The sequence below is a fragment of the Anomaloglossus baeobatrachus genome, chromosome 2 (assembly GCF_048569485.1).
Source record: "Anomaloglossus baeobatrachus isolate aAnoBae1 chromosome 2, aAnoBae1.hap1, whole genome shotgun sequence".
Classification (NCBI taxonomy): Eukaryota; Metazoa; Chordata; class Amphibia; order Anura; family Aromobatidae; genus Anomaloglossus; species Anomaloglossus baeobatrachus.
This window is the reverse complement of record NC_134354.1, coordinates 383,775,725-383,919,903: the sequence shown is the minus strand read 5'-3', so window position 1 is coordinate 383,919,903 and position 144,179 is coordinate 383,775,725. Positions and strand designations below refer to the sequence as shown.

The window sequence follows — 144,179 nt, the reverse complement described above, 5'->3', positions numbered from 1 at the left end:
AAAGAGACAGGGAAAGAGACAGGCAGGGAAAGACAGACAGGGAAATAGACAGACAGGGAAAGAGACAGAGAGACAGACAGGGAAAGATAGAGAGACAGACAGGGAAAGATAGAAAGACAGACAGGGAAAGAGACAGAAAAGAGAGACAGAGACAGACAAAGATAGGGATGATTTATTTTCCTGAGGAAGGAGACGGATGTCTCTGAAACGCGTAAACTGTAAAATAAAAGAAAATCCTTCAACCTACACGCATCAGTGGTTTCTAGCGCGGCATAAACCCATTTTTCTCCTATACCTGTATACCATTGAAACCCTCTCCGGGGCTGCTGCTAAACCACCAGGCACTCACAGGATATCATAAGGGGTTGTGACTGGCACAACCTCATCAGGTGAGTTTATCTCTGTCTTGTCTTTCCACCCTCATACCGGGTAAGACCCTATTGCGCCTTTTTTTTCCCCTCCTACAGCTTCACAAAGATAACGAGAGAGAGAGAGACAGACAGGGAAAGAGACAGAGACTGGGAGAGAAACAGAGAGATAGTTACAATGCCGGGTGCCACAGCTAGTATATATATATATATATATATATAATATAAATTCTTTACCAGGACTAGAACTTGCATCCTCATGCTTCATAGGTGAGCACTCTATCCACTCAGCTACTGCCTCCTATGATAAAATATATATAATACAGTGTGTGTGTGCGTGCATGCATATATATATATATATATATATATATATATATATATATATATATATATATATATATATATATATATATATATATATGAATATATGTAAGTATAAAACTTAGGTGTCTATATATATGTGTGTATATATACATACACACACATATTACATAGATATACTGTATATATAAATGTATATATATTTATATATATACTGTATATACACACTATATATATATATATATATATATATATATATATACAGTACAGACCAAAAGTTTGGACACACCTTCTCATCTCTAGAAGAACTGTTAAGAGGAGACTTTGTGCAGCAGGCCTTCATGGTAAAATAGCTGCTAGGAAACCACTGCTAAGGACAGGCAACAAGCAGAAGAGACTTGTTTGGGCTAAAGAACACAAGGAATAGACATTAGACCAGTGGAAATCTGTGCTTTGGTCTGATGAGTCCAAATTTGAGATCTTTGTATCCAACCACCGTGTCTTCGTAGAAAAAGTGAACGGATAGACTCCACATGGCTGGTTCCCACCGTGAAGCATGGAGGAGGAGGTGTGATGGTGTGGGGGTGCTTTGCTGGTGACACTGTTGGGGAATTATTCAAAATGTAAGGCATATAGAACCAGCATGCCTACCACAGCATCTTGCAGCGGCGTGCTATTACATCCGATTTGCATTTAGTTGGACCATCATTTATTTTTCAACAGGACAATGACCCCAAACACACCTCCAGGCTGTATAAGGGCTATTTGACTAAGAAGGAGAGTGATAGTGTACTACACCAGATGACCTGGTCTCCACAGTCACCAGACCTGAACCCAATCGAGATGGTTTGGGGTGAGTTGGACCGCAGAGTGAAGGCAAAAGGGCCAACAAGTGCTAAGCATCTCTGGGAACTCCTTCAAGACTGTTGGAAAACCATTTCCGGTGACTACCTCTTGATGCTGATCAAGAGAATGCCAAGATTGTGCAAAGTAGTAATGAAAGCAAAACGTGGCTACTTTGAAGAACCTAGAATATAAGACATATTTTCAGTTGTTTCACACTTTAAGTATTTCATTCCACATGTATTAATTCATAGCTTTGATGCCTTCAATGTGAATCTACAATTTTCAGTCATGAAAATAAAGAAAATTCTTTGAATGAGAAGGTGTGTCCAAACTTTTGGGCTGTACTGTATATATATATATATATATATATATATAATCTACACACACACACATGCATGTGTTTATATTGTATATTAGTGAAGAATGTAACAGACCCCTGCAAGCAGTTCTGTAACATGCCGATGCATGCATGATAAAGTGTAAGGCAAGCAAATAATGACATATTTAATTATGAGGGGTCATTTCATTACGATAGGTAGGCTCCTGCCTGGATCGCTGCTGCGACTGTTTTACCCACAATAGGCACCTTTGGTTATTATTACAAGCTAGGTCAACAATTACTATTTTTCTCTTGTTGAATTCAGAAAGTAGCACAGAATACAAGAACAGAAGAGGTTGATAAAATGGATACTTTGCCAACAGCTCCCCCTGCAGCACAAGTTGTGAGATTTCTTCATAAATTCACATCTGCTGTAATAGTGTACGGAAAAAAAAAATAAATGTCAAGGGAAGATTCAATTAGGATTAGTTTATATTATATATTCGGAGAATTTGTATAGATTCTATCACAGTTTATATGATAATCCAGAAATCCAAATAGCTCGATATTCCAGTACAAACTGTAACTACTTGTACTTCAATACAACAGGATTCAGTTTCACTGTATATACGAAAATGCACAAATGTATGCCCTGATGATGACCGCCCTTCTGGATTAGAGCCACAGAAAAGTTCCTATATTCACATGCTGCAGAACATCTTTCGGCTGGTTATATTGAAGACGATACTTCAGAAAACTGAGTACATAGCAGCTTATTATGCAGTCCAGTCAGAGGGTCCTGTAAAACAATCTACAATTGTCACGAAGTATCAGAACAGGAGTATGCAGATGCAGACCCCGGCAGAGAAATCCCTATTCCCTATACATCATGTGTAGATGTGGAGGTGGCGGTGACAGGCAGAGGAGGTTCAATGCGCTGCTCATCTTTCTGTCATTCACAAGCCAGTATTCTGACTAGAGCTGGTCGAACTCGCAAAAACCCAGACCGGCAGGTCCCTGCTAAATTTAAAAAAAAAAAATCAATCTGCTCCAGAATCAGTACCCATATAAGTCTATCTGTAGATTAAAAACGTTTGTGGAGGGGATAGGGGGGTACGAGCGTGCGCGCGGTGTACTCACTGAGGTTGTTTCATGGCGGCACACTCTTTCCACATCACGCTTTCCCTTCCGGAAATGACAATTGAATATTCACTGCTTTGACAGCCCACCGGTGCATGTAATTGGTTGCAGTTAGACACGTCTGTGTCGCCCAGGGAATGGAGTACTCGGTCCCGGGCAGTGTACAACTGAGGAATGTCTTTTTGGTGGCCATTGCCCGGTCACGTGCCCTGGGTGCTTTTTAATGGGGAGTATTTACAGGGGAGATTAAAGTCATTTGTATGACGCCACCTGCGGGTTACAGTTAAGGTTGTGGAACCACCGCTTCTGAGTTGGTTATTCCCCAGGGCTAGTGGTAATGGCAGCTGTGGTGGTAGGCCCTCCGCAGGTAGGGCTGAGCCTGGGAGATGTATGATGGAGTAATAAGGAAGCCCACACAGTGGGTTGTAGTTAACAGTCTCTACTCACTCTGGACACTTGGACAGCTGGTTCTGGTTCAGGTCCCTGTATTTCCAGTGCCAGTTGATAACTTGGTTGCTTTGTCCCCGGCACCCTCAGTGTGGTAGGGTCCCCGCAGCATGGAGCATTTGGGGCCCGACTGTCCCTTTTTGGTGGCAGTCTCCTTGTCCGTATGGCGGGCAGTGTGGACCCTGTAGGGCTGGTCTGTGTCCCGAACCCTGATCCTTGCTTTACTGCTGATGCCCCCAGATCTGTGGGTCAGTGAGGTCCTCTCACTGTGCAGCTATTTGCCAGGCTGTCTGAAACTGTCGCCTGTCCTAGGGCCCTGTGCACTGTCAGTGCTCTGGTCCCAGCAGTACTTGGGTGTAACCGCCCTGGCGACCACTCTCCTGTGTCCCCGGGCCACCGTTACACAACCCAGCTCTAGGCACATCATTCCACTTTCACTACTACTACTGAAGTGACTGCTGTCCCCCCCACCAGGTTGTCTAGTCCTCTGGTCTGGCTCCGACCTCTCGGTGGCCATACCCTTGTTTCTGACTTACCAATTACCCTTGGTGTCGAGCAGTAACTAGGATTTTGATGTGTCTAGATGTTGCTGGCATTGGTGTTCCAGGTCCCTGGGGGTAGGTCCTGCATACTGTCAGGGCCAGGTGGACGGGCAGACCCAGGAGGTGGATCCACTGGGCCGAACTCCTAGATGGTGGTAAGGGGTCCGGTAGCTGGAGCACTATAGGCAGCAGAACAGTCCGTGCACAGGAGTATAACGGAGAAGTCCCTGGGACTACGGAGTCACTGGTGGTAGTCCGGGTGACGCAGCTCAGGTTCGGAAGCCGAGAAGATGTCAGGCGGGGTCCGGAACCTTTGGAGCGAGATGACGGGTCACCGCAGGGATCCGAGATGGTACGGACTGTCAGGATGGCAGATGGACAGCGTTCGGGGTTCGGGATTCGGTCTGGACCGGATGGCGAGGCAGGCACGGCTCTACAAGAGAGATAGGTGAGTATATACACATATACACCAGGAGACCTGACTCCTAGCTTAAGAAACACGAAGATCAGGCCCCGCCCCCTTGGACATAAACCCCCTTTATACCCTGTACCTGTTTTGCATCATTTCCTGTTAATGGACGCTGGCCCTTTAAGAAAGGGTCAATGACCGCGCGCGCGCCCTAATGCGCATGCGCGCTGCCCGAGTGCCAGAAGCCAGAGCAGGAAGCTGCGAGGAGGAAGCAGCAGGGCCAGGATGGGGCTGTGAAGCCGACGGACGCCGGGTGCGGGGACCAGGACGCTGGGGACGCGCTGGCAAGGGGTGCTGGAGAGCGGGGAGCGTGACAGGTGAGCCGGGGGGCAGCACAGGGGACCCGGGGAGCGTGACACATACCCGTGATGATGCAGTTCCTAGTAGTGGCCTGAGTGGCTCAGGGGCGCTACACGTCCCCACCCTGAGTGCCAGTATGTCAACTGACGGCAACCAATCACAGGCACTAGGACAGCCGGTGGTCAGAAAAAGCAGTGAAAGTGTCTGCAGGTCAGTATTGTGGTATAAAAATAAATAAAACAATTGGCGCAGGGTCCCTGTATTCTGATACCAGCACAGATAAAGCCCACGGTTACAGGCTGCAGCCCCCAGCTGTCGTGATTTACCTGTGTTGTGTATCAAAATAAGCCCAGAGTCACACGTGCAGGGGACTCACATCACATCACCCAGCAGCTGCACACCCTCCTCACAGGAGCATGCAAGTACATAGAAAGACATGCTGCCGACTCGCTCCTATCAGGAGAGTGTGTGGCTTTACCGGGTGATGCGATGCAAGACTCATGCGAGTCTGGCATGACATCACCCAGCAGCGACACACTCTCCTTACAGCAGCGTGCAAGTACATAGTAACACATTCTGCAGATCCACACCTTTCAGAAGAGTGTGCAGCTGTGTGATGCAATGCGAGACTCGTGCGAGTCTGGCAAGACATCACCCGGCACGGTCTCCCGCTCTCCAAAGATGAGCGTGCAGGTACATAGAAACATAACGGCCGACCCGCTCCTGTTAGGAGAGTGGCGGGTGAACCGACCCGTGTGATTCCGGCTTAAAAGAAACCACATGCGGCTTTTTTTTTTAATTATTTAAATAAATCATTTAAAAAAAAAAAAACAACGTGCGCCCCCCCCCAATTTTGATACCCAGCCAAGATAAAGCCAGGTGGGGGATGGTATTTTCAGCCTGCAGCCGCCTGGTATTGCTGCATCCATTAGATATGACAATCTCGCTGCTTTACCAGCTCCTCCCATTGCCTTGGTGCAGTGGCAATCAGGGAAATAGCAGGGGTTAATAACAGCGCACAGATGCTACTAAACCCTAGGTTAGTGATGGCACAGACGTCTGTGAGATACCTGCATAACTAACCTGTAAATTAAAGTAAATAAGTACAAAGACAGAGAAAAAATCCTTAATATGGAATAAAATACAAAAACACACCCTCTTTCACTACTTTATTAACCCAAAACACCCCTCCAGGTCTGGCGTAATCCACACAAGGTCCCATGCTGCTTCCAGCTCTGCTACATCTCACAGTGAGCAGCCATAGAACAAGACCGCCGGCTATGAGTGCAGACTATGACTGAGCCGCAATGAGTAAGACTGCAGGCAGACACTGTCACAGGCTGGGGGCACATCTGACTGCAACCAATCACAGACGACAGGACGGCGGGTGGGCGGGGAAAGCACGGAAAGCTGTGTGTATGCGATGAGCCTATTGCGCAGTACAGAAAGTGAATGTGCGACCCGGAAGCAATTTGCCGCCATGACACCGAGTCTCCGTAAGTATGAAACGATTGCTTAATTCTTTTTTTCTTTATTTTTCCTTTAATTTCCCCAGTGCCAAATCCGGATCCTACACCCGGAATCCTGGGCCTGGGTCTGGCACCTGGGCATCTTTGAAACTGCATGGATCCGGACTATAACAGTCCGGGTCTGCTGAGCTTTAATTCTGACACCACTTACCTGAATATTAGTACAGAAGTATTCCTTGAGGTTAATGGGGTTATCCGGCCGTAGGCTACAAGTCAGCAGTCACTCTATGTTACTTTCCTAAAACCACAATAAATGCAACAGCACTAAACAGCATTCATATATTCAGTATAACACAAAAGTCAGTACACCTCTCTCATTTTTGTAAATATTTTATTATATCTTTTTATGGGACAACACTGAAGATATGATACTTTGATACAATCTAAAGTAGTCAGTGTACAGTGAGAGCACCTCTAAGTGAAAATGGCCAAATTGAGCCCAAAGTGCCAATATTTTGTGTGGCCACCATTATTTTCAAGCACTGCCTTAACTCTCTTGGGCATGCAGTTCACTAAAGCTTCACAGGAGCCATTAGAATCCTCTTACAATCCTCCATAATGACATCACGGAGCTGGTGGATGTTAGAGACCTTGTGCTCCTCCACCTTCCTTTTGAGGATGCCCCACAGATGCTCAATAGGGTTTAAGTCTTTAGACATGCTTGGCCAGTCCAGCACCTTTACACTGAGCTTCTTTAGCAAGGCAGTGGTCAGCTTGGGGGGGTGTTTGCGGTCATTATCATATTGGAATAATACACACTTTCTGGAGGGAGGGGATCATGCTCTGCTTTAGTATGTTCCAGTACATGTTGGCATTCATGGTTCCCTCAATGAACTACTGTAGCTCCTCACAGCTGGCAGCACTCATACAGCCCCAAGCCATAACACTCCAACCACCATGAATGACTGTAGGCAAGACACATTTGTCTCTGTGTTCTTCGTCTGGTTGTCATGACACACCCTTGAAACCATCTGAATCAAATAAAATTATCTTTTTCTCATTAGACCACAGGACATGGTTCCAGTAATCCCTGTCCTTAAGCTGTGGTCACACTAAAGGACAGCGACAATGACGTCGCTGTTACGTCACCATTTTCTGTGACGTAGCAGCGACCTTGTAAGTCGCTGTTATGATCGCTGCTTAGCTGTCAAACACAGCAGCCGAAGCAGCGATCATAACGACCCGCGTCGCTGTTCTGCAACATGTGCAGAGAGCAGGGAGCCGCGCACACTGCTTAGCGCTGGCTCCTTGCTCTCCTAGCTACAGTACACATCGGGTTAATTACACGATGTGTACTGCAGCTACATGTGCAGAGAGCAGGGAGCCGCGCACACTGCTTAGCGCTGGCTCCTTGCTCTCCTAGCTACAGTACACATCGGGTTAATTACACGATGTGTACTGCAGCTACATGTGCAGAGAGCAGGAGCTGGCGCTGGCAGCGTGAGAGCGGCGGACGCTGGTAACGAAGGTAAATATCGGGTAACCACCTTGGTTACCCGATGTTTACCTTGGTTACAACTTACCGCAGCTGCCAGATGCCGGCTCCTGCTCCCTGCTCGCTTCATTTCGTCGCTCTCTCGCTGTCACACACAGCGATCTGTGCGTCACAGCGGGAGAGCGACGACCAAAAAATGAAGCTGGACATTCAGCAACGAGCGGCGACCTCACAGCAGGGGCCAGCTCGTTGCTGGATGCCACACACAGCGACAGCGACGGGACGTCGCTGCAACGTCACAGAAAATGGTGACGTAGCAGCGACGTCGTTGTCGTTGTGTGTGACACCAGCTTTAGTCTTTAGTCTGTTTGTTTTTAGCAAACAGTCTGCAGGATTTCTTGTGCACCATCTTCAAAAGAGGCTTCCTTCTGTGACAGCCATGTAGGCCAGTTTGATGCAGTTTGCGGGGTATGGTCTGACCACTGACAGACTGCCCCCACCACCCTTTGACCTATGCCGCAATGCTGGCAGCACTCATACGTGCATTTTGAAAAGACAACCTCTGGATATGACACTGAGCAAGTTCACTCAACTTCTTTGATTGACTTGAGTAAAACCTGTCTTGTTAAACCGCTGTATGGTCTTGGCTGTAGCTCATTTTCAGGGTGCTGACAATCTTCTTCTATTCTAGTTAGAGACGAGCGAGTACCGTAATATTCGTAATCACTATACTCGTAACTAACACTTTGTAATACTCGCGTATTCGCTCCGAATAGCGAGTACAATGCAAGTCAGTGGGAATTGCGAGTAATTTTCTGCTGGACCAACAAAAAGGTCTCAGGGCCTGAGGAAAAGGCTGAAATGGATGGGAAGAGCCTGGAGACTATGCCTACATGCATTTCTGACTCACATATGGTTTCTGGGAATAAGGATGTCACAGTATTCCGCCACTTTTACAGATTCACAAGAACACCTACCAAACCTACTAACCTAAATTGCATTTTACAGGCCAAAAAGGTTAAGAAACAGTTTTTCATGCATAATCACTTGTATTGAGGTGGCCCAGTAGCATACATTGGGAGGGACTGCTCTTATACATTTGGGAGGTCCCTCAGACTCAGAATACATATTCCATAGCAGTTTACAGTGCGCCCATTGTGGTGTTGGGCTTTACTATCCTCCTCCTCCTCCATGTCATTCTGAAGCCCTCAATTCAAGTTTTCAGAGGGCCTGCAAGTGTAAGGGGTGGACGGACCCCTGGTGGTGAAGAAGACGTTTTCCCCCTGAAGATGCCCCACGGTGTGGGGGCCAGTGATGCTGATGTGATATTATTTGTGGTTGTAGTAATAACCGGTGTCCCCACTAGGTGTCAGGGTGGAGCAGTGGTCCCTCTGGGAACAGGGACAGGAGAAGGAGGGGCAGGACAGCCAAGGGGGAGGGATAGAGGGCTCTGTAGCAGAGTAAGAGTAGTAGTTGGAGTAGTGTGTTGGAACAGAGAGACGCAACGGGGCAGAGTGTGGGAGCGATACGTGGCAGATAGCCAAAAAGAGAGAAAGTGCCTTGACCAAGAAACAGAAGTACACGGGTAAGACCCGTACGAGCATAGACAGAGAAACAGAAGTGTATGGGCAAAGCCCGTAGTAGCCGGAGTACGAGTATAGATGAAGAGACAGAAGTAGACGGGTAACGCCCGCAGAAGAGAAAAGAAGTAGTCCCCCGGCAAGAACTGTAATTTGGAACTGAAGTGTTTGTGTGCCGAAACTGTACAGCAAGATAGAAGCTATGTTCAATAAAGTGCCTTTTGGTTTACCAGCGGCCTGTCTGCGGCGTTTTACTGAGACTGAAGAAGCGCCCCTGCCATCCACACTCTGCCCCACAAACGAAACCCCTGTCTTAATAGTGGCGGCCGGGCCGGGGGTCAGCCTGTTGCACAAAGTGGCCATGACTGCACCCCCCGAGGCACCCCCTGCCCCCGTCACACAGGTGTCAGGAAACCTGAGTTTAGTGAGCACGCAAATGTGGCCCAGTAACATACGTTTCTAAAGGACTGCTCTTACTTAGGCTAAATAAACCGGAGAAAATAAAAATATCCCTTTTAGCTTTTCTTCACACGTAGCGTTGTGGCTTTTTTTTTTTAATTTTAAAATTGGGAGGGCACTGACATATATTTTGTAGGTCCCTCTGTCATACATAATTTCGAGTTAGCTATTCCCCAGCACTTTGCAAGGCCAACTAGAACGTGCCTTTTGGCATGTTGATATTTGACCTAAGGGGCCTCAAGTGGTCCTGTAACATACGTTTTTCAGGGACTGCTGTTACTTATACATTTGGGCGGTGCCTCCCTCATTGCGACTCAGATAGTGGAATACATATTCCACAGCATTTACAATGTGCCCATTATGGCAGTGGTCTTTACCCTCCTCCTTCTCCACCATGTTATTCTGCAGCCCTCAATTCAAGATTTCAGAGGGCCTGCAGGTGTCAGGAAACCTGAGTTTTGTGAGCACCCAGAGGTGGCCCAGTAACATATATGTTTGAGAGGGACTGCTCTTACTTATACATATGGGTGGTTTCTCTCTCATTGAGACTCAGATAGTGGAATACATATTCCATAGCAGTTTATAATGTGCCCATTCTAGCATTGGGGTTTACTCCCCTCCTCCTCCATGTCCTTCTGCAGCCCTAAATTCAAATTTTCAGAGGGCCTGCAATAGTCAGGAAACCTGAGTTTGGGGAGGGCCCTGAGGTGGTCCAGTCACATACTTTTGGAAGGGTCCTCTACAAGTTTTGGAGTGCCCTCTTTTGTACACTTGAGAGTGCGTGCCCTCACTTATTCATATCGTAGGGTCCTCACTTGCTCATTTAACTCATTTAAGGGCAGAGATACAGAGAAGAAGGGCAAGCGACAAGGAGTACAAGAAGGGAGCAGTGACTGTAGCCTGCGAGCCTTATGTTGGGCTGAACTCTGCCAACAGAAAAAATAAAGCTGCACTAGTCAACTTGATGACAATCTCAAATATATCACTTGTGCAAGTGAATGTACGAAGGATATATGGTGCTCCTGTACCGCCACGGGGCTCGGCCGGCTGACGAGCCACTCGGATCCGTGCTCGTTGGTGGGTGGCTCGAGCTCCTCCCGGACCTGGGGGTCACGTTGCTCTGAAGGGATGCTGGCGCTACGTGAGGGGGTGGTGTTCAATGGGGAGGTTCACGGCCAGGGCCACGGTTGTTTGGGGGTTAAGTTCATGACGCCACCCACGGGTTGTGGTGAATGTGGACACCACCGCTGCCGTTAACTAGGCTCCCGGAGACGGTGTTGTGCAGCCTGGTGTTGACCCCTCTGTGGGCAGGGGGTGATGGTCCCGGGGCCCGGTGGTGGTGAGATGCGGGCGGGATGGTGCGGTGTGATGCGCTGCCCGAGGGCACTGTTTTACTCACTATTATAAACACACCGGAGTCTGTGGTAAACAAAAAGGATGGTGGTCGATGCCCGAAGCTGGCTGCGCTTTATCCCTTACTCAGGTTGGTGGTCCTCGTCTTTCTCCTGCACCTCTGTAGTAGAATGCTGACTTCCTTATCTTCAGCGACGGGAGTCCGCTCCCCGGCTAGTAGATGTTGGGGAGTCCATTTGCCCGCAGATGCTGGCCCGTGGGATCTGTATGCCTGGGCGGTGGCTTTCTATCCCCCTCGTTGGGCTGTTGTCTTCAGTCGGGACTTGGGTGGTAAAGAACCTAAGGTCCAGACCCCAATCAGTGAATTCGACACGGTCCAGTGGCTTCTGGGCCTCGTACTGGGTCTGAGTACCCCTCCTGGTGCTCCAGTTTCCGTTCGGTTCCCCAGTTCGGTACCGGCGGGCCACTACCCTGTCCCAGTCCCTGACAGTTCCACTGACTGTCTTCCCGGCTCCTGCAGGCGGCCACCACCGTCTGCCTCCTGGTCACAGGGTATCCGGGCTCCTACCCAGATCCCTGACAGACGTTACTCCTCTCTACTCCACTTCACCTCCTCTCCTTTTCACTTCCCTAACGGGTCTCTCTCTGTTTTCCCGCCTCCGGCTTTCCAAACTCCTCAGAGGGCGTGGCCAACCGCCTGGCTCCGCCTCTGGGTGTGAACCTCAAGACCTGAGAGGGGTGACTCAGGGTTTTTAGGTTGGCTGCTGTTACCTTGTTAGGGGCTGGTGTTTGTGCAGGGGGTCTACCTGTGACTACCTGGCTAGTCCAGGGCGTCACACTCCCCTCCAGGGTGGGTTGGAGAAGCTCCTACAAATGGCTCAGAGATATTTATTGGCAATATTCCCCAGATTATATAGGAAGAGAAGATTGATATTCTAGTACTTGGTCCAGTGCAGAATGTGCATCAGATTTCTAAAAATTACTCCTGGGGGCTGTGTCGTAGATGCTGGAAGAAACCATGACAAGGACCTCCCATGACAAACATTATCTACGTAGGACTAGTGTAGTAGTTGTGGACCTCAATTCAAGTATTCAGAGGGTCATCAACAGTCATTGTAAATTGCTATCGAATCTGTATCCCCTATCTCAGTCACAATGTGGGACAACCCGTGAAAAGGGTCTTCAATGAAAAATATTAGTTTGGTAGGGTTGCTGACCTGGCTTGTCCAGTGCACAATGTGCATACTGTTTACAAAAATTAGCCCTATGGTCTGAGTCATGGAAGGCCTTCAATGACAAATAGTAGTTAGGCTGGAGTAGGAGTACTGTCCTCATTTTTCCACTGCACAATATACATAGTGTTTACAAAAATTAGCCCTATGGCCTGAATCAGGGTTGAAACAATACCCACCCTCTCATCACGCTGATTCGCCTCCTCCTCTGCTCCAGCCCATCCATGCTGGACAGACATGAAGCTGGGGTTGAGAATCTCCTGTGCAGCATTGTGAGTCCCTTCGGTAGCACAAAAAACAGTCCTCTCCCTCCTCATCATTGTCACCCAATGTTGCCTCAGAATATTGGCTAGGCTAGGTAGATCACCCAATGGGAAATATGGCTCCATAGCCCCATGCTGGGCACTCAAAGCCAAAGCTTCCTCTTTGAGAAAATGCAGTGATTGTTTCAGCACACACAGCAGTGGGATGGTTAAGCTGATAATAGCCTGATCACCGCTCACGAGCTTGGTGCAGTACTCAAAGTTCTCAAGAACCTCACAAATGTCAGCAATCCACACCCACTCAACACTTACTATGTGTAGTGGCTGACTCTCAGTCTGATGTGCATGTTAAAGCTGGTATTCAGCTACTGCCCTCTGCTGCTGACTAATCCTCGCCAACATATATGCAGAGTTCCACCCTGTGGGCAGGTCGCACATGAGTCGGTGACTTGGCAAAATCAAGCACTTTTGCAACGATGTAAGACTAGCAAAATCGGCAGAGGAATGTTGGAAATGGGCGTTATATGTATATATACACACATATATACAGTTAGGTCCAGAAATATTTGGACAGTGACACAAGTTTTGTTATTTTAGCTGTTTACAAAAACATGTTCAGAAATACAATTATATATATAATATGGGCTGAAAGTGCACACTCCCAGCTGCAATATGAGAGTTTTCACATCCAAATCGGAGAAAGGGTTTAGGAATCATAGCTCTGTAATGCATAGCCTCCTCTTTTTAAAGGGACCAAAAGTAATTGGACAAGGGACTCTAGGGACAAGTAATTGGACAAGGGACAGATGAGACAAAGATCAACCTGTACCAGAATGATGGGAAGAAAAAAGTTTGGAGAAGAAAGGGAACGGCACATGATCCAAGGCACACCACATCCTCTGTAAAACATGGTGGAGGCAACGTGATGGCATGGGCATGCATGGCTTTCAATGGCACTGGGTCACTTGTGTTTATTGATGACATAACAGCAGATAAGAGTAGCCGGATGAATTCTGAAGTGTACCGGGATATACTTTCAGCCCAGATTCAGACAAATGCCGCAAAGTTGATCGGACGGCGCTTCATAGTACAGATGGACAATGACCCCAAGCATACAGCCAAAGCTACCCAGGAGTTCATGAGTGCTAAAAAGTGGAACATTCTGCAATGGCCAAGTCAATCACCAGATCTTAACCCAATTGAGCATGCATTTCACTTGGTCAAATCCAGACTTAAGACGGAAAGACCCACAAACAAGCAAGACCTGAAGGCTGCGGCTGTAAAGGCCTGGCAAAGCATTAAGAAGGAGGAAACCCAGCGTTTGGTGATGTCCATGGGTTCCAGACTTAAGGCAGTGATTGCCTCCAAAGGATTCGCAACAAAATATTGAAAATAAAAATATTTTGTTTGGGTCTGGTTTATTTGTCCAATTACTTTTGACCTCCTAAAATGTGGAGTGTTTGTAAAGAAATGTGTACAATTCCTACAATTTCTATCAGATATTTTTGTTCAAACCTTCAAATTAAACGTTACAATCTGCACTTGAATTCTGTTGTAGTGGTTTCATTTCAAATCCAATGTGGTGGCATGCAGAGCCCAACTCGCGAAAATTGTGTCACTGTCCAAATATTTCTGGACCTAACTGTATATATATATATATATATATATACACACACTGTATATGCTAGCTGTAGTATACAGCGTTACCCAGGAGAGTAACTAAGAGTCTCTCCCACTCTCTGTCTGTCTTCCTCTCCATCTCTGTGCGTGTCTGTGTCTCTTTCAATCTGTGCGACTGTGTGTGTGCGTGCGTCCACCAAAATCATATTAGCTGACACATAAGCTTCTTATACTAAGAATGTCCTTTGTTGCCTATAGCAAAAAACAAACCAGAATTGTATAGGCTAGGGTACCTTAGTATACAGACCAGAATTTTATACCCATAAAAATAATAACTTTATTAGTAATCAATTAAAAGATTTTCAATCAACCAAAATATCAAACATACAAAAGTGCATGTATTGTGAAGGTGCACCCTGAGTGGCCAGGTGTAGGAAAGCTTATAGAGGGGTCTGAGGGTGGTATAGATGAAGTATTGATAATATGGACCAGGAAGGGTTATATCTGTCCCTGATCTGTGTCCTACCTACCAATGGGGCTTTAAGCACCCTAGATTTGTGGTGCCCCCATTCCACGGCGGCTCGCCCTCACTGTTCCTAACTACCTGATTGAATAGCCACTACCAAGATACAAAAGTGCAAAGTGCAATAAATTCAGCACGTTATTGCCAGACACAGCAACATTTATACAGACAAAAAAATGAAGATTTCAAGCCACAGTATGTAGGAAGGATCAATGGTTATGTCCCAAGTTTTGGGACAATACACAGTGTCAATGAGTCCATACCCGCAGCATCCCCCCCTACTCAAGTATTGAATAGATATAGTAGAAGAGGTAAATGGTACTAAGGACTAACTATATTGTCTGTATATATGCTAGGCACACAAAAGCAGTTGTTACTGTGTGTTTAGAGATATCATAAGGAGCAAATATAGAGAATAGACAGTGCTCCACAGGGTATAATATCCTTATAAAACACCCTACCTCCTCTAACAGTATATCAATATAGTAGGAGGGGTTAGAAAAAATTATGTGACGCCCTGGACTAGTCAGGTCGTTCCAGGTAGTCACACACAACACCACCCCCTCCCCAATTAGGTGACAGCAGCCAACCAAGAAACCCTAGTCACCACCCTCCAGGTTTGATGTCCACACCAGGGGGTGCGGAGCCAGGTGCTTGGCTCCACCCACCGAGGAGTTCACAGGCCTGGAGGCGGGAAAGACACAAGTTCAGAGAGAAGTCGAGTTCAAGGGCAGACCTGTGTCCAGGCCTGCCAACAGACTACTCTGTGGCTGGGTTGGAGCCCAGTCACCTTTGGCAAGGAGGCAGACGGTGGTGGCCGCCTGCATGAGCTGGGATTACAGCCAGTGGAACCATAGGGACCGGGGTCGGGAGGTGGTCCGCCGGTACCGAACCGGGGAACCGATTGGAAACCGGAGCACCAGGAGGGGTACTCAGACCTAGTACAAAGCCCTGAACCGACAGGGTTGAGTCGAATCAGTTGATTGAGGACTGGACTTTAGGACCTATCCCACACAAGACCCGTTAGAAGACAACAGCCCAACCATACAGGGTAATGCCACCGCCAAGGCATAGAGACCCAAAGGGCCAGCATCTGCGGGCAAACGGGCTCCTACGGCATATACAAGTCGGGGAGCGGACTACCGTTGCTTAGGCATAGGAGTCAAAACATTCTTACAAAGAGGTGCAGGAGAAAGGCGGAAACCACCAACCTATTCTGGGAGAAGCTGCAGCCGGCTGCGGGCCCCGTTCATCATCCCGTTTTGTTTACCAGAAACTCCATTGTATTGTGTCAGTGAGTACACCACTGCCTTCGGGCCACGCACTGCGCCACACCGCACCAGCATCCAGCCCGCACCCCGCTCCCCACGCCTCAGCACCTCCCTTCGGCCCCCGGGACCATCGCTCCCCTACCCACGGAGGGGTCAACACCAAGCTGCGCAACACCGTCCCCGGGAGGCCTAGTTAACGGCAGCAGTGGTGTCCATCCATTCACCACAACCCGTGGGTGGCGTCACAAATTTATACCCCAAATCAAACCACCGCGGCCCCGGCCGTGGAACTTCCCGTCAAGTCCCTGCGTGTAGCGCCAACTCCCTTGCAGAGCGACGTGACCCCCGGGTCCGTGAGAGGCTCAAGCCACCACCCACCGTACGAGCATGGATCCGAGCGGCTCGGCGGTCACAGCCGAGCCCGCGGGGCGGTACACATCGACTCTTCTGGCGTCTGCGAACAGGATAGAACCGTCCACTTACCTGTGGAAGTGCGCCTTCAGATTGCGGTTAGCGGCGTCCCGCTGAAAAATTGAAGAACCTGCCATCTTTGGCGCGAAAAGTTCCCGCCCGAGCCGTCTTCCCTGAACAGAAAGGGCGCGAAAGTGAAACCCCGCCCCCAAGAGCAGAGCGGTGAGGAAAGCAAGGAGAGTGCTCAGAAAAGACTAAGGGGGGCGGGTGAAGATCCAGCCTCATGTAACTGAGGAGATAAAGGGCAGGGACGCCAGGACTCTGCCACCCGTTGTGTTCCTGGATCCCGAGAGTGCAACATGTCCGCCCCGTCTGAGAAGCCCGAATTCCCGGAGCCCGCGCCCGGAACAGCGGTGTGGGTGGAAGCCCGGACGACTCTCATGTGTTGCCGCCTACAAGTGCAGGTGAGGTACTTAATGGAGCAGTAGGCAACCGAGATGGGGGAGCTAGCTTCGGCTGTGCGGGCACGCTAGATGGAGGCGAATTTGGAGGAGTGGGTGGGCGACCCACGTCCCTATGTCCTGGAGGGACCGGTCGCTGCGGCTGAGTGACCCGGTCTGCCCCCGCTTCCCCTGTCGCCTCCTCCATGGCCCGTTCTAGCTGCGGCTGCCCTCTCGCTGGGTCCGCCGCCCTCGATATCGGCGGTGGAACCCGTCCCAACTGCCCATGAGGACCCACCTGTAGATGCGGCTCTCGGACGGCCGCACCAACCCCGTTACCATGGAAGGTACCCGTCCCGGATGTGATCCCGCCAGTCCCGGTGAAGGTGACGTCCAGAGAGGCCCCGGCAGTCCGCCCAGCCGAGGGGGAGAGCGTTACCTGAAAGAAGGCCCCGAAGGTGAGGCAGGCCGCTCCTGGGTCTAGGGCCTCAGCTGAGGTCCCCAGGGTCGTGGCCGCCACCGGGGAACTCCAGGTGGGCCAGACCCCCACCCGTAAAAACCCCGGGCACGCAGACGCATCGTATTGGGAGCGGCGGCCAAGCCAACTGGGCCGGGAGATCGAGGCCTTTGAAAGAAAAAAAGCAGAGATCCTCGCCCGCACGATCCGGGAAAAGGACAACTTGGGGAGTGCCACCTACAGGGTACGAGGCCAAAAGTACCAGGGCCAGGTCCGGAGGTCTGACCGTGACCGCGGATGAGGGTTCATTTATGAGCCTGGCCTGGAGGCCGAAGTGTTCTTCTCCCGCAGAGATGTGAACCCGCACCTACCCTATGGTCACCCGGATCGTGACCTGCTACCCAGTGACTTGGTCCAGTATACCCGGTATTGTGGGGAGAGGGGCTGGTTTGCCCTGGATGTCCGCCTGAGAGAGGGGCACAGTGCCCCAGAGCGGCCCCAGTCCCCTCCCCGCCATACAGCCTTGGAGTGACCATTGAGGCTGAGTACAAGGAGGATGAAGACCAAGGTTAAAGGCAGCGGAACCCAGCTGCCAAAGTGAACAGTCCCCGTTGGGACTTTGTTTTGCCCCCGTTTTACTTAGAGACATGGCTGAGAACTTGCAGGCCACCCCAAAAACTTTTGGGTTTGTAAATAATACCTTCCCTTAACCGGCCTTCTGTTTCATTGCCTCCGGAGAGACAGACTGGAGGATAGGCCTGCGGGAAACAGATGGCCGAGGCCCACCACCACTACAACCGGTGGCCATACTCAGAGTCAGGGGTCCCCTGGACGTGGGGCCTTTGAAAAGACAGGCAGTTGTGAAACATGAACCCGTCCCGTTGGAAAACACCTGGGCCCGTTCCTGGACTGGGGAAAAGGGGTGCTGTCCACTTCCTAGGGGCAGCATCAAGGTACAGGTTGTTTGGGTGGGTGAGTGAAGGACCCGGACCCGTTCCCGTAATAATAAAAATGTTTTATGTTCGTAACGTTCAAGTATGTGCCTCCCGTAAGGGAAGATTTGAAAAGCTAAAAATTCGAAAGTTTGTACAACTGTTAGTATACTTGTACTTTGTTCCCGTTTTTCTATTTTTCAGAAACAAAATAAACCGGTGATGGACGGGCAGCCCGCGGACGGTCTGCATTAAACCAAGGGGGAATGTGACGCCCTGGACTAGTCAGGTCGTCCCAGGTAGTCACACCCAACACCACCCCCTCCCCAATTAGGTGACAGCAGCCAACCAAGAAACCCTTGTCACCACCCTCCAGGTTTGATGTCCACACAAGGGGGGGGCGGAGCCAGGCGGTTGGCTCCGCCCACCAAGGAGTTCACAGGCCTGGAGGCGGGAAAGACACAAGTTCAGAGAGAAGTCGAGTTCAAGGGTAGACCTGTGTCCAGGCCTGCCAACAGAATACTCTGTGGCTGGGTTGGAGCCCAGTCACCTTTGGCAAGGAGGCAGACGGTGGGGGCCGCCTGCAGGAGCTGGGATTACAGCCAGTGGAACCGTAGGGACCGGGGTCGGGAGGTGGCCTGCCGGTACCGACTTGGGGAACCGATTGGAAACCGGAGCACCAGGAGGGGTACTCAGACCTAGTACAAAGACCTGAACCGACAGGACTGAGTCGAATCAGCTGATTGAGGACTGGACTTTGGGACCTATCCCACACAAGCCCCGTTAGAAGACAACAGCCCAACCTATACAGGGTAAAGCCACCGCCAAGGCATAGAGACCCAAAGGGCCAGCGTCTGCGGGCAAACGGGCTCCTACGGCATATACAAGTCAGGGAGCGGACTACCGTTGCTTAGGCATAGGAGTCAAAACATTCTTACAAAGAGGTGCAGGAGAAAGGCAGAAACCACCAACCTATTCTGGGAGAAGCTGCAGCCGGCTGCGGGCCCCGTTCATCATCCAGTTTGGTTTACCAGAGACTCCATTGTATTGTGTCAGAGTGAGTACACCAGTGCCTTCGGGCCGCGCACTGCGCCATACCGCACTAGCCCGCACCCGCACTCCACGCCTCAGCACCTCCCTCGGGACCATCGTTCCCCTACCCACGGAGGAGTCAACACCAAGCTGCGCAACACCGTCCCCGGGAGGCCTAGTTAACGGCAGCGGTGATGTCCATCCATTCACCACAACCCATGGGTGGCGCACGAACTTATACCCCAAATCAAACCACCGCGGCCCCGGCTGTGGAACTCCCCGTCAAGTAACTGCGTGTAGTGCCAACTCCCTTGCAGAGCGACGTGACCCCCGGGTCTGTGAGAGGCTCGAGCCACCACCCACCGTACGAGCGGCTTGGCGGTCGCAGCCGAGCCCGCGGGGCGGTACAATTATAATGTCCGTAAAATTGATAGACACAACAGGACAGTTTCTACTATGTATTATAGATACCATAAGGTATAAAACACGCCATAACCAGTGACCCACTGGGTATCCTACTTTTAGTTGGTAATCCTCCTGGACTACTATATGATATGATTAGTTACCGGGATTCTCCATTCTTAAATACACATAGTGGTGCTGTGTCGGCTGTAGCATATAAATTCTCCCATCGTTCACCAAACATGTTTCCCCCCCCACTAGTAACTGGGGTTCATCATGGGTATTGAACTGTGGACAGCTGTTGCATTTAAAAATTTATGTAATGCAACCTTAGAACAAATGAATGCCCGGTCACAATATCCAGTAGGACGGATTCAGATAAGTGCAGGAGATAAAAGGGATGCCTGCTGGTGCTGCTACTTAATCCAATTGAATGCCAGCTCATGATATCAGAACCAGCCCTACGGGATAAGTGCAGGAGATAAAGGGTTCCTTGCTGCTACTGTTGCTGACCATAGTATACTATGTGTATTTAAAGGTACCTTCACACATAACGACTTACCTGCGATCCCGAAAACGATGCGACCTGATAGGGATCGCAGGTAAGTCGCTGGGAGGTCGCAGGTGAGATGTCACACAGTCAGATCTTACCAGCGATGCAGAACAATACAGATCGCAGTAGCGACCTGTATAACGATCTCAGCAGTCACTGTGATCCTGTTACACAGTGTCAAACACAGCGATGTGTCCTGCCCAGCAGGACATCGCCTTTGAAGAAAATGGCCTGGACCATTCTGCAACGACTAGAGATCTCACAGCAGGGGCCTGATCGCTGGTAAGTGTCACACATAACGAGATCGCTAACGGGATCGCAACTGCGTCACCAAAACGGTGACTCAGCTGCGATCTCGTTATGTGTGACTGTACCTTAAGACTAGAGAATCCTGGTAAGTAATCATATCATAGTAGTCCAGGAGGATTACCAACTAAAAGTAGGATACCCAGTGGATCACTGGTTATGGCGTGTTTTATATCTTATGGTATCTATAATATATAGACACAACAGGACAGTTTCTATCAATTTTACGGACATAATTTTTTCTAACCCCTCCTACTATATTGATATACTGTTAGAGGACGTAGGGTGTTTTATAAGGATATTATACCCTGTGGAGCACTGTATTTTTGCTCCGGATATCTCTAAACAGACAGTAACAACTGCTTTTGTGTGCCTCACATATACGGACAATATAGTTTTAGTCCTTAGTACCGTTTACCTCTTCTACTTTATCTATTCAATACTTGAGTAGGGGGGGGATGCTGCCGGTACTGACTCTGATACTGTGTATTGTCCCAAAACTTGGCACAACCATTGATCCTTCCTACATACTGTGGCTTGAAATCTTCATTTTTTTTGTCTGTATCAATGTTGCTGTGTCTGGCAATAATGTGCTGAATTTATTACATTTTGCACTTTTCTATCTTGGCGGTGGCTATTCAATCAGGTAGTTAGGAACAGTGAGGGCGAGCCGCCGTGGAATGGGGGCACCAAAAATCTAGGGTGCCTAAAGCCCCATTGGTAGGTAGGACACAGATCAGGGACAGATATAACCCTTCCTGGTCCATATTATCAATACTTCATCTATACCACCCTCAGACCCCTCTATAAGCTTTCCTACACCTAGCCACTCAGGGTGCACCTTCACACTACATGCACTTCTGTATGTTTGATGTTTTGGTTGATTGAAAATCTTTTAATTGATTACTAATAAAGTTATTATTTTTATGGGTATAAAATTCTGGTCTGTTGCTCCTATTAATGACTTGTAGCTTCCAGCTCCATTAACTTTAATGTAGGCAGGTTTTTTTGGCAACTAACTAAAGCGCGGGGTTACATTTTCCCCTCAAAACAGTTTGACGTTCCGAGTCAAGTGAGGCATCGGTGCAAAATTTCGCGATTGTAAATAGAACGGTGTGGATTCCTTTAGTGGACACACACACACCGCTTTATATATTAGATACATATAGTATCGAGACAGTATAGTAGGGGTTAAAACCTAACTGCTGTTATGTCTCAGGGAAATCGAGTCTCAGAGAGCTGCAAGTGCTGGATGGGGACATAGAGTGTCCAAACAATGTCTCAGGAAGGTGTCTAGGAGGCAGCTGCATGTGGCGGCTGGGGACTGAGTCTGTCCAAATAATGTCTCGAAGATTGTTTCTCTGGAGGTAGATATCCATGGCAATGGAGACACAGAGCTGTTTGAGTGGAGTCAGCTGCTCACTAAAATAAAAATATATAAATATTTCTCTCCCATAAAATATTACTTTAGACCCAAATTTTACATTTTCACAAGGGTAAGAAGTGAAAATGCACAATTTGTTGTATAATTTCTCCTGAAGTACACAGATACCCTATGTGTGGTTGAAATATACTGTTTGAGCACACAGCAGGGTACGGAAAGGAAGCAGCGCCAGTTGAATTTTAGAGCGCGAAATTGTCTACAATAAAAGGGCGCCATATCACATTTGGAGAACCCTTGAGGTGCCTAAACAGTGGAAACTCTACAAGTGACCCAATTTTGGAAACTAGACCCCTCAAGGAATTTATCTAGCTGTTTGGTGAGTACATTGGAACCTTCAGATGCTTCACAGAATTTTATAACTCTGAGCTGTGAAAATGAGAAAAAAACCCAAATGTTTTTTTACCACAAAAATGTTGCTTTTAACCACAGATTTTTCATTTTCACTAGCCAAAACTGGACACTACAGTTTGATGTGCAATTTCTCCAGAGAACGCCGATACCCCATATGTTGTCGAAAACTACTTTTGGAGGCACAATAAAAAGTGGAGAAGCTAAGGAGCCCAAGATTGGAATATTTGAGTTCAGATTTAGTTGGGAAGGTTTCAGGGTACGATGTCACATTGGCAGAGCCCCTGAGGTGCCAGAATAGCAGAAATCTCCTACAAGTAACCCCATTTTAAAAACTGCACCACCCAATGAATTTATCCAGGAGGTACAGTGAGCATTTTACATTTTTACCACAAAAATGTTGTTTTAACCCCAGATTTCCAATTTTCACAAGGGGAATAGGGAAAGGGGAAAAAACAAAAAAAAAAACAAACCTCAAATATTTTAAAAAATTACTCCTGAACGTGGCAATACCCCACACTGTACAGTACTGTTTAGCCGCAGGGCAGGGCTTAGGTGGGAAGGAGCGTCATTTGATTTTTTTTTTTTTTGGAGCACAGATTTTCCTAGAATAGTTTGTGGACATTTACTGAACCCCTAAGTGCCAAAACAGCAGAAACCCCCTTAAGTGACCAAATTTTGTAAATTATGTTCCTCTGCGAGTTCATCTGTGTGTGTAATGACAATTTAGTATTTGGAAAACACCCATGGAGCTTAGCGCAATGAATGTTGCACAATTAAAATTGCAAATAAGCCCTTGTCATGCCCAATACATTGTAGGGCCAGTACATTGTGCCCAGCTCATTCTTCCGGAAACCTGCACACCGTAAAGTAAAAACTGACTCTTCTCACTAAAATGATGCCAAACATTTGGACGTTAAACTGTGGCTTAGGCATATTGTGGGGCTCAGAAGGGAGGGGTGTATTCGGATTTAGGAGTGCAAATTTGCTGAATTTCTTTTTTGAGGTGGGTAGCCATAGTTTTTCCAGAGCCTTTATGCAACCATTAACATAGAAGCACCCCATATCTGTTAACAGATGACGGACCCGAGAGGGGACTTGTGTTTTTTTTGGATTGAGCTGAATGCTTTTTGTGGCAATTTAGGGTACAGAACATTTTGGATCAGTTCACATTTATAATGTGGTCTATGCTGAGCACTTACATCAGTGTTTCCATCTAAATCTCCAAAATACATGATTCGGGTGAAATCTCAGGTGGATCCATTCACAATAATGAGGCACGAGAATTACTCCGGACTCTGTTTAGCAATGTCTGTCTTTTCAAAAGGTGAACAATTGTTGTTGACCACAATTTTGTGCACATTTAAAAAAATGGAGTAAAAAGACAACCACAGCCCAGACGGGAGTTCATTTTGATTGCCTTCTATTCCGCTTTTTGTAAGGCAGAATCACGAAGAAGCAGCACTTCAGGAGAAATATGTTGGATTTTACAAGATTATTATATTCAAAAGTAAAAAATAAATTTCTGCTGTAATTAAACTCTTCCTGACGCCTTCCCTTTGGCATCTGATTAACAAGAAACGCTGATTATGATAAGATGTACGATTTGTGCAGAAAACAAGGTTTGAAAAAAGAAAAAAAAAATAATTTCTTTTGAAAGGAAGCTTTATAGTCCTCACCCAAGGAATTATCCAGTAAATCAGAATCAAACATTTGCCCAGTTGGTATGTGGGCCTTTATTAGTTTACAAGAGTTAAGATATAAAGCAATGCAGTTACAACTCCAACAAAAAGTAGCTTAACGCACTAGTTCTACAGTAATAAAATACATGGAATAAAAGGTATTTACAGCAGTACACTCAAAACAGTACAAATAAAAAAATAAGGTAAAGCTTGTTATTTTAGTGTTTTACAGATTTTTTCCAGGTGAGTCTGAAAGAAAAACAAAGAACAGATATTATATTTGATTGTATTTATTACATTTCTGTCACAAACTTAAAGGGAACCTGTCACCAGATTTGGTGACTAAAAGGTGCGGCCACCACCAGTGGGCTCTTATATACAACATATGAGAATGCTGTATATAAGAGCCCAGGCCGCTGTGTAGAACAAACTGTCAGTTCGGTGCAGAATAGTCAGATGAGTCTCTGTTCTACGGTAGCGGCGCCTCCTTTTTCGGCCATCTTTGTCGTTCTTCTGAAGCCTGGGTGCATGACACGTCCTACGTCATGCACACAGGCTTCAGAAGGAGGTACAAAGATGGCCAGAAGAGGAGGCGCTGCACCCGGAGAACGTAGACACCCATCTGACTCATCTGCACCGCAGTTATTTTTATGTTCTACACAGCGGCCTGGGCTCTTATATACAGCATATTAGAATGCTGTATATAAGAGCCCACTGGTGGAGGCTGCAGCTTATACGCCAAATCTGGTGACAGGTTCCCTTTAAGGAATAATCCTTTAGCATGGATCAGACCTTCAGTGAACAGTAAGTTATCCACAGGATAAAGCATGACATTCGACTAGATTAATAGCCCTTTGAGATAGGAAAAAAAAAATGCATACTTACCGATAAAAGTTTAATATTTTCAAAAGCTTTCTTGTCAAGGTTGCGGAGGTTTATACCATTCATGTCTTCAGCAGTCAGGCGAATATTCTGCAAGTAAAGAAATAACTACTCAAGTGCAATTCTACTGGTGACAGAGATCGAGATGCATATACAATTATTACCTTTCCATTTTCTGTAGGTAAATTAATGAACAAGTCACTCATTCCTGCTAAAGGGCTGCCATTGGCCGAGAAGGTATAGACTGGCTCTTGCATTGCAGGTGTTCGAAGTGCTGGAGTTTTAAAGACCCTTAACAGACAAAAAAAAAAAACAAAAATCGCATGTTACTAGTATGAACATAAACACAAACACACAAATTCATGAGTCTAAATCGGGCAGACTGAAAAAGGTTTTAATACAGTTAACCCCTTCAGCCCAGGGTGATTTTCTCTTTTCTAATCCCCTTCTTTCAAGAACCATAACTGTTTTATTGTTCATCAATATTCTCATATGAGGGCTTGTTATTTGTGGAACGAGCTATACTTTTGAATGGCACCATTCATTTTACCATATAGTGTCCTGGAAAGCGGAAAAAAAAATTCCAAGTGCGGTGACATTGTGAACAAAAAAAAGAAGCAATTCCACAATAGGTTTTTATTTACCATGATCACTATATGGCAAAAGTGACCAGGGAATAGGATACCCCAGGACAGTACGTGTTCGTAGATACAATCATGTATAGTTTTGCTTTGTTACTCTTAAGTGGCAAAAAAAAAATATTCAGAGAATTTTGCATTTGTCGCCATTTTTCCAGACCTGGGATTAGGGCTAACGCAATTGCTTCTATTTTGCACCCAGACTCATTTTTACTGATACCACTTTGGGGTAGATATGAGGTTTTTAATTGCCTTTTATTGCAATAACCGAAAAAAAAAAAAAAAAACAAACGGATTTTTGTGTACTCACCGTAAAATCGATTTCTCTTAGCCATCATTGGGGGGACACAGGACCATGGGTGTTATGCTGCCTATCCATAGGAGGACACTAAGTAGAAGCAAAAGCATAGCTCCTCCTCTACAGTATACACCCCCTGGCCAGGCAACCTCAGTTTTAGTACACAAGCAGTAGGAGAAAAAAAAAAAAAAACAGTAAAAACTTACCTCAACAGAGGAACATGAGAAAAAAAAAGTCATAACCAAATAAGGTACTGAGAGAACCAAGGCCCAACAGGGCAACAGGGTGGGTGCTGTGTCCCCCAATGATGGCTAAGAGAAAACGATTTTACGGTGAGTACACAAAAATCCGTTCTTCTCTGACGCCTCATTGGGGGACAGAGGACCATGGGACGTCCTAAAGCAGTCCATGGGTGGGAAACAAAAGAAGACAACACAACCCAAGGACTAGGAACCAGTCCCAGACAGCCTGGAGTGCCTACTGAGAGAGGTGCTCTACTGCCGTTTGCAGAATTTTCCTACCCAGATTTGCCCCAGTTGAAACCTGGGTATGGACTCTGTAATGCTATGAAAACGTATGTAGGCTAGACCAGGTCGCAGCCTTACACACCTGTTCCATTGAAGCCTGATGCCGAATGGCCCACGAAGCGCCAACTGCTCGCGTGGAATGAACCCGCAGCCCACTAGGAATGGGCTTGAGTAGCAAGCGGTAGACTTCCTGGATCGCAGAGCGAATCCAGCGAGCCAGAGTCACCTTTGAAGCTGCCTGTCCCTTCTTAGGCCCCTCAGGAATGACGAACAAAGAGTCCGTTTTCCTAAAGGGGGCTGTCCTGGATATGTAATATCTGAGAGCTCTGACTAGGTCTAACGAATGCAGAGACCTTTCCACCCTATGAACTGGGTGTGGACAAAAGGAAGGCAGAACAATGTCCTCGTTCAAATGAAACGGGGTAAGAACCTTTGGAAGGAAATCCGGAAGGGGGCGCAGAACCACCTTGTCCTGGTGAAAGATCAGAAAAGGCTCGCGGCAAGAGAGTGCTGCTAGCTCCGAAACCCGTCTGATGGACGTAATTGCCACCAGGAATGTTACCTTCCAGGACAGAAGAGCAAGGGAAGATTCCTTGAGGGGTTCAAAGGGAGACCTCTGGAGACCGTCCAGAACGAGGTTGAGGTCCCATGGTTCCAGCGGCCGTTTGTACGGGGGAACTAGATGGGAAACGCCCTGGAGGAAGGTCTTGACTTGCAGTTTTTGAGCCAGGCGGCATTGGTAGAAGATTGAGAGCGCTGAGACCTGCCATTTAAGGGAACTGAGAGCCAACCCCGCTTGCAAGCCAGACTGTAGAAAGTCGAGAATTCTGGGGATGGCCAGAGGCATAGGCTGGACGTTAGTTTCCCTGCACCATGAAAGGAAGATTTTCCACGTACGGTGGTAAATGCGGGATGAAGCAGGCTTTCGGGCGCTGATCATGGTGGAAATAACCGCGGAGGAGAATCCCGCTCTTGTTAATACCAAAGTCTCAATGGCCATGCCGTCAGCTTCAGGGCTCTGGAGTTCTGATGGGAAATAGGCCCTTGGGTCAGCAAGTCTGGAATGTCTGTAAGGCGCCACGGTGCGTCTGTGAGCATTTGTACTAATTCGGCGTACCAGGCGCGCCTGGGCCAGTCCGGTGCTATCAGTATCACGGGGACTCCCTCTGCCTTGATCTTCCTGATTACCCGCTGCAGCAGGGGTAGAGGTGGAAATATGTAAGGCAGGCGGAAGTGGTGCCAGGAGCAGACTAGAGCATCTGCGCCGATTGACTGCGGGTCGCGTAACCTGGCTATGAACGCGGGTACCTTTGCATTCAACCTTGAGGCCATTAGGTCCACGTCTGGTGTGCCCCAGAGAGTGCAGATGTGTAGAAACACATCTGGGTGGAGAGACCATTCTCCGGCGGCCAGGCCTTGGCGACTTAGAAAGTCTACTGCCCAGTTCTCTACCCCCGGTATGTGTACCGCTGATATCACTGATCCCGACGATTCGGCCCAGCTGAAGATCTTGTGGGCCTCGAGATAAGCCGCTTTGCTGCGGGTGCCCCCCTGCCGATTGATATAGGCTACAGCTGTCGCATTGTCCGATTGGACTCGAATCTGACGACCCGCTAGCAGAGGGCAGAACGCCCTGAGCGTGAGGAAGATCGCGCAGAGTTCTAGGATGTTTATGGGTAGGAAAGACTCCTGGGGCGTCCAACGTCCTTGAGCAGTGTGGTGCCGGTACACTGCTCCCCAGCCTAGGAGGCTGGCGTCCGTGGTCAGGACCAGCCAGTTCACTGGGAGAAAAGATCCCCCCTTCGATAGGGATGAGGACCGAAGCCACCAGCGGAGTGCGTACCTGACTGAAGGCGTCAGGTGAAGAGGTCTGTCCAGGGAGAAGGGTCTCTTGTCCCAGGCCGCTAGAAGGGATAGCTGCAGTGGGCGGAGGTGCAGTTGAGCAAAGGGTACTGCTTCCATAGCTGCCACCATCCTGCCGAGCACTTTCATGCTGAATCGAATGGAGCGAGACGGAGGACGTAGAAGGCAGCGTACCGCTCGTTGAAGAGCGATCGCCTTCAGGTATGAGTGAACTGGGATTCCTCAAGCGAACTGTTGAGAGTCTGCCCAGACCGAGATTGCCTTTGCGACCCACACAGCGACAAAGGAGGGCGAGAGGGAGGAACCCGCAGCCTCAAAAGCAGAGCGGGCGAGGTGCTGCACCTGTCTGTCGGGTCCTTGATGGAGGAACCATCGGGTAAAGACAGGAGCGTTTTTGTGGTAAGGCGGGAGACCGGGTGGGGGGGGGGGGGGGGTCGACCGAGGGCGGATCGGCCCAGCCCTTAGGGGCAGGTGAGGCAAAAGGGTACCGGGACTCCATGAGTTTTCGGTTACCAAAGCGACTGTCAGGCTTCTCCCTTTGCTTTGTGAGGATATCCTGAAACTCTGGGTGATCAGCGAAAACCTTTTGGGGTATCCCTGCCCTCTTAAAGGAGACCGCATGGTCAGTGGTAGTGGATGGGGGATGTTCCACATGCAGAGTTTGGTTGATTGCTGCTATAAGGGAGTCTATTGCAGTTTGATCATCTGGGGAGGCTGAAACCAAGGAATCCTGTTTGTATAAACAGCATTCTCCCTCCTCCAGCTCTTCAGAAGCTGTGGAGCGTGTGGGAGAGCCTGCCCTGTGTGCTCCCGAGGGAGAGCCCGCTGGAGACACCCGGCCGTGTGCTCTTTTCCTGATCCCTGCAACCGGTGAAGCATGTGCCCAGATTACCTCAGAAGGATCCTCCATAGGGGTATCCTCAGGCTGCGTTCCGTCCAGGGACCCAGAAGGGTGTGGAGGACGACATTGCATATCCAGCACCAGGTTCTGTGACAGTTTTTCCATGGATTTGGACAGAAACTGTGCCCATTCCGGTGGGCTGGGAGCCCTAGGCTCTGGGCTGCCAGTTGCGGCGGTGGTGGCAGGGGGGTCTTGGTGGGCTATAGGGGCACAGGACTCACAGAGAGAAGAGGTTTGTTTACGTGGTAGCTCAGCGTGGCAGGCAGTGCAGGCTGAATAATAGATTATGTGGGCCTTAGCACTCTTAGTGCCCTTAGAATTCTGCATGTTCCTAATAGGAGTATGGCAGGAGGGGGAGCAATGCTCAGCAGAGCTACAAGTGAAGCAAGCACCTCACCAGAATCAGCCGATGGCCCTGTCCTCAGGAAGGATTAAGCTCTATGGAGATCTTCGCACGCTTTCCTGGGGGGGGGGCTTAGCGCTAAAAGAGCGTGAAGATGAAGTCCGTGTGCCCCCCCCTGCTGTGGGTAGTAAAAAACGGCGGGAAGGGAGCTTCTGATAGTTTTCCTCCCTCTCCCTCCAGTCAGCACACAGCTTGTCACTGGTAGTTATCCGCCGGCTTTTCTGCTACAGCAAATAAACAGAGCAAATAAACAGCGTGAGTCCCTGAGCCCCGGGCCCTCCCCCTGCCACCGGGAAATTATCTGCAGGTCTTTCTGCAAACAGGAGTGACTTCACTTCTACCCCTCCTCCAGCCAGCAAGCTAGAGAAAAGTTAACACTGTGTGTGCAGGATCCTTGGGGCTCTCCTCCTCGCACTCAGCAAGGGACTTTCTCATAATAAATACTGTAAATGTCCTGGGAGCCTTCCCTGCAGCGTCTTTTCTCCCTTTGTCTGGGAAACCAGTCAGGGGGGGATCTCACCTTAAAACACTGCTTCCGTTCAGGCAGTGAAAATAGCAGAGTCAGCTTGCTGCGTCCGGTCACACCGGTGCCATATTCAACTCAGAGCCTGCAAAGAGGGGCTGAGGAATTGGGCTATAGGGGCACAGGCCTCTACCCTGGGCTTTGGAAAATCAGTGTCTGTGGAACCCGTCGTCCAGCCCAGGATCCAGCGTCGCAGGAGGGGGTACGTGGAGGCGACACTCCACGTTCCCGCCCGCTGATGGTAGTGGGAGATCGGTCCCAAAAGGAAACCGTCGCCCTCAAAAAATAACAAACCTTGAAAGGAAGTGCCTCCTACAGACACTAAGCTAAAACGGAGGTTGCCTGGCCCGGCCAGGGGGGTGTATACTGCAGAGGAGGAGCTATGCTTTTGCATCTACTTAGTGTCCTCCTATGGATAGGCAGCATAACACCCATGGTCCTGTGTCCCCCAATGAGGCGTCAGAGAAAGTAATTCTTTGATTTGTTTTGTCCTCGTTCTGCCATTTACCAATCAGATTTATTGACATTTGTAAACACTGCGATACCAACTGTGTATTTTTCCCTTTTGTTTTATTTTTAATTGGGCAAAAAGGGGCTGATTTTTTCTGTTTTACAGTATTTAATAAATAGTCCTCAGTGCACTTGAAACTGTAATCATCTGTGCTATATAGAGGACTGCATCAGCACCACTCTGTAGACCAAAAATCATGATCTATGAATGACGACTCGCAGCCAGCGTTCACAGGATTGTGATGACTGGCACAGGGCTCGTCAACTGACCAGTCATCCATGACAACCCATCGGCATCTCACGATCACATGATAGGGATGCCCAAGGGCAGGATCAATGACATGCTTCCTGTCAGCGCGTGTTAAATGCCGTTGTCAGTGTTTGACATCGGCATTTAACTAGTAAACATCCAAGATGTTAGAGGCATGGATGGCTGATTTAATCAGCCATCAAGCATGAGGAAAATGTGGGTTCAGCAAGTAAGCCTGTATTAAAGGCAGGGACAAGGATGATGAACATACAAGTCATAGGTAGTGAAAGGGTTCAAAAGGAACCTGTCAGAGTATCCAAATACTAAACGAAGCCATCACCTTTAAAAGGGAATCTGTCACCTGGTTTTTGCCACCTAATCTTAGAGCAGCATAACGTAGGGGCAGAGATCCTGATTCCAGCAATGTGTCACTTACTGGGTTGCTTAATGTACTTTGCATAAAGTCACTGATTAATCAGCAGTAGATTATCATTAGAAGACTATTTGGTGTGCTGCCAGGTAGTCCAGAATGTTCATGAGTGCTGTATAAATGCTAGATCTGCTGCAGAGAAAACAGTGATTGTATCAAAATGACGGCAAACAGCTCAGTAAGTGACATTGCTGGAATCAGGGTGTCTGTCTCTACATTATGCTGCTCTCAGATGGGGGGGGGGGGTAGAGTAAAAACCTAGTAACAGAGTGCCTTTAATAGCTCTTTTTCAGCAGTCTAGCAAATCCAGTCCCCTTTTATTATAATGCCCCCAACTAGCGTGATCCGGCCTGATGGGTGTCACTGGTCATGCTTTGTGCCTCCTCTATCCCTGCAATCACTTTTCTCCTGCCCCGATTCACGTAGATGACGCGCCCTACATCATCCACACAGCTCCCCCAATAGTGCTCCTGCGCAGGAGTACTTCGCTCTGCACTGCTGGAGGCAGACTGAATAGTGTTAAGCGCATGCGTTGGCTTTATATGCTTGTTATTGGCACTCTCTGGTCTCTGCTAGCGCATGTACATTACAGGGCTTTACTATGTCTCAGCGTATGATCCATGACAGAAATATTACACAAGCCCCCGACTGGAGAAAGATTTCTGTCAATAGGAATAGCTCATCATGAGTTTGAAGGAAAGAGGGGGGGGGTAAGTCAATGAATAAGACAAATCAAAAAAAAAAAAAGTGAAGGAGGAAAGAAAAGACAAAAACGCAACTGATAAAATCAGATCATCAAACCATACCCCCATCACAGATTGGCAGCTTTCTGTGTACACTATGGCATAAAGCTGAAAATCAGTGGTGTGGGCGAATTATACAGAGCTCAGCATTTAGAGAACTGGCAGATTTGCAGGAGATAAAACAGTGATTTTATCAAAACCGCAGCAACCAACAGTAAATAAATACCGTATTTTCCGGTGTATAAGACGACCCCCACCTTTTCCAGTTAAAATATAGTTTGGGATATTTACCGTATATACGCAAGTATAAGCCGACCCGAGTATAAGCTGAGGCTCCAATTTTACAACAAAAAACTGGGAAACCTTATTGACTCGAGTAAAAGCCTAGGGTGGGAAATGCATCAGCGGCTGGAAAATTACAAACATAAAAAGATCACAATAAAATGTAATGTGCCCATCCTTGTCCATATTACACATACACACATATTTATATTATAATAAATTATATATATATATATATATATATATATATATATATATATATATATATATATATATATATATATATATATATATATAAAATGTATGTAGTAGTAATGTGCCCCTTCCTTAGGCCCTCTAGTAATGTGCCCATTGTTTAGTAATGTCCCCTGCAGTAATGTCCCCATTGTTTAGTATGGTCCTCTTGCTGGTCCCCTTCTTGTCCCCATTATGCTGTTTACACACAAAAAGATATTCTCACCTCTCCTCCATTCCCATAGTGCCCTCAGCTGCTTCTTGCAGACCGCAGGTACATAGACCTCTCAGTGATCTCGACCAGTATACGGAGCCGCTACTGCAGGCTGCCATCATGGCTTTACTGCAGTTGAATGCTTTACGGTGGCGGTGCTGTAAAATATTCAACTGCTGTAAAGAGCTGACAGCATCGGTAGTTCTGTGCAGCGGACGTGATCATCAAGAGGTGCTTCTTGCGGACCGCAGACAGAGCAGATACTGCTGTCAGAGCTTTACTGCAGTTGAATGCTTTGCGCCGCCACCGTAAAGCATTCAACTGCAGTAAAGCCATGATGGCAGACAGCAGCCCTGTGCACCAGACGCGATCACGGAGGGGTCTATGTGCCTGAGAGGCAGAGAACGAGGTAATAGGATACAAGGGCGGACTACCACTGATAGTCTTGGAGACAGGGAGGACTAATTATACACCCTAAAAGACAATACCCGGTGTATCAGATGACCCCCGACTTGAGAAGATTTTCATGTGTTAAAAAAGTCGTCTTATACGCTGGAAAATACGGTAGTTAGAATCAGGATCTCTACATCATTAAAGGGAACCTGTTACCAGGTTGTTACCCCTATTAGCTGCGGCCACCCCCACGAAGCTCTTATATATATCATTCCAGAATACTGCATATAAGAGCCTCGGCCACTTTGCAGAATGTAAACACCATTATTATACTCACCTATGGGACGGTTCGGTCCAGTGGGTGTCGCTGCTCTCCGGTCCGGCGCCTCTTCCATCTTGTGCGGTCACCGTCCTCTTGCGCAGCCCCGTGTGCAGGACGCATTCTGTGTCATTCACAGAGAGGCCTCCATTGTGCTCCTGCACACTTTCATCTGCTTGGCTGAGGGTAGAGCAAAGTATTATAGTGCGCATGCGTTGGCGATCTTTGACATTCCTTGCGCATTACAGGACTTTGCCCTCAGCCAGGCAGATCAAAGCGCACATGCGCAGGAGCGCAATGGAGGCCTCTGTGTGAATGACACAGGATGACTCATGCACACGGGGCTGGGTAGGAGGACGGCGATCACACAACATGAGGAGGCGCCGGACCAAGTGCAGTGACACCCAGCGGACCGAACTGCCCCCTAGGCAAGTACAATAAAAGATGTTTTTTTCATTTTATGCAGAGTGGCCTGGGCTCTTATTTACAGTATTCTGGAATTTCCGATTGATCAAAAATAGTGTTTATTAAGTACCGTATGTTTATGTATATGCACTATTATAGTTTCAGCAGGGTATACGCCCATATCATTTTCACCTTGGGTTTTCTTTATCTTATGGCCAGTGTGAACATATGTTTATAAGTTGCATGTATACCAGCCCATGCTCCGGCTCATCTTTTTGGTTTCTTTAGAGTTTTGCCATGCCTGATGTGAGATTAGGTAGTTGATCACAATTCAGATGTAGCAATAATTTGAGGAAATAAAGCTGACCACAAGGAGAGGTGAAATCTCACATCACGAGAATAACCAACCTTGCTAATGAGTTGTAAAAAGTAGCACAGTATTAATTACCTGGTGTCAATTTTAGGCGTAATCATTGGAGTGTATCCCACCACTGAAGAGTTTGCACGGGTTCTTTTACTTGTTCTGAAAAAAAACAAACAAACAGACATAATATTTCAAATACTAAGTATTTGACATTTTCATACTGAGAAAAAAAAAAAAAATAAAGTCAAGTTAATATTCAGACTACATCCATGCAGCGTAGAGGACACTATAACGCAATACTGCGCAGTGTAGATGTGAATCCTGCACTGGGATATGCTAAAAGAAACATTCCCTTGTCTGGGACAATGAGGGCCGCTAATTTCCATCACAGTGAACAGCGATCATGAGCCAGGGGAAGACATGACGCTGAAGTTTCTGAATATATATTAAAGTTTCTTATATTTGCTTGTACATACAGTGCTGGCCAAAAGTATTGGCACCCCTGCAATTGTCAGAGAATACTCAGTTTCTTCCTGAAAATGATTGCAATCACAAATTCTTTGGTATTATTATCTTCATTTATTTTGCTTGCAATGAAAAACACAAGAGAGAATGAAAAAAAAATCAAATCATTGATCATGTCACACAAAACTCCCAAAAATGGGCCAGACAAAAGTATTGGCACCCTTAGCCTAATACTTGGCTGCACAACCTTTAGCCAAAATAACTGCGAACAACCGCTTCCGGTAACCATCAATGAGTTTCTTACAATGCTCTGCTGGAATTTTAGACCACTCTTCTTTGGCAAACTGCTCCAGGTCCCTGAGATTTGAAGGGTGCCTTCTCCAAACTGCCATTGTGAGATCTCTCCACAGGTGTTCTATGGGATTCAGGTCTGGACTCATTGCTGGCCACTTTAGTAGTCTCCAGTGCTTTCTCTCAAACCATTTTCTAGTGCTTTTTGAAGTGTGTTTTGGGTCGTTGTCCTGCTGGAAGACCCATGACCTCTGAGGAAGACCCAGCTTTCTCACACTGGGCCCTACATTATGTTGCAAAATTTGTTGGTAGTCTTCAGACTTCATAATGCCATGCACACGGATAAGCAGTTCAGTGCCAGAGGCAGCAAAGGAACCCCAAAACATCAGAGAACCTCCGCCATGTTTGACTGTAGGGACTGTGTTCTTTTCTTTGAATGCCTCTTTTTTTTCCTGTAAACTCTATGTTGATGGCTTTTCCCAAAAAGCTCTACTTTTGTCTCATCTGACCAGAGAACATTCTTCCAAAACGTTTTAGGCTTTCTCAGGTAAGTTTTGGCAAACTCCAGCCTGGCTTTTTTATGTCTCAGGGTAAGAAGTGGGGTCTTCCTGGGTATCCTACCATACAGTCCCTTTTCATTCAGACGCCGATGGATAGTACGGGTTGACACTGTTGTACCCTCGGACTGCAGGGCAGCTTGAACTTGTTTGGATGTTAGTCGAGGTTCTTTATTCACCATCCGCACAATCTTGTGTTGAAATCTCTTGTCAATTTTTCTTTTCCTTCCACATCTAGGGAGGTTATCCACAGAGCCATGGGCTTTAAACTTCTTGATAACGCTGCGCACCGTAGACACAGGAACTTTCAGGTCTTTGGAGATGGACTTGTAGCCTTGAGATTGCTTATGCTTCCTCACAATTTGCATTCTCAAGTCCTCAGACAGTTCTTTGGTCTGCTTTCTTTTCTCCATGCACAATGTGGTACACACAAAGGCACAGGACAGAGGTTGAGTCAACTTTAATCCATGTCAACTGGCTGCAAGTGTGATTTAGTTATTGCAAACACCTGTTAGGTGCCGCAGGTAAGTTACAGGTGCTGTTAATTACACAAATTAGAGAAACATCACATGATTTTTCAAACAGTGCCAATACTTTTGTCCACCCCCTTTATGTTTGGTGTGGAATTATATCCAATTTGGCTTTATGACAATTTTTTTATTTTTTTTTATTGAAGACAAATTAAATGATAATACCAAAGAATTTGTGATTGCAATCATTTTCAAGAAGAAACTGAGTATTATCTGACAATTGCAGGAGTGCCAATACTTTTGGCCAGCACTGTATGTAAGGATTGTTGACAGCACAGTCCCTATATAACTATTATACATGCAGGCAATGAAGGATGGCAGCACTCCCATTTCAGAAAAGGCAAAAACTGTTTTTCTTCCAAGTCCATGTACTAAGTCCTATCTATATGTACATAGGCTTAGCATAAATACAATTTTTCACCTTTTTGAAGTGAGGGGGCTGCCATTCTTCATTGTATTTTCTAGTCCAGCGGTCCGGACTCTGATCGGTGCTGCTTTCTCTCTATTTTTGGAATATTATACCCATCAGGATTTTATTAACACACTCACCTCTTGGCAGCAGTACTTGCTGCAGAAATTCTAGCTTTCCTTGCAGTGCCAAATTTTTTAGTAGCCCCTTTAGCCTGTTAAAAGAGCACAGATCAGACTAGTCATATGAGTTTGTATTAAACCGTATGAACAAAAAAAAAAAAAAAAGTAGCATCTGTCAGATCCAGCAAAGTGGATGGAGTTTAAAGAAATCTCATATCCACATTTATTTATTTAATTTTTTGTTATGCTTTGTAAACGGACCTTCAATGCATTCTTGAAATTCACAACATGACAATTTCTCCTGCGGCTGTGTGGTTATATTTGTGGATTTTCCCCATAGAATTGCATTAGAAGCAGAAAATTCAAAAATGTGTTTTTAGCTAGTTTCCGCTGCCAAAACTGACTAATGCACGTAAGCCACACATGACTATCAAAAATAAAGCAGCTTTATGTAAAACTTGACATACCAAAAAGACAAAACGTATCTGTGTGAAAAACAAAAAAAAAACAAAAAAAACAAAAAAAAAACAACCCTGCACAAACAAGTAACAATAGATACAGAAAAAAAATTGCAATATGAAAACTAAAATATTCCGTGTGCACATATGTAGCATTTGGCGAGTTTTTACCTCAGTATTTGTAAGGCCATGTGCACACGTCGAGTATTTGGCGAGTTTTTACCTCAGTATTTGTAAGGCCATGTGCACACGTCGAGTATTTGGCGAGTTTTTACCTCAGTATTTGTAAGGCCATGTGCACACGTCGAGTATTTGGCGAGTTTTTACCTCAGAATTTGTAAGTCAAAACCAGGAGTGGAACAAGCAGAGGAAACATAATAGAGACAAGGGGACCACTGCTATATTTATCACCTTGTCTTTCCTTACAAATAATGAGGTAAAAAACACTCCCCAAATATGGAACATGTGCACATGGCCTCAGTGAACTGGTTGCCCTGTGCAGGTCACATGTTCCAGGCACTACTAGTGACAATTTAAAAGGCAGAGCCATAGGCATAGGATTGTTTTCTATAGGGGTTTCCGAAAAGGTCAGAAAACTATTATTGGTGTACGTGCATGGCAGACAATGACATACTAAGAAAATGAGTGTGACGACTCCGAGTGATGTGGAAGAATGGTTGACAGTCTAATGAATATGGCTCGTCTATGTATACCGTTCTTCCTATAATCTGCACGTTACCTATTAGGCTGTGTCCACGGTAGAATGTTGCTGCGGATTTTTCTGCATGAAAATCCGCGACTTTCGCGGCAAATCCGCACCTATTTTTTGCCGCGGATTTTTTTTTTTCCCCCCCATTCTATAGCCAAAATCCGGATCAAAATCCGCAACAATAATTGACATGCTGCAGATTTTTCCGGATCAAAATCCGCGGTAAATCCGCCACGGAAAAATCTGCAGCATGGACACAGCATTTCCAAAATGCCATTGAAATGGCTGGGAAGTGCCGCTGCTGCAGATTTTCGGAAAATCCGCGGCTTTCCCGCGAGAAATCCGCGGCAAAATCCGCGCATTTTCCGCAGCGTGGACACATAGCCTTATATGAGGCCAGAGAATAAAGCAGTAGAAGTATCCCACCACAATCGGCTACAATGGCTTCCTCTGCCTGTTGGCCTCTTTTCCCCATACACAGGCACGCCATGCCTTCTGAGGACACCTTCATTGTGCAGAGCAAAGGACGCATTAAGCACTGAACACTCACATTTGTTCTGACTACAGCAGAGACTGGAATATTTTCCACCATTTCTTCTATAGAGCTGTCCTTTGCCTTCTTTGCTGAATGTAGAAATAGATAAGAAAAAAAATATATAGATCATTGTTAGCAGATTTACGCATTTTAAGCCAGTACATGGAGACAGACAGCCTTAAAATATTAGGACTGACGTCAAACAATCCATTAGGTAGTGTAGTTCTGGGGACAGATCTGTACATACACATACCAATTACTCTCTCCAGCTCCTATTTGGTCCTGGATTATAGCTTATATACACACACAAGCAGTGATGTGTTATTTTTCTTAATAAGCAGGTTAATGTCAGTTTTTGTCCAGACAGAACATTTTTTGCAATTAAATTGTCTATATTTGTGAAGGAGGGCACTGTGCGCCCAGGAAGGAAAGCAAGCCACTGCATAATTGTACGTTCATTATGAAAGGTCCTGAACGGACAACTTTATAAGGAACATAGGCACAACTTGCCACTCTTGTGTCTTTTGTATGCAAATCAGAGTGTCTAGCAGTATGCAGCGCCATCTACTGAGGCACGTGCCACCCACCTGCCGGCTGCACGTGCTCAGCCCCTCTCCTTGCAGCAAACAGACATCAGAACTGTCTGTTAGGCCGGCGTCACACTTGCGATTGACTCGCACGAGTGCAATGTGAGAAAATCTCGCATTGTACTCGGACCAATGTTAATCAATGAGAAAGCTCCGATCTGCTATTTTTTCCTCAGCTCAACTTGGACTTTGGGGTGCTGCGATTTCTAGAGTTTCTCGTGCGAGTCTCTCCAATGCAAGTCTAAGGGTGCGAGAAAAAAAAATAGATGTCACACGGACAGCTCACGGACCATCCTAGTGACATTCGTTTTTCTAAATACAATTCTATCATGTAGCACAGAACACTGTAAATGCTCCTGTACATGATTAACAGCTGCTGAGGAAAAAACAGATAGCACACTGACGAAAAGTGAGAAACAAAATTGTCCTACTCTTAGTCATGAAAATCAGACCGATTTTTCAATCGCAAGTGTAACTAAGGGGGGGCTTTACACGTTAAGACATCGCTTCCAAAATATCGTCGGGGTCATGTCGTTAGTGACGCACATCCGGCGCCGGTAGCGACATCGAAATGTGTAAATCCTAGGTGCAACGATAAACGATCGCAAAAGCGTCAAAAATCGTTGATTTGTGTAGCGTCGTTTATTTCCATAATGTCGGGTCGACCGCAGGTACGATGTTGTTTGTCGTTCCTGCAGCTCCACGCATCGCTGTGTATAAACCCGCAGAAGTGACAAACATCTCCTTACCTGCGTCCCGACAGCAATGCAGAAGGGAGAAGGTGGGCGGGATGTTATGTCCCGCTCATCTCCGCTTCTATTGGCCAGCCGCTTAGTGACGTTGCGGTGACGTCGAACGCACCTCCCCCTTGAAGGAGGGATAGTTCGGCAGTCACAGCGACGTTGCCGAGCATGTATGTGCGTGTGAAGCTGCCGTAGCGATAATGTTCGCTAAGGCAGCGATCACCACATATCGCATGTGCGACGGGGGCGGGTATTATCGCGCTCAGCATTGCTAGTCGATGCTAGCGATGTCGCAACGTGTAAAGTACCCCTAAGGCCGGCGTCACTGAGGGCGAGTGATCAGGAGCACTCCACCCATTACCTGGACACGCATATGGCGAAACAGTTTGAACACCAGTTTGCAACATATTAAGTGAATGTATAACTTCACAGGATGGATCTTTACTAGACGGTACAAATACTGCTATACCCTGGATGTGATAGTTAAAGGTGGGCCAAGTCCTTTAAATGGCTCAATGTTCCCTAAATGTGAAATATCTGAAAATATTAGCAAAAATGCATACATATCCCTCAATTAATACCCTTAAAGTACCCCAATGGCACTGATATTTTCCCCTTGTTTCTACTGGTTACGCCTGCCAGTAGTTCTATCAGAATAATCTAGCAAACAGAGAAAGATCCTTGGGATCCCATTCATCATTTGTTTTTTTAACACTTTTTTGACATTCAGAGTTTTTGGGACCAAATCCTTCCTTCAAAATGGCATACGGTGAGGTTGGGGGGGGGGGGGGGGGGAGGGACTTCATGAACCTTGACATATCAAAGATCTTTATTTATGTATTTTTTTGTGCCTTCAAAAAGGCACATGCTCAGTTAAAATATCTAATACATGTGGCCAGTCCTTGCATCGCAATCCGTGCGCAAATCGTAAGACATGCATGTGAGAATAAGGCTATGTTCACACAGGGAGGTTTTTAGCATGGCTTTTTCATTGGTTTTATGCAAATCCATGCTAAGAAGGGAATTTTGTTTACTTACCGTAAATTCCTTTTCTTCTAGCTCCTATTGGGAGACCCAGACAATTGGGTGTATAGCTTCTGCCTCCGGAGGCCACACAAAGTATTACACTTTAAAAAGTGTAACCCCTCCCCTCTGCTATACACCCTCCCGTGCATCACGGGCTCATCAGTTTTGGTGCCAAAGCAGGAAGGAGGAAACTTATAAATTGGTCTAAGGTAAATTCAATCCGAAGGATGTTCGGAGAACTGAAACCATGACCCAAAAGAACAATTCAACATGAACAACATGTGTACACAAAAGAACAACAGCCCGAAGGGAACAGGGGCGGGTGCTGGGTCTCCCAATAGGAGCTAGAAGAAAAGGAATTTACGGTAAGTAAACAAAATTCCCTTCTTTGTCGCTCCATTGGGAGACCCAGACAATTGGGATGTCCAAAAGCAGTCCCTGGGTGGGTAAAAGAATACCTCGATAAAAAGAGCCGAAAAACGGCCCTCTCTTACAGGTGGGCAACTGCCGCATGAAGGAGTCGCCTACCTAGGCTGGCGTCTGCCGAAGCATAGGCATGCACCTGATAGTGTTTCGTGAAAGTGTGCAGACTCGACCAGGTAGCCGCCTGACACACCTGCTGAGCCGTAGCCTGGTGTCGCAATGCCCAGGAAGCACCGACGGCTCTGGTAGAATGGGCTTTCAGCCCTGCAGGAATCGGAAGTCCAAAAGAACGGTAGGCTTCAAGAATCGGTTCCTTGATCCACCGAGCCAAGGTTGACTTGAAAACCTGAAATCCCTTACTCTGGCCCTCGATAAAGACAAGAGCGCATCGGACCGGCGCAGGGGCGCCGTGCGAGAAATGTAGAGCCGGAGTGCTCTCACTAGATCTAATAAATGCAAATCCTTTTCACATTGGTGAACTGGATGCGTACCCAAAGAGAGTAAGAAGATATCCTGATTGAGATGAAACGGGGATACCTTAGGGAGAAAGTCCGGGACCGGACGTAGAACCACCTTATCCTGGTGAGACACCAGGAAGGGGGCTTTGCCTGACAGCGCTGCTAGCTCAGACACTCTTTTGAGTGATGTGACTGCCACTAGGAAGGCTACCTTTTGCGAAAGGCGAGATAGAGGGATCCCGCATCGGCTCGAAAAGTGACTTCTGAAGAGTCGTCAGCACCCTGTTAAGATCCGAGGGTGCTAACGGACGCTTGTAAGGTGGGACTATGTGGCCAACCCCCTGTAGGAACGTGCGGACCTGCGGAAGCCTGGCTAGACGCTTTTGAAAAAACACGGAAAGCGCCGATACTTGTCCCTTGAGAGAGCCGAGAGACAAGCCCTTGTCCATTCCAGATTGAAGGAAAGAAGAAAAGTGGGCAAGGCAAACGGCCAGGGAGTAAAACCCTGAGTCAGAGCACCAGGATAAGAAGATCCTCCAAGTCCTGTGATAGATCTTGGCGGACGTTGGTTTCCTGGCCTGTCTCAAGATGGCAATGACGTCTGGAGATATCCCTGATGACACTAGGAGCCAGGACTCAATGGCCACACAGTCAGGTTTAGGGCCGCAGAATTCAGAAGGAAAAATGGCCCTTGAGACAGCAAGTCTGGTCGGTCTGGGAGTGCCCACGGTTGACCCACCGTGAGGTGCCACAGATCCGGGTACCACGATCACCTCGGCCAGTCTGGGCGACGAGAATGGCGCGGCGACAGTCTGACCTGATCTTGCGTAACACTCTGGGCAGTAGTGCCAGAGGAGGAAATACATAAGGCAGTCGAAACTGCGACCAGTCCTGAAGTAGCGCGTCTGCCGCCAGAGCTCTGTGATCCTTGGACCGAGCCATGAATGCCGGGGCTTTGTTGTTGTGCCGAGACGCCATTAGATCGACGTCCGGCGTTCCCCAGCGGCAACAGATCTCTAGAAACACGTCCGGGTGAAGAGACCATTCCCCTGCGTCCATGCCCTGGCGACTGAGAAAATCTGCTTCCCAGTTTTCTACGCCCGGGATGTGAACTGCGGAGATGGTGTAGGCTGTGGCTTCCGCACACAGCAGAATCCGCCGAACTTCTCGGAAGGCTTGACGACTGCGTGTGCCGCCCTGGTGGTTGATGTACGCAACCGCCGTGGCGTTGTCCGACTGAATTCGGATCTGCCTGCCCTCCAGCCACCGCTGGAACGCCTTTAGGGCTAGATACACTGCCCTTATCTCCAGAACATTGATCTGAAGGGAGGACTCTGTCGGAGTCCAGGTTCTCTGAGCCGAGTGGTGGAGGAAGACCGCTCCCCACCCTGACCGACTCGCGTCCGTCGTGACCACAGCCCCGGCTGGGGGCCGGAAGGATTTTCCCTTCGCCCAGGAAGTGGAAAGAAAGAGAGACGTTCTTGTCTAGGGACGTCGACCTCCTATCCCATTTGTGGTGTCCGATAGAAGTGGACGCAGACGAAACTGCGCAAGGGAACTGCCTTCCTTGCTGCCACCATCTTCCTTAGAAAGTGCATGAGGCGCCTCAAGGGGTGTGACTGGGCCCGAAGGAGAGAGTGCACCCCTGTCTGTAGTGAACGCTGATTATGCAGCGGAAGCTTCACTATCGCTGAGAGAGTATGAAACTCCATCCCAAGGTAAGTCAGTGATTGGGTCGGTGTCAGTTTTGACCTTAGAAATTTGATGATCCACCCGAACCCCTGGAGAGTCTCCAGAGCAATGGTCAGGTTGTGTTGACATGCCACCCAGGAGGGTGTCTTGACTAGAAGATCGTCTAGTGACCTTGGTGAAGACCCGTGGGGCTGTTTCCATGCCGAAGGCAGTGCCCCGAACTGAAGGTGTTCGTCCCCGATGGCGAAACGCAGGAAACGTTGATGCTCTGGTGCAATCGGCACATGGAGATAAGCATCCCTGATGTCGATTGATGCTAGGAAGTCTCCTTGTGCCATCGAGGCGATGACAAAGCGGAGAGATTCCATCCGGAACCGTCAGGTTCTCACATGTCTGTTGAGCAGTGTGAAGTCCAGAACGGGGCGGAATGATCCGTCCTTTCTTGGTACCACGAACAAGTTGGAGTAAAAGCCGCGACTACGTTCTTGAAGGGGAACAGGTAACGCAATCCTCCTGCCTTCAGAGTGTTCACCGCCTGAAAACGTGCATCAGCTCGCTCGGAGGGCGGAGATGTTGTGAAGAAACGAGTCGGAGGACGAGAACTGAGCTCTATCCTGTAACCGTGAGACAGAATATCTCTCATCCAACGGTCTTGGACATGTGGAGACCGCTCCCCTGACCTGGACCGCCATGCAGAAGAGTTTCTCTGGCTCTTCTGTGGCCTGTTGGACGATGAGGATGGGGACCTAGCTGAGGGTGCTAAGGTCTCTTTGGTATGGGCTGGGTAAGCACGAGTCCATTCCTTTGGAATGCTCAATCGATTCATCCAATTGTGCGCCAAACAATCGGTCGCCAGAAAATGGCAAACCGGACAAGAGCTTCTTGGAAGCAGAGACTGCCTTCCATTCTCGTAGCCACATGGCCCTGCGGACTGCCACCGAATTGGCGGATGCTACCGCTGTACGGCAAGCCGAGTCCAGGACAGCATTCATGGCGTAGGATGAAAATACCGACGCCTGGGACGTCAAAGACGCTAATTGCGGAGCAGAGTATGACCGCATTAATCTCAGACAGAGCAGCTGAGATAGCCTGGAGTGCCCACACTGCTGCAAAGGCTGGGGCAACGGACGCGCCTATGGCTTCATAGATGGATTTCATTAGGAGCTCTATCTGCCTGTCCGTGGCATTCTTGAGCGTTGAACCGTCAGCCACTGCTACCACGGATCTAGCCGCCCGTCTAGAGACTGGAGGGCCACCTTGGAACACTGAGCCCAACCCTTAACCACGTCAGAGGGGAAGGGATAACGTGTGTTATTAATGCGTTTAGTAAAACGCTTGTCCGGGAAAGCCCTGTGCTTCTGGACAGCATCTCTGAGGCATTGAGAGCCACGTCCGGACAGAGTCCTGGGCTGCGACCTCCGCCTCATCCTCTAGAGAGTCCTCAAGCTGAGACTCTTGATGAAGTCGGGGAAGATTCTAAGCAAGCCCGCTTAGCCGGTCTGGGACTGCAGTCCGTGCCGGAGTCCCCCACGTAAACACAAGGAGAGGAAGGGCACTACCCGTGGGATCTCCAGGTATACAGAAAACTGGACCAATTAAAGAAAGGAAAAGAGGTATACCAAACAAGGGATCACCACATTATCAAACAATTAAGAGTAAATTTTATTGTACACAAAAAGCCACATGTCCGCACCGGAGGTGTGGCACACACAAAAGGTAATAAAAACACTTAAAAGCCCATGGCATAAACCAATCACATTGGGAAACAATATATATAGTATATAATGTATATAACAAATAACTATATAGATACAATATGCATAACCTCTCCTTAGTGCAACAGACATATATTATAGATAATATCCACACATTGCATAGCTACAACAATAGTCCTAAATATTGGATCAGTTGGATATACCGCAGATAATAATACAACAGTTTACAACACTATATATAGTTTGAAGAGGCCTAGGCCTCCAAATATCCAGAAGAAAAAGATGCTAAATGAACATCAGGCTGCGATATTGACTCTTAGTGTGACTGGCTAAAGAATCTTATTTATATGGGGACAACATCACCAAACACCAGTGTAGCCCAAGAAATCAGGGCAGTTCATCTACACCAAGCCTTCAGGGTCCCTTGGATCTATACTCACTATCGGTGAGAAGCCAGAAAAATACCAAAAGAACATGCAAATGGAAGTCGCATCAGGAGAGGGTTTCCCAAGGGATAACCCCACGCGTATCGCCACCTCTAAGGGTGGCTTCCTCAGGGGAAAAAGAGAAAGCTATGTGACACTTCAGTGTGTGCCCTATATATACAAGAAATTCATTAGGACTCACCAGTGCCGCAGCTGGAGAATCTCATATGTTTGCCGCGTTCTAATGGCGGCCGCCATCTTGCCTAGGTCATGTGGCAGACAGGTATACGCCCCCAATTCCTACTGCGCATGCGTTGGTCGTAAACAAGTAGCGCTTTTTAAAAATACCACTATATGTCCCTAAGCATGTCAATTTACTGACATGCACTCTAGCGGCACCTGAGAACTGCGATTCCATGATCGATTTAGTATATACATCTGAGTATAACGCCGGCTGTCTAGTTTGTATCACATGATAACAGAGAGGGGAGGAGCATCCCCATCTCATACTGGGCATGCGCAGGTATTCAGAATGCCGATAGGTTATAACAACATACACAGTGCAGCGTTATAGGTATTGAATATGGACGCATAATATAAGAACTTCACCCATATATATATAAACAGATGCACATATTCATGTGAGAGCAGAAATTCACAGCAGATATCGCCGAAAAAGCACTCCATTACACTATCTGCACTTAGGTAGGAGAATGATGCTAGCACAAAGCTTTTTCAGCCTCTTTAATCGCATGGGGGGCAGCAATAATTCCCCAGCTCAATATCCAGCCCAAAGTACAGAGCAATCCAGGTTTATATCAAACCAAACAGGATGAGCAAAGAGCAGGGCAATAGTAAGTCTGCACGCAGACATGAGTTTCATTTGACCAATATGTGATCAATAATATGGATGTCCAATGATCAGAATATGATCACCATTATATTCATTTGGTTAATGCAAACAAAGCCCGTCCTAACATGCTGTTTCCAGCAGGTGCTGTGCATATGCGGGAATCGTCGTCATTAGATGATACAAGATATTGCCCCTGTGGGGACATGCTCATACAAAAAAGAACCGCATGTCAAAACCCATCAGGGTGACATACGGTCCCAGCCAATGCACAAGCACCAGCAGAACTCGCCATAAATAGGACTAAATAGGACTCTAGCCCACCGTTCCACCCTGAAGGCAATATGCTAATGCAGCAGGCGAATCAGGGTGGAACAAAGAGCAAGAGGACCAGATTACAGAACATGGAAATCCCATACTCGAAATATAATCGCAATTACATTTATTCAGGTGATACAACCAAAGTTCATCGGAATGCGCTGTTTCCAGCAGGTATCATACATATGTAGGGCTCATCAATATTAGATAATACATAATATTGCCCTTAGGGAGACATGCCCAAACACAAAAGCAAGACCATACGTCACAAAAAAAGGGTGACATAAGGTCCTAGCCAGTGCAGACGCAAATCTCCCCGTGTAGGGCTTTGGCCCACTAATCTACCCTGAAGGCAAGGTGTAGTAACTATAGGCGGATTATGATAAAACAGGGAGCATAGGGTTGTGGAGACCACATACAGGGTGGAAATCAGTCAAAAACCCTCGGATTAGTATTGCAGAAGATTAATCAAGGAGTGATCATAGTCAGAAAAAAGTAGTCAAGCTCACCCAGAGCTCTCAAAACATGGAAATAGTCGGCAGACTCATCCATCCAACCTCAAAGACAAAGTAGACAGTGCGCCATGGTAACCCCTCATGAGATATGATTAGGAGCACTATAATTACATCAATGGCAAGAATGCATAATAAGAATAAAAGTTAACAAGGAGGAAAAGGGTTGTCCTTCAAAAGGTCCATAGATTTCATCTAGGGATGAGTATAAATATAGAAGATCAAGCCAAAGAAGGGAATTTTGTTACTTACCGTAAATTCCTTTTCTTCTAGCTCTTATTGGGAGACCCAGACGATTGGGGTATAGCTACTGCCCTCTGGAGGCCACACAAAGCACTACATTAAAAGTGCAAGGCCCCTCCCCCTCTGGCTATACCCCCCCCCGTGGTATCACGGGTTCTCCAGTTTTAGTGCCAAAGCAAGAAGGAGGAAGCCAATAACTGGTTTAAACAAATTAACTCCGAATAACATCGGAGAACTGAAAAACCGTTCAACATGAACAACATGTGTACCCGCAAACAACAAAAAAACATCCCGAAGGACAACAGGGCGGGTGCTGGGTCTCCCAATAAGAGCTAGAAGAAAAGGAATTTACGGTAAGTAACAAAATTCCCTTCTTCTTCAGCGCTCTATTGGGAGACCCAGACGATTGGGACGTCCAAAAGCTGTCCCTGGGTGGGTAAAGAAATACCTCATGTTAGAGCTGCAAAACAGCCCTCCCCTACGGGGGTGTCACTGCCGCCTGCAGGACTCTTCTACCTAAGCTGGCATCCGCCGAAGCATAGGTATGCACCTGATAATGCTTGGTGAAAGTGTGCAGACTGGACCAGGTAGCTGCCTGGCACACCTGTTGAGCCGAAGCCTGGTGACGTAATGCCCAGGACGCACCCACGGCTCTGGTTGAGTGGGCTTTTAGCCCTGAAGGAACCGGAAGCCCCGCAGAACGGTAGGCCTCTAGAATTGGTTCTTTGATCCATCGAGCCAGGGTGGCTTTAGAAGCCTGCAACCCCTTGCGCGGACCAGCGACAAGGACAAAAAGTGCATCGGCACGGCGCATGGGCGCCGTGCGGGAAATGTAGATTCTGAGTGCTCTCACCAGATCTAGCAAACGTAAGTCCTTTTCATACCGGTGAACCGGATGAGGACAAAAAGAAGGCAAGGATATATCCTGATTAAGATGAAAAGAGGATACGACCTTAGGGAGAAACTCCGGAATAGGGCGCAGCACTACCTTGTCCTGGTGGAACACCAGGAAGGGAGCCTTGGATGACAGAGCTGCCAGCTCAGACACTCGCCGAAGCGATGTGATCGCAACAAGAAACGCCACTTTCTGTGACAGCCGAGAAAAGGAAACTTCCTTCAGAGGCTCGAAGGGCGGCTTCTGGAGAGCAACTAGTACCCTGTTCAGATCCCATGGATCTAACGGCCGCTTGTACGGGGGCACAATATGACAGACCCCCTGCAGGAACGTGCGCACCTTAGAAAGACGTGCTAGACGCTTCTGAAAAAACACGGATAGTGCCGAAACTTGCCCTTTAAGGGAGCTGAGCGACAAGCCCTTTTCTAACCCCGATTGCAGGAAGGAAAGAAACTTGGGCAATGCAAATGGCCAGGGAGACACTCCCTGAGCAGAGCACCAGGATAAGAAAATCTTCCACGTTCTGTGGTAGATCTTAGCCGAATTCGACTTTCTAGCTTGTCTCATTGTGGCAACGACTCCTTGAGATAATCCTGCGGATGCTAGGATCCAGGACTCAATGGCCACACAGTCAGGTTCAGGGCCGCAGAATTCTGATGGAAAAACGGCCCTTGGGACAGTAAGTCTGGTCGGTCTGGCAGTGACCACGGTCGACCGATCGTGAGACGCCACAGATCCGGATACCACGACCTCCTCGGCCAGTCTGGAGCGACGAGTATGATGCGGCTGCACTCGGATCTGATCTTGCGTAGCACTCTGGGCAAGAGCGCCAGAGGCGGAAACACGTATGGGAGCTGAAACTGCGACCAATCTTGAACCAAGGCGTCTGCCGCCAGAGCTCTTTGATCGCGCGACCTCGCCATGAATGCCGGGACCTTGTTGTTGTGCCGGGATGCCATTAGGTCGACGTCCGGCACTCCCCAGCGGCGACAGATTTCCTGAAACACGTCCGGGTGAAGGGACCATTCCCCTGCGTCCATGCCCTGGCGACTGAGGAAGTCTGCTTCCCAGTTTTCTACGCCTGGGATGTGAACCGCGGATATGGTGGATGCTCTGTCCTCCACCCACATTAGAATGCGCCGGACTTCTTGGAAGGCTTGCCGACTGCGCGTCCCTCCTTGGTGGTTGATGTATGCCACCGCTGTGGAGTTGTCCGATTGGATTCGGATCTGCTTTCCTTCCAGCCACTGTTGGAAGGCCAGTAGAGCAAGATACACTGCTCTGATCTCCAGAACATTGATCTGAAGGGTGGACTCCTGCGGAGTCCACGTCCCCTGAGCCCTGTGGTGGAGAAATACTGCTCCCCACCCTGACAGACTCGCATCTGTCGTGACTACTGCCCAGGATGGGGGCAGGAAGGATCTTCCCTGAGACAATGAGGTGGGAAGGAGCCACCATTGTAGGGAGTCCTTGGCCGTCTGGGAAAGCGAGACTTTCCTGTCCAGGGACGTTGACTTCCCGTCCCATTGGCGGAGAACGTCCCATTGAAGTGGGCGCAGATGAAACTGCGCAAAGGGAACTGCTTCCATGGCTGCCACCATCTTCCCTAGGAAATGCATGAGGCGCCGCAAGGGATGCAACTGGCCTTGCAGAAGAGATTGCACCCCTGTCTGTAGTGACCGCTGCTTGTTCAGCGGAAGCTTCACTATCGCTGCTAGAGTATGAAACTCCATGCCAAGATACGTTAGTGATTGAGTCGGTGATAGGATCGACTTTGGAAAGTTGATGATCCATCCGAAAGACTGTAGGGTCTCCAGCGTAGCATTCAGGCTGCGCTGACATGCCTCTTGAGAGGGAGCTTTGACCAATAAATCGTCTAGGTAAGGGATCACCGAGTGTCCCTGAGAGTGCAAGACTGCTACCACCGCCGCCATGACCTTGGTGAAGACCCGTGGGGCTGTCGCCAGACCAAATGGCAGAGCTACGAACTGAAAATGGTCGTCTCCTATCACAAAACGTAGAAAACGTTGATGTTCTGTAGCAATTGGCACATGGAGATAAGCATCTTTGATGTCTATTGAGGCAAGGAAGTCTCCTCTGGACATTGAGGCAATGACAGAACGCAGGGTTTCCATCCGGAACTTCCTGGCGTGCACATGTTTGTTGAGCCGTTTTAGGTCCAGAACAGGACGGAACGAGCCGTCCTTTTTTGGAACCACAAAGAGATTGGAGTAAAACCCTTGCCCTTGTTCCTGAGGAGGGACTGGGATCACCACTCCTTCCGCTCTTAGGAAGTCCACCGCCTGCAGCAGAGCATCTGCTCGGTCTGGATGTGGGGAGGTTCTGAAGAACCGAGCTGGAGGACGAGAATTGAACTCGATTCTGTACCCGCGAGACAAAATGTCCGTCACCCACCGGTCTTTGACCTGTGACATCCAAATGCCGGAAAAGCGGGAGAGCCTGCCCCCGACCGGCGATGCGGAGGGAGGGGGCTGGAAGTCATGAGGTAGCCGCTTTGGAAGTGGTACCTCCATTTGCTTTCTTGGGGCGCGTGTGAGCCCGCCACGAATCTGAGTTTCTTTGCGTCCTCTGAGTCCCTTTGGACGAGGTAAACGGTGTCTTGCCCGAACCTCGAAAGGACTGAAACCTCTGCTGCCACTTTTTCTGCTGAGGTTTGGTTGTTCTGGGTTGTGGTAAGGAGGAGTCTTTACCCTTGGACTGCTTAATGATATCAGCCAATGGCTCGCCAAACAGTCTATCTCTAGATAAAGGCAAACTGGTTAAACATTTTTTGGAACCAGCATCTGCTTTCCAGTCCTTTAACCACAAGGCTCTGCGCAAAACTACCGAATTGGCGGACGCCATTGAGGTGCGACTGGTAGATTCTAGGACCGCATTGATAGCGTAAGACGCAAACGCCGACATCTGCGTGGTAAGGTGCGCCACTTGCGGCACTGCTGGATGTATGATAGCATCCACTTTTGCTAAGCCAGCTGAAATAGCCTGGAGTGCCCATACGGCTGCGAATGCCGGAGCAAACGACGCGCCGATAGCTTCATAGACAGATTTTAACCAAAGGTCCATCTGTCTGTCATTGGCATCTTTAAGTGAAGCGCCATCCTCCACTGCAACTATGGACCTAGCTGCGAGTTTGGAAATCGGGGGGTCTACCTTTGGACACTGTGTCCAGCGCTTGACCACCTCAGGGGGGAAAGGGAAACGCGTATCTTTAGATCGTTTAGAGAAACGCCTTTCTGGGTGAGCGTCGTGCTTCTGGATTGATTCTCTGAAGTCAGCGTGATCCAACAAAGCACTCAATTTACGCTTGGGATAAAGGAAACGAAACCTCTCCTGCTCCGCAGCCGCCTCTTCTGCTGAAGGGGCTGGGGGAGAAATATCCAACAGCCTATTGATGGCTGAGATAAGGTCGTTTACCATGGCATCCCCATCAGGGGTATCCAGGTTGAGAGGGGTTCCAGGAATGGATTCCTGATCACTCTCATCAGACACATCACAGGGAGACTGATTGCGCTGAGACCCTGAGCAGTGTGATGACGTCGAGGGTCTTTCCCAGCGAGCTCGCTTAGGGTGGCTGGGGCTATCATCTGAGTCATAATCCTCGGCCTGTGAAGCCGGGGACCCCCCTGTGGGCTGGATTAATTCCAAGTGAGGGGGACCTGAGGACAGAGGCCTCGCCGTGCCCAAAGACTGAGCCCCATGCATAGATTGCAAGGTTTCAAGGATTTTTGCCATAGACACAGACATATTATCAGCAAAAACTGCAAAGTCTGTCCCTGTCACCGGGGCAGAACTTACAAGCGTCTCAGCCTGGGTCACTACCCCTCCTGACTCCGGCTGGCGAAGCAGCACCGGGTCGGAGCATTGCACACAATGGGGGTCATCGGAGCCTGCTGGTAGATTAGCCCCACATGCAGCACACGCAGTATACACAGCCCTAGCCTTGGCAGCCTTGCGTTTTGAGGATGGCATGTTGTTGCTTCCACAGAGTGATCTGGGAGATGCAGCCAGAAGCGACCTCACAGTGCAAGAAATACAATATCTCTATATCCTACACAGTACACCGATACACCGTGAGGCACTAGAGGGACCAGCACAGAAAAATCGCTTACCGCCCGCTTAAAAAGCGGGTGTGTGGTCGCCAGATAGCCCCTAGTCCAGGTCTCCCAGAGCCTTGCGTCCTTCCTCCAGCCAGACTGCATGTAATGGCTGCCGGCGTCCTGAGAGAGAAGGGGGGCGGGCCCTGGGCGTTCCTGGCTAAGAGCGGGAAGCCTGCTTCCCTCTGTGCCTAGTGTGAGGGCTGGAGCATGTAAATCAGGCTCCAGCCCTCGTCGCTGCTAGCGAACAGCGTCTCTCCCCTACCCTGAATGACAGGGTGGGGGCGGGAACGAAGCGGAGCTGCCGGCGTCCTAGGCCCAAAAAGCCGGGGACTCAATTTATAACCGCCGCCGCCGTAAAAGCGCGGACGGCGGATCCCCGGCGCACCACAAGTCACAGCAGCGCCGCCCGGTCCAGAGGGGGTCGGCGCTGCGTTCCCATACACAAAAAATCCCCCAGTAATCTGTAGGGACACTAACTCCAACGTTGCGGTCCCCGGCGCACTACAACACCCAGCCAGCCCGGAGTGTGTCTGTGCCTGCCGGGGACACAGAGTACCTGTATGATGCAGGGCCTGTCCCTGATCGTACTCCTGCTCCGTCTCCATCAGGTTCTAATGGGTCTGTGGATGGAGCCCGGCGTCCGAGCTGAGAGGCCGGCAGGATCCCACTTCCACAGAGCCCTACCAGGGGATGTGGAAGGAAAACAGCATGTCAGGCTCCAGCCCTGTACCAGCAATAGGTACCTCAACCTTACAACACCATCCAGGGGTGAGAAGGGAGCATGCTGGGGACACAATATGTGTCCTCTTTTCTTCCATCCGAAATAGTCAGCAGCTACTGCTGACTAAAATCTGTGGAGCTATGCATGGAATGTCTGACCTCCTTCGCACACAAAGCTAAAACTGGAGAACCCGTGATACCACGGGGGGGGGTATAGCCAGAGGGGGAGGGGCCTTGCACTTTTAATGTAGTGCTTTGTGTGGCCTCCAGAGGGCAGTAGCTATACCCCAATCGTCTGGGTCTCCCAATAGAGCGCTGAAGAAGAGGGTATTCGATGTGGTTTGGTTTAATAACCCCCGCTGTCATAGTCCTTTCTTTTTATTTCTTTCTTCTTTCTGGTGGTCCTCAGGAGGCAGTGTATTAATAAGCTTGGGTCGACTGTAAAGATATTTAAATGTTAGTTGACGGCAAAAGAGGTAAATGTCTTTTGTTACAGTGAATTTATCCAACTTGCTCATGGGTGCAAAAGATAGTCCCCTCAGAGCTGACACGATGAGAACATCGGACTTTTAATATTGGAGCATTTTCCTACCATCCTTGCGGTGCCGACCTAACCTGATGAGGTTTCCCAATTGTTTCAATGAGATCTCATGGACATATACTTGTGCATGACGTCTTGGAAGGAGAGAAGTGAGAAGGGGAACAAGGAAAAGGGAAAAGGAAAAAGAGAGAAAAAATGAAGAGGTATACAAAAATAGAAAGAGAAAGAAGAAAGAAATAAAAAGAAAGGACTATGACAGCGGGGGTTATTAAACCAAACCACATCGAATACCCTCTTTGGCTTGATCTTCTATATTTATACTCATCCCTAGATGAAATCTATGGACCTTTGAAGGACAACCCTTTTCCTCCTTGTTAACTTTTATTCTTATTATGCATTCTTGCCATTGATGTAATTATAGTGCTCCTAATCATATCTCATGAGGGGTTACCATGGCGCACTGTCTACTTTGTCTTTGAGGTTGGATGGATGAGTCTGCCGACTATTTCCATGTTTTGAGAGCTCTGGGTGAGCTTGACTACTTTTTTCTGACTATGATCACTCCTTGATTAATCTTCTGCAATACTAATCCGAGGGTTTTTGACTGATTTCCACCCTGTATGTGGTCTCCACAACCCTATGCTCCCTGTTTTATCATAATCCGCCTATAGTTACTACACCTTGCCTTCAGGGTAGATTAGTGGGCCAAAGCCCTACACGGGGAGATTTGCGTCTGCACTGGCTAGGACCTTATGTCACCCTTTTTTTGTGACGTATGGTCTTGCTTTTGTGTTTGGGCATGTCTCCCTAAGGGCAATATTATGTATTATCTAATATTGATGAGCCCTACATATGTATGATACCTGCTGGAAACAGCGCATTCCGATGAACTTTGGTTGTATCACCTGAATAAATGTAATTGCGATTATATTTCGAGTATGGGATTTCCATGTTCTGTAATCTGGTCCTCTTGCTCTTTGTTCCACCCTGATTCGCCTGCTGCATTAGCATATTGCCTTCAGGGTGGAACGGTGGGCTAGAGTCCTATTTAGTCCTATTTATGGCGAGTTCTGCTGGTGCTTGTGCATTGGCTGGGACCGTATGTCACCCTGATGGGTTTTGACATGCGGTTCTTTTTTGTATGAGCATGTCCCCACAGGGGCAATATCTTGTATCATCTAATGACGACGATTCCCGCATATGCACAGCACCTGCTGGAAACAGCATGTTAGGACGGGCTTTGTTTGCATTAACCAAATGAATATAATGGTGATCATATTCTGATCATTGGACATCCATATTATTGATCACATATTGGTCAAATGAAACTCATGTCTGCGTGCAGACTTACTATTGCCCTGCTCTTTGCTCATCCTGTTTGGTTTGATATAAACCTGGATTGCTCTGTACTTTGGGCTGGATATTGAGCTGGGGAATTATTGCTGCCCCCCATGCGATTAAAGAGGCTGAAAAAGCTTTGTGCTAGCATCATTCTCCTACCTAAGTGCAGATAGTGTAATGGAGTGCTTTTTCGGCGATATCTGCTGTGAATTTCTGCTCTCACATGAATATGTGCATCTGTTTATATATATGGGTGAAGTTCTTATATTATGCGTCCATATTCAATACCTATAACGCTGCACTGTGTATGTTGTTATAACCTATCGGCATTCTGAATACCTGCGCATGCCCAGTATGAGATGGGGATGCTCCTCCCCTCTCTGTTATCATGTGATACAAACTAGACAGCCGGCGTTATACTCAGATGTATATACTAAATCGATCATGGAATCGCAGTTCTCAGGTGCCGCTAGAGTGCATGTCAGTAAATTGACATGCTTAGGGACATATAGTGGTATTTTTAAAAAGCGCTACTTGTTTACGACCAACGCATGCGCAGTAGGAATTGGGGGCGTATACCTGTCTGCCACATGACCTAGGCAAGATGGCGGCCGCCATTAGAACGCGGCAAACATATGAGATTCTCCAGCTGCGGCACTGGTGAGTCCTAATGAATTTCTTGTATATATAGGGCACACACTGAAGTGTCACATAGCTTTCTCTTTTTCCCCTGAGGAAGCCACCCTTAGAGGTGGCGATACGCGTGGGGTTATCCCTTGGGAAACCCTCTCCTGATGCGACTTCCATTTGCATGTTCTTTTGGTATTTTTCTGGCTTCTCACCGATAGTGAGTATAGATCCAAGGGACCCTGAAGGCTTGGTGTAGATGAACTGCCCTGATTTCTTGGGCTACACTGGTGTTTGGTGATGTTGTCCCCATATAAATAAGATTCTTTAGCCAGTCACACTAAGAGTCAATATCGCAGCCTGATGTTCATTTAGCATCTTTTTCTTCTGGATATTTGGAGGCCTAGGCCTCTTCAAACTATATATAGTGTTGTAAACTGTTGTATTATTATCTGCGGTATATCCAACTGATCCAATATTTAGGACTATTGTTGTAGCTATGCAATGTGTGGATATTATCTATAATATATGTCTGTTGCACTAAGGAGAGGTTATGCATATTGTATCTATATAGTTATTTGTTATATACATTATATACTATATATATTGTTTCCCAATGTGATTGGTTTATGCCATGGGCTTTTAAGTGTTTTTATTACCTTTTGTGTGTGCCACACCTCCGGTGCGGACATGTGGCTTTTTGTGTACAATAAAATTTACTCTTAATTGTTTGATAATGTGGTGATCCCTTGTTTGGTATACCTCTTTTCCTTTCTTTAAGGAGTCCCCCACGTAATAACTAGAGGTCCCCCCAGGAGCCCGCTGCGTCGCGGACCGAGCGGGGCCTGTGAGCGATCCCGCAGTGCCCGGGGCCTGTGTAAGGGGCCGGTCTGGGCTGCAAGCTTCTAGTATCTTAGCAGACCATATGTCCATAGACTGAGCCCTGGATTGTGAAAGTGACTCAGAGTTTTTCAGCAAAAGCTGCAAACTCTGTCCCTGCCGCCTGGACAGGGGACGCTGGCGGTTCTACCCGGGCCGAGTCCAACCAGTGCCCCAGGCTCCGCTGAGCGAGTGCCACATGGCCCGAGCAATGCTCACAGTGATCACTGAGTATGTACCGCCGAACTGTAAAATGCATACAATATATATATATATATATATATATATATATATATATATATATATATATATATATATATACATATACACACACACATATACACAGTTCAGCACTCTAGGTGGCCCAGCCCGATGGGAAGAAGCCACCTGGCTTACCGACCGCTCAAGCAGTGTGTGCTGCTTAAAAACATGGCTGTCGGCGTTTACAGGGGAAGAGGGGGCCGTGGGCGTAACCCCCAAAAATGCAGGAATCTGGAGTCCCGGAGTGAAAAGTGAGGGGGGCGGAGGACAGCCAAGTGTGCTCCAGCCCTCACTGTCGGCGTCAGCCCGACCGTCCCGCCCTTCCCCCTGACTGGCAGGTCCGGGGGCGGGAGTTTAAGGCACTAGGCCGCAAAAGCCGGGGACTAAAGTTGAAAACCGCGGCCGGCCAGCAGGCACGGTCGGCGCGGTAGTCCCGTATCAACCCCGCAATCGCTGCCAAGTCTAAGTCCAAGGTGCTCCATGCACCGTCCCTAAGGGGACACTGAGTACCTGTGCGGGGATCTGTGCCATAGAGTGATTAGTGAGGGGGGCGGAGGACAGCCAAGTGTGCTCCAGCCCTCACTGTCGGCGTCCGACCGACCGTCACGCCCTACCCCCTGACTGGCAGGGCCGGGAGTTTAAGGCACTAGGCCGCAAAAGCCGGGGACTAAAGTTAAAACCGCGGCCGGCAAGCAGGCGCGGTCGGCGCGGTAGTCCCGGCGTCATACCAATGACTGCAGTCGCTGCAGCGTCTGAGGTCCAGGTGCTCTATGCACCGTCCCCAAGGGGACACAGAGTACCTGTAGATGCAGGGCCCTGTCCCTGATGATACTCAGTCTCCTGTCCGTCAGATTCCCTCAGGGGCTGCGGAGGGAGCCCGGTCCCAGTGCCTGGATGACCGGATAGGATCCCACTTCTCCCAGAGCCCCTAAGGGATGGGGAAGGAAAACGGCATGTGGCTCCTGCCTGTGTACCCGCAATGGGTACCTCAACCTTAACAACACCGCCGACTCAGTTGGGTGAGAAGGGAGCATGCCGGGGGCCCTGTGAGGGGCCCTCTTTTCTTCCATCCGATAAAATCAGCAGCTGCTGCTGACTAAAATGGGAGCATGAGTGTGTGCCTCCTTCAACACAAAGCATAAAAACTGATGAGCCCGTGATGCACGGGAGGGTGTATAGCAGAGGGGAGGGGTTACACTTTTTAAAGTGTAATACTTTGTGTGGCCTCCGGAGGCAGAAGCTATACACCCAATTGTCTGGGTCTCCCAATGGAGCGACAAAGAAATGCTGCTTTCACAGTACCAGCAAAGCCTATGAGATTCCAGAAGTCTCATGTGCACACACAAAACACCTGTGGTTTTTTTTCCCTGACAAATGTGACCCGGCTTGGTTTTTGAAAGAAGCAGCATGTGAATTTTTTCAGTGATTTTACCTCAATTTTTCACCCATACAAATCAATGAGGAAGAATGCTGAAAGAAAAGCCGAAAAAAAAAGAAAAACACACCAAAACTGCAGGTTATTTCCTGCCAAGAGCCGAGGTTTCGCTAGAGTTTAACTGCATAAAAAAAAAAAACCCACGCAGCTAAAACGCCCTGTGTGAACATAGCCTAAGGGTCTGTGGCCACAATGAGTTTTTCTATTGTTTTTTGATGCTTCGTCTTTTCGCTGCATGAAAAACAAAAAACACGCTGTGTACTCGCTGTGTGTTCAAGCAAAATGGATGGGATTCATAGTAAACTCCTGCCCTCTGTGCTGCTTTTTACACTGCATAAACTGACCTGTGGAGTGTTTCTCCAACGCGCAACACATCAATTTCTCTTGCAGGTACGATGAGTTTTATATACAGATTTTCCCCATAAAACTGCCTTAGATGTAGAAAATCCGCAGGTCAAACAAAAAAACAAACCGCGCGAGCATTATTACTGAGCTTCCAAGGATCAAAAACGCAAATAATCTGCCCTTAAGGGTGTCAATACCAGAAGTTTCAAAAACAAAAGCAGCTCTATTTAAAAGGGTGACACCCCAAACAAAAACTCGGCAAAAGTTGGTGATGGTGGGAATGTAGCATAAATCATACAGGGCTTACTCGGGGGATCTTCAGCTTCTGGGAAAAGTAGTTTCCCAGGCTAAAACAGTAGTCACAGGGGCCACCTCAAAAAGGTGAGCAGCCTAAAGGGTACTTTACACACAACGATATATCGTCGGGGTCACGGCGTTCATGACGCACATTCGGCGCAGTTAGCGATATCGTGTGTGACAAAAGGATAGACGATCAACAATCGCAAAAATGTCAAAAATCGTTAATCGTTGACACGTCACTCCTTTTCATAATATCGTTGGTGGTGCATGCCGCTGGTTGTTCATCGTTCCTGCGGCATCACACATCGCTATGTGTGACACCGCAGGAACGACGAACATCTCCTTACCTGCGTCCACCAGCAATGAGGAAGGAAGGTGGTGGGCGGCATGTTCCGGCGCTCATCTCCGCCCCTCCTCTGCTATTGGGCGGCCACTTAGTGACGCCTAACGAACCGCCCCCTTAAAGGAGAGATTTTTCGGTGTCTCCAGCGACGTCGCTAAGCAGGCATGTGCGTGTGACGCTGCCATAGCGATATTGTTCGCTACAGCAGCGAGATCACCCCCATGACAAAACAGCGACGTGGGCGGGTGCTATCGCTAGTGATGTTGTAGCGTGTAACGCACCCTTAAGAGCAGGAGGGACAAACACACACGTAAGGCACCTTGTGAGCTCATTAAGAAACGGAGCAAGGTGGGAAGGACCAATATATCAGACGTATTCCTGCAGACCTTTATACTGACCTTTCCTAGCCGGCTTAAAAGGCGTTTGAGAAACACTTGATGTTACTTGCTCCATGTCCGCATTCACCTGTTTCAAAGAGACCGTGATAAAACAATTGAGACTTTTTATGGCAGCCATTTATTAGATTTACCTTGCTGAATGTATTGACCCCTAAATGCTAATAGATGTGGCGAGCTCTATCAACTAAGTACACCATACTACTGTAAACACTGAAAATAACCCACAGTTCAAGGGCTTTAATCACAATAACTCTCGCCCAAAACCTCAATTTAGAGTCCAATGAAAGTACATTTAATTGGCTATGCCTGGCGAACACAACGTTTTACAGTGAAAGGATAACAGGTTTATCTAAAGAACGCTAATTACTTCAGACAAGTAATGTGTGATTGTAATAGCTTTTAGGGCCGTTCTATTAGAACTAAAGATCTGGCCTGAGCGTGCCAGGGAACATTGTATCCATTATAAGTAAAATTAGCTCGCCCCATCATAATAGCTGATAATTGGCCGGCATCAACCTTAATTATTGTCAAACTTTATTTCCAGTTGCTTAATACAGCACTTTGTCAGAGCCTGTAAGGGAGGAGGAGATAAGCTGCTAGCCATCTCTGATCTAGGATACAAATGGAGAACTGGTTCTATACGGAAACCTACTATGAAACTTTCAGGTCACTAGAAGGACGTTCAGTGTCGCCATTGCCCCGAGACATGACACATTGCTATATATCTTCTCGACAAGCTGTGAAACACCACACTAGAGGGGGATGGCGGGCCACAGTATACGATACAGGGAGAGGGGGGATGGCAGCAAACAGTGCACGACATGAGGGGGGAGGGGAACGGCAGGCCACAGTGCACGACATGGGGGGGGGGGGGGGGAGGGGGGAACGGCAGGCCACAGTGCACGACATGGGGGGGGGGGGGGAGAGGGGAGGGGGGAACGGCGGGCCACAATACACGACACGGGGGGGGAGCAGGGGACAGCAGGCCACAAGGAGGAGCGGGGGTGGAGGGGGGCGGCAGGCCACAGTGCACGACATGAGGGGGGCGGCAGGCCACAGTGCACGACATGAGGGGGGCGGCAGGCCACAGTGCACGACATGAGGGGGGCGGCAGGCCACAGTGCACGACATGAGGGGGGCGGCAGGCCACAGTGCACGACATGAGGGGGGCGGCAGGCCACAGTGCACGACATGAGGGGGGCGGCAGGCCACAGTGCACGACATGAGGGGGGCGGCAGGCCACAGTGCACGACATGAGGGGGGCGGCAGGCCACAGTGCACGACATGAGGGGGGCGGCAGGCCACAGTGCACGACATGAGGGGGGCGGCAGGCCACAGTGCACGACATGAGGGGGGCGGCAGGCCACAGTGCACGACATGAGGGGGGCGGCAGGCCACAGTGCACGATATGAGGGGGGCGGCAGGCCACAGTGCACGACATGAGAGGGGGTGGTGGAGGGGGACAGCAGGCTGCAGAGCATGACATGAGGGGGGGGGTGGAAGGGGACGGCAGGCCGCAGAGCATGACATGAGGGGGGGGTGGAAGGGGACGGCGGGCCGCAGTGCACGACATGAGGGGGGGGGTGGAGGGGGAACGGCGGGCCACAGTGCATGACATTGGGGGGTGGAATATAGGCCACAGTGCACGACATGGGGGGGGGGGGTGGAGGGGGACGGCAGGCCACAGTGCACGACATGAGGGGGGGGGGGTGGAGGGGGACAGCAGGCCACAGTGCACGACATGAGGGGGGGGGGGGTGGAGGGGGACAGCAGGCCACAGTGCACGACATGAGGGGGGGGGTGGAGGGGGACGGCAGGCCACAGTGCACGACATGACGGGGGGGGGTGGAGGGGGACAGCAGGCCACAGTGCACGACATGACGGGGGGGGGGGTGGAGGGGGACGGCAGGCCATGAAGAAAGGGGGGGAGGAGGGGGACGGCAGGCCACGAGGAAAGGGGGGGTGGAGGGGGACGGCAGGCCACAGTGCACGACATGAGGGGGGGTGGAGGAGGACGGCAGGTCACAGTGCACGACATGAGGGGGGGTGGAGGGGGACAACAGGCCACAGTGCACGACATGAGGGGGGGTGGAGGGGGATGGCAGGCCGTAGTGCACGACATGAGGGGGGGGGGGGTGGAGGGGAACATCAGGCCACAGTGCATGACATGGGGGGGGTGGAATATAGGCCACAGTGCACGACATGGGGGGGGTGGAATATAGACCACAGTAGACGACATGGTGGGGGTGGGGGGGAAGGCCACAGTGCACAACATGGGAAGGGGGGGTGATGGTGGGCCACAGTGTATGACATGAGGTGGGGGTGGCACATCAAACGCTCCTAACCTGGCAAGAGCATGTCAGTCTACACAACTGGACAGTCACCACCTAACTTCACTATTGTATTTCTTTGTCATTTCACATTAGTTCTGAACAGCAACACTCGCTGGTTATGCAGAATATTGGGAAAATAAATTTATAAAATAAACAAACCACACATATACACAGAAGAAGCAGAACACATGAAGCTCTGACTTTTACAGTTGTATCAGCCATAACGGCTTCTGTCATGGCCTTCTGTGTATATTGACACTCGAATGCCATCCTATTAATAAATGTTATTACTGCCCAAATAGTAACAATATATGCCCGTATGAAATGCAGAAAGGCAACATGACAAACCGTTGTACTGTATCCACTCAGTGGGTGAACAAACAAATGACAAGTCATGCACGTTGTAGACGTTGCCCCTCACTCACCATTGCAGCTGCCTCCAAAGCCTTTAGGCTGCCTCCTTTTCCTGAAGAAGAAGTAACACTGAATTAGAACAGCAGAAGACTTTCTTACCTAGCATGGCTAAGCATTATCACGTTATGCATAAGGGGTATATAATTACATGGGAATGAGTATGGCTAAAGGCAATGAAGGGAATTTTGTTTACTTACCGTAAATTCCTTTTCTTCTAGCTCCAATTGGGAGACCCAGACAATTGGGTGTATAGCTACTGCCTCCGGAGGCCACACAAAGTATTACACTCAAAAGTGTAAGGCCCCTCCCCTTCTGGCTATACACCCCCTGTGGGATCACTGGCTCACCAGTTTAGTGCAAAAGCAAGAAGGAGGAAAGCCAATAACTGGTTTAAAGACCAATTCAATCCGAAGAAACATCAGAGAACTGCAACCATTCACATGAACAACATGTGTACCGAAAAAAACCCTAAGAAAACAGGGCGGGTGCTGGGTCTCCCAATTGGAGCTAGAAGAAAAGGAATTTACGGTAAGTAAACAAAATTCCCTTCTTCTTTGTCGCTCCATTGGGAGACCCAGACAATTGGGACGTCCAAAAGCAGTCCCTGGGTGGGTAAAAGAATACCTCGTGGTAGGGCCGTCAAACAGCCCTTTCGTACAGGTGGGCAACCGCCGCCTGAAGGACTTGTCTACCTAGGCTGGCGTCTGCCGAAGCGTAGGTATGCACCTGATAGTGCTTGGTAAAAGTGTGCAGACTCGACCAGATAGGTGCCTGGCACACCTGCTGAGCCGTAGCCTGGTGCCGTAATGCCCAGGACGCACCCACGGCTCTGGTAGAATGGGCATTCAGCCCTGAGGGAACCGGGAGCCTAGCAGAACGGTAGGTTTCAAGAATTGGTTCCTTGATCCACCGAGTCAGGGTGGATTTGGAAGCTTGCGACCCTTTACGCTGACCAGCGACAAGGACAAGAGTGCATCCGGGCGGCACAGGAGCGCCGTGCGGGAATGTAGATCCTGAGTGCTCTCACCAGATCCAACAGATGCAAATCCTTTTCAAATTGATGGACTGGATGAGGACACAAGGAAGGTAAGGTGATATCTTGATTGAGATGAAAGTGGGATACCACCTTAGGGAGAAAGTCCGGAATCGGACGCCGAACCCCCTTGTCCTGGTGAAGACCAGGAATGGAGATTTGCATGACAGCGCTGCTAGCTCGGACACTCTCTGAAGAGATGTGACCGCTACTAGAAAGGCCACTTTCTGTGAAAGACGGAAAAGGGAAACAACTTTCAAAGGCTCGAAGGCGGCTTCAAGAGAGTCATTAGAACCTTGTTCAGACTCCAGAGCTCTAACGGCCGCTTGTACGGAGTGATGAGAAGACAAACTCCCTGCAGGAACGTGCGTACCTGCGGAAGTCGGCTAGGCGTTTCTGAAAAAATACAGATAGCGCTGAGACTTGTCCTTTAAGGGAGCTGAGCGACCAACCATTTTCCAACCAAGATTGTAGGAAGGAAGGAAAAATAGGCGATGCAAATGGCCAGGGAGAAACTCCTTGAGCAGAGCACCAAGATAAGAATATCTTCCACGATCTGTGGTAGATCTTGGCGGACGTTGGCTTCTTGGCCTGCGTCATGGTGACAACCACTCCTGAGATAATCCTGAAGACGCTAGGATCCAGGACTCAATGGCTACACCGTCATGTTCAGGGCCGCAGAGTTCAGATGGAAAAAAGGGCCCTTGAAACAGCAAGTCTGGTCGGTCTGGTAGTGCCCACGATTGGCCTACCGTGAGGTACCACAGATCCGGGAACCCCGACCTCCTCGGCCAATCTGGAGCGACGAGGATGGCGCGGCGACAGTCGGACTTGATCTTGCGCAGCACTCTGGGCAACAATGCCAGAGGTGGGACACATAAGGTAGCCGGGACTGCGACCAATGTTGAACTGAGGCGTCCGCCGCCAGAGCTCGATGATCGTGAGACTGTGCTATGAAGCCGGGACAATGTTGTTGTGCCGTGACGCCATTATGTCGACGTCCGGCATCCCGCAGCGGCGACAGATCTCCTGAAACCCGTCCGGGTGAAGAAACCATTCCCCTGCGTCCATACCCTGGCGACTGAGGAAGTCTGCTTCCCAGTTTACCACGCCTGGGATGTGAACTGCGGATATGGTGGATGCCATGTCTTCCACCCACGTCAGAATCCGCCGGCTTCCTGGAAGGCTTGCCGGCTGCGTGTTCCTCCGTGGTGGTTGATGTATGCCACCGCTGTGGAGATATCCGACTGAATTCGGATGTGCTTGCTTTTCAGCCACTGCTGGAAGGCTTGTAGGACAAGATACACTGCTCTGATTTCCAGAACATTGATCTGAAGGGTGGACTCTTGCTGAATCCACGTACCTCGAGCCCTGTGGTAGAGAAAAACTGCTCCCCACTCTGATAGACTCGTGCCTGTCGTAACTACCGCCCAGGATGGGGGTAGGAAGGACCTTTTTTCTGACCATGAGGTGGGAAGAAGCCACCACCGTAGAGATTCTTTGGCCGCCTGAGAAAGGGAGACGTCTCTGTCGATGGGCGTCGACCTCCCGTCTCATTGGCGGAGAATGTCCAATTGTAGTGGACGCAGATGAGACTGCGCGAAAGGGACTGCCGCCAGTGCTACCATCTTACGTGAGAAGTGCATGAGGCGTCTCAATGTGTGCGACTGATCCTAAGGAGAGATTGCAGCCTTGTCTGTAGTGAACGCTGTTTGTCTAGCGGGAGCTTCACTATCGCTGAGAGAGTATGAAACTCCATGCCTAGATATGTTAGTGATTGGACCGGGGTCGGATCTGACTTTGAAAAGTTGATGATCCACCCGAAACTCTGGAGAGTCTCCAGCGCAACGTTCGGCTGTGTTGGCATGTTCCTTAAGAGGGTGCCTTGACAAGTAGATCTCCCAAACACGGGATCACAGAGTGACCTTGAGATTGCAGAACTGGTACTACTGCTGCCATGACCTTAGCGAAGACCCGTGGGGCTATCGCCAGCCGGAAGGCAGAGTTACGAACTGAAGGTGTTCGCGTCTTATAACAAAGCGTAGAAACGCTGGAGCTCTGGATCAATCGGCACGTGGGGATAAGCATCCTTGACGTCTATCGATGTTAGGAAATTTCCTTGAAACATTGAGGCGATGACGGAGCGGGGGGATTACATCCGGAACCGCCTGGTGTTCACGAGCTGGTTGAGCCGTGTTAGATCCAGAACGGGACGGAAATACTCGTCCTTTCTTGGCACCGCAAATAATTCGGAGTAAAAACCGTGACCTTGTTCCTGAAGAGGAACGGGGGTCACCACTCGTTGTGCCTTTAGAGTGCCCACCGCCTGCAGAAGAGCATCGGCTCGGTCGGGAGGTGGAGAAGTTCTGAAGAATTGAGTTGGAGGACGAGAACTGAACTCTATCCTGTACCCGTGAGACAGAATGTCTCTCACCCAACGGTCTTTGACCTGTGACAGCTAAATATCGCCAAGGCGGGAGAGCCTGCTACCGACCGAGGATGCGGAGAGAGGAGGCCGCAAGTCATGAGGAAGCCTCTTTCTTTTTTGGGCGTGACTGAGCCCGCCAAGAAACTGAGCTCCTCTGATCCTTTTGAGTCCTCTTTGGACGAGGAGAAATGGGACCTGCCCGAGCCTTGAAAAGACCGAAAACCCCGACTGTCCCTTGGTATGTTGGGGTTTGTTTTGTCTGGGCTGAGGTAAGGAAGAATCCTTACTCCTGAACTGTTTAATGATTACATCTCACGCACACTAAACAGTCGGTCAGCAGAACAAGGCAAACTGGTTAAGCCCTTTTTTGGAAGCAGAATCTGCCTTCCATTCAGTTAACACCCAGGCCCTGCGTAAAACCACGGAGTTAGCGGACGCCACTGCCGTACGGGTCGTAGAGTCTAGGACAGCATTAATCGCATAAGACGCAAATGCAGACATTTGAGTGGTTAAGGATGACACTTGCGGAACAGATGTACGTGTGACCGTGTCCATCTGTGTAAGACAAGCTGAATTAGCTCGGAGTGCCTCTACGGCTGCGAATGCTGGAGCCAACAGCGCGCCGATAGCCTCATAGATGTATTTCGACTAGAGATCCCTCTGTCTGTCAGTGGCATCTTTAAGTGCAGCCCCATCTTCCACTGCAACTATGGATCTAGCTGCAAGCTGGAGATTGGAGGATGCCCCTTGGGACACTGGGTCCAGCCATTGCCCACGTCAGGGGGTAGGGATAACGTGTATCCTCAGCCGTTTGGAGAAGCGCTTAACTGGATAAGCGTGGTGTTCCTGGACTGCCTGTGTAAAGTGAGGGTGGTCAAGGAAAGTATTTAATTTACGCTTGGGATACGTGAATGGAATTTCTCCTGCTATGAAGCTGACTCTTCCACTGGAGGAGCTGGGGGAGAAATAACTAACATTCTATTGATGGACGCTATGAGATTATTGACTATGGCGTCACCATCAGGTGTATCCAGATTGAGAGCGGTCTCAGGATTAGATCTTGAGCAGCTACCTCCGCCACATCACACAGAGAGTCCGCTTGCTGGGACCCTGACTAGTGTGATGAAGTCGATGGCCGCTCATAGTGAGCCTCTCAGACTATCTGGGACTGTCGTCCGTGTCAGAGCCGTCACTCTGGGAAGCACATGACACCCTCGGAGCTCAAAGTTGTTCCCACTGAGGGGGACCATGGATAATGAATGAACAGTGGCCATGGATTTGAGAGACTTGTCTGGACTGCAAGGCTTCTAGTATCATAGCCATAGTCTCAGAAAATCTGTCAGTAAATACTGCAGGCTCCGTCCCCATGTCCTGGACGATTAGTAGAGACTCCGTAGTATACAATGGGGGTCTCTGTACACTGCCGGCCATATAGCCGTACATGCTGTACCGGCTGCATAGAAAACATGTGCTTCTGCACCTCTGTTTTACACAGACAATATGCTGTTATGTCCTCCGCACAATCAAGGAGGGTATATACAAAAATGCAGCTAAACAGTGCAATGCATAGTGAATAAGCATATATGTATATGTGCACTTCGGCACTAGTGGAGTCAGCCCCACAGGTGCTGCTTAACGCCTGGTCACAGCGGTTGTGTGACTATCCGAATCCCTGCCAGGGATTCCTAAACTTGTCTCTTCTGTCGCTACAGAAAAAACTGACAAGAATGGCCGCCGGCGTCCTGTGTAAAGGAGGAAGCCGTGGGCGTGCCTGAGAAAATGCGGGAATCCGGCTTCACAGTGTACACAGTGAGAGGGGTGGAGTATGCAAAGCATACTCCAGCTCTCAGCGCTGCCGGTTTCACAGTGCACACAGTGAGAGGGGTGGAGTATGCAAAGCATACTCCAGCTCTCAGCGCTGCCGTGCTGTGCAGCGTCACGCCCCTACCCTGACTGGCAGGTCTGTGGGCGGAAACGAAGTGAGACTAGGCCGCGCAAGCCGGGGACTCGAGTGATAAGCGCGGCCGGCATATAAGCCTTGGTCGGCGCGGAAGTCCCCGGCGCACCACAAGTCCCAGCCGCGCCCGAAATAAAAATGGCAACGGCGGTTAGCGCGGTAGTCCCCTAATACACTAACACACCCAGCAAGCTGTAGTGTGCGATGGCACTAGTGCGGGCAGCGCCGCCGTCCCTGGCGCACTAACACACCCAGCAATGCTGTCGTGTGTCCGTGCGCGGTCCCCACAGGGACACAGAGTACCTCAACGTAGCAGGGCCATGTCCCTGAGGATACTCCGCTCCATGTCCAGCAGATTCCCAGGAGCTGTGGATGGAGCACGGCCTCAGTGCCTGGAGACCGATAAGATCCCACTTCACCCAGAGCCGAAAGGGGATGGGGAAGGAAAGCAGCATGTGGGCTCCAGCCTCCGTACCCGCAATGGGTACCTCAACCTTAACAAACACCTCCGACAAAAGTGGGGTGAGAAGGGAGCATGCTGGGGACCCTAGTATGGGCCCTCTTTTCTTCCATCCGACATAGTCAGCAGCTACTGCTGACTAAACAGTGGAGCTATGCGTGGATGTCTGACCTCCTTCGCACAAAGCACAAAACTGGTGAGCCAGTGATCCCACTGGGGGTGTATAGCCAGAAGGGGAGGGGCCTTACACTTTTGAGTGTAATACTTTGTGTGGCCTCCGGAGGCAGTAGCTATACACCCAATTGTCTGGGTCTCCCAATGGAGCGACAAAGAAAAAGGGTTTGTCCCATAAACATTTATCATGTCCCAGAGGAAACCTAATGAAATATATGATCACTGGCAATCAGACAGCTAAAATACATACTAAACACAGAGAATGGGGCCCAAGGATCTGGGTGTGAATGAGACTGTAGTGAGCATGTGTGACCATAAGTCCATCCACTAGGGAAAATTGACATTCTTGTAATTAATGGGAGAATAGGCAATATAGGCTGTTTAAGGGACAATACCTTGAAGAGATAATGTTGCGGGCGGGGAGGACGCCACCGCCACGCGCTCGCTAACGCTTGGGTCCGGCGCTGCTGCTCGGTGGCTCGAGCGGCGGGCCGGATCCGGGGACTCAAGCGGCGCTCCTCGCCCGTGAGTGAAAGGGGTGGTTGGTTTGGGGGATTTAGTCCGTGACGCCACCCGCAGGTTGTGGTGAAGATGGGCACCACCGCTGCTGGTGACGGGGATCCTGGGAGCGATGGTAGGGAGCAGCTGGGATGTTGTTTTCTCCCTCCGTGGGTAGGGGGTCGGTGGTCCCGGGGCCCGGTGGTGTGACGGGGAGGCTGGGTTAGTGAGGTGCAGGGTTGCAGGGACAGCACGGCGCGGTGCAGGATGGGACGGGTGTACTCACTCAGTAAGAGATGCACAAAGTCCTCGGTTAACCAAACGGCTGGATGGACGGGTCCTGCAGTGTCTCTCCCCGGACAGGTGATGGCGGCTGTCTTTCCCTGCACCTTTGTGTACTTGTTTGACTACGATGGATCCCCAACGGTAGTCCGCTCCCCGGTGTATGGATGCCGGAGGAGCCCGTTTGCCCGCAGGCGCTGGCCCTTGGGTCTCTAGCCTTAGGCGGTAGCTGTATACCCTCACGGTGTGGGCGGTTGCCTTCTATCGGGTCTTTGGCTGTTAGGAAACCCCTGGGGTTCCGGTCACACTCTGATTTGACTATTGTCGGCGGCTCCAAACCTGGTCGGGGTCTGATGGCCCTGCCTGTGTGTGCTGGCTTCACTTCGCTCCCCGGTCGGTACCGGCGGGCCAACGCCCGACCCCGGTCCTACGTTGCTTCACCACTCCTGCAGACTGCCACCACCGTCTGCCAACCTTGCTGTCAGTGCCTGGGCCACAACCCAGACACCCAAGTGCTCACTCATCACGCTTCAAACTCCAAACTCGTTCTCTCTCCTCCAAACTCTAACTGACACTTTTCCCGCCTCCAGGCCTGTGAACTCCTCGGTGGGTGGGGCCAACCGCTTGGCTCCGCCCCACCTGGTGTGGACATCAGACCCTGGAGGGAGGCAACAAGGATTTTGTGTTTGGCTAATGTTGCTGTCTACTGGGGGTGGGGGTGTGTGAGTGTTACCTGTGACGACCTGGCTAGTCCAGGGCGCCACAATAACATCAGATGTGAACAAGAAAGCATGTGAGGACAGTCAACACAACTGAGGGCAGCTTAATACCATATGACCTGCAGCAATGAATGACCGCCGATCGGCAAATATTTATTAGATGGCCTTTAATAGCCCGTTTACTCAGGCAGATCACGGTAAATGAGGCACGCTGATCTGTAATAGATTGTGCAATGTGTATAGGCGGCCGTTCCTCTTCAGCGCAGGTCTACACAGAATGGTACCCTGTAAGAATGATCATCTATATAGAACATAGATCACTTCACTGAAAGAACAACCATTTCTTTGTGTTTGGGTGATCGGCAGCCTTCTTACTCTGCACATTCTAAGAGACGCTCAGTTTTGATAATCTTGTAGTGTAAATGAACCGCAAGAATAACAGCATCATTGCCTTCATCGATAAACGAGCCAAGACCGCAATGACGGGATCAACATTCAAACAAGTAAGAATTACGCTTGACAAACGTTAAAGGAGAAGACCGTATTAATAGTGTGCACTAATCAGATTTAGGGGAGAAACTCAATATCCCTGCCAATCATCTATATGGAAGGCATATTATGGTTGGATAAGTGCTGGGGCCACTTCACCATTTTCATTGCACCATATAGCTTCAGTATGGACACTAAGTAATGACAAATGTGCATTGTAACGTAAAGCTGCAATACCCAAGCATACTCTCTAACTGTATAGAATGCAGGCAGTCAGAGCCATGAAGAGGCCGCGGCCCCTATAAACAGCTGATCAGTGGAGATGCCAAGTTTAGGAGGACCAGTACAACTGGAATTTCATCAAAATGAAGGGAATTTTGTTACTTACCGTAAATTCCTTTTCTTCTAGCTCTTATTGGGAGACCCAGACGATTGGGGTATAGCTACTGCCCTCCGGAGGCCACACAAAGCACTACACTAAAAAGTGCAAGGCCCCTCCCCTTCTGGCTATACCCCCCCGTGGTATCACGGGTACTCCAGTTTTAGTGCCAAAGCAAGAAGGAGGAAGCCAATAACTGGTTTAAACAAATTAACTCCGAGAAACATCGGAGAACCGAAAAAACCGTTCAACATGAACAACATGTGTACCCGCAAACAACAAAAAAATCCCGAAGGACAACAGGGCGGGTGCTGGGTCTCCCAATAAGAGCTAGAAGAAAAGGAATTTACGGTAAGTAACAAAATTCCCTTCTTCTTCAGCGCTCTATTGGGAGACCCAGACGATTGGGACGTCCAAAAGCTGTCCCTGGGTGGGTAAAGAAATACCTCATGTTAGAGCTGCAAAAAAACAGCCCTCCCCTACGGGGATGTCACTGCCGCCTGCAGGACTCTTCTACCTAAGCTGGCATCCGCCGAAGCATAGGTATGCACCTGATAATGCTTGGTGAAGTGTGCAGACTGGACCAGGTTGCTGCCTGGCACACCTGTTGAGCCGAAGCCTGGTGTCGTAATGCCCAGGACGCACCCACGGCTCTGGTTGAGTGGGCTTTTAGCCCTGAAGGAACCGGAAGCCCCGCAGAGCGGTAGGCCTCTAGAATTGGTTCTTTGATCCATCGAGCCAGGGTGGCTTTAGAAGCCTGCAATCCCTTGCGCGGACCAGCGACAAGGACAAAAAGAGCATCGGAACGGCGCATGGGCGCCGTTCGGGAAATGTAGATTCTGAGTGCTCTCACCAGATCTAGCAAACGTAAGTCCTTTTCATACCGGTGAACCGGATGAGGGTAAAAGGAAGGCAAGGATATATCCTGATTAAGATGAAACGAGGATACGACCTTAGGGAGAAACTCCGGAATGGGGCGCAGCACTACCTTGTCCTGGTGGAACACCAGGAAAGGAGCCTTGGATGACAAAGCTGCCAGCTCAGACACTCGCCGAAGCGATGTGATCGCGACAAGAAACGCCACTTTCTGTGACAGGCGAGAAAAGGAAACGTCCTTTAGAGGCTCGAAGGGCGGCTTTTGCAGAGCAACAAGTACTCTGTTCAGATCCCATGGATCTAACGGCCGCTTGTACGGGGGCACTATATGACAGACCCCCTGTAGGAACGTGCGCACCTTAGGAAGACGTGCTAGACGCTTCTGAAAAAACACCGACAGTGCCGAGACTTGCCCTTTAAGGGAGCTGAGCGACAAGCCCTTTTCCAACCCCGATTGCAGGAAGGAAAGAAAGGTGGGCAATGCAAATGGCCAAGGGGATACTCTCTGTGCAGAGCACCAAGATAAGAAAATCTTCCACGTTCTGTGGTAGATCTTAGCAGACGTTGACTTCCTAGCTTGTCTCATTGTGGCTACGACTCCTTGAGATAATCCTGCAGACGCTAGGATCCAGGACTCAATGGCCACACAGTCAGGTTCAGGGCCGCAGAATTCTGATGGAAAAACGGCCCTTGGGACAGTAAGTCTGGTCGGTCTGGCAGTGACCACGGTCGACCGACCGTGAGATGCCACAGATCCGGATACCACGATCTCCTCGGCCAGTCTGGGGCGACGAGTATGACGCGGCTGCAATCGGATCTGATCTTGCGTAACACTCTGGGCAAGAGTGCCAGAGGTGGAAAGACGTATGGGAGCCGGAACTGCGACCAATCTTGAACCAATGCGTCTGCCGCCAGAGCTCTTTGATCGCGCGACCTCGCCATGAATGCCGGGACCTTGTTGTTGTGCCGGGACGCCATTAGGTCGACGTCCGGCACTCCCCATCGGCGACAGATTTCCTGAAACACGTCCGGGTGAAGGGACCATTCCCCTGCGTCCATGCCCTGGCGACTGAGGAAGTCTGCTTCCCAGTTTTCTACGCCGGGGATGTGAACTGCGGATATGGTGGAGGCCGTGGCTTCCACCCACATCAGAATCCGCCGGACTTCCTGGAAGGCTTGCCGACTGCGTGTCCCCCCTTGGTGGTTGATGTATGCCACCGCTGTGGAGTTGTCCGACTGAATTCGGATCTGCCTTCCTTCCAGCCACTGCTGGAAGGCTAGTAGGGCAAGATACACTGCTCTGATTTCCAGAACATTGATCTGAAGGGTGGACTCCTGCGGAGTCCACGTCCCCTGAGCCCTGTGGTGGAGAAACACTGCTCCCCACCCTGACAGACTCGCATCTGTCGTGACCACTGCCCAGGATGGGGGCAGGAAGGATCTTCCCTGAGACAATGAGGTGGGAAGGAGCCACCATTGTAGAGAGTCCTTGGCCGTCTGGGAAAGAGAGACTTTCCTGTCCAGGGACGTTGACTTCCCGTCCCATTGGCGGAGAATGTCCCATTGAAGTGGACGCAGATGAAACTGCGCAAAGGGAACTGCTTCCATGGCTGCCACCATCTTCCCGAGGAAGTGCATGAGGCGCCGTAAGGGGTGCGACTGGCCCTGAAGGAGGGATTGCACCCCTGTCTGTAGTGACCGCTGCTTGTTCAGCGGAAGCTTCACTCTCGCTGCTCGAGTATGGAACTCCATGCCAAGATACGTTAGTGACTGTGTCGGAGACAGATTCGACTTTGGAAAGTTGATGATCCATCCGAACGTCTGTAAAGTCTCCAGTGTAGCATGTAGACTGAGTTGGCATGCCTCTTGAGAGGGTGCCTTGACAGGTAGATCGTCTAGGTAAGGGATCACCGAGTGTCCCTGAGAGTGCAAGACCGCTACCACTGCCGCCATGACCTTGGTGAAAACCCGTGGGGCTGTCGCCAGACCGAATGGCAGAGCTACGAACTGAAGATGTTCGTTTCCTATCACAAAACGTAGAAAACGTTGATGTTCTGTAGCAATTGGCACGTGGAGATAAGCATCTTTGATGTCTATTGAGGCAAGGAAGTCTCCTTGAGACATTGAGGCCACGACAGAGCGGAGGGTTTCCATCCGGAACCGCCTGGCGTGCACATGTTTGTTGAGCAGCTTTAGATCCAGAACAGGACGGAACGAGCCGTCCTTTTTTGGAACCACAAAGAGATTGGAGTAAAACCCTCTCCCTTGTTCCTGAGGCGGTACAGGAACCACTACTCCTTCCGCTCTTAGGGAGTCCACCGCCTGCAGCAGGGCATCTGCTCGGTCTGGATGTGGGGAGGTTCTGAAGAACCGAGCTGGAGGACGAGAACTGAACTCGATTCTGTACCCGCGAGACAAAATGTCTGTCACCCACCGGTCTTTGACCTGTGACATCCAAATAACGGAAAAGCGGGAGAGCCTGCCCACGACCGGAGATGCGGAGGGGGGGAGCTGGAAGTCATGAGGTAGCCGCTTTGGAAGCGGTTCCTCCATTTGCTTTCTTGGGGCGCGCGTGAGCCCGCCAGGAATCTGAGCTTCTTTGCGTCCTCTGAGTCCCTTTGGACGAGGAGAATTGTGTCTTGCCCGAACCTCGAAAGGACTGAAACCTCTGCTGCCATTTTTTCTGCTGAGGTTTGCTTGATCTGGGCTGGGGCAAAGAAGAGTCTTTACCCTTGGACTGTTTAATGATGTCAGCCAATGGCTCGCCAAACAGTCTATCTCTAGATAAAGGCAGGCTGGTTAAACATTTTTTGGAACCAGCATCTGCTTTCCAGTCCTTTAACCACAAGGCTCTGCGCAAAACTACCGAATTGGCGGACGCCATTGAGGTGCGGCTGGTAGATTCTAGGACCGCATTGATAGCGTAAGACGCAAACGCGGACATCTGCGAGGTAAGGGACGCCACTTGCGGCACCGCTGGATGTAAGATAGCATCCACTTTTGCTAACCCTGCTGAAATAGCTTGGAGTGCCCATACGGCTGCGAATGCTGGAGCAAACGACGCGCCGATAGCTTCATAGACAGATTTTAACCAGAGGTCCATCTGTCTGTCATTGGCATCCTTAAGTGAAGCGCCATCCTCCACTGCAACTATGGATCTAGCTGCAAGTTTGGAAATCGGGGGGTCAACTTTTGGACACTGGGTCCAGCGCTTGACCACATCAGGGGGGAAAGGAAAACGTGTATCCTTAGAACGTTTAGAGAAACGCCTTTCTGGATGAGCGTCGTGTTTCTGGATTGACTCTCTGAAGTCAGAGTGATCCAAGAAAGCACTTAATTTACGCTTGGGATAGAGAAAACGAAACTTCTCCTGCTCTGCAGCTGCCTCCTCTGCAGAAGGGGCTGGGGGAGAAATATCCAACAGTCTATTGATGGCTGAGATAAGCTCGTTTACCATGGCGTCCCCATCCGGGGTATCCAGATTGAGAGGGGTTCCAGGATAAGACTCCTGATCACTCTCATCAGACGCATCACAGAGCGACTGATTGCGCTGAGACCCTGAGCAGTGTGATGACGTTGAGGGTCTTTCCCAGCGAGCCCGCTTAGGGTGGCTGGGGCTATCATCTGAGTCATAATACTCAGCCTGTGAAGCCGGGGACCCCCTTGCAGTCTGGATTAAATCCAACTGAGGGGGATTAGAGGACAGAGACCTCGCCGTGTCCATAGACTGAGCCCCAGGCATGGATTGCAAAGTTTCAAGGATTTTTGCCATAGTCACAGACATATTATCAGCAAAAACTGCAAAGTCTGTCCCTGACACCGGGGCAGGACTTACAGGCGTCTCAGCCTGGGTCACTATCTCTCCTGACTCCGGCTGGCGAAGCAGCACCGGATCTGAGCATTGCACACAATGGGGGTCCTTGGAGCCTGCTGGTAGAGCAGCCCCACATGCAGCACACGCAGTGTACACAGCCCTAGCCTTGGCAGCCTTGCGTTTTGTGGATGACATGTTGCTGCCTCCTCAGAGCGATCTGGGTATACAGCCAGGAAGCGACCTCACAGTGCAAGCAATAAGGAAATATATATATGTCCAGTGACACAGTACACTAATACACACTGAGGCACTAGAGGGGCCAGCTGAAAAGCCGCTTACCGCCCGCTTAAGAGCGGGTGTGTGATCTCCAAAGCCCCCTAGTCCAGGTCTCCCAGAGCCTTGCGTCCTTCCTCCAGCCAGACATGCATGTAATGGCTGCCGGCGTCCTGAGAGAGGAGGGGGGGCGGGCCCTGGGCGTTCCTGGCTAAGAGCGGGAAGCCTGCTTCCCTCTGTGCCTAGTGAGAGGGCTGGAGCATGTAAATCAGGCTCCAGCCCTCGTCGCTGCCATGAAACAGCGTCTCTCCCCTACCCTGATTGACAGGGTGGGGGCGGGAACGAATCGGAGCTGCCGGCGTCCTAGGCCGCAAAAGCCGGGGACTAGATTTATAAACGCCACCGCCGTAAAAGCGCGGTCGGCGTGTCCCCGGCGAACTAAAAGTCACAGCAGCGCCGCCGGTCCAGCGGGGGTCGGCGCTGCGTTCCCACAACACAGAAAAAAGTCCCCCAGTTAAACTGTAGGAACACTAGCTCTAGCGTTACGGTCCCCGGCGCACTACAACACCCAGCCAGCCCGGAGTGTGTCTGTGCCTGCCGGGGACACAGAGTACCTGTATGATGCAGGGCCTTGTCCCTGATGGTACTCCTGCTCGGCATCCACCAGGTGCTATGGGTCTGTGGATGGAGCCCGGCGTCAGAGCTTTGAGGCCGGCAGGATCCCACTTCCACAGAGCCCTACAAGGGGATGTGGAAGGAAAACAGCATGTGGGGCTCCAGCCCCTGTACCAGCAATAGGTACCTCAACCTTACAACACCATCTACGGGTGAGAAGGGAGCATGCTGGGAACCCTATATGGGCCCTCTTTTCTTCCATCCGAAATAGTCAGCAGCTACTGCTGACTAAAATCTGTGGAGCTATGCATGGAATGTCTGACCTCCTTCGCACAAAGCTTGAAAACTGGAGTACCCGTGATACCACGGGGGGGGTATAGCCAGAAGGGGAGGGGCCTTGCACTTTTTAGTGTAGTGCTTTGTGTGGCCTCCGGAGGGCAGTAGCTATACCCCAATCGTCTGGGTCTCCCAATAGAGCGCTGAAGAAAAAAGATTTTATTTGTAATTATCCGGATAACGGATATCTCCAGTCTAATGGCGCCAAATATTCCAGTATTAACTACCTACAATAGAAGCGATCGCCATCAACTGAACACAACATCCTTGTGCAAAAAGTAATTTCATGGCTGCAGCTGGAGAGTCGGTGTGAAACCCCTTCTATACCAACCTGCACAGCAGGCCTCACTATAAATACCTACTCACATCATCCACATGAGCGCCATCTATGTGCATGCGTGCAGATTTTGATAGCATGATGAATTAGGTTTAGAAAATCACAGTCATATGCTTTGGGTAGGAGGAGGAGTGTGAACCAGACATTCTTGTGAGCAATACGTGGGATATACAGCAGGTTACATTTTTTGTTCTAATATTGCATAGATTTCAGCAATTGCCATTCAAAGGGTTAAATCCACATGCAACATATAATGGTCTCCATAACAGATAATCATAAGTTCTGAGAAAATAAATTGCAGCAGAGAGCTCCTTTCTTGGTTTATGGTTAGACTTCTGGAGTACATATGAGTGAGGACTACCAGGCTCGGTAATTGTAACAAGCAGTCTGACGGGGAGCGACTCGAGTACCCGAGGACAATGGAAGTTAGTGCGGAACTCTAGCACTTTTCTGGGAAACGCTCAAGTTCCCCATTAACTTCTATTATACTCTGGTATAGTCAGTCGTGCCAATCCGATTACTTGTTACAAGTGCCAAAAATCTCAGCATGGTAGTGCTCACTCATCACCAGTCTAGAGATCATATTCAGGAGGATCAGTAAAGTCGTCCCCTACAAAAATCAAAGTAGTGCAAAGGATGACCGTCCAGTGAGAAGTCACAAAAACCTACACTTACCAAAGTAATCCACCCAGCACATTTCTCTGATGGCTGTGGGGAGCTTGATGAGCTCTATGTTGTACAAGCTGTCGACTTCCTTCTGACTGCTCACAATGTTGGCTTTCAATTCTTCTACAATTGTCTTGACTGTAAGGAAAATAAAAAAAACAAACAATTTACAATGCCGGTTTCCAGATCAGAATGTCACAAGACCTGCCGTTACAATGACTAATTAGGAAATGTAGAGCAGCACATCTTTTCCTGAAGCCGGCCTTTGGTGACAAGATTTAAAGGGACCGGTTAGTTGATTCGTGGTGGGACAGCAGGAATCAGACTGCAGCCTGGTATGCAGCCTGAGAAACACTGCAGTGATTATATGGAGAGACCAGACTAGTCTGATGCAGACCTGGGCCAGCTTCTCTTCCGCACTGCTCCAGCTGATTGACAGGTCCGAGTAAGTACATAGGGAGAGATTGACAAATGGAGCCTTTTTTTTTTTACTATTGTTTTTCTATATGTAAATATCCCTGACTGTAATCGCACAGTCAAGCTGCTGTAGATCAAGCAGTAAATATAGTGACAGGTACTATTAGGCTACATGCGCACGCTGCATCTTTTTGTGTTCACAAACTGCAGCCAAAATGCAGCCAAAACTGCACCTTGTCAGAGAGCCTGGAAATGTCACAAAAAACGCATGTAATTTTAGGTGCATTTTTCACACCCTGCGTTTTTGTTGCGTTTTTGTGACAAATGTTTAAAAAAAACGCAAGAAGAATGAACATGCTGCATTTTATTTGTCACAAACCTTTGACAAATAAAACGCTGACAAATAAACTGCAACGTGCGCATGACAAATCTGACTTCTCATAGACTTTGCTGGGAAGTCAAATGTCAGAAAGTTCTGACAACAAAACTGCAGCCAAAAAAGCAGCAAAAAAGCAGGAAAAAAAGCAGCGTGCGCATGTAGCCTTACGTTATATTGATGCTACAGTACTTGCACACAGGACAAACAGCCATAAACCTTCAGAACACAAATCATTCTGGAATGACTAAGTGGCCTAACACAACTGTGAAAACAGTGTCAATAATAGGTAGTCTATCACTTTTGTATCCATATGTGACGACATGGACTCTGTCAGTGCCTAGCATGGGTTAAGTTTCTTAATATTCAGCCAGACATGATGATAGTTTGTTTATAAACGGGGAATAAGCCCCTCATTGTTTCTACAAGACTCTAAAGGCCCAGTCACACACAACGACTTACCAGCGATCCCGAAAACAATGCGACCTGATAGGGATCGCAGGTAAGTCGCTGGGAGGTCGCAGGTGAGATGTCACACAGTCAGATCTTACCAGCGATGCAGGAACAATACAGGTCGCAGTAGCGACCTGTATAACGATCTCAGCAGTCACTGTGACCCTGTCACACAGTGTCAAACACAGTGATGTGTCCTGCCCAGCAGGACGTCACCTTTGAAGAAAATGGCCTGGACCATTCTGCAAAGACTAGAGATCTCACAGCAGGGGCCTGATCGCTGGTAGGTGTCACACATAACGAGATTGCTACTGCGTCACAGAAACCATGACTCAGCAGCAATCTCGCTAGCGATCTGGTTATGTGTGATGGGACCTTTAAGAGTCTAGTGTTAGGCTATGTGCGCACTAGAGCTTTTTACCTGCGGATTTACCCGCGGATTTGCCCCGGAAATTTCTTGAGAAATGTCTGCAATCTTTGTGCAGACATTTCCCATGAAATTCAATGAGAAAAAAAAATAGCTGTGCGCACTGTGCGGATTTTTCTCAAGAAAATTTCTTGAGAAAATTTTCTCGAGAAACTTTCTTGAGAAAATGTGCATGTCTATTAATTTCTGCAGGTACCTGCGGTATTCCGGGGGTATTCCGCAGGTAGCAATGATGTGCGGTATACCACCGGAATAGCCGCGAATTACCTGCGGGAATGCTCATCGCTGCCTGCGGTTTTGCAGGAAGCGATGTCATTATGCCAGGAAGAGGAAGCGGAGCAGACGTCACACTCCCTGGACGCCGCACAGAAGCACTTCCGTGCGACCTCCAGGTGCCCGTGCAGTCTGTGTCCCGCTCCAGCCTCGCGGCTGCCTGCACTGCAGGGTGTCAGTGTGTGCCCGCAGTGTCAGCAGCCTGTCACGCGGCAGCGCAGGCAGACACTGACATCCTGCAGTGCTAGGAGCCACGGGGATGACGATCGCTGCTGTCAGGTGAGATCATTACCTGCTGTGACGATCTCCTGCCTCCTGACGTCACCGCGGTCACTGCTGTCTATGCCCGTCTCGCGAGCGGCCCGAGACTGTCACTAGCGGTGACGTCACGGGCTCTCGCGATACTTCTGACAACGCGGCGGGCATAGAAGTCAGTGACAGCGCTGACATCAGCAGTACAGGAGAAGATCACAGAAGGTAATGATCTCATCTAACCTCCTGATGGCAGCGCTCGTCATCCCCTGCAGTGACCTGAGCTGACCTATTGATGTTAGCTCAGGTCACTGCATTGCTCTCCCAGCCAATGGGGAACATTCTGTTCTTCATTGACTGGGACAGCGACTATGGTATGGATCGCCGTGGGACCCCCCCCTTATTGGATTACGCCGGACGTGGATTGATTGTTCTTTTCAATAAATTGGTTAAAGAGGCTATGTGGGGAGTGTTTTTTCAAATAAAACTTTTTTTGTTGCCTATTTTTTAATTATTACTGACTGGGTTGGTGATGTCGGGTATCTGATAGACGCCTGACCTCACCAACCCCAGGGCTTGATGCCAGGTGACATTACACATCTGGCATCAACCCCATATATTACCCCGTTTGCCAACGCACCAGGGCGCGGGATGAGCTGGGGCAAAGCGCCAGGATTGGCACGTCTAATGGATGCGCCACTTCTGGGGCGGCTGCGGCCTGCTATTTTTAGGCTGGGGAGTGTCCAATAACAGTGGACCTCCCTAGTCTGAGAATATCAGACCCCAGCTGTCCGCTTTACCTTGGCTGGTGATCCAATATGGGGGGGACCGCACGTTTTTTGTTTTAAATTATTTATATAATTTAAAATAACAGCGTGGGGTGCCCTCTGTTTTGGATTATCAGCCAAGGTGAAGCTGCCAGCGGTGGTCTGCAGGCTGCAGCCGTCTGCTTTACCCAAGCTGGCTACAAAATATGGGGGGACCTCACGTCGTTTTTTTTTAATTATTTATTTATTTTATGGCTAAATACAAGGCTAAGCACCCTTTAGTGCCACATGAAAGTCACTAAAGGGTGCCAGCTTAGAAAATGCAGGGAGGTGGAACATTATATAGGTTTTTCTCATCTATCTATCTATCTATCCATCCCTCTATCTATCTATCCATCTATCTATCTATCCCTCTATCTATCCATCTATCCCTCTATCTATCCATCTATCCCTCTATCTATCTATCCCTCTATCTATCTATCTATCTATTCATCTATCTATCCCTCTATCTATCTATCTATTCATCTATTCATCTTTCCCTCTATCCATTATCTGTCTATCGATTATCTTTATTATTTATTGCAGGGACAAACCTGCGGTAAATCCGCGGTAAATCCGCGGCAAAACCGCATGCGGATTTGGTGCGGATTTTTTCCGCAGGTCCGGAAATCTTTCACTGGCAGAAGTTTCTCAAGAAATTTTCTTGAGAAAATTCACATTTCTAGTGCGCACATAGCCTTAAAGTTCGTGTTGATTCATGTAGTTGCCTTGGCCAGTGAAGGTCAGATACCCAGACAAATCAATTATGCGAATCTCCCATTGTATTACGATGTGTATTGCTAGATGTGATGTAACTTAGCTGTCTCTCCCTTGTCTCTGCCAGAGACCATTACTACTAGGGATATTTTGTATATGGCTTGAAATCTAGCCAATAAGAGTCCAGTCTTATCCACCAATCGTGAAGACCCCAATGGTCTGAATGGAGAGCACAGGGGTATAAGAAGGAGGACTGTCCATTGCCCGGGGAGGCTCTTGCTATATTATACCAATCTAGGACCTGCAGATCCGATTGGCAAGCCATAACCAAAACTGGATTATAATACTACATGAACTTAAGCATCGAATGCAAGGATTTGGCTGAGCTATCAAGGACTACCTAAGGAAGGAATCCAGCTTGGGACAAACCTGTCACCTGAATACAGGCTTTGCGGCCCCCTCAGCCAGCTTCCTAAATCTGGCGCTATTCCATTCTCGGTAGGTTCCTGCCGAAAGCGGGGTGCTGCTGGTTTGGAGTAAGTAGCCCTGGAAGCTCTAAGGCACGGACATTCTAATCTTTGGTGAGCCAGCGGAAGGGTGAGAAACTGTTGCCAGTTACATTTTGTGGTTTTTCTGGTTATGTGACATGTGCCGTTAATTGTTTGGGGATCCAATAAAGTCTTAATATTGTGATTCCCTCATCCTGTGTTGTCTGAGGAGTGTTCTGCCCACGGTTCAGGTGGTCGGGCGTTCAGTTGGGATGAGCCCTGGGCCATGCTGTCTTTCTAAAGGCGGCCGGGTCAGCAGACAAGAGCACCCACTGACCCCCGTTTCTCCACACCGTATTCATGAGCAGTGTTTGATATTTTTGGCAACCCCATTTAGGTGGAGAAGGCTTTAGCTCCAATATATCCCAATGGTAACAACAGCCTCTGGAGAGGACCAGCAAACACAAAACCCCTCCTTTCCATTCCTGCTCACTTCCCAATGTGCCATGACAGGATGGTCTCACACTCGTATATACAGATACTGATTGCCCGAGCTTTAGCTGTAAGATATTGTCCTTCCCCCAGGAACATCCCCCCTCGTCCTCACCTTGGCTGTCAAAGTCTTTGATGAAGGAAACCAGCTTTTCATTTTTCATAGTGCGCGTCTTCTGTCCTCGGTTGGTTCTTTTCTTTCCTGGCGCCATGATGATAACTAAGGTGCCTAAGAATTATTGTAGAAGGAATTAAGTCTCCTGAAAGCGCAATGATGTTCAGCTGACATTAGTAGAAATTGGATTTTCTGACAGAGCTTTAAAGATTCTCTTAAGTCTCAATGCCAATATTTTCTTCTTTCATTGCTGGACTGATGCTATAAATTAAGTCCCTGCACCTAGTATTACACTTCCCTGTGGCAGCTTCACCTTTTGCCGGTGCCATCATCTTGTGCCCATAATGTCTGAGCTGCCAGAAAGTGCGTCACAAGCTCCCAATGCAAGTCTTTGAGAGTCAGAACGAGGCTATCATAGAGATGTATTGAGTTGTGACCTCTGGCTCGCTGCATGAAACACTGGAGCTGCCGGTAGGTCACAACCTGCCCTATACCAACTGGAGCGATGCTAGAAACAGATGAAGATGGTGGCAGGCAAATATAAGACAGGGCCTTAGCTATAAAGCACCACTCCAGCAAAGAAAGAAATCTATACTTTGTGTGGTGCTTTACTCCAATCCCTGTCTTCACCTTCCATCCCCGCCGCTCCTGTGATTTGTGACCTGCCGGCACCTCCAGTGTTTCATGGAGCACATCGGAGCTGCCCTTCATGAGAACCTCGTTCATGGCCTCATTCTGGCTCTCAGAGATGCATTGAGACATTGTGAAGTAACTTCTAACCAGTCAGAGGTTATGGGCACAAGATGGCACCGCAGGACTGGAGTGACGTTGAAAATGCCAGAAAGTGGATATAAGGCTTAGATTAAAGCACCTCTATAGCGGTGCAATAAAAGAACAAAAAAAAACGCCCACAGGGGTGTACTAACATGCTAAGGGAGGGGAAGTAACGCCCTGACAACTAGTCCCCGGGCTCATTAGCATATTTTAAACATTCTTTATGTTCACACACTGCATCTTTTCTTAACCACAAAGATGTAGCGTTTTTGACCCCAAAAAACACACGCTCGGCAAAAATGCACCAAAAACGCAAGTGTTTTGTAGGTCAAATCTAATGACTGGGAAGGCTGAATAACACTGGCAAAAAAAAGAAAAAGAATTGACATGCTGCATCTTCAAAAACACAGCCAAGATGCAACCAACAAAAGATACAATCAAATACGTGCGTGCTCCAATATGGTAAGATCTACAGCTTTCTCTTCGGCGGATGGGTCGAGAGATTTCAAAATACTAGATTTTATATCGTGCAGTAGTACATATGTGGTGTATTACGCCACACGTACCTGCAATTTAATTTATGTGGGCCTCACCTCCAGGGAACTGCGTGTTCACACACGCGAACACGTAAGACATTTGACAGCACGCACCGCTGAGGAGCCGTCCCTCCTCAAACCCATACAGAGGCATTTTTATGCCTATCATAACTGTGATCCTGTTGGATTCAGGGTCCGTGGCATTGAGCAGTTAGGATAGGTGCTAGAGGGGGCGATATGAAGCGCCTTCTGGCACAACGTGAATGTCGTTGGATTCACATTTTAGGTACACTTAGGCGGGCTTTGCACACTGCGACATCGCAGGTGCGATGTCGGTGGGGTCAAATTGAAAATGACGTAATTCCGGCATCGCATGTGACATCGTAGTGTGTAAAGGCTCGATGATACGATTAACGAGCGCAAAAGCGTCGTAATCGTATCATCGGTGCAGCGTCGGCGTAATCCATGATTACGCTGACGCGACGGTCCGATGTTGTTCCTCGCTCCTGCGGCAGCACACATCGCTGTGTGTGAAGCCGCAGGAGCGAGGAACATCTCCTAATGGCGTCACCGCGGCTTCCGTAGGATATGCGGAAGGAAGGAGGTGGGCGGGATGTTTACATCCCACTCATCTCCGCCCCTCCGCTCTTATTGGCCGCCTGCCGTGTGACGTCGCTGCGACGCCGCACGACCCGCCCCCTTAGGAAGGAGGTGGTTCGCCGGCCAGAGCGACGTCCCAGGACAGGTGAGTCCATGTGAAGCTGCCGTACCGATAATGTTCGCTACGGCAGCTATCACAAAGATATCGCAGCTGCGACGGGGGCGGGGACTATCGCGTGCGACATCGCAGCATCGGCTTGCGATGTCGCAACGTGCAAAGCCCGCCTTAGACCAGGTGGTCTTAATGAGCAACAGAGCTTTACTCCTTTTTTGTAATTTGTGCTGAGCTCTTTTTGGGTCCTTTGTTTTTAACATGTGTCTTTTTTAATATTTTTATTTTTGTTCTATCTATTTTTTGTGTAGGCTGATGGGATCCATATCATTCTCAAGTGTTGACATCATCGCCTCGAGCAATAATAAACTATTTATGATGTATATTGCTATAAATAATTCTTGCTCTTTTGCTTGTATTACATGAACTCAATTCTGTTATATTCTTAAGATTACATGCATGATCTCTATTCCTATACTTACGTGTTTCATGACTCTTTGATCACTGTCAGTGAGATGGCTGGTGCGCATGCGCCGCAGATGGCGGTCATCTTGCGTCCATTCGGGGCTTTAAGTAGCCCGGCACACATAATCAAGGCATGGCCCCCTGAGGAAGCCCTACGCGAAACGCAGCGTCGGGGCCTCCTGGACAGCTTTACTGCAATTCTTATACTATGGGTGAGCATTCATAACTTCATGTAACCTTGTAAACTGGTGGCTGTAGTGCAGCTTTGATGCATAGCCGATTTAACTAATCCCATTATATGTGTGGAGTCTTGGGTGCCTGCAATTCACTACACACTGGCAGCACTTTTCCATGCAGCAACTGGGACTCCTGCCTCTACCACCGTATTACAAACACATTTTAATGTCACATGTGCTGTTGTGTCATTGACGCCAGCTTATGTTATATGGTGGGAGGATTCCCATGCTTCCTGGTGTTACTGCAGTGACCCAGATATCAGCACTATTCCGCAAATATCAATTGTATTTGATGTGGGATGTACCTTTTTGCACTATATGCCTTTCGGAACTCCTTTATGCTCACCAACTACTCTTATTGTGGTATTCTTGCTGTTCCTTGCACCTCATCTCCCCCTTTTTACTGTGGGTTATTTTTATGAATTTTGTATTGAATACAATTATACCTTTTTAAACTTAATTTTGGATCATGACTCCGCTTTCTCTGAGTTTCTAACCAACAAAACATGCAGTGTGGACAGCAGAATAGAAATGTCAGACTTTGCCGGGAGAAGGAAATGCAGGCAGTTAGGGCATCTTTTACGCAATACAAGATGCCCTGTGTGAACATACAAGAAAAACAACAACTTTTTGCAAAGAAGTTATGCTAGTGTATACAGGGACGGTTAGGGAGGGATTAGGCTACTTTCACACATCAGTTTTCTGCATTCAGGCACAATCCTTTTTTTTCCTGATGCAAAGGATCCGGCAAAAACGGATGCAAACTGTATCCACCGGATCCGGTTTTTAACGGATCCGTTATGCCGGATGCGTACAAAACCGGATCCGGTGGATACGGTTTGCATCCGTTTTTGCATCCGGTTTGTCCTTTTTTTTGAAGGATCAGCTTTTTTAATTAATTTGGTGCATGCGCAGTTTACAAAAACGGATCCGGTAGCCGCATCCATTTTTTACCGCATTGCGCCGGATCCGGCGTCCATAGGCTTTCATTGTAAAACACGCCGTATCGCGCCGGATCCGGCGCGATGCGGTTTTTTTGCCGGACAAAAAAACGTTGCAAGATACGTTGCCTCCGGCCGCCGCTTTGATAAATTTTGCCGCATCCGGAAAAAAACGGATGCACCGCAAAGCCATCCGGTACAATCCGGTACCAATGCAAGTCTATGGGGAAAAAACGGATGCGGTACCGGATCCGTTTTACCCGTTTTTTTCCGGATTGAACCTGATGGCAAAAAACTGATGTGTGAAAGTAGCCTTAGTTATATACACACAGAGCTGCTCGTGGGTCTGGTGCATATTACACCTGACAGGATCCCTTTAAGCGCATCTTTCTGTCAGACCACCTCTTTAATGGGAAAGAGCTTGTAAGCACTGTGCAGCAGTGGCCGGTCTCCTTGGCAACAAACGATGAAAGGAAATATAAATACAGTAGTGGGGAAGTCTAATAAAGAGTTTCTGCTTTTTCCTAGCACCAGTCAATCACACCCAGGTAACAGGACGGGCTTCACCCACAGGTGCTCGGCTCAGGAGCGTGCATGTGCCCTGCACGGACAGTGGAGCGTGCAGCCATCAGACACGCGGGATTATCCTCCAGGGGAGTAAGCACTGTGGCGCTACACCGATCCACCCACAATGGCCTCCGGCAATACCACTAGTGTGTTGTATGGCTGCACGACAGAACGTGCGACACCAGGTGGAGCCCTAAATAATGGCCACCTATTCGCCGTGTATAAGAGCCCGGTGGCGGACTCAATACCAGTCCCCTTACAGACAGTATATCCCGGGCACTCACCGCACACAGCCGTTCAGCAAAACCGGAAATCAAACCACCCAACACATTCAAACTCGGCCGCCGCCAGCACGCAGCCAATCGCAGCCCTGAAATGTGTCACGTGTGCACCAGGAAGCGGCGCAAGGCTATAGGCCAATAGGAGTTTGGAGTCGGCCATGTTGGGAATGGCGTACGTTTCTGAACTGACAACCACGGGTTCTACGTTGCTCCGCCGTCTTCAGCCTAAAAGTTAGTATGTTAGTTATATATGCCTTCATGAGATTGCTGCATGTCATTGTAGTGTTGTAACAAATGGATGTAGTTTTTTTTTTTACATTGACTTGGAACAAAATACATCTGCCGCGTCTCCTAGATACAACCTTGCGCGCATGCTCACTGCGGACCTGCTGGAAGGCGTCTTGTTGTCTTGGAGACGGATGTACATAGAGACAGTGACCGTTCAGTGTGACCCCGGCTTTCCTCACTGGTCACCATGATCCCCCCAGCAGATTCCCTTCTGAAGTATGACAACCCGGTGCTCATCAGCAGAAACACGGAGAGGAAGTCACCGAAAGTAAGTGACCCCTGATTGTGAGAGAGCGGGGAACCCAGCATAGTGGTCAATTACAGGGGAGGATCAGTGGGTAAGGGCCCCAAGGTACAACCTCCAGTAGGACCCCCACTGATCTGCTCCTGTGGGTCCCTGGCCCCCAGTATAAATCTCCAGCAGGACCCCCACTGATCTGCTCCTGTGGGTCCCTGGCCCCCAGTATAAATCTCCAGCAGGACCCCCACTGATCTGCTCCTGTGGGTCCCCGGCCCCCAGTATAAATCTCCAGCAGGACCCCCCACTGATCTGCTCCTGTGGGTCCCCGGCCCCCAGTATAAATCTCCAGCAGGACCCCCCACTGATCTGCTCCTGTGGGTGCCCGTCCCCCAGTTTAAATCTCCAGCAGGACCCCCACTGATCTGCTCCTGTGGGTCCCTGGCCCCCAGTATAAATCTCCAGCAGGACCCCCACTGATCTGCTCCTGTGGGTCCCTGGCCCCCAGTATAAATCTCCAGCAGGACCCCCACTGATCTGCTCCTGTGGGTCCCTGGCCCCCAGTATAAATCTCCAGCAGGACCCCCCACTGATCTGCTCCTGTGGGTCCCTGGCCCCCAGTATAAATCTCCAGCAGGACCCCCACTGATCTGCTCCTGTGGGTGCCCGTCCCCCAGTATAAATCTCCAGCAGGACCCCCACTGATCTGCTCCTGTGGGTCCCTGGCCCCCAGTATAAATCTCCAGCAGGACCCCCACTGATCTGCTCCTGTGGGTCCCTGGCCCCCAGTATAAATCTCCAGCAGGACCCCCACTGATCTGCTCCTGTGGGTCCCCGGCCCCCAGTATAAATCACCAGCAGGACCCCCACTGCTCTGCTCCTGTGGGTCCCTGGCCCTCATTATAAATCTGTAGCAGGACCCCCACTGATCTGCTCCTGTGGGTCCCTGGACCCCAGTATAAATCTCCAGCAGAACCCCCACTGATCTGCTCCTGTGGGTCCCTGGCCCTCAGTATAAATCTGTAGCAGGACCCCCACTGATCTGCTCCTGTGGGTCCCTGGACCCCAGTATAAATCTCCAGCAGAACCCCCACTGATCTGCTCCTGTGGGTCCCTGGCCCCCAGTATAAATCTCCAGCAGGACCCCCACTGATCTGCTCCTGTGGGTCCCTGGCCCCCAGTATAAATCTCCAGCAGGACCCCCACTGATCTGCTCCTGTGGGTCCCCGGCCCCCAGTATAAATCTCCAGCAGGACCCCCACTGATCTGCTCCTGTGGGTCCCTGGCCCTCAGTATAAATCTGTAGCAGGACCCCCACTGATCTGCTCCTGTGGGTCCCTGGACCCCAGTATAAATCTCCAGCAGAACCCCCACTGATCTGCTCCTGTGGGTCCCTGGCCCCCAGTATAAATCTCCAGCAGGACCCCCACTGATCTGCTCCTGTGGGTCCCTGGCCCCCAGTATAAATCTCCAGCAGGACCCCCACTGATCTGCTCCTGTGGGTCCCCGGCCCCCAGTATAAATCTCCAGCAGGACCCCCACTGATCTGCTCCTGTGGATCCCTGGCCCCCAGTATAAATCTCCAGTAGGACCCCCACTGATCTGCTCCTGTGGGTCCCTGGCCCCCAGTATAAATCTCCAGCAGGACCCCCCTGATCTGCTCCTGTGGATCCCCGGCCCCCAGTATAAATCTCCAGCAGGACCCCCACTGATCTGCTCCTGTGGGTCCCCGGCCCCCAGTATAAATCTCCAGCAGGACCCCCCACTGATCTGCTCCTGTGGGTGCCCGTCCCCCAGTTTAAATCTCCAGCAGGACCCCCACTGATCTGCTCCTGTGGGTCCCTGGCCCCCAGTATAAATCTCCAGCAGGACCCCCACTGATCTGCTCCTGTGGGTCCCTGGCCCCCAGTATAAATCTCCAGCAGGACCCCCACTGATCTGCTCCTGTGGGTCCCTGGCCCCCAGTATAAATCTCCAGCAGGACCCCCCACTGATCTGCTCCTGTGGGTCCCTGGCCCCCAGTATAAATCTCCAGCAGGACCCCCACTGATCTGCTCCTGTGGGTGCCCGTCCCCCAGTATAAATCTCCAGCAGGACCCCCACTGATCTGCTCCTGTGGGTCCCTGGCCCCCAGTATAAATCTCCAGCAGGACCCCCACTGATCTGCTCCTGTGGGTCCCTGGCCCCCAGTATAAATCTCCAGCAGGACCCCCACTGATCTGCTCCTGTGGGTCCCCGGCCCCCAGTATAAATCACCAGCAGGACCCCCACTGCTCTGCTCCTGTGGGTCCCTGGCCCTCATTATAAATCTGTAGCAGGACCCCCACTGATCTGCTCCTGTGGGTCCCTGGACCCCAGTATAAATCTCCAGCAGAACCCCCACTGATCTGCTCCTGTGGGTCCCTGGCCCTCAGTATAAATCTGTAGCAGGACCCCCACTGATCTGCTCCTGTGGGTCCCTGGACCCCAGTATAAATCTCCAGCAGAACCCCCACTGATCTGCTCCTGTGGGTCCCTGGCCCCCAGTATAAATCTCCAGCAGGACCCCCACTGATCTGCTCCTGTGGGTCCCTGGCCCCCAGTATAAATCTCCAGCAGGACCCCCACTGATCTGCTCCTGTGGATCCCTGGCCCCCAGTATAAATCTCCAGCAGGACCCCCACTGATCTGCTCCTGTGGGTCCCCGGCCCCCAGTATAAATCTCCAGCAGGACCCCCCTGATCTGCTCCTATGGGTCCCCGGACCCCAGTATAAATCTCCAGCAGGATCCCCACTGATCTGCTCCTGTGGGTCCCCGGCCCCCAGTATAAATCTCCAGCAGGACCCCCACTGATCTGCTCCTGTGGGTCCCTGGCCCCCAGTATAAATCTCCAGCAGGACCCCCACTGATCTGCTCCTGTGGGTCCCCGGCCCCCAGTATAAATCACCAGCAGGACCCCCACTGCTCTGCTCCTGTGGATCCCTGGCCCCCAGTATAAATCTCCAGCAGGACCCCCACTGATCTGCTCCTGTGGGTCCCCGGCCCCCAGTATAAATCTCCAGCAGGACCCCCCTGATCTGCTCCTATGGGTCCCCGGACCCCAGTATAAATCTCCAGCAGGACCCCCACTGATCTGCTCCTGTGGGTCCCTGGCCCCCAGTATAAATCTCCAGCAGGACCCCCACTGATCTGCTCCTGTGGGTCCCCGGCCCCCAGTATAAATCTCCAGCAGGACCCCACTGATCTGCTCCTGTGGGTCCCTGGCCCCCAGTATAAATCTCCAGCAGGACCCCCACTGATCTGCTCCTGTGGGTCCCTGGCCCCCAGTATAAATCTCCAGCAGGACCCCCACTGATCTGCTCCTGTGGGTCCCTGGCCCCCAGTATAAATCTCCAGCAGGACCCCCACTGAGCTGCTCCTGTGGGTCCCTGGCCCCCAGTATAAATCTCCAGCAGGACCCCCACTGATCTGCTCCTGTGGGTCCCTGGCCCCCAGTATAAATCTCCAGCAGGACCCCACTGATCTGCTCCTGTAGGTCCCCGGCCCCCAGTATAAATCTCCAGCAGGACCCCCTACTGATCTGCTCCTGTAGGTCCCCGGCCCCCAGTATAAATCTCCAGCAGGACCCCCACTGATCTGCTCCTGTGGGTCCCCGGCCCCCAGTATAAATCTCCAGCAGGACCCCCACTGATCTGCTCCTGTGGGTCCCCGGCCCCCAGTATAAATCTCCAGCAGGACCTTCACTGATCTGCTCCTGTGGGTCCCTGGCCCCCAGTATAAATCTCCAGCAGGACCCCCACTGATCTGCTCCTGTGGGTCCCTGGCCCCCAGTATAAATCTCCAGCAGGACCCCCACTGATCTGCTCCTGTGGGTCCCTGGCCCCCAGTATAAATCTCCAGCAGGACCCCCACTGATCTGCTCCTGTGGGTCCCCGGCCCCCAGTATAAATCACCAGCAGGACCCCCACTGCTCTGCTCCTGTGGGTCCCTGGCCCCCAGTATAAATCTCCAGCAGGACCCCCACTGATCTGCTCCTGTGGGTCCCTGGCCCCCAGTATAAATCTCCAGCAGGACCCCCACTGATCTGCTCCTGTGGGTCCCTGGCCCCCAGTATAAATCTCCAGCAGGACCCCCACTGATCTGCTCCTGTGGGTCCCTGGCCCCCAGTATAAATCTCCAGCAGGACCCCCCACTGATCTGCTCCTGTGGGTCCCTGGCCCCCAGTATAAATCTCCAGCAGGACCCCCACTGATCTGCTCCTGTGGGTGCCCGTCCCCCAGTATAAATCTCCAGCAGGACCCCCACTGATCTGCTCCTGTGGGTCCCTGGCCCCCAGTATAAATCTCCAGCAGGACCCCCACTGATCTGCTCCTGTGGGTCCCTGGCCCCCAGTATAAATCTCCAGCAGGACCCCCACTGATCTGCTCCTGTGGGTCCCCGGCCCCCAGTATAAATCACCAGCAGGACCCCCACTGCTCTGCTCCTGTGGGTCCCTGGCCCTCATTATAAATCTGTAGCAGGACCCCCACTGATCTGCTCCTGTGGGTCCCTGGACCCCAGTATAAATCTCCAGCAGAACCCCCACTGATCTGCTCCTGTGGGTCCCTGGCCCTCAGTATAAATCTGTAGCAGGACCCCCACTGATCTGCTCCTGTGGGTCCCTGGACCCCAGTATAAATCTCCAGCAGAACCCCCACTGATCTGCTCCTGTGGGTCCCTGGCCCCCAGTATAAATCTCCAGCAGGACCCCCACTGATCTGCTCCTGTGGGTCCCTGGCCCCCAGTATAAATCTCCAGCAGGACCCCCACTGATCTGCTCCTGTGGATCCCTGGCCCCCAGTATAAATCTCCAGCAGGACCCCCACTGATCTGCTCCTGTGGGTCCCCGGCCCCCAGTATAAATCTCCAGCAGGACCCCCCTGATCTGCTCCTATGGGTCCCCGGACCCCAGTATAAATCTCCAGCAGGATCCCCACTGATCTGCTCCTGTGGGTCCCCGGCCCCCAGTATAAATCTCCAGCAGGACCCCCACTGATCTGCTCCTGTGGGTCCCTGGCCCCCAGTATAAATCTCCAGCAGGACCCCCACTGATCTGCTCCTGTGGGTCCCCGGCCCCCAGTATAAATCACCAGCAGGACCCCCACTGCTCTGCTCCTGTGGATCCCTGGCCCCCAGTATAAATCTCCAGCAGGACCCCCACTGATCTGCTCCTGTGGGTCCCCGGCCCCCAGTATAAATCTCCAGCAGGACCCCCCTGATCTGCTCCTATGGGTCCCCGGACCCCAGTATAAATCTCCAGCAGGACCCCCACTGATCTGCTCCTGTGGGTCCCTGGCCCCCAGTATAAATCTCCAGCAGGACCCCCACTGATCTGCTCCTGTGGGTCCCCGGCCCCCAGTATAAATCTCCAGCAGGACCCCACTGATCTGCTCCTGTGGGTCCCTGGCCCCCAGTATAAATCTCCAGCAGGACCCCCACTGATCTGCTCCTGTGGGTCCCTGGCCCCCAGTATAAATCTCCAGCAGGACCCCCACTGATCTGCTCCTGTGGGTCCCTGGCCCCCAGTATAAATCTCCAGCAGGACCCCCACTGAGCTGCTCCTGTGGGTCCCTGGCCCCCAGTATAAATCTCCAGCAGGACCCCCACTGATCTGCTCCTGTGGGTCCCTGGCCCCCAGTATAAATCTCCAGCAGGACCCCCACTGATCTGCTCCTGTGGGTCCCTGGCCCCCAGTATAAATCTCCAGCAGGACCCCACTGATCTGCTCCTGTAGGTCCCCGGCCCCCAGTATAAATCTCCAGCAGGACCCCCTACTGATCTGCTCCTGTAGGTCCCCGGCCCCCAGTATAAATCTCCAGCAGGACCCCCACTGATCTGCTCCTGTGGGTCCCCGGCCCCCAGTATAAATCTCCAGCAGGACCCCCACTGATCTGCTCCTGTGGGTCCCCGGCCCCCAGTATAAATCTCCAGCAGGACCTTCACTGATCTGCTCCTGTGGGTCCCTGGCCCCCAGTATAAATCTCCAGCAGGACCCCCACTGATCTGCTCCTGTGGGTCCCTGGCCCCCAGTATAAATCTCCAGCAGGACCCCCCTGATCTGCTCCTGTGGGTCCCTGGCCCCCAGTATAAATCTCCAGCAGGACCCCCACTGATCTGCTCCTGTGGGTCCCCGGCCCCCAGTATAAATCACCAGCAGGACCCCCACTGCTCTGCTCCTGTGGGTCCCTGGCCCCCAGTATAAATCTCCAGCAGGACCCCCACTGATCTGCTCCTGTGGGTCCCTGGCCCCCAGTATAAATCTCCAGCAGGACCCCCACTGATCTGCTCCTGTGGGTCCCTGGCCCCCAGTATAAATCTCCAGCAGGACCCCACTGATCTGCTCCTGTGGGTCCCTGGCCCCCAGTATAAATCTCCAGCAGGACCCCACTGATCTGCTCCTGTGGGTCCCTGGCCCCCAGTATAAATCTCCAGCAGGACCCCACTGATCTGCTCCTGTGGGTCCCCGGCCCCCAGTATAAATCTCCAGCAGTATTTCGTCTCGACCAATATTACGGTAACAACTGACACATTGACCAAAGGCTGAGGAGACATGAATGACACTCTGTATATCAGAGAAATCACGGACATCTGGGCAGAAATGAAAAGTCTGCAGTCACTCTACTACTGAATTATGACAGTATGCAATACACACACTGTCAGGATTACCCTTGCAAGCAGGCAGTCATGTGACCACATGTGTCCAAATCACATAAATGTAGGCACAAGACCGCCCAATAGCTATGTGAATACAGGGGAATCATGACTGGGGTGTGTTTAGCACAAGATTCAGCAGTAGACTTTTCATTTCAGCATGAAAAACCCCTTTAATTTTTTCTCAATGATGATTGATAAACTGTCTTGGTTAATTATACTGTGATAACAGTCATCACCCTGATCCTTGAGGTTTATAGCAATATATACATTCACAATAGTATTAAACACGAAGGGTACCGTGGTACAGACATTCGGCCGGCTGAACTTACACATTGCTGCAGGTGACTAGGAGCCGTCCAGGCCCGGTATATCTGGAGGGGCGCCATGTAAGTCATCTCCTTACTTTTCTTGTAGTCTCGGGCTCTGAAGGCCATTCCTCAGCAAACCATAACATCTGCTCCTGTACCACCTCCTCCAAAGCCCAAAACCCCCCCTCTAGATGCCACCAAGCCAGCAGAAGAAATTTTAAATGCAATTCTACCACCAAGGTAAGTTCTGTATATATACAGGTATGTATACAGGTATGTATACCCTTCATCAATCTGTCTTTACTCCGGACGCTTTAGACACATCTGTAAGGGAAAGGAGCATGGACATGGCCATATTACTGCCCCGCTCTGTTTAGAGCGCTCAGCTTAATAGCAAGGTGCAGGTTATGATCAGATGTAGCGGAGCTGCCGGGTGTTATCAGATGTAGTGGAGCTGCCGGGAACGATCAGATGTAGTGGTGCTGCCGGGTATGATCAGATGTAGCGGAGCTTCCGGGTATGATCAAATGTAGCGGAGCTGCCGGGTATGATCAGATGTAGTGGAGCTGCCGGGAACGATCAGATGTAGCGGAGCTGCCGGGTATGATCAGATGTAGCGGAGCTGCCGGGAACGATCAGATGTAGCGGAGCTGCCGGGAACGATCAGATGTAGCGGAGCTGCCGGGTATGATCAGATGTAGCGGAGCTGCCGGGTATGATCAGATGTAGCGGAGCTGCCGGGTATGATCAGATGTAGCGGAGCTGCCGGGTATGATCAGATGTAGCGGAGCTGCGGGTATGATCAGATGTAGCGGAGCTGCCGGGTATGATCAGATGTAGCGGAGCTGCCTGGTACTATCACATGTAGTGGAGCTGCCGGGTATGATCAGATGTAGCGGAGCTGCCGGGTACGATCAGATGTAGCGGAGCTGCCTGGTATGATCAGATGTAGCGGAGCTGCCGGGTATGATCAGATGTAGCGAAGCTGCTGGGTATGATCAGATGTAGTGGAGCTGCCGGGAACGATCAGATGTAGCGGAGCTGCCGGGTATGATCAGATGTAGCGGAGCTGCCGGGTATGATCAGATGTAGCGGAGCTGCCGGGTATGATCAGATGTAGCGAAGCTGCCGGGTATGATCAGATGTAGCGGAGCTGCCGGGAACGATCAGATGTAGCGGAGCTGCCGGGAACGATCAGATGTAGCGGAGCTGCCGGGTATGATCAGATGTAGCGGAGCTGCCGGGTATGATCAGATGTAGCGGAGCTGCCGGGTATGATCAGATGTAGCGGAGCTGCCGGGTATGATCAGATGTAGCGGAGCTGCCGGGTATGATCAGATGTAGCGGAGCTGCCGGGTATGATCAGATGTAGCGGAGCTGCCGGGTATGATCAGATGTAGCGGAGCTGCCGGGTATGATCAGATGTAGCGGAGCTGCCGGGTATGATCAGATGTAGCGGAGCTGCCGGGTATGATCAGATGTAGCGGAGCTGCCGGGTATGATCAGATGTAGCGGAGCTGCCGGGTACGATCAGATGTAGCGGAGCTGCCGGGTATGATCAGATGTAGCGGAGCTGCCGGGTACGATCAGATGTAGCGGAGCTGCCGGGTATGATCAGATGTAGCGGAGCTGCCGGGTATGATCAGATGTAGCGGAGCTGCCGGGTATGATCAGATGTAGCGAAGCTGCTGGGTATGATCAGATGTAGTGGAGCTGCCGGGAACGATCAGATGTAGTGGAGCTGCCGGGAACGATCAGATGTAGCGGAGCTGCCGGGTATGATCAGATGTAGCGGAGCTGCCGGGTATGATCAGATGTAGCGAAGCTGCTGGGTATGATCAGATGTAGCGGAGCTGCCGGGAACGATCAGATGTAGCGGAGCTGCCGGGAACGATCAGATGTAGCGGAGCTGCCGGGTATGATCAGATGTAGCGGAGCTGCTGGGTATGATCAGATGTAGCGAAGCTGCCGGGTATGATCAGATGTAGCGGAGCTGCCGGGAACGATCAGATGTAGCGGAGCTGCCGGGTACGATCAGATGTAGCGGAGCTGCCGGGTACGATCAGATGTAGCGGAGCTGCCGGGTATGATCAGATGTAGCGGAGCTGCCGGGTATGATCAGATGTAGCGGAGCTGCCGGGTATGATCAGATGTAGCGGAGCTGCCGGGTAGGATCAGATGTAGCGGAGCTGCCGGGTATGATCAGATGTAGCGGCGCTGCCGGGTACGATCAGATGTAGCGGAGCTGCCGGGTACGATCAGATGTAGCGGAGCTGCCGGGTACGATCAGATGTAGCGGAGCTGCCGGGTATGATCAGATGTAGCGGAGCTGCCGGGTATGATCAGATGTAGCGGAGCTGCCGGGTATGATCAGATGTAGCGGAGCTGCCGGGTATGATCAGATGTAGCGGAGCTGCCGGGTACGATCAGATGTAGCGGAGCTGCCGGGTATGATCAGATGTAGCGGAGCTGCCGGGTACGATCAGATGTAGCGGAGCTGCCGGGTATGATCAGATGTAGCGGAGCTGCCGGGTATGATCAGATGTAGCGGAGCTGCCGGGTATGATCAGATGTAGCGAAGCTGCTGGGTATGATCAGATGTAGTGGAGCTGCCGGGAACGATCAGATGTAGTGGAGCTGCCGGGAACGATCAGATGTAGCGGAGCTGCCGGGTATGATCAGATGTAGCGGAGCTGCCGGGTATGATCAGATGTAGCGAAGCTGCTGGGTATGATCAGATGTAGCGGAGCTGCCGGGAACGATCAGATGTAGCGGAGCTGCCGGGAACGATCAGATGTAGCGGAGCTGCCGGGAACGATCAGATGTAGCGGAGCTGCCGGGTATGATCAGATGTAGCGGAGCTGCCGGGTATGATCAGATGTAGCGAAGCTGCCGGGTACGATCAGATGTAGCGGAGCTGCCGGGTACGATCAGATGTAGCGGAGCTGCCGGGTACGATCAGATGTAGCGGAGCTGCCGGGTACGATCAGATGTAGCGGAGCTGCCGGGTATGATCAGATGTAGCGGAGCTGCCGGGTATGATCAGATGTAGCGAAGCTGCCGGGTACGATCAGATGTAGCGGAGCTGCCGGGTACGATCAGATGTAGCGGAGCTGCCGGGTACGATCAGATGTAGCGGAGCTGCCGGGTACGATCAGATGTAGCGGAGCTGCCGGGTACGATCAGATGTAGCGGAGCTGCCGGGTACGATCAGATGTAGCGGAGCTGCCGGGTATGATCAGATGTAGCGGAGCTACCGGGTATGATCAGATGTAGCGGAGCTGTGGGGGCTTTTTTTGTCTGCATTTTCACATAGAAAATCTGCAGTGGAATACAGTAGCAGCTATATGGATGAGATTTCCGTAAATCCCATCTACGTGCTGCGGACAAATACAGTATCTGCTCATGCATTGACATATAGTGCGGATTTCTGAAGATTGATAATGGGATTCCTACATTAAATTCAATGGTAAAATAAAAATCCTCAAAACACCCCAATTATTGCTGATGTTACACATAATCACCCGCATTTTCCAGTAAAGGGTTATTCCCAACATTTGACGTTATCTTTTATCCCATAGAATGGAGTAGTTGGCACACTAGCCCTCCATCGCTCCTTTCGTTGTCTGAGGGCCTGCTGGAGATAGTGTTGCAGCATACAGCTAGGTCCAGAAATATTTGGACAGTGACACAAGTTTTGTTATTTTAGCTGTTTACAAAAACATGTTCAGAAATACAATTATATATATAATATGGGCTGAAAGTGCACACTCCCAGCTGCAATATGAGAATTTTCACATCCAAATCGGAGAAAGGGTTTAGGAATCATAGCTCTGTAATGCATAGCCTCCTCTTTTTCAAGGGACCAAAAGTAATTGGACAAGGGACTCTAAGGGCTGCAATTAACTCTGAAGGCGTCTCCCTCGTTAACCTGTAATCAATGAAGTAGTTAAAAGGTCTGGGGTTGATTACAGGTGTGTGGTTTTGCATTTGGAAGCTGTTGCTGTGACCAGACAACATGCGGTCTAAGGAACTCTCAATTGAGGTGAAGCAGAACATCCTGAGGCTGAAAAAAAATAAAAAATCCATCAGAGAGATAGCAGACATGCTTGGAGTAGCAAAATCAACAGTCGGGTACATTCTGAGAAAAAAGGAATTGACCGGTGAGCTTGGGAACTCAAAAAGGCCTGGGCGTCCACGGATGACAACAGTGGTGGATGATCGCCGCATACTTTCTTTGGTGAAGAAGAACCCGTTCACAACATCAACTGAAGTCCAGAACGCTCTCAGTGAAGTAGGTGTATCTGTCTCTAAGTCAACTGTAAAGAGAAGACTCCATGAAAGTAAATACAAAGGGTTCACATCTAGATGCAAACCATTCATCAATTCCAAAAATAGACAGGCCAGAGTTAAATTTGCTGAAAAACACCTCATGAAGCCAGCTCAGTTCTGGAAAAGTATTCTATGGACAGATGAGACAAAGATCAACCTGTACCAGAATGATGGGAAGAAAAAAGTTTGGAGAAGAAAGGGAACGGCACATGATCCAAGGCACATCACATCCTCTGTAAAACATGGTGGAGGCAACGTGATGGCATGGGCATGCATGGCTTTCAATGGCACTGGGTCACTTGTGTTTATTGATGACATAACAGCAGACAAGAGTAGCCGGATGAATTCTGAAGTGTACCGGGATATACTTTCAGCCCAGATTCAGCCAAATGCCGCAAAGTTGATCGGACGGCGCTTCATAGTACAGATGGACAATGACCCCAAGCATACAGCCAAAGCTACCCAGGAGTTCATGAGTGCAAAACAGTGGAACATTCTGCAATGGCCAAGTCAATCACCAGATCTTAACCCAATTGAGCATGCATTTCACTTGCTCAAATCCAGACTTAAGACGGAAAGACCCACAAACAAGCAAGACCTGAAGGCTGCGGCTGTAAAGGCCTGGCAAAGCATTAAGAAGGAGGAAACCCAGCGTTTGGTGATGTCCATGGGTTCCAGACTTAAGGCAGTGATTGCCTCCAAAGGATTCGCAACAAAATATTGAAAATAAAAATATTTTGTTTGGGTTTGGTTTATTTGTCCAATTACTTTTGACCTCCTAAAATGTGGAGTGTTTGTAAAGAAATGTGTACAATTCCTACAATTTCTATCAGATATTTTTGTTTAAACCTTCAAATTAAATGTTACAATCTGCACTTGAATTCTGTTGTAGAGGTTTCATTTCAAATCCAATGTGGTGGCATGCAGAGCCCAACTCGCGAAAATTGTGTCACTGTCCAAATATTTCTGGACCTAACTATGTATCCATGGCACTGTTCCACATTGGCCAGACATTTCAGACCCCCGGACTCTGGATTGATGGGGATCAGCAATGTAACCTTAAATATTGAGCATATCCCTATGGAAAGTTCTACACTCAGCTCTATGGATCCCTGGGCTAGTCTTCTGGGCTATTACATGGCCTCCTGCACCAGTGCATTGTGTCCTGCATCTGCTGAAGCCTGTCATGAGCAGATATTTTTATTTCTATAGCACCCCCATATTCCGCAGCGCTTTACAATACAGAGGGGACATATACAGCCAATATCACACATTACATAATAATATTATAATTCAACAGATACCCAGAGGAGTGAGGGCACTGCTTACAATCCATGAGTATATAAAAAATCATCCGAGCTTCATCATAAAGGCTTGGAGAATATTTTCTCGTCAACCCTGCATGCAATTTGACTAGTAAAAATTTACAAGACCAAATGCAATTTCGTATATCAAAGAATGGCAATGCATCCGTAAAATCAGATGCTATATTGTGAGTTTTTTGTTGTGCACCCATAGATTTGAGTGGGTGAGTCTCATCCGACACACGGAAGAAACTACTGCATGCTGCCATTTATTTTACAAGCACATTTTTTGTCTGTGAAAAACATCGCTCATCTACCCTACCCCATTGAATAACATTGGTCCGAGTGCTGTCCGTGTGGGGTCCGTTTTCTCTCGGACAGAACTTGGACTGAAATATGAGCACGTGAACTTAGTCTTGGTGCTTTTTTTCATTTCACAAGCTCTGATGTTTTCTGGAGAAAAATTTGGTTGTTTGGGGATTTTCTGCTGAGGACTTAGGCTACATGCGCACGCTGCTTCTTTTTCGTGTTCACAAACTGCAGCCAAAACTGCAGCCAAAACTGCACCTTGTCAGAGAGAGCCTGGAAATGTCACAAAAAATGTAGGTGCTTTTTTGGTGCATTTTTGCTGCTTTTTTGGTGCGTTTTTGGCTGCAGTTTTGTCAACAATTGTTTCATGTATTTTTCAGTTCAAACAAGCCCATAAAGCTTGTTGAATTGGAAAAAAAAATAAATTAGAAATAAATAAATTATTAAAAAAAACGGCGTGCGGTCCCCCCCCAATTTTAATGCCAGCCAGATAAAGCCATACGGCTGAAGGCTGGTATTCTCAGGATGGGGAGCCCCACGTTATGGGGAGCCCCCCAGCCTAACAATATCAGTCAGCAGCCGCCCAGAGTTGCCGCATACATTATATGCGACAGTTCTGGGGCTGTACCCGGCTCTTCCCGATTTACCCTGGTGCTTTGGCAAATCGGGGTAATAAGGAGTTATTGGCAGCCCATAGCTGCCAATAAGTCCTAGATTAATCATGTCAGGCGTCTATGAGACACCTTCCATGATTAATCTGTAAATTACAGTAAATAAACACACACCCGAAAAAATCCTTTATTAGAAATAAAAAACACAAACAAATTCCCTCATTACCAATTTATTAACCCCGGCAAACCCTCCATGTCCGGCGTAATCCACGGACCTCCAGCGTCGCTTCCAGCAGTGCTGCATGGAGGTGACCGGAGCAGCAGACACCGCCGCTCCGGTCACCTCCATGCAGCTAATGAAGACAGCCGCGCGATCAGCTGAGCTGTCACCGAGGTTACCCGCGGTCACCGCCGAATCCAGCGGTGGCCGCGAGTAACCTCTGACAGCTCAGCTGATCGCGCTACAGCGTGGAGCCGACCGGCGGCAGGAGCGTGGAGCCGGCCGGCGGCAGGAGCGTGGAGCCGGCCGGCGGCAGGAGCGTGGAGCCGGCCGGCGGCAGGAGCGTGGAGCCGGCCGGCGGCAGGAGCGTGGAGCCGGCCGGCGGCAGGAGCGTGGAGCCGGCCGGTGGCAGGAGCGTGGAGCCCGGGACTTTCAGCGGCGGCGGCGGTGGCGGTGAGAGGGGTCCATCATCTCCCCTGTGCGGGGACCGCGGTACTTCGGGGAACACGGGGAGGACGGGACTATCAGCGGCGGCAGCGAGAGGGGGATGGACGTTGGCAGCTGAAAACATTGATTTTTCCCTCTCGCTGCCGCCGCTGCTGATAGTCCCGTCCTCCACATCATCTCCCCTGTGCGTGCACGCTGGGGACAGTGGTACTTCGGGGAACACGTGGAGGACGGGACTACCAGCGGCGGCAGCAGCGAGAGGGAAAAATCAATGTTTTCAGCTGCCAATGTCCATCCCCCTCTCGCTGCCGCTGCTGATAGTGCCGTCCTCCACATCATCTCCCCTGGGGACAGCGGTACTTCGGGGAACACGTGGAGGACGGGACGGGACCACTTGCCTGACCTCACTTCCTGACAAATCACCTGCGTTTTTGCTAGCAAAAACGCAGGTAAAAGGCAGGTAAAATGCACCACTTTTGATTAGCATGCATTTTTCCTGCGTTTTTGATGCCCTCATTGATTTCAATGGGTGACAAATGTTGACAAAAACGCAGGAAGAATGAACATGCTGCATTTTTTTTGTCACAAACTTTTGACAAAAAAAACGCTGACAAATAAACTGCAGTGTGCGCATGACAAATCTGACTTCTCATAGACTTTGCTGGGAAGTCAGATGTCAGAAAGTTCTGCTGACAAAACTGCAGCCAAAAAAGCAGCAAAAAAGCAGGAAAAAAAGCAGCGTGTGCATGTAGCCTAAGGCAGGCTTTGCACACTACGACATCGCAGGTGCGATGTCGGTGGGGTCAAATTGAAAATGACGTAATTCCGGCATCGCATGCGACATCGTAGTGTGTAAAAGCTCGATGATACGATTAACGAGCGCAAAAGCGTCGTAGTCGTATCATCGGTGCAGCGTCGGCGTAATCCATAATTACGCTGACGCGACGGTCCGATGTTGTACCTCGGTCCTGCGGCAGCACACATCGCTGTGTGTGAAGTCGCAGGAGCGAGGAACATCTCCTACCGGCGTCACTGCGGCTTCCGTAGGATATGCGGAAGGAAGGAGGTGGGCGGGATGTTTACATCCCGCTCATCTCCGCCCCTCCGCTCCTATTGGCCGCCTGCCGTGTGACGTCGCAGTGATGCCGCACGACCCGCCCCCTTAATAAGGAGGCGGGTCGCCGGCAGGAGCGACGGTCGCAGGACAGGTGAGTCCATGTGAAGCTGCCGTAGCGATAATGTTCGCTACGGCAGCTATCACAAGGATATCGCTGCTGCGACGGGGGCGGGGACTATCGCGTGCGACATCACAGCATCGGCTTGTGATGTCGCAACGTGCAAAGCCCGCCTTAGGCTATGTGTGAATTAGCCTTGTGCAGATCTTTTCTGATGGATCCCACACCCTACAGAGGCTGTACGACCTGTTACTGAAGATAATGGTTTGACTGCTCCTAGAATAGTGTTCCCCAACTCCAGTTTCAAGGCCCACCAGCAGATCATGTGTTCAGGATTTCTCTCGTATTGAGGTGCTGGAATCATCCCAGTGCAATAATCCTGAAAACATGACCTGTTGGTGGACCTTGAGGATGGAATTTGGAAACCCTGCTGTAGAGTACTGACCAACCACTTCTTGTCCTCTTTGCTACTCCTAAATGATTTGCTTGTTCTACCTTTTGCACAATCCTGTAGAGACCACAGTCTTTCTGAAGAATGTCTTCCATAATGTGTCTTCCTATGTATCGTAATAACATATAATGTCCTGCATATAGAGAATGGACGGAGAACAATCAGCTGTGGATCCAGCAGGTGTCGAGCACTCCCAGCACACGGATGGATGTTGTTCATTTACAAGAAGAGCTGGATATGAAATTACAGCAAAGACAAGCTCGGGAGACTGGGATCTGTCCTGTGCGCAGAGAGCTCTACTCACAATGCTTTGGTCTGTTAGTTATAGCTCTTTTTTTTACTAATCTCTACAGTCCAGGAATGTGGAATATGATAAAATAAGGCTCTGTTCACCTGCACTGTGAGCAAAAGCTGAGCAGAGGCTCCATAACATAGGGCTCAGGGAACGCCAAAGACAGGATATCTTACTCGTCTAGTTTACTAGACTCTACATCAGAGGTCCCCTATCTTTCGGACCATGAGGGCCACATTCAGCTCTGAGACAGAGTTGGAGCCACATCTAGTTGCCGCCCCCTCACAGTATGTCGGGAAACTGAATGGTGTCTTATTCGGTGGTACCAGAAAGAATTTAATTGGGTGCACTAACCTGGTGCGGTGGTGTTATAGACCTGCTGCAGAACCGAAGAAGATAGGGTTGTAGGAGATGGAAGAAAAGGGTTAATCCGCGCTGCCAGGAGAAGATCACTGAAGATCAATGGGGATTAAGACATTTGATTTTAAATAAAATCTTATCAGAGAAATCAGCTTCTTTTTTCTACCCCAGGACTGATCACTTTATCTTTTGGTATTTAGTGGTAAATCTTGTCGGTGGTGTTGTAAGGTTGAGGTATCCATTGCGGGTATGGAGGCTGGAGCCCACATGCTGTTTTTCCTTCCCCATCCCCCTTAGGGCTCTGGTGGAAGTGGGATCCTATCGGTCTCCAGGCACTGAGACCGCGCTTCATCCACAACTCCTGTGGAGCCTGCTGGATAGGAGCCGGGTATCGTTCAGGGACATGGCCCTGCTACTTGGAGGTACTCTGTATCCCGGTGGGGACCGCGCACAGCAACACTCCAGCTTTGCTGGGTGTGCTAGTGCACCGGGGACCACGGCGCTGACCGGGTTAATATGTGCCATTACACACTAAGCGTTGCTGAGTGTGTTTATGTATAGGGACTGCCGCACTGACCGCCGCGGCCATGGAAACACTGCGGCGCGGCTGGGACTTTCACGCCGGCCGCGCTTTTACGGCGGCCGCCTTTATTACTAGAGTCCCCGGCTTTTTGCGGCCTAGTTTCCTTTCCTCCCGCCCACAGCCCTGACAGGCAGGGGAAGGGCGGGACGCTGCACAGAACGAGCAGCACTGAGGGCTGGAGCATGCTTTGCATACTCCACCCCCCTCACTGTGCACAGTGCGGGCACCAGTTCCCGCACTTTCTGGGTCACGCCCACGGCTCCCTCCTGTCCTCAGGACGCCGGCAGCCATTCCTGTCAGCTCCTCGGACGCAGCAGAGGGGGACAAAGTCTGGGAGACCCAGGCAGGGACTCTGGTGGCTTCACAACCGCTTTAGGCGGGTGGTAAGCAGCACCTGTGGTGCTAGCCCCATTGTGCAGTAGTGTAACATTATATGTTTATGGTATATATGTTTTACACTGTATGGTGCACAGTTGATTTCTGGCTATATACCCTATTGTGTTACTCAGGGAAGATAATAGCATGGCGCCCACGAAAGGCAGGGGTGCCAAAACACAGGCTTATTATGTTGCCTGCGCCGCATGTACGACCCCGCTACCGGCAGGTTCCACTGACCCTCATTGTGTGCACTGTTCGGCCCCTGTGGCACTTACTCAGCCGGAGCCTCTGCTAAGAGGGGCCCAGGGGGAGCCACCTGCTAACACTGTTCAGGTGACGGGGACGGAGTTTGCAAAACTCTCTGAGACTATGGCTAAGATACTAGAAGCCTTGCAGTCCAGGCCGGTATCTCAGCACAGGGACTCTGTTGAATCTTTGTTCCCTGGCCCACCTCAGCTGGACCAACAATGTCCTCCCGGGGTATCTCATGGATCCCAGGCTGAGGGATCTGACACAGACCCCAGCCCCAGACCGACTAAGCGAGCTCGCTTAGATTTTCCCTCGACATCATCATATTGTGCAGGGTCTCAGAGGGGGGAAGCTCTGGTTGATGATGCGGAGACAGCTGATCAGGATTCTGATCCTGAGGCCGCTCTCAATCTTGATACTCCGGACGGGGACGCCATAGTGAACGACCTTATTGCGTCCATCAATCGTATGATGGATATTTCTCCCTCAGCTCCTCCGGTGGAGGAGTCAGCTTCTCAGCAGGAGAAATTCCGTTTCAGGTTTCCCAAGCGTACACCGAGTATGTTTCTGGACCACTCTGATTTCAGAGAGGCAGTCCAGAATCACCATGCTTGTCCAGATAAGCGTTTTTCTAAGCGCCTTAAGGATACACGTTGTCCTTTTCCCCCTGACGTGGTCAAAAGTTGGGCTCAGTGTCCCAAAGTGGATCCTCCAATCTCCAGACTGGCAGCTAGATCCATACTAGCAGTGGAAGATGGGGCTTCACTCAAAGATGCCACTGACAGGCAGATGGAGCTCTGGTTGAAATCCATCTATGAAGCTATCGGCGCTTCTTTTGCCCCAGCGTTCGCAGCCGTATGGGCGCTACAAGCTATCTCAGCAGGTCAAGCGCAAATTGACGCAGCCACACGCACGTCCGCGCCACAGGTGGCGTCCATAACCACTCAGACGTCGGCATTTGCGTCTTACGCTATTAATGCTGTCCTGGACTCTGCGAGCCGTACGGCGGTTGCAGCCGCCAATTCGGTGGTACTCCGCAGGGCCTTGTGGCTACGGGAATGGAAGGCAGATTCTGTTTCCAAAAAGCGCTTAACCAGTTTGCCAATTTCTGGCGATCGATTGTTTGGCGAGCGTTTGGATGAAATCATCAAACAATCCAAGGGAAAGGATACATCCTTACCCCAGCCCAAACCGAACATACCCCAACAGGGGAAGGGGCAGTCGAGGTTTCGGTCCTTTCGGGGTGCGGGCAGGTCCCAATTCTCCTCGTCCAAAAGGCCTCAGAAAGATCAAAGGAACTCTGACGCATGGCGGTCTAAGTCACGTCCTAAAAAGGCCACCGGAGGTGCCGCTACCAAAGCGGCTTCCTCATGACTTTCGGCCTCCTCACTCCGCATCTTCGGTCGGTGGCAGGCTCTCCCGCTTTTGCGACGCCTGGCTGCCACGGGTAAAAGACCGTTGGGTGAGAGACATTCTGTCTCACGGTTACAAGATAGAGTTCACCTCTCGTCCCCCGACTCGATTCTTCAGGTCATCCCCGCCTCCCGAGCGAGCCGAGGCTCTTCTGCAGGCGCTGGGCACTCTGAAGGCAGAAGGAGTGGTGGTCCCTGTTCCTCTTCAGCAACAGGGCCACGGTTTTTACTCCAACTTGTTTATGGTCCCAAAGAAGGACGGGTCTTTCCGTCCTGTCCTGGACCTGAAACTTCTCAACAAACACGTAAAGACCAGGCGGTTCCGGATGGAATCCCTCCGCTCCGTCATCGCCTCAATGTCCCAAGGAGATTTCCTTGCATCGATCGATATCAAAGATGCTTATCTCCACGTACCGATTGCTCCAGAGCACCAGCGCTTCTTGCGCTTTGCCATAGAAAACGAACACCTGCAGTTCGTGGCACTGCCGTTCGGCCTGGCAACAGCCCCACGGGTTTTCACCAAGGTTATGGCTACTGTAGTAGCGGTCCTCCACTCTCAGGGTCACTCGGTGATCCCTTACTTGGACGATCTCCTGATCAAGGCACCCTCTCAAGAGGCATGCCAACACAGCCTCGACGCTACCCTGGAGACTCTCCAGAGTTTCGGGTGGATCATCAATTTTCCAAAGTCAAATCTGACACCGGCCCAATCGCTCACATACCTTGGCATGGAGTTTCATACCCTCTCAGCGATAGTGAAGCTTCCGCTGATCAAGCAGCGGTCACTACAGACAGGGGTACAATCTCTCCTTCAAGGCCAGTCACACCCCTTGAGGCGCCTCATGCACTTCCTGGGGAAGATGGTGGCAGCAATGGAGGCAGTTCCTTTCGCGCAGTTTCACCTGCGTCCTCTTCAATGGGACATCCTACGCAAATGGGACAGGAAGCCGACGTCCCTCGACAGGAACGTCTCCCTCTCTCAGGCGACCAAAGCTTCCCTTCGGTGGTGGCTTCTTCCCACTTCATTATCGAAGGGGAAATCCTTCCTACCCCCATCCTGGGAGGTGGTCACGACGGACGCGAGTCTGTCAGGGTGGGGAGCGGTTTTTCTCCACCACAGGGCTCAGGGTACGTGGACCCAGCAAGAGTCCTCGCTTCAGATCAATGTTCTGGAAATACGGGCAGTGTATCTTGCCCTGAAAGCGTTCCAGCAGTGGCTGGAAGGCAAGCAGATCAGAATTCAGTCGGACAATTCCACAGCGGTGGCATACATCAACCACCAAGGCGGCACACGCAGTCGGCAAGCCTTCTAGGAAGTCCGGCGGATTTTGATGTGGGTGGAAGCCACGGCCTCCACCATCTCTGCAGTTCACATTCCAGGCGTGGAAAACTGGGAAGCAGATTATCTCAGTCGCCAGGGCATGGACGCAGGGGAATGGTCCCTTCACCCGGACGTGTTTCAGGAGATCTGTTGCCGCTGGGGGGTGCCGGACGTCGACCTCATGGCGTCCCGGCACAACAACAAGGTACCGACGTTCATGGCACGGTCTCAAGATCCCAGAGCTCTGGCGGCAGACGCCTTAGTTCAGGATTGGTCGCAGTTTCAACTCCCTTATGTGTTTCCTCCGCTGGCACTGTTGCCCAGAGTGTTACGCAAGATCAGGGCCGACTGCCGCCGCGTCATCCTCGTCGCTCCAGACTGGCCGAGGCGGTCGTGGTACCCGGATCTGTGGCATCTCACGGTCGGCCAACCGTGGGCACTACCAGACTGACCAGACTTGCTATCTCAAGGGCCGTTTTTCCATCTGAATTCTGCGGCCCTCAACCTGACTGTGTGGCCATTGAGTCCTGGATCCTAGCGTCTTCAGGGTTATCTCAAGACGTCATTGCCACTATGAGACAGGCTAGGAAACCAACGTCCGCCAAGATCTACCACAGGACGTGGAAAATTTTCCTGTCGTGGTGCTCTGCTCAGGGTTTTTCTCCCTGGCCTTTTGCCTTGCCCACTTTTCTGTCCTTCCTTCAATCTGGACTGGAAAAGGGTTTGTCGCTCGGCTCCCTTAAGGGACAAGTCTCAGCGCTCTCTGTGTTTTTCCAGAAGCGCCTAGCCAGACTTCCACAGGTACGCACGTTCCTGCAGGGGGTTTGTCACATCGTTCCTCCTTACAAGCGGCCGGTAGAACCCTGGGATCTGAACAGGGTGCTGCTGGTTCTTCAGAAACCACCATTCGAGCCAATGAGAGATATTTCTCTCTCACGCCTTTCGCAGAAAGTGGTTTTTCTAGTAGCAGTCACTTCACTTCGGAGAGTGTCTGAGCTAGCAGCGCTGTCATGCAAAGCCCCTTTCCTGGTTTTTCACCAGGACAAGGTGGTTCTGCGTCCGGTTCCGGAATTTCTCCCTAAGGTGGTATCCCCCTTTCATCTCAATCAGGATATCTCCTTACCTTCTTTTTGTCCTCATCCAGTTCACCAATGTGAAAAGGATTTGCACTTGTTAGATCTGGTGAGAGCACTCAGACTCTACATTTCTCGTACGGCGCCCCTGCGCCGCTCGGATGCACTCTCTGTCCTTGTCGCTGGCCAGCGTAAAGGGTCACAGGCTTCCAAATCAACCTTGGCTCGGTGGATCAAGGAGCCAATTCTCGAAGCCTACCGTTCGGCTGGGCTTCCGGTTCCCTCAGGGCTGAAGGCCCATTCTACCAGAGCCGTGGGCGCGTCCTGGGCTTTGAGGCACCAGGCTACGGCTCAGCAGGTGTGTCAGGCGGCTACCTGGTCGAGCCTGCACACTTTCACGAAACACTATCAGGTGCATACCTATGCTTCGGCGGATGCCAGCCTAGGTAGACGAGTCCTTCAGGCGGCGGTTGCCCACCTGTAGGAAGAGGCCGTTTTACGGCTCTCTTACAAGGTATTATTTTACCCACCCAGGGACTGCTTTTGGACGTCCCAATTGTCTGGGTCTCCCAATGGAGCGACAAAGAAGAAGGGAATTTTGTTTACTTACCGTAAATTCCTTTTCTTCTAGCTCCAATTGGGAGACCCAGCGCCCGCCCCTGTTTTTTTGTGTACACATGTTGTTCATGTTGAATGGTTTCAGTTCTCCGATATTCCTTCGGATTGAAGTTACTTTAAACCAGTTTATAATTCTTTTTCCTCCTTCTTGCTTTTGCACCAAAACTGAGGAGCCCGTGGGAGCACAGGGGGTGTATAGGCAGAAGGGGAGGGGCTTAACACTTTTAAGTGTAATACTTTGTGCGGCCTCTGGAGGCATAGCCTATACACCCAATTGTCTGGGTCTCCCAATTGGAGCTAGAAGAAAAGGAATTTACGGTAAGTAAACAAAATTCCCTTCTTTTTTAAAGACTGTAACTGTCTTTTCAGGAGAACTTGCAGCAATATGTAAGCGTATGCCTCCAGCTCCTCTCCTCTCTATAGAACTTTATAAGCACCAACTATCATCTTTTATCTCAGTAATGGGAAAGTCTGTATTCTCTTAAGGCCTCTTTCACACGTCCGTGTCTCCGGCACGTGTTTGGTCCGTTTCCTCACGTACTGGAGCCACGGGCACACGTAGACCCATTTAAATCAATGGGTCTGCGCTCACGTGCATATTCTGCCATTGACCGTGTGTACGTGTGGAGCATACGTATGCCCATGTGCTCCACACGTAGACATATCAGTTTTCTCCAGCATCACGGGTGTCACACGGAACGCAAACAGACCACACGGAGGTGTTCCGTGCGACAAGCGCCGGAGAAAACACACTTGTCTGAGAAATAATAAAAAAAACCTTTACTCACCTTTTCCAGCCCTGCAGTCTCTGCCGCTGCTCTCACTTGCTTCCGACCGCCGCTCATTATGCTCATTGCATATTCACTTCACTGCGGCCGGAAGCTGCAGCAGCGGGGAGTCGGCAGGAACGGAGACCGAAGATCAGCACCACGAACAGCAAAGCCAGTAGGTGAGTAGAAAGTTCCCGTTCTCCGTGTTATCACGGATAACACACGGAGAACACACGTGTGCCATAAACACGGCTCACGGAGGGCAAAACGCATCTTTGACACGTCCGTGAAAAACGTGCGTGGTTTTTCACGGACGTGTGAAAGAGGCCTAAGACAAATTTTACCCCTGAATTGAGATTAAAAGACTAGTCCAGGAGGATAAAGAAGCAGATTTGTCTGATAAGATATATTACAAAGTTGTGTATTTTTATGTGTACTATTGATTTATGAAATAAAACCAGATTTACACGTTACTATATGCCCCAGTGGATACTAGTAGCTACTGAACCTAAGTACATCACAAACCCCAAGTGTGCATTTTATAGTCATTTTCTTTTCACCCCTTGAGGAAGCTAATGCGAAACACACATTTAGATTTTTTTTATATATATTTATTGAAAACATCAGACGATATTAATTTGTATTATTTTACATATGTTGACAAATGAAGCCATCTGTAATATTGTTCATGGATATATATTTTTTTCTTGCCTTTTAGATGAACTTATCCGACAGGTGACCATTAACTGTGCTGAGCGTGGTGTCTTACTGCTGAGGGTGCGTGATGAAATACACATGACCATTTCTGCGTACCAGACACTATATGAAAGCAGTGTGGCTTTTGGGATGAGAAAGGCCTTGCAGTCAGAGCAAGGCAAATCGGACATGGAGAAAAGGGTAGTTGTCTTCCCATTATTGTTTATTCATTATATTTAATCCTGCTGCAGCATTCTAATATTTGCATTTTAATTCTTCATTATTATTGTCTTATAGATGTGCTTCAATATAATAGCAGCTTACCTTTCATTATCTAAATAGTCTCTTCTGACATATAAAAATTCCAAAAAAATATTTTTCTTATTTTATTAAGGTTATATAATGGTACTATATCAATTTCTTCCTGTTCAGATCCATGTATCTGAAATGTGACTACATTTGTGAGCTAATCCCTATGCTGTTCACCTTTCTACTCTTGTCAGAGCAGTGGTTAAGCACCTGAAACGTACCCCACAGGATGATAATCTAAAACTTACCATATAAAGATATACGGTCTCACATAGTGGTGCAGGTTGAAAATTGGGTAAAGGCTATGAATATATGTGCATATCTTTTTAAAGGCTTTTTTTATTTGCAGCTTGCATGTTTTATAATACCCAGAAAGCTGCTGGATGCCTTTCAGTCTCAATTCTGACAACCAGTACTTTCCAATCTCTCTTCCCCCATGAATCCAGTTAAAGGAAGTTAAAACCTATCCAAATGGTGGGTGATAACTTGCTGATTAGTGCGTGTCCCACCTGCTGGGACCCACACTGATCTACAAATCAGGGAATTTTTATCCCTTTATGAAATGGTACAGCATGTTGGGCGCCAACCACCACTCCATTCATTGTTTGTAGGACTGCTGGAAAAATCCGATCACCGTGCTCAGCAACCCCATAAGGAATAAATGGACCATCAGTGGAGCCTGCACAATGTAGTTCCATACTAATGGGGATAACATTCCCCATTCTGCAGATTGATGCTGGTCCTAGTGGTCAGGGCCCCACATATCAACAGGTTGTTTTCTATATGTGGATTGCTGCATAAGGCTGTGTGCACATGGTGCGTTTTTGCCACGTTTTTACTTGCAGATTTTCAGAAATCTGCAAGGAAATCCTCATGCCAGCAAAGTCTGAGTATTCTGAAGTGCAGTGCACACGTTCAGGATTTATTCTTTATTCTTATTATTTATTTGTTACAGAAAAAATCTGCATCATGTCAATTCTTTATGCGTTTTTTTTCTGTGTTTTCACCGTTAAAGCAATGGAAATAATGCAGCAAAAAATGTGGCAAATCAGTGCAAAAATGCTCACTTTTTTAGTTTTTCCTGCCAGAACATGCAGATTTGGTGCAGATGTCTGCAACGTGTGCACATAGCCTTAGGCTGCTTTCACACATCCGGTTTTTGCTGTGCGGCACAATCCGGCTCTTTGCAGAAAAAAGGCAACCGTTTTTTTTTTTTTGCCGCCAGTTGCGTTTTTTCCGCATAGACTTTCATTAGTGCCGGATTGTGCCGCATGGCCTTGCGTTCGGTCCGGTTTTTGCCGGATGTGGCATATTTAGCCCATGCGGCGGCCAGATGGAACGTTGCCTGGCACGTTTTTTTGTCCGGCAAAAAAAAACGCATCGCGCCGCATCCGGTCGATGCGGCGCTTTTTCCAATGCATGCCTATGGATGCAGGATGCGGCAAAAACCGCATCCGGACGCCGCATGCGTTTTTTTTATACTGCGCATGCTCAGTAGCGTGCCGCAACCGGCAAAAACCGGACGGGCCCATGTAAAAACTTATGCAAAGGATGTGTTTTTTTCGCCGCATCCGTTGCATAGGTTTTAGAGCCGAATTTAGCCGCACTGCTAAAACCGGATGTGTGAAAGCAGCCTTACTTGTTTTTACCAGACAACCCCTTGAAGCTCAGATTAAATTTGATCAAAGCTTGGAGGCATTACACATTAGAACATTAGAAATGCGTTATCTGGAGGGATACATGATGCTTCACTGACTGTCTGAATGAGTGGTAGCAGCGGTAAAGTTTGTATAGATGGAATAGTGGTAGTGGGCCTCCTAATTCCAGGGAAGTCTGTTTCTGGCATACAGTGACATTCTAGGGAAGTATGGAGAGCCAACGTTTTTGAAAAAGGTTGAGGAAAGTCCTTTTCTGTTTTGATGTGGGATCCATGTCTTTACTATAGTTACGTGGGTAGTATTACTAAGACATATATGTACGATAGGTAGGACAATTGTAACAATGTCCACTAGATGGTGGTAAAGTTCAAGCTGCCCATGGATAAAGGATAGTACAGAACGTTATACTGTGTGTGTGATATATGTGTGTGTGTGTATATATATATATATGTGTATATATATATATATATATATATATATATATATATATATATATATATATATATATATATATATATATATATATATATTGATATTGTAATGTATCAATTATATAGACAGTTGAAATCTTGACCATGCTGCTTGGACTGACAATAAAGCCACTTTGAAATGTGGCCAAAGATCGCACTGTGCTGATGCTGTATTGCGCCATAATGTGAGTAAATAATAAGTTTATGCAACCAGAATTGTGGAAAAAATGTGATGACCCCTCTGCCACTTACATGTTGTGGTAAATCTTATTCCGTTATCTTTATTCTATACTAGCTGCAGCACCTGGCATTGCCCGGGATAGTAACTGTCTCTCTCCCAGTCTCTGTCTGTGTGTAGCTTGTTGTCTTTCTCTCAGTCTGTGTCTTTCCTTGTCTGTCTGTGTCTGTCTCTATCTGTCTGATTCTATCTCTCCGTCTGTATTTGTATCAGTCTATCTGTCTGCATCTCTGTGTCTGTCTCTCTCTCTCTATCTCTGTGTCTGTCTCTATATGTATCTCTTTGCCCGGCTGTCTCTTTGCCCGGCTGTCTCTTTGCCCGGCTGTCTCTTTGCCCGGCTGTCTCTTTCCTGGGCTGTCTCTTTGCCCATCTGTCTCTGTCTCTTTCTCTATCCGTCTCCCCACTAACATCATATTACCTCACACATAAGGTTCTTATACTAACAGTTTATTTTGTTCCTATAGCAACCACTGACAGTTGCTATTAATAGCCTGTTGCTCCCACCTCCATTTAGTTTAATGGAGGCAGGATTTTGGAGAGTAACTGTAAAGCGCGGGGTTAAATTTTCCCATCAAAACATAGTCTATGATGTTCCCTGAGTCACATGAGGCTTCTGTGCAAATTTCATGATTGTAAATGCGACGGTGCGGATTCCTTTAGCGGACATACATGCATACATACATACATACATACATACACACATACATACACTGAGCTTTATATATTAGATATTGCAGTTTAAATCCCTAACTGATGTCATAAAATGTGAAAATATCTACAAATACCAAGTATACTAAATGTTAGAGCTCAATTCCACTTGCGTTTTGCACGGACGAGTGCAATTCGATACAACATCAGATTTCATTCGCACCAGTGCAAAACTATGGAGCAGTGTTCATCTGCAATTGACTTCTCATGCCATATCGGCATGAGAAATGAATCGCAGCATGCTGTTTAGCAGCGATTCGCGGCTCACGCACCCCTAAAGCCTATGGGTATGTGTGAAACATCGCACTGCACTCGAACATCATCCGACTGCAGTGCAATGTACGCAGAGACAGGCATGGGAGGAGATGGGGAGAAAGTGCTCCCTCCCTCTTCTCTACAGCTGTGATACAATCGCAAGATCACATCACAGTTGCATGACCCTCGGCTGACACTCGCAGCATAGGATCATTAGCATATCGCTTCCGATGTTCTCACATCAGAAGCTATACGCAAGTGGAACCGTATCCTGAGTCGCATTATTTCTCCTTCTTAAATTAATGCTTTTATTTGAAATTTTACTGCCTTCCTCACTCCAAATAGATGAAAGTTCCCATTGCCGGCAGCTAATTGACCGGCTTGCCTTTCCCATAACATACATGTTCATTGTAGCCAATTGTATTGCCTATTACAATACAGCTGTAGAGAACTATTGACTGACATGGATTTTCAAAGTAAATACACTAGCCTCATTAGGTCTTAAATCTGAACTTTCATAGATCGAGGGCCACTGCCAAAAAAACCCAAATACATTGAGCGTTCTTTTTTTTGCAATGCCTCTGGATGGCAAACGGATACATAAGGCATCCAGACAGCTGTCTGGCGTATACCTCTTAGCATATGCACCCAATAGTGGCTTCAAACGCACTGGCCTTGACCTCCGCTCCATTCATTGTCTGGAAATAGGCCACTGCTTTTTACAGCATAGACAATGAATAGAGTGGAGGCAAGCGCACTTTCCCTGCTTTATCGCCGAGCCCCTTTCAATCAGATCCCCAGCAATCAGAAAATTATCCCCTATCCAATAGATAACTTGCTGTTTTGGAAATGTCCCCTGTATTACTTGCACTGTCCAATACAAGGGTATCTCATAGAAACACATACGTAGATGCATTGTGTAGTGTTAGGCTATGTGCCCACAGGACTCTAACTGCAGATTTTGCCGCAGAACACTTGCGGATTTATCTGGATTTTCTAGATAAATCCGCAAGTTTTAGCAAGTACAGACACTCCCCATGTTATCCTAAGGGACATGGGAAGTGCTGTTCCATGCTCCGGTATGTGCGGCTGTGGAATATGCTGCTGATGTCCTGCCGCCACACGTATTTGCATGTCACTTATTCTTGCAGAAATACCTGCGGAAATCCCGGCTCTCCACTATGGAGATAGAGGCCGGGACGTCCGCAGGTAAGTCGCATGAATGTCCGCGGGTTTGCCGCAGACATTTTGCTGGAATCCCGCAGTTATGGATAGCTGCAGATTCCAGGGAGCTGGTGCGGAAAACCTGCGGACGTACCTGTGGATATATCCGCAGGTACAAACTCCCATGGGCACATGGCCTTACACATTTCCACGGGTATATGCTGATCCTTCACAACAGACGCACCGTCCATAGAACCTCCACCAGTCAGAATGTTATGCTGCCATCTGACCAGGAGGAGTCATGGACCTGTGGCATAGCACACATGCTTTCCTATGGAATGGGGGTATATTTTGGTGTGCCACTTGTTCCCTTTGGCTTAGTATTCTTTAGTCTTTCATGTGATGTCCTAATTTGGAAATATGTGACTATGGCGCTAAACCCTGTCTCCGGAGCATGCGATATTCGGCTATGGCGCGTAGAATGAATGATCAGCTGTCACCGTGTAACAAACAGCAGTTTTTCGCCCCCTTCGGCGTTGGCCCGCCACTATGTCTAATCTTTCTGGTTAAGTGCTGTGAATCTTTGCAAGTAAAGCCAGGATCTGGAATATTAACTTCTTCAACCATGGCTAATACACAATGAAATTGCTTTTTCTATGCTCTAAAACGGTTTCATTTCTCAGCGGTGACTTCATAGCCTTAGCATAGTTTGGTCATTGCATTAAAGATGATTTCACTTTTTTTTTTCAGCCGATTTTATACTTGAATCTCTAATTTCATGGTCGACAAACTTGGATTTTAATCACATTATCAAAGTTTTCTAAATATGAAACAGGACTGGAACAGCTTTTTAGAAAATCGCTCAGCAGTTCTAAACAGATTGCATCCTTATAGCCGGGTGTGGGTGTGCTTCCGCCTTCCCTGCCGCTAATACATCATTGACTAATATGATTTCAAAGAAAGAAATGACATTAACTGTCTGCGAGAGAGGAACAATGACAGCCACTGTCTCCACCAATGTTTATTTTCCCATTAGCTGTATAATACCATTAAAGTGTAATATCCAGAAATAGGGTCTGAGCAAACGTGGAGGGAAAGCATTCAGGCATCTTGTGTGTCACACGTAGCGTGCGCCACTTGCCATTTTACATCATAAGTACGAATAATGGAGAATAATCCAGCTGAAAATGCTGGTTAATGACATGTGAAAGTAAAGGTGGATTATCATTTCTTATTTTGTGGCCAAAGAATATATGTTTCTTCATCGTTCCTATGGGAGACCGAGACCATGGGTGTATAGCTTCTGCCTCCGGAGGACACACAAAGTACTACACTAAAAAGTGTAGCTCCTCCCTCCGAGCATATACACCCCCTGGATAACCAAATATAGCCAGTTCAATGCTTTGTGTTCAGGAGGCACACATCCACACATGCATTCTCATCTGATTTTGATTTTTGGAAAGAGTTTGAAGAAAAGCGGGTCCAAGCCTGGACTCCCTGCATGTCCCTTCTCACCCCACTGTGTCGGCGGTGTTGTTAAGGTTGATTTCAGGGCTGGAGCCTTACATGCCGTGCTCCTTCACCATCCCTCGGGCTCTGGCTTGAAGTGGGAGCCAGCACGGTTCTCCCTGCCTTGCAGGAGACCGGTCTCCATCCGCAGCCCTTTCAGGATCCTGCCGGACGGAGCACTCATCCCTCAGGGACCTGGCCCTGCGTCTCACAAGCTAAGTATCTGAGACGTTATTATCCGGGGGTCCCTTGTACTTTATTGTTGGGGAGAGTGTGCTGTGTATGTATTCTGACATTTCCGGCCGGTTCTCTGGTTTTCACCAGAGAACCGCGCCGATGGTGCCTGCGCGCCGGCCGCATCGTTAAATTTAGGCCCCGGCTTCGCCTGAGGCCTAGTTTCGTTTTCACTGCCCCTGCATGCCAATCATGCAGAGGGACAGTGCGGCTCCGCCCAGTGGCCGTTCGGCTCAGGAGAGGGACACTCCTCTCTGAGGAAATGTTTCCCTCCCCTGTATATCTCCTTGGCCCTCGGGATCCCGCTCTTAGAGTAGGCCCCGCCCCCTCTCCTCGCTCCGGCTTGGGCAGAAGCGCCATTTTATCAGCGTTCTTATGTCAGCACAGCGATCGGCGCTGGCTGCAGTATCTCTCTGGGAGTCCGGGCTGTGGGATCTGGAGGGCACAGAGAGGGGTTGGCAGAATGTCAGACGGTATGGCAAGCCACAACCTCCGGTTGTGGACCTGCTTATATTATATACTCTGCTTATATACTCTGCTGGGGGTCATTCTGACTCAGAGCCCCCACTTCAGCAGCATGTCTCACACGAGCAGCAAGGCTGCAAGGCTGTACTCAATATGCACTGCATGTAGGCTCCTACTGCCTGTACCGAGCACATAACCACATTGTGATGACTGCTCTAACATGATGGTGCCTCAGCCTGGAGTCTCATCCCCAGTGGTTCCTCCGGCTGCTCCGGCTCCGGTGGCTGAACCCCCGGCTTGGGCAGAATCCTTCTCTCCATGGGACAGCTGTCCCGGACTCTGCTGAGCATGCATCAGCCCCCTTCTCAGGGCGCTTCTGCTGCTACGGCTCGCTCAGCAAAGCTCACAGAGGATTCTCCATCTGGTCTCAGATCCCGTCCTCCTAAAAGGAGACGCAGGGTCCCCTCTCCTTCCTCGTCCCGCGGCTCTGATTCACGAGCTGACTCGCAGGACGAGGAGGATGCCTTTACTGGGGGCTCGGACGCTACCTCCATGTACCCCATTGATCTGTCCGAAAGTGACGCAGATGCTAGTGATTTGATTGCGTCCATTAATTTTGTACTGGACCTCAATCCGCCTGTATCAGAGGAGCAACTCTCTCTGGCAAGAAAGCACCAGTTTACCTTGCCCAAGAGAACTAGGAGTGTGTGCCTTAACCACTCCAGTTTTCAGGCCACTGTGACCAAGCCTAGGGCCTGTCCTGACAGACGCTGCCCAAAGCGTGGTTCTGATGACCGTTTTCCGTTTCCACCAGAGGTGGTCAAGGAGTGGGCTCATTCACCAAAGGTAGACCCTCCGGTGTCTAGACTCTCAGCCCGGACAGTTGTATCAGTGGCTTATGACACCTCTCAAGGATTCCCTAGCGGGAAGAGTAACTAACCGCCAGGTTGACCTTCTGGCCAAATCTGTATCTGAGGCGGCAGGGGTCTCGTTCTCCCCATCTTTTGCAGCAGTGTGGGCTCTCATAGCCATCTCTGCTTCTCTAGAGGAGATGCATTCCCTCACCAGGGACTCTATGCCTGAAATGGTTGCCTTAACTTCCAGGCTTCAGCCTTTTCATCCTATGCCATGTCTGCCATGCTGGAGGCTTCTCACTGCACTGCGGTGGCTTCGGCTAATTCTCTCGCTATGCGCAGGATCTTGTGGCTTCGAGAGTGGAAGGCAGACGCTTCTTCAATGAAGTACCTTGCTGGGCTCCCATTTGCTGGGCCCAGGCTGTTCGGTGAACCAAAACCAGGAAACCTGTCCAGGGCAGGAACCAGTCGAGGTTTCGTTCCTTTCGTTCCTCCAACTGGTCGTCCTCTAAGCCCTCGGCCTCGTCCACTAACTCAGCCAAGGACCAAAAACCCATCTGACGCACGAAGCCGCGTCCTCAGAGTAAGAGCTGCTGCCACTAAGGCAGCCTCCTCTTGACTATCTTGCCGCGCCAGCAACGTCCTTGGTCGGTGGCAGGCTCTCCCGCTTTGGCGACGTGTGGTTTCAACACGTCTCCGATCAGTGGGTGCGGGATATCATCTCCCACGGCTACAGGATAGAATTCTATCCAGCCCGCCAAACAGATTTTTTCTGTCAACTCCCCCCTGCTCCAAGGCCGCCGCCTTCTCACAGGCCGTGGCACCCTTGCAGGCCAACGGAGTAATTGTACCGGTTCCCGCCTGGGAACGATTCAGAGGTTTCTACTCAAATCTCTTCCTAGTCCCCGAAAGGGACGGTTCCTTCCGGCCCATCCTGGATCTCAAGCTTTTCAAAAAGCATGTTCAGGTGCGGCATTTTCGCATGGAGTCTCTGCGATCAGTCATTGCCTCAATGACCCAAGGAGATTTCCTAGCATCCTTGACATCAGAGATGCCTACCTGCATGTGCCAATTGCAGTTTCACACCAGCGTTGGCTACGTTTTGCAATCGGAGAGGAACATTTCCAATTCATGGCTCTTCCCTTCGGGTTAGCCACGGCCCCTCGAGTTCATCAGGGTCATGGCAGCAGTGGTTGTAGTTCTGCACCTCCGGGGGTTGGCAGTAATCCCTTTTCCTGGACGGCCTTCTAGTCAAAGCTTCATCCAGTGCAGACTGTCAGCGGAGTGCCTCGCTCACTCTCGCCACTCTAGTCCAATTCGGGTGGCTTGTCCTTTTCCCAAGTCCACTCTGACTCCGACCCAGAAGCTCATGTACCCCTGATGCAATTCGAGACTCTGCCGGCACTTGTGAAGCTGCCCTTAGTCAAACAGCAGTCCCTCCACTGGCGGTGCGCCCTTTGCTGAGGCCCCGCCGTCATTCCATCAGGCACCTAATGCAGGTGCTGGGTCAGATGGTGGCATCAATGGAAGCGGTTCCTTTGCCCAGTTCCATCTGCGTCCTCTGCAGCTGGACATTCTCCGCTGTTGGGACAAGCGACCTTGCTCCTTGCACAGGTTAGTGGCTCTGTTGCCACAGACCAGGGGCTCTTTTCAGTGGTGGCTTCGGCCCCTCTCTCTCTTAAGGGACGCTCCTTCCTGGCCCCGTCCCGGGTGATCCTCACCACGGATGCCAGTCTATCCGGCTGGGGAGCAGTATATCTCCACCACAGAGCGCAGGGCACTTGGACCCTGTCCGAATCAGCCCTCTCGATCAATGTGCTGGAAATCAGAGCTGTGCTTCTAGCTCTCTTAGCCTTTCACCACCTGTTGGCGGGCAAGCACATTCGAGTCCGGTCAGACAACGCGACAGCGGTTGCCTACATCAACTGCCAGGGCGGGACACTCGGCCGCCTGGTAATGTTGGAGGTTCAACGCATCCTTCAGTGGACGGAGGACTCCAAGTCCACCATATCCGCAGTCCACATCCCAGGCATGGAAAACTGGGAGGCAGATTATCTCAGCCGTCAAACCGTGGACAGCGGCGAGTGGGCTCTGTATCCGGCTGTGTTTCGGTCACTCTGCCGCAAGGGGGGCACTCCGGAAGTGGGTCTTCGCTCCCACGATCCTCAGGCCTTTGCAGCGGACACGCTGGTTCAAGATTTGTCCCAGTTTCGTCTGTCTTACGTGTTTCCCCCTCTAGCTCTTGCTCAGAGTCCTGCGCAAGCTCAGAATGGAGGGCGTCGGGTCATTCTCATTGCTCCAGACTGGCCCAGGCGAGCTTGGTACCCAGACCTGCTCCATCTGTCCGTAGAGGTGCCGTGGCATCTCCCGGACCGTTCAGACCTTCTCTCACAAGGTCCGTTTTTCCGCCTGAATTCTGCGGCTCTCAGATTGACGGCGTGGCTCTTGAGTCCTGGATCTTGTCGACTTCTGGTATCTCTCCTGAAGTCATCTCCACTATGACTCGGAAGTATTCCTTGGCCAAAATCTATCACAGGACCTGGAGAATTTTCCTGTCCTGGTGTCGCTCTTCCGGCCATGCTTCTTGGCCTTTTTCCTTGCCGACCCTTCTGTCCTTTCTGCAGTCCGTCTGCAGCTAGGACTATCCCTCAATTCCCTCAAGGGACAGGTGTCGGCTCTGTCAGTGTTGTGCCAGCGGCGTATCGCTCGGCTGGCTCAGGTGCGCTCCTTCATGCAGGGTGCATCTCACGGCATTCCGCCTTACCGGCGGCCCTTGGATCCCTGGGACCTTAATCTGGTCTTCACGGCTTTCCAGAAACCCCCCTTTGAGCCTCTTAGGGAGGTTTCTTTGTCTCGTCTTTCACAGAAAGTGGTCTTTCTAGAGGCCATAACTTCTCTCAGTAGAGTCTCTGATTTGACTGCGCTCTCTTCGGAGTCACCTTTTTTGGTTTTTCATCAAGACAAGGTGGTTCTCCGTCCGACTCCGGACTTTCTCCCTAAGGTGGTTTCTCCATTCCACCTTAACCAGGACATTTCCCTGCCTTCCTTTTGTCCGGCTCCTGTTCATCGCTTTGAAAAAGCGTTGCATACTCTGGATCTGGTGCGGGCGCTCCGGATCTATGTGTTTCGCACCGCTGTGAGGCGGCGCACCTCTCTTTTTGTGCTGACCACAGGTCGGCGTGAGGGCCTCTCGGTTTCTAGCCGACCCTAGCTCGTTGGATTAGGTCGGCCATTTCCGATGCCTACCAGTGTACTCAAGTGCCTCCCCCGCCGGGGATCAAGGCACACTCGACCAGAGCTGTCGGTGCCTCTTGGTTTCTCAGGCACCAGGCTACGGCTCAGCAGGTCGGTCAGGCTGCCACTTGGGCTAGTCTGCATACCTTTTCGAAGCACTACCAAGTGCATGCTCATGCTTCGGCAGATGCGAGCTTGGGCAGACGCATCCTTCAGGCGGCTGTCGCCCATTTGTGAAGTTAGGTTTCGCCTACTTCTCAGTTTTCTGTTTATTCCCACCCATGGACTGCTTTGAGACGTCCCATGGTCTGGGTCTCCCATAGGAACGATGAAGAAAAAGAGAATTTTGTTTACTTACCGTAAATTCTTTTTCTTATAGTTCCGTAATGGGAGACCCAGCACCCTCCCTGTTGCCTTTTGGCAGTTTCTTGCTCCGCGTGTTATCACCGGCTGTTGTTGTAGACAGAGGCTCCGGTTGTTCCGGTTCTTGCTCTATCTCTACTTGTGGGTGGCTACTCTCCTTCAGCTTTTGCACTAAACTGGCTATATTTGGTTATCCAGGGGGTGTATATGCTCGGAGGGAGGAGCTACACTTTTTAGTGTAGTACTTTCTGTGTCTTCCGGAGGCAGAAGCTATACACCCATGGTCTGGGTCTCCCATTACGGAACTATAAGAAAAAGAATTTACGGTAAGTAAACAAAATTCTCTTTTTTCACAATTTCTAGTAACTGGTGATTTTCTGGCTAATTTCCCTGATTGGAGCGTACACTCAGTAAAGCCTGCTACATTCATTAGGGTATGTTCACACAGAGCGTTCATGTTGCATTTTCTTGCATATTTAGGAAAAGCAATGCAATAAACACATCATGCAGTCGATGTCTGATTAAACCCAAAGTTCTATCTTCATGAGTCCACCGCTTCCCAGCTGACAGATCTGGTTAGCAGCATCATTGCACCTTTATATGAGGTGGCATGGCATGGCAGTAGAGGTACAACAGTGGCACTAAAGCAAGTCAGGATGAAGAGCTAACAGCAATCCCCTTCAGAGCAGAACTTACAAGCTCACTATGAAAGAGCTTGTAAGTATGTGCTGCCCGGTTCCATTAGCATTAACCAGTAGTGATGAGCGAGCACTACCATGCTTGAGTGCTTTGTACGTGTAAAGAACAATTGGTTAATTGGATGGATGAGACTCGCATACCCAAGTATAATGGAAGTCAATAAGGGAAAATCTTCTGGAAAAATGCTTGAGTTCCCCATTGACTTCCATTATACATGGGTACTCTAGTCCCGCCCATCCAAGCATCCAACTGCTTGTTACAAGTACTGAGCACCAGAGCATGGTAGTGCTCACTCATCACTACTCATTACGATAACCAAGCACCCGAACATGGTAGTGTTTGCTCATCAGTACTCGTTACGAATACCAAGCACCCGAACATGGTAGTGTTTGCTCATCAGTACTCGTTACGAATACCAATCACCCGAACATGGTAGTGTTTGCACATCACTAGTGCTGAGCGGACCCGGATCTGAAAAATCCGGATCCGCACGGTTCGAGGGTCCGATCCGAGTCCGGCCATTACCCGGGATTCGGTGTGCGCGATCCGGATCAGTTTTTTTTTTTTTTCTCTCACTCACTCTCACTCTCTCACTCTCCTTGTCCGGAATCCGACTCCCTATTAATTTACATAGCTGCGGATTGCGGATCGGATCCGGACTTCGGCGGCAACCTGATCCGGATCCGTCGGACCCGGATTATAGCCGATCCGCTCAACTCTACTCATCACTACTCGTTACGAATAGTGAGCACCCGAGCATAGTAGTGCTCACTCATCACTACTCATTACAAGTACGGAGCACCCATGCATGGTAGTGCTCGTTCATCACTATTTCTTACTAGTACCGAGCACTCAAGCATGGTAGTGCTTGCTCATCACTAGTCATTAAGAGTACTGAGCACCTGAGCATGGTAGTGCTCGCTCATCACTAATCACATGTAAACCTTAAAAAACAACAACAACAAAAAAAAATAGGGCATAATTTTATTTGTCTGTTCCTCCAACAATGATCATGAGGAACCTTAGGCTCCAAGAGGTATGGAGATACTTTGTTATTTTTGTCCATAAGTAACGTATGATCCTTCCCTCCCCCAACACAACAGACTGTTTTTAGTTCAGTATTTCCATTTTTCAAGAAAGTCTTCTTTATTTGCGCTTGTGGTCCACAGATTGCAGAATTAGAGCAAGAGAAAAAAGATTTTGAAAGACTGGTTAATGAACAGAAAGCCAAGTGTGAGGCCATTGAAAAACGGGAGGCTGAGAGGCGGCAAGTAGAAGAGAAGAAGCATGCGGAGGAAATCCAGTTCCTGAAGCGAACCAATCAGCAGCTGAAGGTATGATTTTTTTAACTAGTACTAGAAGAATACGGAGGGATACATAAAACGTGCTTGCTGTAGAATTTGCTCTCAGTTTACTATTTAAGAAATGTAATGACATGCAGGGTACTAAACCTATTAGAGACATAGCCCAAGCGATGAAGCCCTCTCTTAGGGGTATGACCGCACTTTGCTTTTTACCTGCTTTTTTGCTGCTTTTTCAACTGCAGCGTTTAATGCCAAAATGGATGTGTTCTGCTTTTCAAGCTTAGTCTATGGGAATTTGGGTTTCTTGTCCGCACTATGCAGTTCAAACTGCAGCCTTTTTGTGGCAGAAATTTGGGCAAAAACTCTGCTTTGCAGTTCAAAACGCAAATGGCAAAAACAATTGACATGTTGCTTCTTTGAAAAGAACAGGCCACCACAATGGAGCAGGTGTCAGATGCCACATTGTAGGAAATGATGATATGGTCACTAAGCGGATCAATTATTTAGTCAGTTATTAATCACTCATGAATTTTTATATTGCGCCCAATACACAGTGATGGATACAGAAATCATTAAAGGGGTGGTTCACCCATTTTTTTTATTTTCTGTAGAAGTTCTACTTACAATTCTAGGTATTTTCTCCATTGGCTTGTATTTCCATTTCTGGCACTGAGCGGCGCTATGCTGCATGCTCAGTGCCTGTCACATGACCCCCTGGAGCTGTGGCCGCCAGCATCCTCTGACGTCCCGGCATTTCCGGGCTCTCAAACTGGTCGGGTACGTCACAGGAGGCTGGCACCACTCAGATTGAGTGACAGGGCTGTGGGCGGTGACTACCGCACGTCACATCTCAGCATCGAGGGGAGGATCCGGAGGACGTCAGTGTGGAGCCGGCTAAGCGTCCTGCAGATGATGAGGCACGGGGCGCCAGTGTGCAGTACAGGATGGGGTTCTTCAGCTGAATCCCCCCCTGCACGTAAGTATGTGCTCACACTCTCCACCCGCCCGCTCTGCTGCGATGTCAGGAGAGCGGCCGGTGTCGGGCAGTGTGATCATCTGCTCCTCCCAGCAGCAAGACACTGACGGGCATGTTACCGCTGTGCTCTTCCATCTGTCCTGCTGCATGGGACCAACTGTCTGCACTCTGTCACCTGCACCACAAGTCACAGAGTGGAGACAGTTGGTGACAGAGCACCTCTGCCCCCCCCTCTTCTCTCCCCCCACTCTTCTCCCCCCCCCCTCTCTACCCCCCTCTCTCTCTTCTTCCCCCCCTCTCTCTTCTCCCCCTCCCTCTCTCTTCTCCCCCCCCCCTCGGTCTCTTCTCCCCCCCCTCGGTCTCTTCTCCCCCCCTCGGTCTCTTCTCCCCCCCCTCGGTCTCTTCTCCCTCCCTCTCTCTCTCTTCACCCCCCCCTCTTTTCTCCCCCCCCCCCCTCTCTTCTCCCCTCCCCTCTCGTCTCCCCCCCCCTCGCTCTCTTCTCCCCCCCTCGCTCTCTTCTCCCCCCTCGCTCTCTTCTCCCCCCCGCTCGCTCTCCCCCCCGCTCGCTCTTTTTCCTCGCTCTCTCCTGGCATAGTCAGTACAGAAATCTCTCCATCGTGGAGGGGTGAGAGGGAGTAATAAACATGGAGTCCCTACTGTGTCTGTGTATTTATTTCTAATAAAGTATTTTTCTCTGTGTGATTTTTTTTTTTTAAACCCTTTGTTGGAGATTCTTAATGGCCAGGTTAAACTTGGCCTGACATTAAGAATCTCGTATTAACCCCTTATTACCCAGCGTGCCACCTGCCACCAGGGCCACTGGAAGAGTTGGATACAGCGCCTGAAAATGGCGCCTCTATGAAAGCGCCATTTTCTGGGGCAGCTGTGGACTGCAATTCGCTGTGGGGGGCCCAGAAAGTTTGGGCACCCTGCACTGTGGATTCCAATCCCCAGCTGCCTAGTTGTACCTGGCTGGACTCAAAAATTTGGCGAAGCCCACATCATTTTTTTTTTTTTTTTTTTTAATTATTTCATGAAATTCATGAAAAAAAAGGGCTTCTCTATATTTTTGGTTCCCAGCCGGGTACAACTAGGCAGCTGGGGGTTGGGGGCAGCCCGTAGCTGCCTGCTGTACCTGGCTAGCATACAAAAATATGGCGAAGCCCACGTCATTTTCTTAAAAACGTTTTCAGGGAAAAACCTTTATAAAAAAAATGCTTCCCTGCATTTCTATTGCCAGTGAAAGTAACACCAAGCAGCGGGGGCTAGCAGCCAGTAGCTGCTTTGGTTACCCTTAGCAATAGAAAATGCAGCGGGAGCCCACAAACAATGTGATTTTTTTGTTTTTTTATTTTTAATGAATTTTTTTTTAAAAAAAAAAAATCGGCATGGGCTTCGCCCATCGAGCACCAGAGCATTTTACTTCTCATTCATCCCAAGTAATCAGATGACTCCAGTGTCGGCCGATTACTTGTTCTGTGTCCCCCTGCATCCATCGCAGCGTGTACGGACTGTGAGGTCAGCGGAGTGGAAACAGTGACATGCTCTGCTCTGACACATAGTGTGCTGCATGTCACTATCTTTCTCCACTCTGGTACTTGTTGTGCAGGTGACCGGATGCTACATGTCACTAACTGTCTCCACTATGGGACTTGTTGTGCAGGTGAGAGTGTATACAGTTGGTACTATGCAGCAGAAATCACAGAGTGGGGCAGTTAAGTGACATGTATCATCCGGTCACCTGCACAACAAGTCCCAGAGTGGAGACAGTGACATGCTCTGCTCTGACACATAGTGACATGCAGCACACTATCTTTCACCACTCTGGGACTTGTTTTGCAGGTGACAGGATGATACATGTCACTAACTGCCCCACTCTGAGACTTGTTCAGGTGAGAGTGTATACAGTTGGAACAATGCAGCAGAAGTCACAGAGTGGAGCAAGTTAGTGACATGTATCATCCGGTCACCTGCACAACAAGTCCCAGAGTGGATACAGTGACATGCAGCACACTATGTGTCAGAGCAGAGCATGTCACCAACTTGCTCTGGTCTGTCACCTGCGCTGCTGCATGTCACGTTTTTGCCGCGATTTGGTGCGTTTTTTTGCTGCGTTTTTGCTCACTGCATTTTTAATCAGTGCACAATGCCATTAAAGATTGTTGATGAAAAAAAAAAGGTCTGATGTCATTTCCTTATTCAAAATGTTCATTGTATGCAGGAGAGCAGACAGCAGCTGCAGAACTACAAGGCTCAGCATCCTCCATTCACTAGTGTATGCAGGAGAGCAGACAGCAGCTGCAGAACTACAAGGCTCAGCATCCTCCATTCACTAGTGTATGCAGGAGAGCAGACAGCAGCTGCAGAACTACAAGGCTCAGCATCCTCCATTCACTAGTGTATGCAGGAGAGCAGACAGCAGCTGCAGAACTACAAGGCTCAGCATCCTCTATTCACTAGTGTATGCAGGAGAGCAGACAGCAGCTTCAGAACTACAAGGCTCAGCATCCTCCATTCACTAGTGTATGCAGGAGAGCAGACAGCAGCTGCAGAACTACAAGGCTCAGCATCCTCCATTCACTAGTGTATGCAGGAGAGCAGACAGCAGCTGCAGAACTACAAGGCTCAGCATCCTCCATTCACTAGGGTATGCAGGAGAGCAGACAGCAGCTGCAGAACTACAAGGCTCAGCATCCTCCATCCAGGACTGTATGCAGTTTTTTACCCAAAAAGAAAAAAAATGACATGGGCTTCGCCATATTTTTGTATGCTAGCCGAGTACAGCAGGCAGGTACGGGCTGCCCCCAACCCCCAAGCTGCCTATTTGTACCCGGCTGGGAACCAAAAATATAGAGAAGCCCTTTTTTTTTTTTTTAATTATTTCATGAATTTCATGAAATAATTTAAAAAAAAATGACGTAAGCTTCGCCTAATTTTGGTGTCCAGCCGGGTACAACTAGGCAGCTGGGGATTGGAATCCACAGTGAAGGGTGCCCAAGCTTTCTGGGCACCCCCACTGCGAATTGCAGTTCGCAGCCACCCCAGAAAATGGCGCTTTCATAGAAGCGCCATCTTCTGGCGCTGTATCCAACTCCTCCAGCTGCCCTGATGCCGGGTGGCTAGCTGGGTAATAATGGAGTTAGGGCTAGCTGTATATTATCAGCTAGCCCTAAGCCCGAAATTCATGGTGTCACGCCAATATTAGACATGGCCACCATGAATTTCTAGTAATGATAAAAAAAAAAAAACACAACACCCAGAAAAATATTTTTATTAGAAATAAAACACAACACAATTAGTGACTCCATCTTTATTGAAATAAACCCTCCTCCTCAGTAATCCTGGGTTAGGGTCCCGCGCCGTCCAATCCGGATCCAATATCATCTGATCGGTTTGCTTGAAAGCAAAGCGATCAGATGATGTGTCAGGTTAAACTACGTGAATCACATGACACATCAGCTGATTGTATAAAAGCAGATTATACAATCAGCTGATGCATCAGTAGAAAAAAATAAATAAATAAATACTCACGTCTGTGCTGATTACCGGCAGCTCCTGCAGGGGAGTCTGATCCTGGTCCATCACTGCAGGAGCTGCCGGTAATCAGCTGATGAAGTCCCCTGACGGCAGGATCAGCTGATAGCCGGCCGGGCGCGAAAAAGCCGGCGACACCACGAGAATCGATCAGCTGATGCGTCAGGTGACTGCATCAGGTGATCCACCGCCAGGTCCTGCAAGCTTCGTACGTGCCCCGGGGAGACTGCACACAGCTAGAGCGGCGGTACCGAGACAGGGGCTGGAAGCAGGCATGGCACCGGGACCCTGCAGACAGGTGAGTATGACATACAAACACACATACACACACACACACACTGTATATATACACACACACACACTGTATATACGCACACACACTGTATATACACACACACTGTATATACGCGCACACTTACACATACACTGTATATACGCGCACACACACTTTCTTCCCCTGGCTGTGTAGAGCTGCTGCTGTCTCTGTGTGATTAATCTCAGTGCATCCACTGGGAAGAGGCAGGGAGGAGGGTTTGGGTGGGAGCAGAGTGGGTGTATTAGACACAATGGGTGTGTTAGATAAGCTAGACACCGCCCTAGAGCCACAAAGAATTCTGGGACTTGTAGGAACTGAACACAGGAAGTCAGAGGAGAGATTAACCCCATCAGAGCTGGAGCCAGCAATGAGCATGTGCTGCTAGTGCACAATAAAAGGTAATTTTGCTGAAAAAACATAATAGATGTGTTGAGGGGCACATATTAGCAAGATTTATCAGAAAAAAAAAAATCCGTTTTGGTAACTGGACAACTTCTTTAACAGCTGAACCAATGTTCAGAAACTTAAAGGGGTATTCCCATCTCCAAGATCCTATCCCAATATGTAGTAGGTGTAATAATAATCATATAAGCAAATACCTCCAATCAGAACTGTAGTATAGTTCTCCTGATTAGCTTTGTTGCTTACTTCATGTGCAGGGCATTGCAGCTTAGGCTGCTTTCACACTACGTTTTTTTAGCATGCGTCAGGAACGTTTTTGTGCTGCAAAAGCGGATCCTGCTTTTACAGCAAAAAACGCATGCTAACGCATGTGTTATTTTGCAGGATCCTGTCACTGGATGTTTAGGGGCGGGCATTGGAGTCATGTGATCGGGAGTGAGGGGAAGTAAACGTGCCAGACTGGGAGCCGGCTTCTGACAGCTGCAGACGCTCGTAACCAAGGTAAACATCGGGCTTGGATACCCGATATTTATCTTGGTTACGAGTGTCTGCAGCTGCTAGGAGCCGGCTGCCTGCACACGTTACCAACGTAAACATCAAGTAACTAAGAGAAGTGGTTACCCGATATTTACCTTGGTTACGAGTGTCCGCAGCTCTCAGGTGGGAGAGAGAGGGAGGAGAGGAAGGGGGAAAGACAGAGATAGAGAGGGTGAGGGAGGGAGGAGAGAGAGAGACAGATCACGCGAGACTGGTTCTGGGCATGCTCAGTACTTTCTGGGCATGCTCAGTACAAAAGGAGGATCCTGTTACAACGCAACTCAACGCATTCTGCTAGGCAGGATCCAGCGCTCATTGAAATGCATTGCAGCTCGCGGCGCAATGTGAAGGATCCTGTGAGATGCGTTATTTTGACAAAGGTAAAAAACGCTACAAGTAGCATTTTTGAAACATGTTAAAATAACGCAAAAGTACGGATCCTGTGTCTAACGCACGCAAACGCATGCGAACGCAGGTGGACGCGAGTCTATTGCAAATGCATTGAAGTGAAAACGCATTTGCACTGGATCCGTTTTTCCGCTAAAAAAACGTTATGGACGGATGTTAAATAAACGTAGTGTGAAACCAGCCTTAGGTATATATGGTTATGACCACTCATAGTGAAAGTTACTTGTGGTCAAAACTGCACTGCCCCACACATGACATAAGAGACATGGCTAATCAGGAGAACTATACTACATTACTGATTGGAGGTATTTGCTAATATTATTATTATTACACTTATTGCATATTAGAGAGGATCTTTGAGATTGGAATACCCTTTTAAATACACAGTATTAGGTTATTAATTGTTTAAATCAACTTTTCCTGTTTAACAGATTTTCTTAACTATGCTTAAAAAAAATCTTGAAATTTAGCCGTTTTCACTCTGATTACTGATCCTAATAATAGGCTGACATTGTCTGCTGTATAGAAATCGCACTTCACTTTCCTATATTTAGAGAACAGTATCCGCAGTGCACAATCGGTGGTGATGGCACTCCCCACCAATGATTCCAATCAACTTTATTAAGTATTCACTATCACATTGTTACAGAGACATATGGCTACAGCTGTCTCACATGCAGTCACATATGGTTACACATGAAATTGCTCTGTAACATCCTGTAACCGTGTACCTTTAATAGTGGATTGGAATCATCAGTGGTGAGTGCCACATGGTCCGGAGTGAAAAAAAAGGTCAGGGCTCAGAGTGGGGCAGTCAAGTTCTTCCTCATCAAACTCCCCCAACCCCCTGCATTTATAGACCATGCTTTGTGGGCTGCAGTATTGTCATGTTCACTGGAGTCACACTGGCATGTGACTTGTGCGAGTATCGGATCGCACAGCCCGGACCGGCTGGCTTCTCTTCTGCCAGGAGCGGCTCCGCTGTATGTATTTCTATGATGCTGACCCGCTCCTGTCATGAGAGCTGCGGCCGGTCCGGGCAGTGCGATCCGATACTCGCACGAGTCACACGAAAGTGTGACTCCAGCCTTAAGGGTGCTTTACACTCTACGACATCGCTAATGATCTCGTTAGCGATGTAACACGCCAGATCGCACATACGATTTGCCAAGATCGCATATGTGACCAGCGCTACAAAAAAATGACCTATATGCGATCTCGGCAAATCTTATCTGCGATCTGGAGTGTCACATCGCTAACAAGATCGTTAGCGATGTCGCAGCGTGTAAAGCACCCTTTAGAACCAAAAAGGGCTTTCCTCAAACTGTTCCCACAAAGTTTGAAGCATACCATTGTCCAAAATGGCTTTGTATAGTCTTCATTGGAACAAAATGGCCCTCCCTCCTCCAGCATACTTCAGCTGGCACAATATAGTCAGGCCGGTAACGTTTTGGCATTCGCCAGATCCTGACTCCTCGGAGAGGTGTGATTCATGACTCCAGAGTCCAGTTGTGGCATGCTACACAACACTTGATGCCATGCTTTGCATTTAAGGCTTGTATGCAGCTGCTTGGCTATAGAAAGCCATGTCATGAAGCTCCTGGCACTTCATTTTTGTGGTTTCTATTGGAGCTCTGCAGTTAATCAGCAGTGACTTTTACTCACTATGCTCATCAGCACTCAGTGACACCGCTCTGTGACTTTACATGGTCTTCCCTTCATGGGCGAGTTGCTGTAGTTCCTTCCAGTTTTCAATAACACCAATCACAGTTGATTGTGGAATATCTAGGAGGAAAGAAATGTCATGATCCGACTTGTTACAATGCTGGCATCCTATTGCAGTATTACACTCATATTCAAGGAGCTCTTCAGAAAAAGCCATTTTCTCACAAATGTTAGCAAAGGCAGACTGCATGGCTAGATGCTGGATTGTATACATTAGTAGCATATGGAACTGTGTTCAGTGATTAAAGCTACATGCACAGGTTGAGCATTCGGTGAGTTTTTTTCCCTCAGTATTTGTAAGGCCACGTGCACACATTGAGTATTTCTTTATCGTTCCTATGGGAGACCCAGACAATGGGTGTTTAGCTTCTGCCTCCGGAGGACACACAAAGTACTACACTAAAAAGTGTAGCTCCTCCCTCTGAGCTTATACACCCCCTGGAGAACCAGATCTAGCCAGTTTATCGCTTTGTGTTCAGAAGGCATACATCCACACATGCATTCTCATCTGATTTTTGATTTTTGGAAAGAGTTTGAAGAAAAGCGGGTCCAAGTCTGGACCCCCGGCATGTCCCTTCTCACCCCACTGTGTCGGCGGTGTTGTTAAGGTTGATTCCAAGGCTGGAGCCTTACATGCCGCGCTCCTTCACCATCCCTCCTGGGCTCTGGCTTGAAGTGGGAGCCAGCACGGTTCTCCATGCTTGGCAGGAGACCGGTCTCCATCCGCAGCCCTTCAGGATCCTGCTGGACCGGAGCACTCATCCCCAGGGACTTGGAACCCTGCGTCTCAGCAAGCTAAGTACCTGAGGCGTTTATATATTGGGGGTCCCTGTACTTTATTGTTGTGGGAGAGTGTGCTGATTGTGTTTTACGACATTTCCGGCGGGTTCTCTGGCTGTCGCCTGAGAACGACGCCGATGGTGCCTGCGCGCCGGCCGCACCGCTCAAATTTAGGCGCCGGCTTCGCCGGAGGCCTAGTTTCGGTTTCTCTGCCCTCGCATGTCACTCATGCAGAGGGACAGGCTCGGCTCCGCCCGGCGGCCGTTCTGCACAGGGGAGGGACACTCCTTACTGCAGTGTATGTCCCCTCCCCTGTAGGTCTCTATGGCCCTCCAGATCCCGCTCCCAAGCAAGTCCCGCCCCCTCTCTTCGCTCTGGCGGCCATTTTCTCCGCGTTCCCCCTGTGATCAGTCATTGCAGCGCTGGTCTGCAGCATCCCTGCTGAGGTGCTGTGCTTGGGGGTCCGGGCTTCGGGATCTGGAGGGCACACAACACCGCTCCAGCGGTCTGGTAAGCCACAACCTCTGGTTGTGGACCTCTGTATATACTCTCTGGGGGTCATTCTCTGGCAGAGCCCCCACTCCAGCAGCATGTCTCACACGAGGAGCAAGGCCCCAAAGCTGTATTCAGTATGCACTGCATGTAAGCTCCTACTGCCTGAACCGAGCACCTATCCACATTGTGATGCCTGCTCTAACCTGACGGTGCCTCAGCCTGGAGTCTCACTCCCAGTGGTCTCTCAGGCTGCTCCTGCTCCTGTGGCTGAACCCCCGGCTTGGGTAGAATCCTTTTCTAGGTCTATCTCCCAGTCTTTTGCCGACTCCATGGGACTTCTGTCCAGGACTTTGCTGAATATGCATCAGCCCCCTTCACAGGGTGCCTCTGCTGCTAGGGGTCTATCAGGACCGGAGCTCACAGAGGATTCATCATCTGGTCCCAGACCCCGTCCTTCTAAGAAGAGACACAGGGTTCCCTCTCCTTCCTCGTCCTGCGGCTCTGATTCAGGAGCTGACTCGCAGGACGAGGAGGATGCCTTTACGGGGGGCTCGGAGGTTAACTCCATGTACCCCATTGATCTGTCCGAAAGTGACTCAGATGTTTAGTGATTTGATTGCGTCCATTAATTCTGTACTGGATCTCAATCCGCCAGTATCAGAGGAACAACCCTCTCTGGCAGAAAAGCACCAGTTTACCTCGCCTAAAAGGGCAAAGAGTGTGTTCTTTAACCACTCCAGTTTTCACGCCGCTGTGACCAAGCCCAGGGCCTGTCCTGACAAACGCTTCCCAAAGCGTGGTTCTGATGACCGTTTTCCCTTTCCACCTGAAGTGGTCAAGGAGTGGGCTTATTCCCCAAAGGTAGACCCCCCGGTGTCTAGACTCTCAGCCTGGACCGTTGTATCGGTGGCTGATGGCACCTCTCTTAAGGATCCCACTGACCGCCAGATTGACCTTCTGACCAAATCTGTATATGAAGCGGCAGGGGCCTCGTTCTCCCCGACTTTTGCAGCAGTGTGGGCTCTCAAAGCCATCTCTGCTTCTCTAGAGGGGATGCATTCCCTCGCCAGGGAATCTATGCCCGAAATGGTTACCTTAACTTCCCAAGCTTCAGCTTTTTCATCCTATGCCATGTCTGCCATGCTGGAGGCTTCTCACCGCACTGCGGAGGCTTCGGCTAATTCCCTCGCTATCCGCAGGATCTTGTGGCTTCGAGAGTGGAAGGCAGATGCTGCTTCAAAGAAGTACCTTGCTGGACTCCCTTTTGCTGGGTCCCGGCTGTTCGGAGAACAGCTGGATGAAATTATTAAGGAAGCTACTGGCGGGAAGAGTACTTCCATGCCACAAACCAAAACCAGGAAACCTGTCCAGGGCAGGAATCAGTCGAGGTTTCGTTCCTTTCGTTCCTCCAACTGGTCGTCCTCTAAGCCCTCGGCCTCGTCCACTAACTCAGCCAAGGACCAGAAATCCAACTAGTGCCCAAAAGCGCGTCCACAAAAGACCGCAGGAGGTGCTGCCGCCAAGGCAGCGTCCTCGTGACTATCTGCCCGCTCCAGCCACATCCTTAGTCGGTGGCAGGCTCTCCCACTTTGGCGACGCGTGGTTTCAACACGTCTCCGATCAGTGGGTGCGGGTTATCATCTCCCACGGCTACAGGATAGAATTCTCTTCCAGCCCGCCAAACAGATTTTTTCTGTCAACTCCCCCCTGCTCCAAGGCCGCCGCCTTCTCTCAGGCCGTGGCATCCTTGCAGGCCAACGGAGTAATTGTACCGGTTCCCGCCCGGGAACGGTTCAGAGGTTTCTACTCAAATCTCTTCCTAGTCCCCAAAAAGGACGGTTCCTTCCGGCCCATCCTGGATCTCAAGCTTCTCAACAAGCATGTTCAGGTGCGGCATTTTCGCATGGAGTCTCTGTGATCAGTCATTGCCTCAATGACCCAAGGGGATTTCCTGGCATCCATCGACATCAGAGATGCCTATCTGCATGTGCCAATTGCAGTTTCTCACCAGCGTTGGCTACGTTTTGCAATCGGAGAAGAACATTTCCAATTCGTGGCTCTCCCCTTCGGGTTAGCCACGGCCCCTCGGGTATTCACCAAGGTCATGGCAGCAGTGATTGTTCTGCACCTCCAGGGGTTGGCAGTGATTCCTTACCTGGACGACCTTCTAGTCAAGGCTTCATCCAGCGCAGACTGTCAGCGGAGTGTCTCGCTCACTCTCGCCACTCTAGCCCAATTCGGGTGGCTTATCAATCTTCCCAAATCCACTCTGACTCCGACCCAGAGTCTCACGTACCTAGGGATGCAGTTCGAGACTCTGCCGGCACTTGTGAAGTTGCCCTTAGTCAAACAGCAGTCCCTCCAACTGGCGGTGCGCTCTCTGCTGAGGCCCCGCCGTTATTCCCTCAGGCGCCTCATGCAGGTGCTGGGTCAGATGGTGGCGTCAATGGAGGCTGTTCCCTTTGCCCAGTTCCATTTGCGTCCCCTGCAGCTGGACATTCTCCGCTGTTGGGACAAGCGGCCTTCCTCCTTGCACAGGTTAGGGGCTCTGTCGCCACAGACCAGGAGCTCTCTTCAGTGGTGGCTTCGGCCCCTTTCTTTGTCTCAGGGGCGCTCCTTTCTGGCCCCGTCCTGGGTGATCCTCACCACGGATGCCAGTCTATCCGGCTGGGGAGCGGTATGTCTCCACCACCGAGCGCAGGGCACTTGGACTCCGTCCGAGTCAGCGCTTTCGATCAATGTGCTGGAAACCAGAGCCGTGCTTCTGGGTCTCCTAGCTTTTCACCACCTGTTGGCGGGCAAGCACATCCGAGTCCAGTCAGACAACGCGACAGCGGTTGCCTACATCAATCACCAAGGCGGGACACGCAGCCGCCTGGCAATGTTGGAGGTACAACGCATCCTTCAATGGGCGGAGGACTCCAAGTCCACCATATCCGCAGTCCACATTCCAGGCGTGGAAAACTGGGAGGCAGATTATCTCAGCCGTCAAACCGTGGACAGTGGCGAGTGATCCCTGCACCCGGCAGTTTTTCAGTCAATCTGCCGCAAATGGGGCACTCCGGACGTGGACCTAATGGCATCCCGTCACAACAACAAAGTTCCCGTTTACGTGGCTCGCTCCCACGATCCTCAGGCATTCGCCGCGGACGCTCTGGTTCAAGACTGGTCCCAGTTTCGTCTGTCCTACGTGTTTCCCCCTCTAGCTCTCTTGCCCAGAGTCCTGCGCAAGATCAGAATGGAGGGCCGTCGAGTCATCCTCATTGCTCCGGACTGGCCCAGGCGAGCTTGGTACCCAGACCTGCTCCATCTGTCCGTAGAGGTGCCGTGGCATCTTCCGGACTATCCAGACCTTCTCTCACAAAGTCCGTTTTTCCGCCTGAATTCTGCGGCTCTCAAATTGACGGCGTGGCTCTTGAGTCCTGGATCTTGACGGCTTCTGGTATCCCTCCTGAAGTCATCTCCACTATGACTCGGGCCCGTAAGTCTTCCTCCGCCAAGATCTATCACAGGACTTGGAAAATTTTCCTGTCCTGGTGTCGCTCTTTCGGCCATCCTCCTTGGCCTTTTTCCTTGCCGACGCTTCTGTCCTTTTTTACAGTCCGGTCTGCAGCTGGGACTGTCCCTCAACTCTCTCAAGGGACAAGTCTCAGCTGTCAGTGCTGTTCCAGCGGCGTATCGCCCGGCTGGCTCAGGTCCGCACCTTCATGCAGGGCGCGTCTCACATCATTCCACCTTACTGGCGGCCCTTGGATCCCTGGGACCTCAATTTGGTTCTCACGGTTTTGCAGAAACCCCCCTTTGAGCCTCTTAGGGAGGTTTCTTTGTTTCGTCTTTCACAGAAAGTGGTCTTTCTAGTGGCCATAACTTCCCTCAGGAGAGTCTCCGATTTGGCTGCGCTCTCGTCGGAGTCACCTTTTTTTGTTTTTTCATCAAGATAAGGTGGTTTTCTGTCCGACTCCGGACTTTCTTCCTAAGGTGGTCTCTCCTTTCCACCTTAACCAGGACATTACCCTACCTTCCTTTTGTCCGGCTCCTGTTCATCGCTTTGAAAAAGCGTTGCATACTCTGGATCTGGTGCGTGCTCTCCGGATCTATGTGTCTCGCACCGCTGCTCTTAGGCGGTGCACCTCTCTTTTTGTGCTAACCACAGGTCGGCGCAAGGGCCTCTCTGCTTCTAAGCCGACCTTAGCCCGTTGGATTAGGTCGACCATTTCGGATGCCTACCAGTGTTCTCAGGTGCCTCCCCCGCCGGGGATCAAGGCACACTCGACCAGAGCTGTCGGTGCCTCTTGGGCTTTCAGGCACCAGGCTACGGCTCAACAAGTCTGTCAGGCTGCCACTTGGACTAGCCTGCATACCTTTTCAAAGCACTACCAAGTGCATGCTCATGCTTCGGCAGATGCGAGCTTGGGCAGACGCATCCTTCAGGCGGCTGTCACCCATTTGTGAAGTTAGGCTCCGCCTACTTCTTAGTTTTTCTGTTTATTCCCACCCATGGACTGCTTTGAGACGTCCCATTGTCTGGGTCTCCCATAGGAACGATGAAGAAAAAGAGAATTTTGTTTACTTACCGTAAATTCTTTTCTTATAGTTCCGTATTGGGAGACCCAGCTCCCTCCCTGTTGCCTGTTGGCAATTTCTTGTTCCGCGTGTTATCACCGGCTGTTGTCGTGGACAGAGTCTCCGGTTGTTCCGGTTCTTGCTCTATTTTACTTGTGGGTGGCTATTCTCCTTCAGCTTTTGCACTAAACTGGCTAGATCTGGTTCTCCAGGGGGTGTATAAGCTCAGAGGGAGCAGCTACACTTTTAAGTGTAGTACTTTGTGTGTCCTCCGGAGGCAGAAGCTAAACACCCATGGTTTGGGTCTCCCAATACGGAACTATAAGAAAAAGAATTTACGGTAAACAAAATTCTCTTTTTAGTGAGTTTTTTACCTCAGTATTTGTAAGGCTGTGTGCACATGTTGAGTATTTAATGAGTTTTTACCTCAGCATTTGCAAGGTCATGTTGAGTATTTGTTAAGTTTTTACCTCAGTATTTGTAAGGCCACGTACACATGTTGAGTATTGAGTGAGTTTTTACCTCAGTATTTGTAAGCCCCTGTGCACACACGTAGTAGCTGAAGAGTTTTTACCTCTGCATTTGTAAGACAAAACTAGGAGTGGGTAGAAAGTACAGAAGTGCTGCCCGTGGTTCTATTATACTTTTCCTCTGATTGCTCCACTCCTGGTTATCACTTACATATATTGAAGTAAAACGCCACCAAATAGTCAGTGTGAACATGGCCTAAGACTGTGTCGTCTAATATTGTCCATATTGCGTAACACATTCCCTTCATTCTAAAATCAGACAGGTCTGCCTTCATGGAGTTCGGCCGGATCTTGGCTATCCTGCAATAACTATCTTCAGTATAGGGAAGCTTTACACGGCATTTAAAGTGAAAACAAGCCAGTCATGATATAATCCACGTACTAGAATCCTTCTGATTTCTACCGAGGGCAGGTACTTAGGTGATGTACATTTAGGCTGGCCTAAATATCATAGGAGCAGTATCTACAAATACCTCAAACCAAGGAGAAAGCCATCTTATTCCAGTAGTGGGCACCAGGCTGTGCACCTACTTTCATCTTTAGCTTATAATTTGACAACAGTGGGATTTTAAATCCGCTCAGGACATAGCCTTACATAATAATAAGCTGTGCTGGATTTATACATAGATTTAATGGAGTTTTCTAGAACACTCAGGTAAATCTAACAGCAAAGCACAATCTGTTTATCATCACTTCAGGTGTTCCTTATGGTCCTTTACCCAATAATGAGTGCCGACAGAAGATCTAGCAAGCCCATCAACGCTGCTTTACATGGATTTATCATGTGCAAGAGTGTTCATAAATACATTCATTTCCTGCTTTCCATGGAGATGTTTTGCACAACTTGATGTGCGGATGGCAAGGATTTTGATGGGATCAGTGGCATGAGAGCAAATTTATCGGTCATCATTCGATAACTGGACATATTTGCCCTCAGCAATGATTGTAAATGTTCTCTGTGTAAACGATCATTTAGGAAATTATCACCCTGTGTAAAGGTCTCTTCTGAACTAAAGGACAGAGCATTATTAACCCTTTCCTGATGTAATATGTTGGGTCCCCATTTATAGAACAGGCTCAGGAGCTGAGCCTACACCATACCCGGCAGTCCAATATGTGTCTGTAACCGCTTACTGCAAACCATTTAAAGGGAATCATCTGGCAGCAGGTTTTTGGCACCTAATCTGAAAGCATCATGATGTAGAGACAGAGACCCTGAATCCAGTGATGCTACTTATTGGGCTGTTTAGTGTACTCTTGGTAAATGACTGTTTTATCAGCAGACTATCACCAGAGGCTTAGTAAACCTATTACCAGGTAGTCCAGCATATTCACGAGCTCTGTATAAGTCCGTCCCCACCACTGTTCGTCAGCTTTCTGTGTACACTGTACATGAGCAGAAAGCTGCCATTTATTGGTGTGGATGGGGGTTATAGTTCCTCTTCAATGCTGGGCTCTTAGAGATTTTATGCACACTAGTCAATTTTGCACAATTTTTGCGAAATGTGCGCTTCTTTGCAGTAAAAAAAAAAAAAGTTTAGAAATGGTTATCTGGAAAAAGACCAGGAGCGCAAATAAGGTCTTACCTGTGGTAAAAATCTGTGCGTATATACATACCAGTCTCACCAATAATAGTTGTGTGAAGCTACAACTAAGCTATAAGGGCATCATGGAGCACCCCTGTGTAGATATAGAAGTCGGAGAGGAATGGGGATTATGCTGCGCTGCTGCGTGGAGAGGCCAACCAGAATCATTTCCAAGTGATTTATTAATTGACACGTTTCAGGAAGAACCCTCGCCTTCAGGTAGTTGTGATTTTGTTATGAAGAAAGTAAGGGTTCTCGTTGAAACGCATCGATTAATAAATTACTTGGAAAATATTGTGGCTGGTTTCTCCACGCAGCAGCACGGCATAATCTCCATTCCTCTCCAACTACGGTAAAAATTTTCAAAACAGAAGAAAAATACTGTTTTGTCTTATGAGAAAATGTATGAATTGCTGTGACTTTTTGAAGTCTTGGCAACAACTACCAAAAGACAAAAGAAGGCTGAAAAAATGGGGTCTGATCCGTATGCTTTTTCTTGATTTGCTGTTTTTTTTGCATCAAGTTCTGATGCAATCGGGATATTAAACCTTGTACTAAATTAACAATGTGTTTTATTTCTGTAAATTATCTTATTTGCAGGGCAGCTAGTCTTCAAATGTGCAAAAATAAAATTAGGTGATAATTGCAAAAAAAAAAAAAAAAAAAAAAATAGCAAAATTTTGAAAAGCAGGATATGGAAAAAAGAAAAGCATAAGGCTAATAAAAAAATAAAATTAAAAGTGAAATCTAGTTAAAAAAAAAAAAGTGCAAATTAAGTAATGGAAAAAGAGCAACCATATTTTAACTACATTTTAGTCCAGAAAAAAGGCACAAAAACCATGGTGAACCATTGTGAACCTGTTTGGTCAGTATTCATTTGTAAGCTGAAATAAGGGATGGATCCTTAAATACAGGGAAATCTAATGGAAAGGTTTACGCGATTCTCTTTTGTCTTCCGAATCTGTACTGTGTGGATAAGTCCTAGGACAAGGCATGTAGCGGCAGTGCTACTTACCTGTGAAGACTTGTAAACGTATTCATTGTCTGTGCATTCTGGCATTTTATTAAATGGCTGAAATAATGCTTTATATTGCAGGCACAGCTCGAAGGAATTATTGCGCCCAAGAAGTAACATCTGTTGACGGGATGTCTGCAGTCTACATTAGTGCGAATGCCAAGAAACTAATATTTTTACCTCTGGGACACATTTCTAATTAAAATTGGCTTTTATATATTAAAACTCCCTCGGACATGAAGAATGTTACGATGTCGCTCATTCTATAATGAAACACCTCAATATATTTAATATCCAAGTTCTTTTGATGATAAAATTGTTCTAACCTCTTTCCAAGTCTTATTGTGTTTTGTGGGTTGTTAATAGGGATTCACGGATGACAGTTTGCCGCTGGACAGTTTAATATGCATTTCTGGCTTTTAAAGTAATCCAGTCTAAAGGGATATCCACACTACCAGAGTTCACAGTCCGCGATGGCTTGAATTAACATTAGCTGAAGAATGTGACTTATGAAGCAGACTTCCCACGCTGTGGATTTGTGGTGCAGATTACTGGAATTTTTCTGCTACACGAGCACTATAGGTGTTCTTTTAAAGGGGTGAAATTCACTGTCAACAAAAAGATAGATGATCTGCATTTCCACCATATAAACATGCATGCTGATCTGAGAAGGCACGCAGTGTGTATAGCCAGCATACAGGGGGGTTTTCACAAAACATCAGGAGAGGTCATAAGACATTATCTTTGGGGGTCTAACTTTTTCCAACCTGCCAGTTTCCAATTTGGTCACTGCAGTAGATGTCCATCGGTTCTACACCAGATGTACAAGCATACTGTCAGGGTGAGTGAAAAACTAAGAATTCCCAAAATGTTATGGATTGTGCTCTGATACTTCATAGATCTGAGTCCCTGCTTTGGAAGCCATGTCAGGAATTGGACCTATGCCATGCTGATCTCAATGGAAAGATGTGTTATGTTTTTGTATTCATGTGGGAGTTTGGAAAGTTGCCGCCTTTTACGAGTTTTCATAACTTCCATAAAAGAGAATGGAAAGAGCACACGTGTGTTCTCCATTCCTGGATAGTGTCCATATATACATTGTATTGATATACCATAAATGCACAAAATAGGACTACCCCTCTCAATCGCTCATGCAGCACAGCAAAGCTGAAACATAAGAATTATTCTTACCGTTAATTCGGTTTCTAGGAACCTTCCACAACAGCATGGGAGGTTGCTTTTCCACGTCCTAATAGAGACAGGAAGTACAAGAGAGGTTAAAAGGACCCTACCACTTCCCATTAGCCAGTGTTTTACAAAGAAATAATAGCACATGAGATGTATGAAACACATTCCAGGAAATATCGAGGAATAGGGAGGGAATTATGTGCTGTCGTGGAAGGTTCCTAGAAAACGAATTAACAGTAAGAATAATTCTTATTTCTCTAGTCACCTTCCACGACAGCATAGGAAGAATACCAACAAATTAATACCTTGGGGGGGCACAGCCTGCAGGACTTTCCTGCCAAAAGCCAAATCCCTGTTGGAAGCCAGGTTCAGATGATAATGCTGTGTGAAAGTATGTAGCGAAGACCAGGTAGCTGCTTTGCAGATCTGCTTAGGAGAATTCCCTGCCCGTTCAGCCCAGCAGACAGAGGTAGATCTGGTGGAATGTGCAGTAAATCCAGTCGGTGGTGACATGCTAGTTGAGGTAGGCTTCTTTAATGGCTCGCATGATCCAGTTGGCTTTAGTGCTTTTAGCCACCGTTTTGCCCTTATTCTGACAAAAGGGTTAGATGAATAGGTTGTGATCAAGGCGCCGTCAGGTCTAAATAACGTAACACCATCCTGCGACCATCCAAAGAATTGCAATACTTCCTCCCCTGGAGTCTGAGGATGCTGACTGAAGGAAGGAAGAGCGATGGAAACCCAAGACAACCTTGGGAAGGAATGAAGGGTCCAGCTGAAATACAATGCTGTCATCTCTGATGGTCAAATATGGTTCCCGGATGGATAAGGCTTGAAGCTCCCAGACTCTCCAAGCAGAAGTAAATGCAACAAGAAATGCAGCCTTGTGAAAGAGAGCGCATATACTACAGGATGACAGAGGTTCATAAGGAGACTGAGAAAGCCCAGTCAGGACCACATAGAGGTCCCAGGATAGTGTGAGAACTCTCTGATGTGGACAAATTCTACTAGTGGACATCATAAATTGGTGGATCCAGCGATGACTTGCCAGATCCGCATCAAAAGAAGGAACTGAGAGCCGAAACCTGCACTTTCAATGTGCTGGGCTTAAGGCCCAGGTCCAATCCACTCTGGAGGAAGTCTAGTCTTTGGGATATGTCAGGCTATAGTGGGTCAGGTGGACAAGCACCACACCAAGAAGAGAATCTTATTCAGACTTTATTGTAGATGTCAGTAGTAACTGGTTTACAGTTTTTCTGCAAAGTAGCCACAAGTCTTTCGGAAAGGCCCTGGGCCCTTAGCACCTGGGCCTCAGGAGCCAAGCAGCTAACTTGAGCCTTTGAGGATCCAGGTGGAATAGCGGACCCTGGGATAGTAAGCTGGCGTCTGGGCTCAGGAGAATCGGGCCGTCGACTTTGAGAGCCATGATCAAGTAGTACCCACTTCTCTTCGGCCACAGAGGAGCTACCAGGATAGTTGGGACTCAATTCTCCCTGATTTTCCCCAGGGTTCTTGCCAGAAGAGGGATAGGCGGGAAGGCGTAGACCAGACGAAAGGACCAGTCAAGGCAGAAGGCGTCTACCCCTACCACGTCGTCCCATGGGTTCAGGGAGAAAAATGTTGCGACTTTTCGATTCCTATTTGACACAAACAGGTCGATCTCCAGA

At 49.5% G+C, this 144,179-nt stretch overlaps 2 protein-coding genes across 4 annotated transcripts; one reads left to right on the top strand and one right to left on the bottom strand.

Annotated features, from left to right (window-relative positions):
- Positions 1–24,041: 24,041 nt before the first annotated feature.
- CDCA8 (cell division cycle associated 8) lies at positions 24,042–86,965 on the bottom strand. Its single transcript, XM_075334081.1, has 11 exons — positions 86,889–86,965; positions 82,374–82,487; positions 77,567–77,695; positions 62,233–62,273; positions 59,475–59,541; positions 38,295–38,368; positions 36,596–36,669; positions 34,288–34,362; positions 25,071–25,197; positions 24,910–24,996; positions 24,042–24,273 (listed from the first exon to the last, which is right to left on the bottom strand). Exons 2-11 carry the CDS (start codon positions 82,468–82,470, stop codon positions 24,238–24,240), a joined length of 807 nt encoding a protein of 268 aa, XP_075190196.1. The 5' UTR covers positions 82,471–82,487; positions 86,889–86,965; the 3' UTR covers positions 24,042–24,237.
- Positions 86,966–87,035: 70 nt separating this feature from the next.
- DNALI1 (dynein axonemal light intermediate chain 1) lies at positions 87,036–141,655 on the top strand. 3 transcript variants are annotated; one of them, XM_075334084.1, is made up of 7 exons: positions 87,036–87,116; positions 87,241–87,441; positions 94,499–94,632; positions 103,385–103,554; positions 111,016–111,194; positions 124,323–124,487; positions 141,406–141,655. In XM_075334084.1, the coding sequence occupies exons 2-7, from the start codon at positions 87,361–87,363 to the stop codon at positions 141,439–141,441; spliced, it is 765 nt and encodes a 254-aa protein (XP_075190199.1). In that variant the 5' UTR covers positions 87,036–87,116; positions 87,241–87,360; the 3' UTR covers positions 141,442–141,655. The 3 variants fall into 3 exon arrangements, with proteins under 3 accessions (XP_075190199.1, XP_075190198.1, XP_075190197.1); XM_075334083.1 differs by having other exon boundaries at positions 87,069–87,116; positions 87,190–87,441; XM_075334082.1 differs by having other exon boundaries at positions 87,075–87,441.
- Positions 141,656–144,179: the final 2,524 nt, after the last annotated feature.

What these genes read in the sequence shown, in the direction of transcription:
- CDCA8 (XM_075334081.1), bottom strand. Translation starts at nt 82,470, where the DNA reads ATGGCGCCAGGAAAGAAAAGAACCAACCGAGGACAGAAGACGCGCACT. An exon ending in GTGCTGGGTGGATTACTTTG is followed by an intron (nt 62,274 to 77,566) that starts GTAAGTGTAGGT and finishes CTTCTTCTTCAG; the next exon opens with GAAAAGGAGGCAGCCTAAAG. An exon ending in ACGCCTAAAATTGACACCAG is followed by an intron (nt 25,198 to 34,287) that starts GTAATTAATACT and finishes TTGTCTGTTAAG; the next exon opens with GGTCTTTAAAACTCCAGCAC.
- DNALI1 (XM_075334084.1), top strand. Translation starts at nt 87,361, where the DNA reads ATGATCCCCCCAGCAGATTCCCTTCTGAAGTATGACAACCCGGTGCTC. An exon ending in AATGCAATTCTACCACCAAG is followed by an intron (nt 94,633 to 103,384) that starts GTAAGTTCTGTA and finishes TCCTGCATATAG; the next exon opens with AGAATGGACGGAGAACAATC. An exon ending in AATCGGACATGGAGAAAAGG is followed by an intron (nt 111,195 to 124,322) that starts GTAGTTGTCTTC and finishes TGTGGTCCACAG; the next exon opens with ATTGCAGAATTAGAGCAAGA.